At 38.2% G+C, this 144,097-nt stretch overlaps 1 pseudogene; it reads right to left on the bottom strand.

Annotated features, from left to right (window-relative positions):
- Window positions 1–84,385: 84,385 nt before the first annotated feature.
- On the bottom strand, window positions 84,386–121,197 carry LOC111155402 (annotated as a pseudogene).
- Between the last annotated feature and the right edge of the window lie 22,900 nt (window positions 121,198–144,097).

Consider the following 144,097-nt stretch of genomic DNA (forward strand, 5'->3'; position numbering starts at 1 on the left):
TAAAAGCCTTTATGATTGATGTCAACTGTTGATGCAAAATGAACAAATCTTTTTGAAATTTTAAAGAAAAAGGAAAAGAGCTTTATTTGAGCCCAAGTTAGGACAGCTGCCCAGGATACACAATCTTCATTCATAAAGAAGAGAATGTTCTGGGGAAGGAATATTTAGTGCAGGGTTACATATATTTTATTTTTTACATAAAGTTACAAGTCATTACAATGAAAGACATTCCAGAAAGTAGCAGACATTATCTTATTCTTTTAGTATGTGCAATGCTGCGTGGGTCCAATCTTATGGGAATATAGGGAGGTTTTACTCTTATCTTTATATTTGAAATGTTTCGTTTAAGTTATTTGCTAACAAAGCAGATGTACAAGGTATGCTTGGGGCGGAAATAGAACCCATGCTCTGAAGTTTGGTTAAATCATTCTGACCTTGATAAAATGTGTAAAGTATAGCTTCCCCAGGACCCCAGGAATAGGACTTATAATCCTTAAAGTTGAACATTTATTTTATTGCAGGCTAGAAAAGAGTAATGCCTTTTACAAGGCTATATTTTAGTGTCTGCCTGCATATTTGTCAATATAAACCTGGACATTTTGTGAAACATTTATAAACATTGAAATATATTAATTGATAAAGTGAAACATCATTCCTGTAGAGTCCCCTGAGTAGCCACTGACAGGTGTGTACAGTGATTTCTAAGTTATGTTTGCAGTGATAAATCTGAGGCTCTGTCAGAAAAATTCCTTTATCCAGTCGTTAAGTATTTTCTGAAGCCTTACTATGTGCCTGCCAGGGATTGCGAGGGGCTGCGGGGGGCTGGGGATACAGAAACTAAAGTTACCATCCCTACCCTTGGTAAGCTCAGCATATAACGCAAAACTTGTTAAGTGCTATGCTATCATCAAAAAGTCATCTGGAGGGTGCCTTGATGGCTCAGTGGGTTAAGCCTCTGCCCTCTGCTCGGGTTGTGATCTCGGGGTCCTGGGATCAGGGCCCGCGTCCTGCTCTCTGCTTGGCGGGAAGCCTGCTTCCCTCTCTCTCCCTGCATGGCTTTCTGCTTGCTTGTGACCTCTCTCTCTCTAAAAAATAAATAAATAAAATCTTTTTAAAAAAAGTCATCTGGAGTTCAATTTGTTTACACACTTTACAAAGTGATATGTAAATAAATAGCCTATGAAAATGTCGAAACCATACTGTGAGGTCAAGATAACACTCCACGCCTGTTTGATGAGAGCCAGTTCTCCTACGGAGAGAGGGGGCACCCCAGAGCAGAAGAGACTTGGCCTTTCATGCTGGTCCTGGGCTTACTCAGGAAGAAAATGGACTGATGCAACATACCGAGAGTTCTAATCATGCTAGTAAAAAAAGAAAATATTTGGAGAGTTAATAAAATAAATTAATAAAAAATTAAAAATGCTAAGTGTCTTTTCTTTTTTTTTAAATCAGGAAAGAAGTGTCATCCAGAGAATACACAATTCTTATCTCTCTCTCTCTCCCTCTCTTTCCCTGTGTTTTTGCATAGTTCAAGCATTTGAGTTTGGATGACATTTAATGTATAATTTTAATTTCACTCTAAAATGAATTTTCTACATTTTACCAAGAGTCAAAACAGTGTGAGCCCTGGGAATTTGCAGTCTCCTGTTTCCTGCTGCCTGCTTTCAGTGAACACTTGCTAGCGTTGAAAACCTTAAGTAAACAAAATCAATCTTTTGAGATGAGACCCGTATCTGTGATTTGCCAATGGACTCTGACAGACACTATTATTTTCATAATGACATTTTCTAGCCCAAATGAAGCGCATATTGAGTTGAACTCCTTTCTTTTATTTTACATCAGATTAGAATGTAATGCATGCCCATACAGCTTTAAACAAACTAGAATAAAAATCGAGGCTTGCCAAACAGATGTGTCAGGATCGACTATTTCTTTTACGAAGATTCATCTGGAAGTTTGCATTTGTTTACTCCTTATAGTCTGTGGCCTGTATTGCTCCTTGAAGTGATCTTTCAAAACCCAGATTTAACTCTGAGGCTTATTGTCCTTCCAAGTATCCCCTCTACTTACTAACCGAGTATCTCAGCTTGGTAGGAAACCTCCTTCCAACAGAGTGGTGCTTGGCTCTTCAGTGGGATTCCAGTGGGGTACCATCAGATATCTGCACTGGGCTGATCCCTGGTGTGCACATGTACATGCCCACCATGTGGCTGTCACCCCTCATCATGGGCCACCCCTCTTCACAGTCTGTAGGCTTTTGGGGTCCCACCCCTGCACCAAGGAGTGCTGTTTTTTCTCTTTGCTCAGTCAGTGCTGGGCCTGAGAGATGGTAAGGATGTCAACTCTCCAGCCTGGTGAGATTTGGGCTCTCTCACCTCCTCTGGGATGGCCTGGGCTGGAGCCTTGACAATCTGTGGTCCTAGGGCCAGCAATATTGACTTGGCTTAGAGGCCTGTTAGTGGTGCCAGATGCTGGGGCCCCACCAGCAGCTTACGGATCCGAAACTCTGGGGTGGCCCAAAGATCTGTATTTTAACCTCCTGGGTTAGCCTCCTGGGAGGGGAATAGAGAGGTGCGGAAACTGACAAAATAAAATAAAATAAAATAAAATGAAATGAAACAAACACAAAACCCAGATGAAATAGGTTTAGAGTAATGCCAGTGCTCAGCCTAAAATAATCCAGCATGAGGGAGACAGAACGGGAAAGGGCAATGTGAAGGCAGGATGACCAGGCCAGGCAGGCCTCTCTGAGGAGGCAGCTTTGATGAAACTTGAGGGCAGAGCCAGCCTGTGTTCACCAGGAGGGGCCAACTCACCTAGGAGATATTGCCCAAGGTCACTGGGCCAGCAGCAGGGTTTCTGACTCAGGAAGTCTGGGGTAGGGCCCTGACCCAGCATGCTGCATTGCCAACCTCCCAGCAGGTACTGTTGCTGCTGGTGGGGGACCCATTTTGAAAACCTTTGGTCTAGAGAGAACATTCCAGAAAGAGGACACTGCATTTGTTAGGACTGGGCCTTGGGGTGTGAGACCGGCCTCAGGGATTTAATTCTTTGGGCAAAGGAAAGTTATTGGTGAGCTGTGGCAGGGGAGGGACATGGTCTGATTTGCATTTGTAAAAGATCCCTTGGGTGTTCTTGGCAGAATGGATTTGGGGGCAGCAGAGGTCCCTTAAGACATGGCAGTGGTCTGGGCCATGGTGACCACTGGGGAAGCTTAAGAGAGGGGTGGATATGGACTATAGCATGTGGGAGCAGCTGATGCGCAGGGTGGGGCAGGGAGGAAGGGAGGTGCCCAGCATGATACCCAGCTCAGGAGTTGCCATGGTGACAGTGACGTGCTACTTATGCACCCAAAAGACTGGGGTAGGAGCAATTTGCAGATGGGGGGGAGGACTGAGTTCTTTTTCAGCTATGTCATCATGGTTCACAATGAGGACGAGAAAGTCTCAGTGGGTATGTCAACTTGGCAGTGGGTATGTGAGTCTGAAACTCGGGGAAGTAGTCAGGGTGGAGGACATAATTTTGGGGAGCCATCGACAGAAAGGTGCTCTTTGATTGAAATCACCAAACTGGTTTGGTATCTGAGGGACTATTAGTACTTCTGCGGGTGTGTGTCTCAATTCCCAAATTCCCAGTCTCCTCCCAATACTCTCCTGAGCTCCGCCCAACTCTGGCTGCTTCCTCTTAAGGGGTGACTAGCCTGACCCCTTCCCCTTAGCATTGTTGCACCCAGTTAGGAAAGAAGAAATCCCCGAAACCAGCTTCCTTCTCTATCTGCCACTGTGCTGACCTCCAACATCAGCCATCTCTCCCTGTATCTGAATCCTTTGCTTAACCCCCTATACCTGCCTGAACAGGGCTTTGGCTTTGAACGCTTGGCTCTTTGGCCTCTGAGCCCTTGCCTCGCTGTGTCTGGGAGCCCCACTGAGCTTTGTGTCTTACACAGCCCTTCGCCTCAGCACCACCACAGTGACTCCGTGTCCCGCCATGCGGAGCTGTCTTATCACCCAGTTACTGCTTCCATGCTTTTCTAGAGTAGTTTAAATCATCAAGGTTTGTAAGAGAATGGGTCCTTTTCATTTAAAAAAACACATTCTCCAAACCTAAGTTTTAGTTCAGTTCTTCCAACTTGGTTTTCTTTTTCCTTTTCCTTTTTTCCAATTGGAGGGTTAGGCAGGTCTTTTGAGAACCGTTCTGTGATTGTGCCTGTTTCTTTGGCCTCAATGTAATAACCCTTAGGATCCATTTAGCTATTAGTCACGCTAAGATTGATGAGCCACGAGTTCCCCTCGCTGACTTTTTCTGGCAGACCAGACTCTTAGAATTAAATGACTATACACGCTGTGCTGAAATAATTCATTTGTAAGTTTTGTGTTCCTGTCTTCCCGAGAAGCACCTTTGATTTGATTTTGCATTCTAGTTCTTCTTCCTATTAAGAAGCTCTGTTCAATTAATCATAATCTCTTACAGACAGTTCCAAATTTGAATGATGTCACCTGGGTGAGTCATGCTTAATGGAATGCCCAGTTGGTCAATACATTGGTTCTGTACAATCTAAATTAAAGTAAACTTGAGGGCAAGTCTCGCAGAGCACATTCAGCTAGTGATGAAAATTTTAAAGACCAAGCTGTTTTTGGTTGATTGTACATCACCAGGCTATCCCAGTTCACAGGCTCATCGTGGAGAATATCAGTGTTTTGGAAGCAGTATGAATTTCTCAGGTGCTAAGAAATACCAAGGAATATTAAACTGCTAAATAGTATCTAAGCAGACTGAAAAAGCAGATACTGTTTTTAAAGAGCCTCAGTAATCCTCTGGAACTACCTGGAACATTAGGAGAAGTTTATTTGTTTTATGTGAGTCAGAAGAAAGAGGATATTAAATTTGGCAGGGACAGTGGCATTTTGAACATTTTTAGGCTACATATGGTAAAATGAGTACCTGCCTTGCATAGGAATGATAGAGTGTTATTGTGCTGGCATTTTAATGGAAACTTAACAAGTTTGCTGAGACGCTGATAGTACATATATCACTCCAGACTCCTTTCCAAGATAGCACTTTCCTCCTCCTTCAGAGCCCAGTAACAAATAATTGATTACCCCCCCATTCATGTTAACTCATATTTGTTGAGTGATTGCTCTTCAGTAGACACTAATATAGGCCTTGAGGTACCAGTGTGGATAACGTAGTGCCTCCCGTCAATAAGAAGTGAAGAATTTGGTGGTGGAGACATATGTGTAATTAATACTATATGGTTAGTATAGGGGCACCTTGCATGGACGTGAGGCCTAGGGGGTTCTGAGATAATGGTAATTCCTTGAAGCTGAAACTTTGGAAAGGGCAGACCAAGAGTGAGCCCAGAGACATTAAGTAGATGGGTTGAGATGAGATGAGAAATTCCTTCCACAAAATGCTTGGATTTGGCTTTTATCTTCTAAAACAATGGTTAGCTATTGAAAGATTTCAAGCAGATGTGTAAGTCATCAAATTTTGCATTTGAAAAGTCCTTCTGGAAGTAGTGTGGAAGATGGACTAGGAGGAACTGGGGGTAGGAAGACCAGCAGGGAAGGGCATGACAGACCAGGGGAGAGGTGGCGAGAGTCTGGAGTCAGGCAGTGTTGGGGGGTGGGTGGGTGCAGAATAGAGGTTGAGTCAAGAGTTATGAGTGAGGAGAGAGCAGTAGATGCCTGGAGGGAAGAGCTATGGTGGGAAGTGTGGATCTGTGTGAGGAGTGCCCCAGAAATATCTTGTCACTGGAAGCATGAATTTGAACTTGAGAAGAGGTTGGGGATAGAGTTAAGTCTGAGGAAGTCACTATGTGGAGCAGGCACATAATCTATCGATGGGGGTAGGCTCTCCCTGGAAGAGAGTTGAGACTAAGGAATAGGAGCGGTCATTAGCCTGAGAAAAGAAGGAACTGACAAACAATGCTGACGGCAGCAGAAACAGAAGGAGAAAAGACATATTGTCTTAGGTGACACTCTGTAGTGAGTTTCCTCTACATTATCTTATTTCTTTTTTTTTTTTATATTTAATTTCATTTTTTCAGTATTCCAAGATTGATTGTTTATGCATCACACCCAGTGCTCCATGGAATATGTACCTTCCTTAATACCCACTACTGGGCTCACCCATCCTCCCACACCCCCCTTATTTCTTTCTTGCATTTTCCCTGTCAAGCAGGAATGTCCCCAGCTGATGGAGAGGCTTTTTTTAGCAGAGATGTGAGCCACCACACAAACTTTAGGTACACTACAACATATTGATTAAAAGCATAGTTTTGGTACAAGTATTCTATCACTTATTTGCTCTAAGGTCTCGGGCAAAAGCACTGCTCATAATGTCAATTTCCTCATCTAAAAAACAGGAATGATATCTACGTGAAAAAAGATTTAAATCAGATAATCCATTCACAAGCACTCACTGAACACTTAATAAATGCTAGTGGCTATTATAAAGGATTAATACTAAAGCCAGCGAACAAGAGCTTGCCAGTCAGACATGCATGAAGTAACTATATACTATGCTTCTTGGTTCTTTTATCATCCTTCATATCTTTGTCTTCTTTTCCATTTCAATTGCCACCACTCTATTCTAAGTCCTCATCAACTCATACCCAGACAACTTTCTAAACAGTCTTCCACTCATCTTCAGACATACTTCGATCATACTAGCATTTAACTTCTACCACAGATGTCCTGGCTGGTGTACCTGAAGAGATTTTCCCAATCCCTGGCCCAGCTTCCACCCATGTTTCTGGAGTAAGCGATGTCCAATATTATCCGACTCTATAGGCTTGTCAAGTGATGCCTGTTCAATTTCCAAATGTCCTTCTTCATACTGATCAAAGTGATTACCCTGAAAGTCTCGATCCTCGTTGAAGCGGGAGAAGCGGTCCGCCATTTTGCCGCCTTCACTCCTCTCAGGACGACGCTCTCCGGTTCGCTCCTTCCCTCCCGCGACACCCGCCCCCTCGCTCCCCTCCCCAATTCCCCGCCTCCTCCCACGCCCACCCAGCGCGCGCAGGCGAGGGAGGGAGGAAGCGAGAAAGCGCGTCTAGAGAGGAGCCCTGTCGGCGTACCTTCTTCAAATGCAAAAGGTGAGGTGGATGGTCTCTGGGATGACTGCCATGAACACCTTGGAAGCTGATGCTGCTTTGCACAGGAAGGGCAGGATCTGGTTCTTCTCCCTTGAGTGGGACTCATATGAGGCACTTGATTATCAGAATGTGGTGTGTGTGGCGGGGATATTGGGAGGCTCTGGAAACCAGGTCATAAGAGGCCATGCAGCACCTGCCCAAGTCTCCAGGAATGTTCCCTCTCTGAATGGAGCCTACATCATGTGGAGAAATCACATGGAGATTCACACAGGGATGGTCCTGTGATGGCCCAGTGAGCTCTTGGGCCAGAGCCAATGTCACTGCCAGCTATGAGCATGGGATCTGAGTCCATGGATCTGCTTCTGTTCTGAACTGCTTCGTCCATGCTGCAAGGGTGCAAAGATGCTATTACAAGCAGGTGCACATTCCTACAAAATGCACAGAGCATACTTGTTATGCACAAATATTTTCCTAAATATTCAGAATAAAAATTATCCCATGGATAGACTCTAAAAGAGTAAAAATAAAATATCCATTAGGATTTTCTACCCCCTGCCCCCTGCCCCCCACAGTGGTGATTTGAGAAACAAAAGAGCCCTTCAGATCCCTATGACATTTCAGATTGTTTATGAGTAATATATTAGTCAGCCAAGGCAGCTGTAGAAAAGTGCACAGATTAGGGGCTTAGACAGCAGACATCTATTGTCTCACAGTTCTGGAGGCCTGAAGTCTGAGATCAAAGTGTCAGCAGAGTTGGTTCCTACTAGGATTGTGAGGGAAAATTTGTTCCCTGACTCTTGCCTAGTTTCTAGTGGTTTCTGGCCATTCTTCATGTTCCTTGTTTTGTAGATGCCCCGCCCCCATCTCTGCCTTCATGTTCCTGTGGTATTCTCCCTATGTGTGTGTCTGTGTTCAAATTTTTCCTTTTTATAAGGACATCAGTGATTGGATCGGGCCAATCTTGATGATCTCATCTTAGTTAATTATACCTGCAATAGCCTTATTTCCAAATAAAGTCACATTCTGCTGCACTGGGGGTTAGGACCACAGTATATGCATTCTGGGGAGAGACAATTCAGTCCATAACAAATAGCCCTGATTGAGTGTACCTTGTGGAAAGTCTTTCCCTAGATATCACCCAGAGCCACAGATGCTACCATCTTTAGTGTGCTGGAACTGGGGTCATAGAAGAGGTCACGGTAGCTGAAAATGATCCTAGGTTATTTGGGGAGACAGAAATATACAGAATCATAGCAAATGTAGCAAATAATATAAGAGAGACAAGAGGTAGGTACCCTTCATAAAGAAGGGAGTGTACCCTCTGCTTGGGGCAGTTAGGGAGAGCCTCCAGGAGTGAGAATTCATCTGGTGAACGGAGTACATTTCTAAATGAGGAAATCACGTGCAAGAGCCAGGAGCAGCAGGGCCTGTGAGTGGAGAGTAAGACCTTCTGTGGAGCCCAAGGGAAGCACTAGAGCCTGGAGGGCTGTGTGGGCACATCTTACCCAGAGACTGGGGTTTAGACTTGAGTATCAGAGAAGATACCTAGTATTTGTGTGCATTGTTTTCTATTAATTTTTAACAACAGCATATTTTGTTGTTACTGTTAAAAAACTGTCACTTATACATATCTGCATTTTTATCCTTAAGAACACCTAGATTTGATTCACCTTGCAGTACATGGGGCTGATTTTTTTTCCCACTATGAAGTTGGAAACGGGTTCGAGGACGAGACCTCTGAGTGGGGCTGGCTTACAGGTGACAGGGTGGCCCTCCCACTAGATGTCCATTGCTCTGCATCTTACACTCCTTCCTTCTTGTGAGTGCCTGCAGAATGGATGCACCTCGTGGCTTTAGCCGCCTGCAATTCAGTCTCACTAGCACTGATCACTGGTTGTACTGCTGGGGAACCCTGTGCGCATGCGCCCTGCTCAGTACTCCGACAGCATCTCCTGACTTGATACTCACAGCACTCTCCGGAGTGAGGCACTGGGACTTGCTCCATTTGATTGATGAGAAACAGAGGCTCAGAAAGAGAAGTCAGAGAATGAAGTTGAAGGGCTTCAGGGCCTGAAGGAACCCCCCGAGAATATTTTCCAGGGAGGAAACTGAGGCCCAACCCGGTGCAGGGAATTGCCAAAGTTACAGCCAGGGGCCCGAGCAAGCAGGCAAATGAAGCCCAGACCCAAGCCACTCTTCAAACTATCCTGGGCTGTTTTTAAGTTCCAGCACTCAAGTTTCATGTCATCTTCTGTGACTTTACCATAATGATATCCAGAAACAAACAGCTTTTTTCACTCTTGACATTTGTCTTGTTTTCCTTAAAAAATGTCAGGGCATCTAATAGTTTAAAGTGTCCTGCCTAATAAGTATGCAAAGTGAAGAATCTGCTTTGGGTAATGATGCGTCAGATTTTAGAGTTGGAAGGGCCCTTCAAAACCTCTGACCCAACCTCCTGCTCTAGGAAGGCAGTTCCCAAGTGTTAACATATCAAGACCAGCCATGTGTAAAGCTGTTGACGCATCTGGCAAAGCACATACAGCTCTTCTTCCCATTCACCCACAAGAAAGTAAGCTTCAGAGATGCTGGCAGTTTGCTCAAGGTCACATAGTGTGTGGTCATGTAAGAGCCCCAACCTGATATTCCCTCTCGTTGGACATTTTTCCTTACTTTCTCAGGGTCACGGCACCCACCTGCTTCAAGTCCATCCACATCAGTTACTCCTCTGCTTCTGTCTCATAGCACCTGCAAAAGACTTTTGTTACACTCCCCATAGCTTGCAACTCCAAGTACATTTCTGCAACTTCTTGTAAATGCCGCCTCCCACTTACTTGGAAGAAGCTGAGCATGTTTTGTTCACCCCTGTGATCTCCTGGCACAGTAGAGCCCCTGACATGCACTGGGGCTGTTTGCAGAATGAATGAATCCAGAGCTCCCCTCCGAACACTCCGCTTTACTGCTTCCCAGTGCTGTGGTTGGTGAAAAAGGACAACAACCCGAGCTTCTGTGTGGCTTTGAGGACCTGATTCCATTCCTGTTCCACTGTGGGCTGTCCTTGCTGCCTTTCCCCCTCTTCCCATGCATGTTGCTGCTTATGTCAACAATGAAGTATATTAGAATGATGCATGCAGATCATTTAACCTGAAGATTTTGAAAATTTTTTTCAGATTCCAGTATAAAAAAGTCATGAGTTGTTCTTCTCTGACAACAACTCTGGCCCACTGGTCCAGACCCTGTGATGTTTGCCTTCAGTTGACACCAAAGGAGAAGTAGATCCAGACTCAGGATTTTCTGCTACTAACTTTAGTCTTTCAGGTTTCCATGGAAACAGATGTTGGCTTGACCAGAAACATGGCACACTAATTTTTCTTTTTAATGGGAAAATTGCTGAGTTCTGACCTTGATAATTTGATTGGCAAAGATGTAAGAGGCTGCTGACCATCAAGTGAAGGACTACCCTCATTTCTTTTGGTGGGGGCTTCCTTGGTGGTTCTAACTTGCTACCAGAATTACGTGTTGCCACCCTTGTTTCCAAAAGGTAATGACAAGCAAATATGTACACACTATTCAGTGGGCTCTTTTGGGAAATTTTGTTTTCTCCTTGGTGGCTATTGGCTCATTTTTTTTTTTTATGGTTAATTCTTTCTTGCTTCTTTCCTTCCTACTTCCTTCCATTTCCTTTCCTTCCCTCCCTTCCCCTCTCCTTTCTTTCCCTCTCCTATCCATAGACCCCAATACTCAAAATTTGGAAGATCTCTCTAAGTGTCTTCTGTCTTTCCTCTCCTACCCCTTCTCCACCGTCCAACGCTTCTTCCTCCTTTCCAGCACCTCTGCCAGGTTCTCTTCTTCCCCCAAGGACTCAGACTCCTAATTGCTATAGAAAGGAGGTACTTTGTGGTTATTACCACAGAATGGTAATGTGTCAGGAAAAAATAAAAAGGTAATGGTATGTGTCAGGAAATGTGTCAGGAAAAAATCGTAATGTGTCAGGAAAAAAAAAAAAGGCCAAGGGTAGGCAGAAGATGTAGACGTTCTTAAATAGTGAAGGAAACCCAAATAAATGGCTGGATAAAGGAACAAAGCACAGAATGCTCCAGATGCAGGCATGGCTCTCAGTTCCCTGGAGCCCCCCAGTGGGCAACCAAGGAGTTGTTCAGGTGCATGCGGTGCTCCATCAGATTCTCATGGATGTCTCCCGGAGGTCCATACCTCCTGGCTCATATTTCCTCTTGTTGTAGTGGAGACTCTAACAAATATTTGTTCACTCAGGGGACAAACAATAAGCACAAAATCAAGAGTCTATTCCTGAAGCATCACTGCTGCATAAAACAGTAGGTATTATTTCCATCCAATTATAACATCCCAACTTAACCTATGAGGAAACAGGCTCAGAGAGGTGGCTGGCTTGCCCAAGTTCACAGTCAACAGCATAGGAGTTCAGGTCTTCAGACTCTCTTCTAGGCCTTCCTGTGCTGTGATCTCAGGCTTCTCCCCTCTGTCCAGGCTGTTCCACTCCTGCCCATTGGTCAAAACCAATCTGCAAGTGTGGCCCTTTGATCACAACACAGAAGAGCTGGGCAGATTTTTGCATCCTGGGGTAGCTCTGTGCCATGTGCTGGTGCTTTACTGAAAGCTGTCTTATGATCTTGCATCACACTGAGTTCATAGATCACTATCATTTCAGTTAAAGAACTAACACTGGCTCTTAATATTAAACTAAACTCTTACCAAGATACAGTCTGGAATTGGAAATCAAGTACAGCTTCCTATTTCTTCCTAAATTTTCTCAATTTGTTGTTTCTGTTGAAGTGGACTTGCACTCAAATGCCAGCATGATATAACTGATGGAGTAAAATTACACTAAAAACATGAGTTAATGGAAGGATTATTAGGTGCTGTGCAAATTGGGTTATATTGAAAATTTCTTTGCTTCTTACAGATATATAGTCTAAAATAGAGCACCTTTTATCATAAATAAATGATTTACATATGGATGTTGAATTAAAAGCTGTAGATCAGAGCAAAAGTAGAAAGTAAAATTTTCTATGTATGTCAGGGATAAGTTCGAGACTATAGGGGAAGGATGCGACTGCCATTTGTAAATGTTTCCTGGTCTTGAACTTTAATTAGACATGTAACATTGTCTCAGTCAATTCCTATTTTCTAGATTTTGGCATTCACATTTAAGACAAAGAGCTAAGTCTATGCTGAATGGTACCAAAGACCTCTCTAGCACCAACATTCTGTTTCGTTATGGGAGAATGCATACAAATGGGGTGATAATTAGTTGGGGTTGGGGGATTAACACTTTGTAACTTGTTAAGTACATTATTGAACTGTCTAGAGCCATGCTGTTGCTGTTTCACTTCAGAAAGCACATTTTTTTCCTTAAATTGGAATGAGAAACAACTTTCTATATCTGTTAAAGAGGAGGATGTCCTCATGTGATATTCACCCTTTCCAAACACCCACAAGCTGAGTTGTGAATGCAGAGCTCTACAAGGTCAGCTTCACAAGGGTTAACAGATGTTAATTTTCACATCATGCTATTTATGAGACATTTCATATCAGCAAGACTTTAAATGACGTTAAGAAAACCACCCTCATTGACATTATCTGGGGCTACAGAGCACTTTCTTATTTTATCTCCTCAGACCAAGGAGAGGCTCCTATTTTGAATTATGTCACCATCTTAAAGAGCAGCACTTTTACTCAAAGGGCAAATTAAAAGAAGAGTTGCCAACATTGTCACTGTGTCAACTTGATTAAAACACAGCCAATAAATAACCAAAAAACTCTGGGATAAATGGAGAGGTTCAGGTATTGTTTACAATAGATCCCAAATAATAATTAAAAACAGAAGCCAAGTAATCAATCAATTAAGATGTCATTACTTTGAGGATTCACATTTTTTGATAATTAAATGTTAGACCATCTTTCTTTTTTCAAAAGAAAGAAACTCATTGAATAGTAGAAGATAATGTGATAGACGGGACCCAAGCTGATATCCTTCAGATTTCAAAGCTGTGCATTTTGGAAAGCAATGTGGGTGCATGACCAACTTCCTCAGGTGAGGTAGTTGAATGTCCTTCTTAAAACCAAACAATTGTGTATAACAATTAAAATTTTTGAAGCCCTTTCAGGAATATATATCATGGTTTCCTGAATTGGCAGACAGGTATATTGGTCATGGTTCTAGCTTCTGTAAACTTGATGCTTTAACATCTACCCTGAACACAAACACTGAACACACATCATTCTGGATAACCCGATAATATGCCAGAGTCACTTTACCTTGGCCTCTTGCTTCCCTCATCGACCCTCCCACACCTTGGGAGGAGTTCCACACCAGGGGATACATTTTTCAAATACAAACCAAATGAATCCAGAGTCTACAACCCCAACAACCTCTCTTGTTGGGCTCTCATACTCCCTGCCACTGCACTTCTGCTTTCACCCCAGGGCTGGGTATCAGACAACTAGGACAGCCCATATGTTCCAAAGCCCAATGAAAGTATTCAAACTAGCCAACTCTAAACCTATCTTGCCTCTTCCTTCCTCTGGAAACTTCAATAAAGTGTCTTGCACATAGTTTCTCCCTCTGCTTGTGGACAGATACTGGGGGTTCCCTGCGCAACTCCCACGGCATGATATGTATTCCCTATCTTGAAATCTGTGAATATAATTGACTATTTTTTTGATGACAATTGCCTTCTGATCTGTTGGCCTTATCACACCTAGATAATAATAAAACCTATTAAAATATAGGGTAAGTAGTCGAAAAGAAGCTGAGGAGCCAATCCTTATAAGGTACAGAATTATCTCTAACATCCTGGTACAGTTTTTCTATCTTTTAGCTCTGGGGTTTGTCCCTGAATGATACCCTAGTAAGATGTGTAGTGGAATGAGGAAAGGAAATCTAGTTGGGGGTATATGGGTGTGCTTTGGACATTGCTCAGGCTTTTTTTGCTTACCTGTCTTGTTTGGGCATTGCTAGTCCTTTATCTGGACATTTCCAATAACTGCAGTTTAAAACCCTGGTATTTCAGAGAATATGTCATTTTACCCTATTTCTCAATTATGAATAAAATCCTCACCATTGCTCTGCTACTTGTGATTGCCGCGACTTTAAAAGAGTTTGGTTTCAACTTCACTTCCTTCAGGCTGGGTCCATGTTTGTCTGTTCCACAGCCATGTTCCCTAGGTCAGTGTAATGTTTCACACAGAGTTGGTACTAGCTACATATTAACTGAACAAATACATGAGCAAATTGTTCAACTATTAAATCAAGTTGTCTCAAATCCATCCAAAAGTTTATATGGAATGGGTACACAGAGCTCTGTGGGTTTCTGTGGTAGATTGAATAATGGTCCCCCCAAAAGATATCCTTGTTCAAATCCCTGACCTGTGAATGTTACCTTATATGACAAAAGACATGTGCTTTTGCATTGCAGCTATGATTAAGAATCTTGAGGGGGAGATTATCCTGCCACTTGGGTCCTAAATCCAATTGCAAGTGTCTATAAAAGAGAGACAGAGAGAGACGACATCACAGAAGAGAGGGAGGCAATGTGACCAAGGGGGGGGGGGTGGGAGTGATGTGGCTAAACCACGGAACACCAAGGAAGCTGGATGAGGCAAAGATAGATTTTCCCCTAGAGACTTCAGAGGGAGCATCATTCTGCTGACACCTTTATTTCAGATTCTGGCCGCAAATACTGTGATAGGATAGATTTCTGTTGTTTTAAGTCCCTAAATTTATCATAATTTGTTACAGCAGACTCAGGAAATGAACAGACTGAGGGAAACTGTTAGGTGTTTATCTCTAGAGACTTCTTTTTTTTTTTTTTTAAAGATTTTATTTTTAGTTATTTGACAGAGATCACAAGTAGGCAGAGAGACAGGCAGAGAGAGAGAGGAAGGGAAGCAGGCTCCCTGCTGAGCAGAGAGCCCGATGTGGGCCTCAATCCCAGGACTCTGAAACCATGACCTGAGCCGAAGGCAGAGGCTTAACCCACTGAGCCACCCAGGCGCCCCATATCTCTAGAGACTTCTTAAAGCAGAAACTGTACGGTTTTACTGTGGAGTGGTCAGATGACAGCAATTAGATTTGGTGGCCTATAGACTTTCCAAGAAATTTTGTTTTAATTCTGAGACAATCATGTTTACTTGGCTTCATTTCCTTTCCTCATGTACATAAGTTTGGTAAGTCATGGAAAAGGACAAATATATGTAAGCAGACTTGGACCTCCCATAGATTTAGCATACTTGAATTCCTATCATTATTACTCCATTCTAATACCTGCCAATCTGTCATTTAAATAATAGGGAAGAAATTCTTTGAAATTCATTTTTGATCATTACAAGGCAATTATATTTATTTACGTACTGTGTTATACTGGAAAAGATGATTCAAGAAAACTTGTTGTATCTAGTGGATGATCTTTGAAGGAAATGTGGATAAAGTGGATTTTTAATAAAACCTTGTGCAATCTCAGAGAAGATATTAACATTTTATTTTGTATGGTATTATCCTGCTTTATTTGGTCAATTAATTTCTTAAGAAACCACTGATGCTTGTTGTCACTGTTGTTGTTTTTAAGATTTTATTTAAATTCCACTGAATTAACATACAGTGTAGTGTTAGTTCAGGTGTATAATATAATGACTCCACACTTCCACACAACACCCACTGCTCATCACAAGTGCACTCCTTAGTCATTGTTGTTTTTTAAATGGTCCAAGTAAGATGAACTTATAAAATCTTAATAAAAACCTGGTCCTTAAATGTGAAATACACTTAGGGAAAGAGTAGCAGTATATCTTATCTAATCATTTTGGTATGAAATGTTAGAATTTTTAGAGTTAGATTTATAAATATGTCCAAATCACATCCTGTATTTTCTTGTCTCCCGGGCTACTGCTAGAGCACCTTTGAATTTTCTTTAAAAAAAAAAAAAAATCAATGTCTTATATAACAGGCTGACAGTCAACAAGACAGAACATATGATTGTTTTACCATTTTAAATAACACAATTTGGTTACATAGATTACGTAGAATGTAAAAATTGAGAGAGAAATAAAGCTTCAAGAGATGTAATATCAATATGCTATGTTTTAGTGAAAGTTATACACAAAAGTTTACTAGGTGAAATTTCTTTCATAGGATTTTTTTTTTTTTTGGAAAACTTCTTATCTGGGATAGTCTTTTCACTGGGAAGCTGAGTTGCTAGGTTATTGTTAGTTATCACTTGTCTTCAGCCTCTATTCTTTGTCCAGGTTCTATTCAATATCTTTCAGAGACAACATATCTAGCAGGATTCACTATCCTCTAGCTAAAGAAACTCTTGCAGAGAGCAACTAACTGTTTTTCTTTGGTAAGGAAGGTCAAAATGCCTCTTCTTTATTAAAGAAAGAATGTGTCCTTATCCTAGAGGACACATTTATGCCCAGTTGGTTGGTGACTGAAAGGTTTCCAGTCTGAACCTACCTTAACTTTTCTGTTTTTGGTCAGCTCCACTAGAACTTGCTATTTCAGAATATGTTTCTCATAAGCTTTGTTTTGCCTTTATGGAGTTTCCTAAGGAGATAGCCTGTGCCTTACAAAGTTAAGTAGATAGCCAATGCATGCATATATTTTCTCAACCAATATAAATGATTTCTTTAATAACATTTCTACCAAAGTTATTGGTAGAAACAATAGTGGGAACAGTGAGTGATGTGAGTAAAAGTTGTCTTCTAGGTTTCTGGCTAAGACACTTGATGAGTGTTTGTGATATCCACTGGTGAAGAGAACATGAAGTGAAGCAAATTTACTGGAGAAAATGGTGAATTATGTTTTGATATGTTGAGTTTGCATATGGAGAATATATGAAGCCTTGCATATCAATGACATTACCTAGGAAAGCAGTGTAGGATGAGAAAAAAGATTGCCTGTCATTGAATCTTGAGGAGCATCTATAGGCAAGAAAAGACTAGTTCAAGAAGGAGGTGTCTACATCACAGTGAATGGCAAAAAGAGATGAAATATTTAATTCATTCACTTATTCAACACATATTATTGAGTGCACATATTATATGTGCCAGATGTAAACTTGACAGTGTATAAAAAAATAGAAAATGGTCAAATAAATGCATTTTGGACCTAGCAGTCATTGGTGACTTTCAGAAGAGAAGTTTCACTGGAGTGGTGGGAGTAGGACCCAGATGGTGGCTTGAAGATGGAATGGGAGATAAGCAAATTGGACAATGAATGATAATAGTCTTTCAAATAATTTGATTATGATTGAGTCTACGGCCATACCACCCTGAACGCGCCCGATCTCGTCTGATTATGATTGAAAAAGGACAGAATGGTGAAGGAACTCTGGAATTGCCAGCAAAAAACTGGCAAAACTATCAAAATTAATATTTTTGGGACTAGGGAATTTAAAGAAATCTGGGGAATGCTTATCCAAGAAAAATATTGAATCTTGCTAATAAGAGAGAACTTTGCGGCATTTTTCACTTACTTATGCTCCATTGCCTGCTCTGTAGTTTAGAAATAGCCTTGAAAACAAAGCCTGTATTTCTAGCACTGGAGAAAGTAGAGAGGACCTGATTCAGAAAGAATTTCAGTTATTTATTGTAGATTATTTCATGGCTCCCTGGAAAGACCTTGGTTGAAAGGCTCTTCATTTTATCCCCACACTCAGAACACACTCAGTGCTAAAGATGCCACCACAGATGTTCCTCAAAAATGTGTCTAAGAAAATATTTTAGTTGCTGCTGCCTGAAGTGAGAGATAGCAGGTGAGGCAAAAAAACAGACTAAGCAAAAAGCTGAGGACAAAAGCCTGGTGAATGAGGTTTTTAAAAGTACTTTGGGAAGTTCTAACATTCCTGAAAATCCAGAAGGGCTTTCATATACCCAAGGGCTGTGCATATGCTCAGAAAAAAAAAAAAAAAAAGAACTGAAAATACTGTATGCTCTCAATTCTGGCTGAGTTTCAGGCTCTCTGGTAGGGGAAGTGAATGTTAACAGAGTTGTAAACTGTTTGATTAAGTGTTGAAGTTATGCCCCAATGTTCATGGACAGTCCCTCAGTAAAGACTGAAAGATTTTTTTGGTTCCAGAAATTTAAGAAAAAAGATCTCTTGTCTAATCATTATCTAACTACCATGCTGAGAAGACTTCACATGAAACAGAGAATACCGACTTTACACCATTAGACCAGAAAAGTCACTAAGTAAACAAAAAATATAATCACAAAAGCAGTGACAAAAACTCTGGGAAGGAATGAAAATATAACCTCCAAAGTAGTCATATTCTAATATTATAAACATTCAGTTTCCAAACAAAAAATCAAGACATGGAAAGAAACAATTAATAGCCCATACATATTTTTTTAAATAAACATATAATATATTATTTGTTTTACACAATTCACAGCACTCACCATAGCATAAACCTCCCCAATGTCCATCACCCAGATGCCCTTTCCCTCCCATCCCCCTCCACTCCAGCAACCCTCAGTTTGTTTCCTGAGATTAAGAGTCTCTTATGGTTTGTCTCCCTCCCCAGTCTCATCTTGTTTCATTTTCCCCTCCCTTCCCCCCATGACCCCTGGCTGTGCTTCTCAAATTACTTATATCAGAGAGATCATACGATAATTGTCTTTCTCTGTTTGACTGATTTTGCTTAGCTTAATACCCTCTAGTTCTATCCATATTGTTGCAAATGGCAAGATTTGGGGGTTTTGATGGCTGCATAGTATTCCATTGTGTGTGTGTGTGTGTGTGAGAGAGAGAGAGAGAGAGAGAGAGAGACATCTTCTTTATCCATTCATCTGTTGATGGACATCTAGGTTCTTTCCATAGTTTGGCTATTGTGGACACTGCTGCCAAAAACATTCTGGTGCATGTGCCCCTTCGGATCACTACATTTGTATATTTAGGGAAAATACCTGGTACTTCAATTGCTGGCTTATAGGGTAGCTCTATTTTCAACTTTTTGAGGAATCTCCTTACTGTTTTCCAGAGTGGTTGCACCAACTTGCATTCCCACCAACAGGAGGGAGGGTTCCCCTTTCTCCACATTTTCACCAACATGTTTCCTGACTTGTTAATTTTAGCCCTTCTGACTCATGTGAGGTGGTGTGATTTGTATTTTCTGTGGTTTGATTTGTATTTTCCTGAAGCTGAATGATGTGGAGCACTTTTTCATGTTTCATTTGGCCATCTTGATGTCTTCTTTGCAGAAATGTCTGTTCATGTCCTCTGCCCATTTCTTGATTGGATTATTTGTTCTTTGGGTGTTGAGTTTGATAAGTTCTTTATAGATTTTGGATACTAGCCCTTTATCTGTATGTCATTTTCAAATATCTTCTCCCATTCTGTCAGTTTTTTTTCTTTTTTTTTTTTTGACAGTTTCCTTTGCTGTGCAAAATTTTTTGATGTTGATGAGGTCCCAATAGTTCATTTTTGCCCTTGTTCCCCTTGATTTGGCAGTGATTCTAGGATGAAATTGCTGTGACTGAGGTCAAAGAGGTTGCTGCCTGTGTTCTCCTCAAGGATTTTGTTGGATTTCTGTCGCACATTGAAGGCTTTCATCCATTTTGAGTTATTTTTGTGTGTGGTGTAAGGCAATTGGCCAGTTTCATTCTTCTGCATGTGGCTGTGCAATTTTCCCAACACATTTGTTGAAGAGACTCTTTTTTTTTTTTCCCATGGGACATTCTTTCTTGCTTTGTTGAAGATTAGTTGACCATAGAGTTGAGGGTCCATTTCTGGGCTCTCTATTCTGTTCCATTGATCTGTCTGTTTTTGTGCCGGTACCATACTGCCTTGATGATGACAGCTTTGTAATAGAGCTTGAAGTCTGGAATTGTGATGTCACCAACTTTGGTTTTCTTTTCAGCATTCCTCTGGCTATTCAGGTTCTTTCCTGGTTCCATATAAATTTTAGGATTATTTGCTCTATTTCTTTGAAAAAAGTTGATGGTATTTTGATAGAGATTGCTTTAAATGTGTATATTGTTCTAGGTAGCATAGACATTTTCACAATATTTTTCTTGCAATCCATGAGCATGGAACATTTTTCCATTTCTTTGTGTCTTACTCAATCTCTTTCATGAGTACTTTATAGTTTTCCAAGTACAGATTTTTTGCCTTTTTGGTTAGGTTTATTCCCAGGTATCTTATGGTTTTGGGTGCATTGTAAATGGGATGGATTCCTTAATTTCTTTTTCTTCTGTCTTGCTGTTGGTGTATAGAATGCAACTGATTTCTGTGCATTGATTTTATATCCTGACACTTCACTGAATTCCTGTATGGGTTCTAGCAGTTTTGTAGTGGAGTCTTTTGGGTTTTCCACATTAAGTATCATATCATCTGCAAAGAGTAAAAGTTTGACTTCTTTGCCAATCCAGATGCCTTTTATTTCTTTTTGTTGTCTTATTGCTCAGATTAGGACTTCTAGTATTATGTTGAATAGCAGTGGTGAAAATGGACAGTTCTGCTATGTTCCTGATCTTAGGGGAAAAGCTCTCAGTTTTTCACCAATAGAGAATGATATTTGCTGTGGGTTTTTCATAGATGGCTTTGATGATATTGAGGTATGTACCCTCTATCCCTACGTTGTGAAGAGATTTGATCAAGAAAGGATGCAGTAATTTGTCAAATGCTTTTTCAGCATCTATTGAGAGTATCTTATGGTTCTTGTTCTTTATTTTCTTTTGTATTGCATTACATTGATTAATTTGCAGATGTTGAACCAAACTTTCAGCCCAGGAATAAATCTCACTTGGTCGTGGTGAATAATCCTTTTAATGTACTGTTGGATCCTATTGCCTAGTATGTTGGTGAGAATTTTTGCATCCGTGTTCATCAAGGATATTGGTCTGTAATTCTCCTTTTTGATGGGGTGTTTGTCTGGTTTGGGGATCAAGGTAATATGGCTGGCCTCATAAATTGAGTTGGAAGTTTCCCTTCCATTTCTATTTTTGGAACAGTTTCAGGAGAAGAGTATTAATTCTTCTTTAAATGTTGGGTAGAATTCCTCTGGGAACCCATCTGGCCCTGGGCTCTTGTTTGTTGGGAGATTTTGAGGACTGCTTCAATCTCTTTACTGGTTATGGGTCTGTTTAGGTTTTCTATTTCTTCCTTGTTCAGTTGTGGTAGTTTATATGTCTCTAGGAATGCATCTATTTCTTCCAGATTGTCAAATTTGCTTGTGTATAGTTCCTTATAATATGTTCTTATAATTGTTTGTATTTCTTTGATGTTGGTTGTGATCTCTCCTCTTTCATTAATGATTTTACTATTTTGGGTCCTTTATCTTTTCTTTTTGGTAACTCTGGCTGGGGGTTTATCAATCTTATTAATTCTTTCAAAGAACCAGCTCCTAGTTTCGTTGATTTGTTCTATTGTTTTTTTGGTCTCTATTTCATTGATTTCTGCTCTGATCTTTATTATTTCTCTTCTCCTGCTGGGCTTAGGCTTCCTTTGCTGTTCTTTCTCCAGCTCCTTTAGGTGTAGGGTTAGGTTGTGTACTTGAGATCTTTCTTATTTCTTGAGAAAGGCTTGTATTGCTATATACTTCCCTCTCAGGGATGCCTTTGCTGTGTCCCAAAGATTTTGATTTTATTTATTTATTTGACAGAGAGAAAGAGAGAGATATCAGAAGGAGGCAGAGAGGCAGGCAGAAAGAGAGGGGGAAACAGACTCCCCACTGAGCAGAGAGCCTGATGTGGGGCTTAATCCCAGGACTCTTGAATGAATTCCATGAATTTTTTCAATTCTTTAATTTCCTTATTGATCCATCCATCCATTCCTTAGTAGGATGTTCTCTAACCTCCATGTATTTGAGTTCTTTCCAACCTTCCTCTAGTGGTTGAGTTCTAGTTTCAAAACATTGTGGTCTAAAAATATGCAGGGAATGATCCCCATTTTTGGTACCGGTTGAGACCTGATTTGTGACCCAGGATGTGATCTATTCTGGGGAATGTTCCATGTGCACTGGAGAAGAATGTGTATTCTGTTGCTTTGGGATGGAATGTTCTGAATATATCTGTGATGTCCATCTGTCCAGTGTGTCATTTAACGTCTTTATTTCCTTGTTGAAATTTTGCTTAGATGATCTGTCCATTTCAATAAGGGGGGTATTAAAGTCCCCTAATATTGTTGTATTATTGTATTATTTCTTTGATTTTGTTATTAATTGATTTATATAATTGGCTGATCTCACGTTAGGTGCATAGATATTTAAAATTGTTATATCTTCTTGTCGCACAGACCCTTTAAGTATGATATAATGTCATTCTTCATCTCTTATTCTAGCTTTTGGTTTTAAATTTAAATTGTCTGATATAAGGATTGCCATGCAGCTTTCTTTTGATGACCATTTGCATAGTAAATTGTTTTCCATCCCCTCACTTTAAATCTGGAGGTGTCTTTGGATCTAAAATGAGTTTCTTGCAGACAGCATATTGATGGATCTTATTTATTTATTTATTTTTATCCATTCTGATACACTGTGTCTTTTGATTTGGGCATTTGGCTCATTTACATTCAGGGTAACTATTGAAAGATATGAATTTAGTTCCATTGAATACAGTGGAACTGTATTGTATAATGCCTGTAAGGTGACTGTTACTCTATATTGTCTCTGTTCCTTTCTGGTCTGTTACCTTTAGGCTCTCTTTGTTTAGAGGACCCCTTTCAATATTTCCTGTAGGGCTGGTTGGGTGTTTGCAAATTCTTTTAGTTTTTGTTTGTCCTGGAAGCTTTTTATCTCTCCTATTTTCAATGACAGCATAGCTGGATAGAGTATTCTTGATGGCGTATTTTTTTTTTTTTTTAGTGCTCTGAATATATCATGCCAGTTCTTTCTGGCCTGCCAGTTCTCTGTGGATAGGTCTGCTGTCAATCTAATGTTTCTACTGTTGTATGTTACAGATCTCTTGTCCTAGGCTCTTTCAGGATTTTCTCTTTGTCACTAAGACTAGTAAGTTTTATTATTAGATGACAGGATGTGGACCTATTCTTGTTGATTTTGAGGGGATTCTCTGTGCATCCTGGATTTTGGTACTTGTTCCCTTCCCCAAATTAGGGACATTCTCTACTATAATTTACTCCAATATACCTTTTCACCCTCTCTTTCTTTCTTCTTCTTCTGGGATCCCAATTATTCTAATATTATTTCATCTTATGGTGTCACTTGTCTCTTGAATTCTCTCCTCATGGTTCAGTAGTTGCTTATCTTTCTTTTTCTCAGCTTCTTTATTTTCCATTATTTAGTCTTCTACATCACGAATTCTCTCTTCTGCCTCATTTATCCTAGCAGTAAGAGCCTCCATTTTTTATTGTACCTCATTAATAGCCTTTCTGATTTTAACTTGGTTAGATTTTAGTTCTTTTATTTCCCCAGAAAGGGATTCTTTAGTATCTTCTGTGCTTTTTTTCAAGCCCAGCTAGCATCTTTATAATCATCAATCTGAACTCTAGTTCTGACATTGTACTAATGTCTGTATTGGTTAGGTCCCTAGCCATAGGTACTGCCTCTAGTTCTTTTTTTTTTTTTTTTTGAGGTGACTTTTTCAGCCTTGTCATTTTATCCAGATAAGAATATATGAATGAGTAAACAAAATACTAAAATGGTATCAATGACCCCAGAAGGATATACACTAACCAAATCAGAAGAGACTTGAAACTGGGGGGAGAAGAAAGAAAATAAAAACATATATGATTAGACTGGCGAATAGAACAGAGCCACACACTTGATTTTGGGTGTATTTTGGTTTGTTAGAAGAAAATGGCTCCCAAAATTTTAAAGAAAGAAAAGCTTATATGTATATAGAAAAATAAGGGTAAACACAATGAAGGGATGGACTGTGACTGTAAAGATGAAAATTAAAAAAGATTTAGAAAAGAAATTGATAAGAAGTTGGTTGAGAAGAAAAAAATAAGAAGAAAAAAAAGGAGAGAATGTGATTAGGCTGGATACTAGAACAAAGCCATATGCTAAATTTAGGGTATATTTTGATTTGTTAGGAGAAACTGTATCCCAAAATTTTAAAGAAATAAAAACTTATATGTATACAAAAAACAATGTAAAATACAATGAAGGGATAGAATATTTTGAAGAAACTGTATCCCAAAATTTTAAAGAAAGAAAACTTACATGTATACAAAAAATAAGATTAAATACAATGAAGGGATAGAAAATGAGTATAACAATGAAATTTTTTAAAAAAGTTTTAGAAAGGTATTGATAAAAAAGTTAAAACATTAATATAGGAAAGGAAAAAATTTTAAAAATAGAATAAGAAAAATGTAAAATTAAAAAAAATTAACTTTGAACATCTAAAGAATCATGGGGAAAAACCCATGAATTCTATGTGCTGTATTCCCCTAGCTCTGGAGTTCTGCAGTTGTCATTGATTGTTAGATTTGGTCTTGGGTAGATGTTCTTGGTGATCTTTTGGGGGATGAGCCTGTTTCAGTGATTCTCAAATGTCTTTGCCTGAGGTAGAACTGCACTGCCCTTGCCAGGGGGCAGGCTAAGTAATCTGCTTGGTTTTGCTCTCTGTAGCTTTTATTCCCTGAATACTTTCCCTACAGTTTTGGAGGAAAAGAATGAAGATGGCAGCCTCCCAGTCTCCAATCTGGAGGAGCAAGGAGCTCAGGGCCTCACCCCTCAGTGTGCCCTCAGAGAAAAGTAGTCAAGCACTCTTGTCTACCTGGTTTCTGTGCATTCTTGAGCTCACCCAGCCTGAGACCGAGCATTTCTATCTCTGGCACTTGGCCCTGTTTAGAGTTTCCAAACCCAGGAGATTTCTGCAGCATGCTCACATGCTGCTCCTCCCAGTGAAGGAAGGGGGGATGTTTCCCTGGATCTGCCAGTTGTGGGGTCCCTGCTTGAAGAGCAGTGGTCCGACTTTGCCTCGGATTATGTTTTAATGTAATCCCAAGTTGATAGCCCCCTCCTTGTATCTGTCTCTGCAGCTGGCTTCCCTGCTCTGACACCTGAGAGCTCTGCCACACTCAGGCACCCCTAGTTTTTCTGTGACCCCATGGGTCCTGAGACCACACTGTCCCAGCAAGGGCTCCACCCTCTGCTTAGCCTCTGGAGCAATGTCACTCAGTGGAGCAGACTTCTAAAAGTTCTGATTTTGTGCTCCACTTCTCTACCACTTGCCAGGAGCTGGCCCCTCCCCCCATGGTCTCTCTTCTTATATATTGCCTAGATTCACTTCTCCACATATCCTACCTTCCAGAAAGTGTCACTTTTCTGTTCCTAGAATTGCTGCTATTCTTTTCTTCGATCTCCTGTTTGTAGGTGTTCAGAATGGTTTGGTAACTATCTTGTTGAATTCCTGGGACCAATAAATTCACTAGAAAATCTTGACAACAGTTTCAAACTGAGGAAGGAATCAGTGAACTTGAAGATAGTTCAGTTGAGATTATTGAGTATAAGAAACAGAGAAAAAGAATAAAGAAAAATGAAGTCTCAGGGACACATCAAACACCATCAAGCATAACAACTTATGCAAAATGGGAGTCCCAGAAGAGAAACAAAAGAGATAAAGGAGAAAAAATTTTATGGAAATAATTGAGAACTTCCCAAATTTGAGGAAAAACATTAATGTAAATCATCAAGAAGTATTACAAATCCAAGTAGGATAAACTCAAAGAGATATATTCCTAGACGCACCACTAACAGTTTGTCAAAAGCAGCGAGAAAGAACTCATTGCATTCAGGGATTCTCAACAAGATTCATAGTTAATTTATATCAGAAACCATGGAGATCAGAGATCAGTGAATTGACCTATTCAAAGTGATGAAAGGAAAAAGACTGTCAACCAAAATTTCTATATTGCTAGCCCAAGTTGTTTACTTCACAGCAGAATGGGATCCATTAGCTCCAAAACTCAAATTTTGTGCATCTAATTTTTTTAACTATAGCTCTCAACAAACAGCAGATTTTTAGACATTTAAAGACTGTCTGCATTGCCTCCCCACAAAACTTTGCCCAACATCTGATAGCCATAGATAAGATAAACCTGGTAGCTCTCAAGACCTCAGAGCTACCCTCAGGTGCTGCCCTCAGAAGCTCTTGAACCCATAGACTCCCTGCCATGCTGCTGAGTGACCTCACCTGAATAATCCCTCTCTCAGATTGCACTCTCCCCCAGGATTTCCCCTACCCTCCTCCATTCTGGTCTGTAGCCCTTATGCTGCAGCCTCTGGAAGGTCTTATGCTGCAACACACTTCCCTTGATGCAAATTTGTTAAACATCACCCAAATAAAGCTTGTCATATGTCTCTGCTACACTGTGTTATTTTCCTTTATTATCCTGGATATCCCTTGAACTCACTATATACATCTGGTGAAACCATCCTTTGAAAATGAAGGAGTTAATATTCTTCAGATGATAATACTGCCCAAATTGACCTAAAGGTTCAATGCAATCCCTATCAAATTTTTGATTTCCCTTTTTTTTTTCAGAAATGGAAAAACTGTCCTAAAATTTATATGAAAATCTAAGGGCCCTTGAAGTAAAAACATTTTCAAAAAGAGTGAATTGGAGAATTCACATTCCAGATTTCAAAACTTATTACAAAGCTACAGTCATTAAGCCAGTGTGGTAAAAGACATATAGAAAAATAAGAAAAAAAATTAAGGTCTAGAAAAAGAACCATACATCTATGGTCAATAGGTTTTTAACAATGATGCAAAGACATTTCAATGGGAGGAAGAAGTGTCATTTCAATAAATGGTGATGGAACAACTGGATATCCAATGCAAAAGAATGAGGTTGGACCCTCATTCATGACCCACATATGTCATATGCAAAAATTAACTCAAGATGGATCAAAGATCTAAATGTAAGAGCGAAAATTATAAAACCCTTGGAAGGAAACACAAATAAATCTATGTGAACTTGAATTAGAATATGACACCAGGGGCGCCTGGGTGGCTCAGTGGGTTAAGCCGCTGCCTTCGGCTCAGGTCATGATCTCAGGGTCCTGGGATCGAGTCCCGCATCGGGCTCTCTGCTCAGCAGGGAGCCTGCTTCCCTCTCTCTCTCTGCCTGCCTCTCTGTCTACTTGTGATCTCTCTCTGTCAAATAAATAAATAAAAATCTTTAAAAAAAAAAAGAATATGACATCAAACACACAAACAACCAAAAAAAATTAGTTAAATTTGGGTCTAATCAAAATAGTGTAATAAAGGACACTATAAAAAATTGAAAATCTACAAGCAGAATGAGAAAACATGCCTGCAAATCATAGAAACAATTAAGGGTCTGTACCTAGAATATATAAAAAACTCCTGTAATTCAACTACAAAAAGACAGCCCAGTTGAAAAATGTGCTATGGTGAGTGCTGTAAATTGTGTAAGACTGATGATTCACAGACCTGTGCCCCTGAAGCAAATAATACATTATATGGTAATAAAAATAATAAAAAATAAAAATGGACAAAAGATTTAAATAGATTCTGCACATAAGTGATAAATCACTGAATTCTACCCTAGAATTCAATATGCATTATATGTTAACTAACAAAATTTAAGTAAATAAATGGAAAAATAGATTCTACACAAAAATCAATATGCACATGAAAAGATGCTCAAAGTTATTAGACATTAGGAAATGCAAATCAAAACCACAGTGACATCCATTTCTCACCCACTAGAATTGCTAGAATTAAAAGTTAATTGCAGAGGGCACCTGGGTGGCTCAGTGGGTTAAAGCCTCTGCCTTCGGCTCAGGTCATGATCCCAGGGTCCTGGGATCAAGCCCCATATCGGGCTCTCTGCTCAGTGGGGAGCCTGCTTCCTCCTCTCTCTCTCTCTGCCTGCCTTTCTGCCTACTTGTGATCTGTCTGTCAAATAAATAAATAAAAATCTTTAAAAAAAAGTTAATTGCAGATAATTGCAAATGTCAATCAGGATGTTGAGAATTGAAACCCTTATATATTGCTGATAGGAATATAAACTGGAGCCACCACCACTTTGGAAAAGAGTTTGGCAGTTCCTCAAATGTTAAATTATAATTATGAAACAGTAATTGCATTTCTAGATATGTAAAAGAGAATTGAAAACATGTTTACACAATAACTAGTACACAATGTTTATGGTAGCATTATCTATAATAGCTTAAATGTGGAAACAACCCAAATGTTCATCAACTGATGAATTGGTTAATGAAGGTGGCATATCCATACAATGGAATAGTACTCAGTCATAAAAAATAATTAAGCACTGATTCATGCTGTAATATGAGTGGACCTTGAAAACATTGTGCTAAATGAAAGCCAGATGTAAAAAGTCATGTATTATGTAAATCCATTTATATGAGATGTGTTGGAGGCTACGGCATGGTTGGAGTCATGGATCAAACCAGGCCCTGACTTGTGTCTCCTTCAAAGTCCGGACACCTTGATAAGGAGTCAAGGACAGGAAAGTTGAGTAACACTGAGAAAGGGTCTGCGCTATGTGTCATCCGCTCGCCTATGTGACTTCCCACACACTCTCCCTACAGAAGGGAACAATGTGGTCAGGGTCTTAAATTCTTAGTTGGTCCTTGTTTTTCCTGTACTTCCCATAACCCACTCCCTGGCTGATTGTCTTGCTAATGGCATTAGCCGTAACTACCTGGCATCACGAGATTTGCTTGTAGTTAATGTAAACTTGTTATAGGAACTTGCTGTCATCTGACTAGATACTGATGTATTACTCCTCCTATTGTGGTCTGCCTTATAAATGCTTGTAAGATGTGGAATAAAATCGGTACTGTTGGACATCATCCTCAGTGCTCCTCCTGCCCCCATCTCTTTGTTTCTTAATTTCTTTTCACCATCCTCTTACCCTCACATTTCCTGGTCGATTTGTCGCGCCAGCCACGACAGAGATGTCCAGAATAGACAAATCTGTAGAAAGAGAAAGTAGTTTAGTGGTTGCCAGGGCATTGGAAATGTGGGAAATTGAGATTGATTGTTGATCAGTATGTGTGTCTGTTTTAGTGATAGAAAACTTCTGGAATATCTGGTGATGCTTGTGAAATGTAGTAAATATATTCTAAACTAATGAATCATTTTAAAATAGTGACTTTTATGTTATATGAATTATATCTAATAAAAAAATTAAAAGGAGAATTTTCTTTTTCTCATTTTAACATGGAAAACACTTAGTCATATTCCAACACTAATTTGAAAAAAACCCAGGAGAACTTGATAGACCATTTGAAGTTATTGTAACTGTGGAGAAAAATAGTATCATGGGGACGGGTGGTATCTAGATCCTAGTGGAGGGATTTTGAAGGAGGAGGGTCACTTCTGCTACAGTGAGGGAGAGGGGATAGACGAGGTGCAGTCCACTGGAGTAGAGTAGTATTAGTTCTTCTTCTATGGTGCCTATTTTAAGAGGCACAGTCCATGCTGATGATAGCTATGAGACAACTAGAGAATCATAGTGGATTTTTAAAAATTTTTTCTCAGTGCTCCAGAATTTATTGTTTGTGCACCACACCCAGTGCTCCATGCAATACGTTCCCTCCTTAATACCCACCACCAGGCTCACCCCTTCCCCTCCAAAACCCTCAGTTTGTTTCTCAGAGTCCACAGTCTCTCATGGTTCATCTCCCCCTCCAATATCCCCTAACTCACTTCTCCTCTCCATCTCCCCATGTCCTTTGTGTTATTCCTTATGCTCCATAAATAAGCAAAACCATATGATATTTGACTCTCTCTGCTTGACTTATTTCACTCAGAATAGTGGATTTTATAGTCACTGATAAGGTCCTCATGAACACAAGCACCTGTGAATTTTTGATAAGTATCAATTTGTAGAGTAGTTTGATTTTCTTTTCCTTTTTTTCCTACAGTAAAGCTCAGATATCTACTGCAGTCATGAGGAAACTGTATATATCAATCCAAGACTGAAGTTTCGCTTGTCGTTTGCAATAAAAGTGAGGAGTGATAAACTGAATTGTCTGTTGGATCAAATGGGTCACCTGGCAACAATTTAAATGAGACCAGTCTCTCTCAACTCCATCAGGAAGGGCTTTGTAGAATTTCAACTTGCCGTGATGTCTTTCAGATGTCAACAGGAGTAGCGTGCCATTCCCTGAAGCAACTGAAAACTAGCTGCAGTATCTACGACCAAGGCTGCTTTCACAGCCACAGAAACTCTCTGTGTTACTCAATGATCTGGTAATCTCAAAATATGGGGCTGGAAGTGCTGGCACGAGTTCTGGTGTGGACATGTGGAGCAAGCACACTACTCTGGGCAAGGCTGGCAGCCCTAGGGTCAGCATGTCACTTACCAGGCCCTCAGTCCCCATGTTCTAGCATGCACTGTGTGACATTTGTGGGGGTTAGCTGAGCTTGAAATATAAAGAGGCAAGCATATTGGCAAAAAGTAAGCTGAAATGATGAGATTCTAGATGTGAAGATGGTTGAGGAGGAAAGCGAATATAAGAAGGCAGTTTGGAGGGCTGAAATGAAGCAGTAGTGTTGGAAGGCTGATGAGAACAAAGAATAAACATATGGATTCACTAAACAAAGAAACTTTGAAGATAGAGTTATCGTGAGAAATATCTGAATATTATATTAAAGGTGGAAAACTTTCACTACATAACAAAGCTAAAAGGGCACTGTCTAATGTGGGCTGCAGAGGTAAGAAGAGGAAGACTTTGGAGGTGATGAAGCCAAGTTCCAAGGCACCAAGACATGGACGGGTCTCTAATGTGAACATTGAAATAATTGAGAAGGATGGCAGGTGTCAGGATGGGGGAGGAGAGAAGACAGAATCTGATGCTAAAATGTACTCTCTCATTTGGATTTGAGTTTTTGCCTCAGGTTGGAAGACATGGAACCACACAAGCTCATAGGATTCTGAGCACCAGGCTGATCTGAATTTGTTATTTAAGGAGACTTAGCTAAAAAGCAGGGCTCCATCCAAGTACAGGCAACAATTTTATTTTAGATTAAATTCATTGAAGTTCATTACCAATCAAAAGGATATATATTTTTTTTTTTTTTACAAATTTCCTTTGTGGTCACCATTGTGTCAAGTATAATGTAGGGATACAAATGAAATACAAAATACAGTCCCTATGATCAAAGTTTAAATTTGAGTTAGAAACATGAGCAAGAAACAAAACAAAATCCAAATATCATAAGCAATTGTGCACAGTAAACTTTGTGACCTAGATGCTGAGTACCAAAAGAACTTGCAGAAGGAAGAGATGAACACAGCGAATGTTAAAGAAGATTTGGAGAAACTGTGAAAAACTGAGGCTGGATAAATGTACGATTTGGGTAGCAGACAGGGGGAAAGAGTATCACTGGTGAAACAAGGAACGAAGAGAAATCCCAGAAGTATAAGTGAACATGATGAGTTTGTGTATGGATAGTCTCTTAGCTGGACAAGAAAGAGAGGCATATACTGGGGAATTTATGAGTTAAGGTGAGCAGCAGTGAAAGAAGAAAAGAACTCATGAAACAAAATGTGGTTTAGTATGAAGTTGGCTTTTATTTGGAAGAAACAGCTCTGTAAGTTTGTAAGCAAAGGGATTACTTGGCTACAGTGTAACTTATGAAAGAATAGACTAACAGTAGCAAGGAAGTTGAATTTGAATGGGCATAGCCTAGAGTTTGGAAGGTCAACTACTAGATAATCCAGAGGATCCAGAGTGAGGGGTATGAGGGTTTAGGATAAAGTGGATGCAGTGGAAATGGGCAGGAACTACATAGGGTATAACCAAATTCTGGGACAAAGCAGATTGAGTTTTTGACTGTTTCTGGGAAGGAAAGGTGGTAGTGTTGTGGGCAGAGGGCAGCTGGCTTGTGGAAAAATTAATTTTTGAATATTTATTTTAAGGGACTAGTTCCCTGTCTTGTTTAATGATCTGAGTCATATAAGGAAAAATTAATTTAGTACTTATTTTTGTCAGAAGTTATTCTGAGTAATAAAATAAAAAGTTTTTGGCTCCCTCTAAAGCACAATTACAGTTTATATTGTAATAATATAATAATGTAAAGACAGGAATAATAAAGAAGTAAAATACATAAATAAAATTTTGTATGAAGTGCAAGTGAAGTTTTCAGAATTTATGTTGGGAGGGAAAGTGAAGAGACAATGACTGTGTTCATATAATACTATAGCTAAAATTATGCCCAATTTTAAGGATATTTTTCTTGCTAATAGAGAATAAATACGTATTTTATTTAACAAGGTATGACTTATTATACTGTTTAGAAGTCTACTTCTTGATAAAATTGAATTGATTATATTTTTATTACTAACTAGTATTCTTTGAAGTTTTTTAATGACTTCATAATATCTTGTTGTATTGATAAATTATAAATTTTGCTAAGTATTGTATGGTTGGGTATTTTGTTATGTCCTAACATTTTGTTACTTAAAATAATGCGAAGAACATCTAACAGCTTAATCCTTGAATATATCCATGAACATTCTCTTAGGATAAATTTCTGGAAATGAAACACTATAAAGATTTTAAAAATTATATTGCCAAATTTCACTCTTGAGAATAGGAATTATTTTTGCTAATATAATAGGCAAAAATAGCACCTCACATTTGAATTTTACTTTACTTCTTATTTAAATATACTTCATTGTTTTTCTTTCTGAATTATCTATTCCTGTCCATTGTCCATTTTCCTACAGGATATTTTGTCTTTTTTACTGTTCTGCAAAATTTCTTTAAGTATAGTGACATCATATATGTTGGAAACATTTTTCTTAGTTTGTTGCTTACTTTCTAATTTTGTTTAAAATATTTTTGTACTAACGTTCTCCCCACAATCATGCCAGAGTCTCTGTGACTGAACGAATAGAGAAATGTGGGGATAGAAGATATTAAACTAAACAAAATCATTCTGTTCGTCCTGAAGAATAAACATTGTTAAAATGTCTATACTGCCAGGGTGCCTGGGTGGCTCAGTGGGTTAAGCTGCTGCCTTCGGCTCAGGTCATGATCTCAGGGTCCTGGGATCGAGTCCCGCATTGGGCTCTCTGCTCGACAGGGAGCCTGCTTCCCTCCCTCTCTCTGCCTGCCTCTCTGTCTACTTGTGATCTCTCTCTGTCAAATAAATAAATAAAATATTTAAAAAAAATAAAAAAATAAAATAAAATGTCTATACTGCCTAGAGCAATCTATACTTTTAATGCCACTCCGATCAAAATTCCACCAGCATTTTTCAAAGAGCTGGAGCAAATAATCCTGAAATTTGTATGGAATCAGAAGAGACCCCGAATCGCTAAGGAAATGTTGAAAAACAAAACTAAAACTGGAGGCATCATGTTACCTGATTTCAAGCTTTACTACAAAGCTGTGATCACCAAGACAGCATGGTACTGGCATAAAAACAGACACATAGACCAGTGGAACAGAGTAGAGAGCCCAGATATGGACCCTCAACTCTATGGGCAAATAATCTTTGACAAAACAGGAAAAAATATACAGTGGAAAAAAGACGGTCTCTTCAATAAATGGTGCTGGGAAAATTGGACAGCTATATGTAGAAGAATGAAACTCAACCATTCTCTTAACACCATACACAAAGATAAACTAGAAATGGATAAAAGACCTCAACGTGAGACAGGAATCCATCAGAATCCTAGAGGAGAACATAGGCAGTAACCTCTTCAATATCAGCCACAGCAACTTCTTTCAAGATATGTCTCCAAAGGCAAAGGAAACAAAAGTGAAAATGAACTTTTGGGACTTCATCAAGATCAAAAGCTTCTGCACAGCAAAGGAAACAGTCAGTGAAACAAAGAGGCAACCCACGGAATGGGAGAAGATATTTGCAAATGACAGTACAGACAAAAGGCTGATATCCAGGATCTATAAAGAACTCCTCAGACTCAACACACACAAAACAGAGAATCATATCAAAAAATGGGCAGAAGATATGAACAGACACTTCTCCAATGAAGACATATAAATGGCTAACAGACACATGAAAAAATGTTCATTATCACTAGCCATCAGGGAGATTCAAATCAAAACCACATTGAGATACCACCTTACACCATTTAGAATGGCCAAAATTAGCAAGACAGGAAACAACATGTGTTGGAGAGGATGTGGAGAAAGGGGAAACCTTTTACACTGTTGGTGGGAATGCAATTTGGTGCAGCCACTTTGGAGAACGGTGTGGAGATTCCTCAAGAAATTCAAAATAGAGCTTCCCTATGACCCTGCCATTGCACTACTGGGTATTTACCCCAAAGATACAGATGTAGTGAAAAGAAGGGCCATCTGTTCCTCAATGTTTATAGCAGCAATGGCCACAGTCACCAAACTGTGGAAAGAACCAGGATGCCCTTCAACGGACGAATGGATAAGGAAGATGTGGTCCATATACACTATGGAGTATTATGCCTCCATCAGAAAGGATGAATACCCAACTTTTGTAGCAACATGGACGGGACTGGAAGAGATTATGCTGAGTGAAATAATTCAAGCAGAGAGAGTCAGTTATCATATGGTTTCACTTATTTGTGGAGCATAACAAATAGCATGGAGGACAAGGGGAGATGGAGAGAGAAGGGAGTTGAGGGAAAATGGAAGGGGAGGTGAACCATGAGAGACTATGGACTCTGAAAAACAATCTGAGGGTTTTGAAGGGGCGGGGGGTTGGAGGTTTGGGGAACCAGATTGTGGGTATTATGGAGGGCACAGATTGCATGGAGCACTGGGAGGGTACAAAAACAATGAATACTGTTATGCGAAAAGAAATAAAAAAAACCACTTGTATGCAGTATTAGAAAATATTTTGCCTTAGAGCAATATATTCTCTTGGTTCACTCTGAAAATCTAGCTGACAAATTAAGAACTAAAGGGATCAGCCAAGTCTTATCTGGAGCTTATTACAAAGATATTTTTTTCTTAATTGGAAAATACACAATTGATACTCATCATGTGACTGTCTATGGCTACATAAATGTTTTTCACTAATAGTTTTGCTTTAAGCCATTCTTCCAATATGGTGTTCCAATAAATGTGACAAGACATGTGACAAATCCAGGTGTGGACACTGATCGTCAGAATGTTCCTCTATTGGAAAGTGGCTTTGTCACAGTTCTACCTGTTAAAAAAGAACATTTCCTGAGAAGATCAAAATTCTAATCTGAATACTGGCTATTGTAATTTGACAAAAGATTAGAAAACTGGTTGTTAAGAGCTATTCAGGATGATTCTCATTGGTGCCTGTTTTTTTTTTTTTTTAATCTTTTTTTTTTAAAGATTTTATTATTTATTTGTCAGAGAGAGAGGGAGAGAGAGCGAGCACAGGCAGACAGAAAGGCAGGCAGAGGCAGAGGGAGAAGCAGGCTCCCCGCCAAGCAAGGAGCCCGATGTGGGACTCGATCCCAGGATGCTAGGATCATGACCTGAGCCGAAGGCAGCTGCTTAACCAACTGAGCCACCCAGGCGTCCCTGGTGCCTGGTTTTTAATCCTATCTCTATGGGTTTCATTCTGTGATCTCCTGATGTACTGAATAATGTAATAGAGATAAAAACTTAAAACTAAAAGACTGGACTCCAGCTCTATCACTAACACACCATGAAACCTTAAGCAAATCCTTAATCTCTCAGAGTCTTATCAATGAAACAAGGATAATTGTATTTAATTGTTAGGATTATTAGAAAAATAAAAGGAGATATTATACCTCATTCAATCATCCAACAAATACCTTATCTAGTTTCTTGGGATAAGTCAGTAAATAAAATAACTGTTCTGTCAGGCTTTGTGTGTGTGTGTGTGTGTGCCTGTATGTATGTATATATGTGTGTTTTGTTGCCCTACATAATCAGCAAATATACAAATAAATAAGTTATTACAAGATGGTTTGTGCTATTTTGAAAAGAAAGGACCAAAATGAAGGAATCCTAGAGGGGTAGAGAGTGATAAAAGTAGAATATACTTCTTGAAATACAGAGGACTCCTCCAAAATAAGTTGAGATTTTGTTAGCAATCTGAATCCAATGAACCACTAGTGTATCTGGAGCATGCTTGGCTGGGAGAAAGAAAGGAGCCCAATGGACTGGGAATAAAAACAAACAAAGAAACAAACAAAAACCCAAAAAACCCAATAAAAACAAAAAGAAATGAAGTCAGAGAGGATGAGTGGGGGTTGATACAGATTATATAGAGTCTCCCAGGTTGTTTTAAAGACTTTGGTTTTGGGGCACCTGGGTGTCTCAGTGGGTTAAGCTTCTGCCTTCAGCTCAGGTCATGGTCTCATAGTCTCAGGGTCCTGGGATTGAGCCGCACATTAAGCTCCCTGTTGAGTGGGGAGCCTGCTTCCCCCTCCCTCTCTGCCTGCCTGCCTCTCTGCCTGTCAAATAAATAAATAAAATCTTTAAAAAAAAAGACTTTGGTTTTTATTTGAGTAATAACTTTAAGCAGTGGAGTGATGCATTATGATTTACGTTTTTAAAAAACAGTCTTGCTGCTACAGACTAGAGTGTACAAAAGGGCAGGTATTAAAATACAAGAAGTCACTTAGGAGGCTGTAAGGGTGAAGGAAAGATGTGACTATGACTTGGACCAGAGTGGTAGCTGAGTAAGTGATGGCTAATAATCAGGTTTGGGTACATTTTCTAGAACAGGAGTCAAAGATGACTCTTAATATTTTTCACTTTGGGTAATTGTAGGAATGGGGATGCATATACTGATATTATATGTGGGCTGAACAAAATTTTCAAAACAAAATGAAAAAAATTTGGAAGGAGGATAAAGAATTTGGTATTATACATATGTTTGAGATGTCTTAACTTTGTTAAAAGGAGTGCTCAGGACTGAAGATATAAATTGGGAATTGTCAGCACATGAATGGATTGGACAGACCAGAAAGGAGTTTAGGATCCTGGGGCACAATAACTCTCAGGCTATGGGACATGAGAGCGATCTAGGGAAGGAAGGTGAGATAGGATGAGAACCAAGAAATAGTCATGCCTTTGATGTCAGGTGAAAAAATATTTCAAAGAGAGGTGAGTGTGTGTATGAAACAGTGCTACTAAGTCAAGTCAAGTCAGGACACATAATTGACCAGTGAGTTGACCCAGCTGTTTAGAAGATTTTTGTTTAGCAAATCAAACCTCCAGGCCAATTCAGAGTAATTTTCTGTTGGCTACTACTTTTCCTGAGTATGATTATTCTTCCAATTTCTTTGCATGCTTCAGAATTTTGGGCTAAAAACTGGGCATTTTACACAATATATTAAGGCAACTTCAGATTCTGTTTTACAGTAAATCAAACCCAACAAAATACAAAAGGGTTATATACCATGTCAAATAACATCTCTCTCAAAAAGGTAAAACTGGCTTTAGATATGAAAATCAATTAAAAACAATAATTTAAAACAAAATAAATATCAATTAAATATTAAATTAAAAGTCAGTTAATTATTAAAAATTAATGTCTAACCACCTCTTAACTGATGCAGGAAAAGCTTTAGATGGTCCGACATCTATTCATGATAAAAACTCTCAAGGAACTAGAAACCGAGACCTTCCTTAACCTGATAAAGTACCTACAAAAAAACCTACAGCTAAGGTGATACTTAATGATGAAGGATAAATGCTTTTCCCCTAAGACAGGGCATAAGACAAGGAAGTCTGTTTTCACCATACTTATTAACATTGTGCTAGAGGTTTTAGCTCTTGTAATAAGGCAACAGAAATGATCTTCTAGGTTGAAAAAGAGTAAGTGAAATTGTTTATTTGCAGACCACATGATCTTATCTGTAGAAAATTGTAAACAATTTATGAAACAAAAATCTTTAATAGATCTAATAAATGAGTTTATCCAGGTTGTGGGATACATGATTGGCATGCAAAATCAATTGCATTGATATATACAAACAGCAAGTAACCTGAAAAGAAATTAATGAAAGAATTCCATTTGCAATAGAATCAAAAAGAGTAAAATAGTAGTAAATTAAACAAGGATGTGTAAGAATTATACACACCCAAAATATGAGATGTTGTTGAGAAAATGTAAGAACAATCTAAATAAATGAAGAGATATTCCATGTTGTGAGTTGAAAGATTTAATATTTATAAGATGATAACTTATTTCTGAAATGATCTAAAGAGTCAGTGCAAATCTCAGAATGCATTTATAGAATTTGAAGCCTACTTACATTAATTAAATATAAAAGACTCAGGGTACCCAAAAAATTTTGAAAAGAGCAGAGGTGGAGGTCTTATATTACTTGATTTCAAAACTTTCTATAGAGTTAAGGAATTAAGACAGTGCAGGTGTAGGTATAAGGGTAAACAGAAAGAACAGTGACACAGAATAGAGAGTTCAAAAATAAACGCATGCATTTATAGTCAATTGATTTCAAATGAAGTTGCCCAGGTAAATCTTTTTAACAAATGGTCCCATAACCATTGGACAACAAATGTTAAAAAAAAGTCTCCTCATTGATTCTATATGCAGAATTTACTAAAATAGATCATATTCCTAAATGTAAGAGCTAACTCTACAAAACTTCTAGGTTAAAACACTGGAAAAACCTTAGTGATTTGGGTTTGACTCGTATTGCTTAGAGATTACACCAAAAAAACAGAGAAATAAAACAATAAATTAGAATTAAGGGAACAAAAACATAAGCCAAAACCTGGGAGGAGAATATTTGCAAATCAAATATCTGATATAAAACTGCTATCCAGGATATATGAAGAACACTTAAAACTCAGTCATAAGAAGACAAACAACCTAATTTAAAAATTATTTGACCAATAATTTACCAAAGATAAGAATCACAAATGAGTACACAAAATGATGCTCAACATAATTTCCAGACTAGGAAATAAAAATGAAGACCATAATACAATACTACTACAAAACAAAAGCTAAAATTTTAAAAGATGGACACTACCAAGTTTTGGTAAGGATGTGGAGAAAAGGGCATTTTGTGTAAATTCGAGTATATACTTGTTTCATCCAGAAATTCTGCTACTAGTTATTTACCAGAGAAATAAGATGAATGTCTATGTATTTGCATATGGATATTCATAACAGGTTTCTTTATTTGTAATATCTCCAAGCTAGTAATAACTCAGATATGCATGGACATATGGCATATTTATACAACAGAAAATGACTCTGGAATATACAGGAATAAATTCTTGGCATATGCAATAGTGTGTATGAATCTCAAAAACATTATGCTGCATGGAAGAAACAAGATACAAGGAAATATATTCTGAGTGGTTTTATTTACCTGAGCTCTTAGAAAATATGAACACATTTATAATGGCAGAAAAATCAGTGGTTGCTCTGGGCCAGAAGTGGAAGTGGGCCGGTTATAAAGAATCAGGAGAGAACTTTTTGGGTAATAGAAACATTTTATATTTTCTTTGGTGTGGTGGTTACATGGATATGAACATTTGTCAAAATTCATTTGTACAATTAAAATGGATGCATTTATTATTGTAAATTATACTTTAATAAAACTGATTTAAAATATTTTTTAAGGGGTACCTGGGTGGCTCAGTTGGACGTGTCTGACTCTTGATTTTGGCTTAGGTCATGAGATTGCCTCACATTGGCCTCTGTGCTGGGCATGGGGTCTGTTTAGTATTCTCCCTTTCCCTTTCACTCTGTCCCTCTCCCCTTCCTCCTTACTCCCACGCTGCTTGCACACTCACCCTCTCTCTCTTCAAAAATAAAATAAAGTAAAACAAAATATGTTTTTTAGAAAAGTAGTACAGCAACAAATATCTTGTACTTGCATCTTATTGCATTTTTGCCAGTGGTTTATTGGTGTAGACCTCTATAAATGTGATTGATGAGCCAAAATGTGAATTTGTAGGAGATATTGTCAAATTCCCCTTTATGAATGTTGCACCATTTTGCATTCCCAGTCATAAGGTTAGAAAGAACTATTTCCCCAGTCTTGATAATAGCATGTGCCGCAAACTTAGATGTTTGTCAATCTAACAGAAATATATGAAATCTTAGTGTGTTTTTAATTTGCATTTTTAAAAAATTCACGAGCAAATTTTAACATTTTACATATTTAGGACGAATTCCTATAGGATCTTTTCCATTAGACTTTTTTTTAAAAAAAAAATAGGGCTTTTGACTTATAAAAAAGATCTGTTTTGAAAAGCTCCTTCTGGGGACGTCTGGGGTGGCTCAGTTGCTTAAGCATCTGTCTCTGGCTCAGGTCATGATCCCGGGGTCCTGGGATCAATTCCCACGTTGGGCAACTTGCTTAGTAGGGAACATGCTTCTCCCTCTGCTCTGCCTGCCACTCCCCCTGCCTGTCTTCTCTCTCTCTGACAAATAGATAAATAAAATCTTAAGAAAAGTAAATAAAATCTCCTTAAATATCAAGGACATTAATTCTCCATCTCTGATGGATGCTGTAAATATTTTTTTTCCAGTTTTTGTTTTCACTTTGCTTATGGTGGTTTTTTTTTTTTGCCATGGATTTTCATCTTTTAATCAAATCAAATGTAATACATTATTTCATATATTTGGATTTTGACTCATGGTTAGGAAAGTTTCCTCTAATGTCAGGTTATAGAAGAACTCAACATGAAATCCATTCCTACTTTGTTTATTTTATTTTCAGATGAGAGATATCATAGTTAGTGGCAATGCTGAAGGCAGTCATCAGGTAGAAAAAAATGATAATGCAGAAAGGAGGGAGAACTTGAGAAGTTCTAGATTACATAAGATGGGAATGGGATCTAGTCAAAAGACTAGGATTATAAATGTTATCCAAGGTATTTTATTTTATTGTTTTTTAAAAGGTTTTATTTATTTATTTGAGAGAGAGAGAGAGCACATGAGCAGGGGGAGAGGGAGAGGGAGAACCAGACTCCCCGCTGAGCAGGGATCCTGATGTGGGGCTCGATCCTGGGACTCTGAGATCATGATCTGAGCCAAAGGCAGATGCTTAACCGACTGAGCCACCCAGTTAACCCTATCCAAGATATTTTTTTAAAAGATTTTATTTATTTATTTCACAGAGAGAGATCACAAGTAGGCAGAGAGGCAGGCAGAGAGATAGAGGAGGAAGCAGGTTCTCTGCTGAGCAGAGAGCCCAATGTGGGACTCGATCCCAGGACCCTGAGATCATGACCAGAGCCGAAGGCAGAGGCTTAACCCACTGAGCCACCCAGGTGCCCCCCTATCCAAGATATTTTAAAGACTATCTTGGGAAAGAGGAAAAAGGAAAAGAAAATCTTTGCCATAGCAAATCAAAGTATTACCTTCAGAGTTTTTCCATACAGATTTTCTATATTGAGAACTGTAATTGTTCAGGACATCTAATTTAATTGAGCTGAAATTCACATAACATATTTACATAAAGCATAACCATTTTAAAGTGAACAATTAAATGGCATTTACTATATTCATGGTGTTGAGCAATCACAATCACTATCTGGTTCTAAATAATTTACTGCACTCCCTCTCCCAGAAAAAACCTCCATGCTCATGAAGCAGTTACTCCCCATTCTTTGTCCCCTAGCCCCTAATAATCATCAATTTGCTTTCTGCTTCTTTGGGTTTATCTATTTTGGGTATTTCATATAATTGAAATCCTATGATATGTAACTTTCTGTGTCTCTGTTCTTTCAATTAGCCTAATGTTTTCAGGTTTCATTCACATTGCAGCATATGTCAACAATTCATTCATTTTATGGCTGATAACATTCCATTGTATAGCTATACCAAGATTTATTTATCCATTCATCTGTTGGTAGACATTTGGTGGTTTTCTTCGCAGTTTCACCAACTCCTGTTATTTTCTATTTAAAAAAAGTGTAGCCATCCTATTAGGTGTGAAGTGGTATCTCATTGTGGTTTTGATCTCACTAATGCATCTCACTAATGACTAATGATGTTAAGCATCTTTTCATGAACTTAATCGTCACTGTATATCTCTTTTGGAGAAATACCATTAAGTCATCTGACTCTTTAAAAAATTGGTTGCCTTTTGTGTTATTGAGTTATAGGAATTCTTATATATTCTGGATACTAGACTCTTACCTCATATATGATTTGCAAATATTTTCTCCTAAGGTTGTCTTTTTACTTTCTTAATAATGTCCTTCAATGCATGAGATTTTAATTTTGATGAAGTCCAGTTTATTGTTTTTTTTGTTGCTCATGCTTTTCATGCTTTATCTAAGACTCCATTGCCAAATCCAAGGTCATGAAGATTTACCACTATGCCTTGTTATAAGAGTTTTATGGTTTTAGCACTTATATTTAGGTTGTTGACCCATTTTGAGTTAGTTTTTATATATGGTGTGATTTGGGGTACGACTTCATTCTTCTGTATGTAGATATCCAGTTGCCACAACAGCATTTACTGAAGTGACTATTCTTTACCCATTGGATGGTCTGGGCACTCTTTTTCTTTTTTTTTTTAAATTAACATATAATATATTATTAGCCACAGGGGTACAGGTCTGTGAATTGCCAGGTTTACACACTTCACAACATTCACCATAGCACATACCTTCCCCAATGTCTGTAACCCCACCACCCTCTACACACTCGCACCCCCCGCCCTGTTAACTCTCAGTTTGTTTTGTGAGATTAAGAGTCTCTTATGGTTTGTCTCCCTCCCAATCCCACCTTGTTTCATTTATTTTTTCCCTACCCACTAAACCCCCCACGTTGCATCTCCACTTCCTCATATCAGGGAGATCATATGATAGTTGTCTTTCTCTGATTTTGCTCAGCATAATACCCTCTAGTTCCATCCATGTCATTGCAAATAGCAAGATTTCATTTCTTTTGATGGCTGCATAGTATTTCATTGTATATATATATCACCTCTTCTTTATCCATTCATCTGTTGATTGACATCTAGGTTCTTTCCATAGTTTGGCTATTGTGGACATTGCTCCTATAAACATTTGGGTACACGTGCCCCTTTGGATCACTACATTTGTATCTTTAGGGTAACTACACAGTAGTGCAATTGCTGGGTCATAGGGTAGCTCTATTTTCAACTTTTTGAGGAACCTCCATGCTGTTTTTAGGAGGGGTTGCACCAGCTTGCCTTCCCACCAACATTGAAAGAGGGTTCCTCTTTCTCCACAACCTCACCAATATCTGTTGTTTCCCGACTTGTTAATTTTAGCCATTCTGACTGGTGTGAGGTGGTATCTCATTGTGGTTTTGATTTGTATCAAATCAAATCTGTCATCAAGACAGAACCTTGATTTGTCAAGGTTCTGAGTGATGTGGAGCACTTTTTCATGTGTCTGTTGCCATTTGGATGTCTTCTTTGCAGAAATGTCTTTTCATGTACCCTGCCCATTTCTTGATTGGATTATTTGTTCTTTGGGTGTTGAGTTTGATGAGTTCTTTATAGATTTGGGGCACTAGCCCTTTATCTGATATGTCATTTGCAAATATCTTCTCCCATTATGTTAGTTGTCTTTTGGTTTTGTTGACTGTTTCCTTTGCTGTACAAAAGCTTTTGATCTTGATGAAGTCCCAATAGTTCATTTTTGCCCTTGTTTCCCTTGCCTTTGCCGATGTTCCTAGGAAGTAGTTGCTGCGGCTGACATCAAAGAGGTTACTGCCTGTGTTCTCCTCAAGGATTTTGATGGACTCCTTTCACATTGAGGTTTTCATCCATTTTGAGTCTATTTTCATGTGTGGTGTAAGGAAATGGTCCAGTTTCATTCTTCTGCATGTGGCTGTCCAATTTTCCCAACACCATTTGTTGAAGAGACTGTCTTTTTTCCATTGGATATTCTTTACTGCTTTGTTGAAGATTAGTTGACCATAGAGTTGAGGGTCAATTTCTGGGCTCTGTATTCTGTTCCATTGATCTGTCTGTCTGTTTTTGTGCCAGTATTGTTCTGTCTTGATGATGACAGCTTTGTAATAGAGCTTGAAGTCTAGAATTGGGATGCCACCAACTTTGGCTTTCTTTTTCAACATTCCTCTGGCTATTTGAGATCTTTTCTGGTTCCATATAAATTTTAGGATTATTTGTTCCATTTCTTTGAAAAAAAGGATGGGATTTTGATAAGGATTGCATTAAATGTTTTGATTGCTCTAGGTAGCATAGACATTTTCACATTATTTGTTCTTGCAATCCATGAGCATGGAACATTTTTCCATTTCTTTGTGTCTTCTTCCATTTCTTTCATGAGTACTTGAGAGTTTTCTGAGTATAGATTCTTTGCCTCTTTGATTAGGTTTATTCCTAGGTTTCTTATGGTTTTGGGTGTAATTGTAAATGGGATTGACTCCTTAATTTCTACTTCCTCTGTCTTGTTGTTGGTGTATATAAATGCAAATGATTTCTGTGCATTGATTTTATATCCTAACACTTCACTGAGTTCCTGTACAAGTTCTAGCAGATTTGGAGTGGAGTCTTGTGGGTTTTCCACATATAGTATCATATCATCTGCAAAGAATGATAGTTTGACTTCTTCTTTGCCAGTTTGGATGCCTTTAATTTCTTTTTGTTGTCTGATTGCTGAGGCTAGGACTTCTAGTACTATGTTGAATAGCAGTGGTGATAATGGACATCCCTGCTGTGTTCCTGACCTTAGCAGAAAAGCTCTCAGTTTTTCTCCATTGACAATGATATTTGCTGTGGGTTTTTCATAGATGGCTTTGATGATATTGAGTTATGTACCCTCTATCCTTACACTTTGAAGAGTTTTGATCAGGAAAGGATGTTGTACTTTGTCAAATGCTTTTTCAGCATCTATTGAGAGTATCATATAATTCTTGTTGTATCTTTTATTAATGTATTTTATCACATTAATTGATTCACAGATGTTGAACCAACCTTGCAGCCCTGGGATAAATCACACTTGGTTGTGATGAATAATCCTTTTAATGTACTTTTGGATACTATTGGCTAGTATTTTGGTGAGAATTTTTGCATCTGTGTTCATCAAGGATATTGGTCTGTAATTCTCTTTTTTGACAGGATCCTTGTCTGGATCCCGTCAAGGTAATGCTGGCCTCATAAAATGAGTTTGGAAATTTTGCTTTCATTTCTGTTTTTTTGGAACAGTTTCAGGATAATAGGTGTTAATTCTTCTTTAAATGTTTGGTAGAATCCCCTGGGAAGCCGTCTGACCCTGGGCTCTTGTTTTTTGGGAGATTTTTTGATGACTGCTTCAATCTCCTTACTGGTTATGGGTCTGTTCAGGTTTTCTATTTCTTCCTGGTTCAGTTGTGGTAGTTTATATGTCTCTAGGAATGCATCCATTTCTTCCAGATTGTCAAATTTGCTGGTGTAGAGTTCCTCATAATATGTTCTTATAATTGTTTGTATTACTTTGGTGTTGGTTGTGATCTATCCTCTTTCATTCATGATTTTATTAATTTGGGTCCTTTCTCTTTTCTTTTTGATAAGTCTGGCCAGGGGTTTATCAATCTTATTAATTCTTTCAAAGAACCAGCTCCTAGTTTCGTTGATTTGTTCTATTGTTTTTTGGTTTCTATTTCATTGATTTCTGCTCTGATCTTTATGATTTCTCTTCTCCTGCTGGGTTTAGGGTTTCTTTCTTGTTCTTTCTCTAGCTCTTTTAGGTGTAGGGTTAGGTTGTGTATTTGAGACCTTTCTTGTTTCTTGAGAAAGGCTTGTATCACTATATATTTTCCTCTCAGGACTGCCTTTGCTGTGTCCCACAGATTTTGAACTGTTGTGTTTTCATTATCATTTGTTTCCATGAATTTTTTCAATTCATCTTTAATTTCCTGATTGACTCATTCATTCTTTAGAAGGATGCTCTTTAGTCTCCATGTATTTGGATTCTTTCCAAATTTCCTCTTGTGATTGAGTTTGAGTTTCAGAGCATTGTATTCTGAAAATATGCAGGGAATGATCCCAATCTTGTGATACTGGTTGAGACCTCATTTATGTCCGAGGATGTGATCTATTCTGTAGAATGTTCCATGTGCACTAGAGAAGAATGTGTATTCTGTTGCTTTGGGATGGAATGTTCTGAATATATCTGTGATGTCCATCTGGACCAATGTGTCATCTAAGGCCTTCATTTCCTTGTTGATCTTTTGTTTGGATAATCTGTCCATTTCAGTGAGGGGAGTGTTAAAGTCCCCTACTATTATTGTATTATTGTTGATGTGTTTCTTTGATTTTATAAATTGTAATTTATATAGTTGGCTCTTCCCATGTTAGGGGTATAGATATTTGAAATTTTTACATCTTCTTGTTTGAAAAACCCTTTGAGTATGTTATAGTGTCCTTCCTCATCTCTCATTATAGTCTTTGGCTTAAAATCAAATTGATCAGATATAAGGATTGCCACCCCAGGTTTCTTTTGATGTCCATTAGCATGGTAAATTGTTTTCCACCCCCTCACTTTAAATGTGGAGATGTCTTTGGGTCTAAAATGAGTTTCTTGCAGACAGTATAATGATGGGTTTTGTTTTCTATTCATTCTGACACCCTGTGTCTTTTGATTGGGGGCATTTAGCCCATTTACATTCAGGCTAACTATTGAGAGGTATGAATTTAGTGCTATTGTATTACCTGTATGGTGATGTTACTGTATATTGTCTCTGTTCCTTTCTGATCTACTACTCATAGGCTCTCTTTGCTTAGAGGACCCCTTTCAATATTTCCTGTAGAGCTGGTTTGGTGTTTACAAATTCTTTTAATTTTTGTTTGTCCTGGAAGCTTTTTATCTCTCCTATTTTAAATGAGAGCCTAGCTGGGTATAGTATTCTTGGCTGCATGTTTTTCTCATTTAGTACTCTGAATATATCATGCCAGTTCTTTCTGGCCTGCCCGGTCTCTGTGGATAAGTCCATTGCCGATCTAATATTTTTACCATTGTATGTTACAGACTTCTTGTCCAGGGCTTCTTTCAGGATTTTCTTTTTGTCGCTAAGATTTGTATATCTTACTACTAGATGAAGGGGTGTGGACCTATTCTTATTGATTTTGAAGGGTGTTTTCTTTGCCTCCTGGATTTTGATGCTTGTTCCTTTTGCCTTATTAGGGAAATTCTCTACAATAATTCTCTCCAATATACCTTCTGCTCCCCTCTCTTCTTCTTCTTCTGGAATCCCAATTATTCTAATGTTGTTTCATCTTATAGTATCACTTATCTCTTGAATTCTCCCCTCGTGGTCCAATAATTGTTTGTCTTTCTTTTGCTCAGCTTCTTTACTTTCTGTCATTTGGTCTTCTATATGACTAATTCTCTCTTCTGCCTCATTTATCCTAGCAGTAAAAGCCTTCATTTTTTATTGCACCTCATTAATAGCTTTTTTGATTTCAACTTGGTTAGATTTTATTTCTTTTATTTTTCCATAAAGGGCGTTTATTTCTCCAGACAGCGTTCCTCTAATATCTTCCATGCCTTTTTTGAGCCCAGTAGCACATTGAAAATCGTTATTCTGAACTCTAGATCTGACATATTACCAATGTCCGTATTGATTAGGTCCCTAGCCTTTGGTACTCCCTCTTGTTCTTTTTTTTGTGGTGAGTTTTTCTGCCTTGTCATTTTATTCAGATGTGAATATATGAAGGAGCGAATAAAATTCTAAAAGGGTGGCAAAGACACCAGGAACATGTGCTTTAACCAAATCAGAAGAGACCCCAAATTGTGAGGGGAAGAAAGGGGGTAAAAAGAAGTTCAGAAAAAAAAATAAAAAAAAGAAATAAAGAAAAAATATAAAAAGAATATATATACATATATTAGACTGGTGAATAGAACAGGGTCACCCACTTAATTTGGGGAGTATTTTGGTCTCTTGGAAAAAACTACCTCCCAAAATTTTAAAGAATGAAACACATATATAAGGGTAAACACAATGAAGGGATGGAATATGACTCTAAAGTTGAAAAAATTTTTTAAAGAAAATTTCTAAAAAAGGAGTTGATAAGATAAGTTGGTTGGGAAAATAAAGGAAAAGAAAGTGGAGAGAATTTGCTCAGGCTGGCTACTAGAACAAAGCCCTTTGCTAGATTTCAGGTATATTTTGATCTATTAGAAGAAGTTGTATCCCAGATTTTTTTAGAAGAAAAAACCCTATGTGTATACAAAAAATAAAGTTAGATACAATGAAGGATGAAATATGTCTATAACAATGAAGGTTCAAAAAAGATTTTTTTAAATGAAAGGTATTTTAAGATAAACTAGTTTAAAAATGTTAAAAGAGGAAAGAGTAAAAGTTAAAAAAATTAGAAGAAGAAAAAAATAAAAAAATTAATTAACTCTGCAAGACTAAATAATCATGGGGAGAAAGCCATGAATTCCATGCTTTGCTTTCTCCTCTGGAATTCCACTGTTCTTCTTGGTAAGTGAAGTTGATCTTGGCTGGATTTCTTGCTAATCTTCTGGGGGAGAGGCCTGTTGTAGTGATTCTCAAGTGTCTTTGCCCGAGGCGGAATTGCATTGCCCTTACCAGGGGCCGGGCTAAGTAATCCGCTTGGGTTCACTTTCGGGAGCTTTTTTTCCCTGAACTCTTTCCATAGAGTTTTGGAGGAGGGGAATGAAAATGGTGGCTTCCCAATCTCTGGCCTGGAGGAGCCGAGAACTTGGGGCCCCCCTCCTAAGTGCACCCTCAGAGAAAAGTGCTCAATCACTCCCATCTCCCTGGCTTCCAGCCACACTCCAAGCTCACCCAACCTGTGACCAGTGTCTCTGTCTCTGGCATACAGCCCCACCTGGAGTCTCCAAACCCCACAGATCCCTGCATTCTTCCAGGGGTGTCTCCCTGGATCTTGTGGGGTCCCTGCTCACAGAGTAGTGGCCTGTTCCATGGATCACAATTTAAGGTAACCCCAAGTTGAGAGTTCATTCCTTGGCTTCATCTCTATAGCAGGCTTCCCTGCTCTAATACCTGTGAGCTCTGTGACACTCAGACACCCCTGATCCTTCTGTGACCCCGTGGGACCTGAGACCACACTGTCTCCACGTGGGCTTCACCCAGCTTAGCCTCTGGAGTGATGTCCCTCAGTGGAGCAGACTTTTAAAAGTTCTGATTTTGTGCTCCATTGCTCCGCCACTTGCCAGGAGCTGGCCCCTCTCCCCGCAGTCTATCTTTCCCTCGCTTTGGATTCACTTCTTTGTAGGTCCTACCTTTCAGAAAGTTGTCAATTTTCTGTTTCTAGAATTGCTGCTCTTCTCTTGATCTCCTGTTGGATTTGTAGGTGTTCGGGATGGTTTGATAAGCTATCTAGCTGATCTCCTGCTACCTGATGTCATCTCAGCCTGTTACTTTTCTGCCATCTTGACTCCTCCCTTTGGTCTGGGTACTCTTATCTAAAATCAATTGATTATAGATGTGTGGGCTTATTTCTGGGCTCTTAATCTATTCCATTTGCCTATATGTCTATACTTATGCACAAACTATATTGTTCTGTAATTACTTTAGTTTAGAAGTATATTCTGAAATTGGAAAGCATGAGCCCTTTCATTTAGTTCTTCTTTTTCAATATTATTTTGGCTATTTGGGGCTATTTGTAGTTTATATGCATTTTTCCATTTCTGCAAAAAAAAAGGCTATTGGAATTTTGATAGGGATTGAATTGAATCTGCAGATCACTTGGGGGAATATTGGCTTCTTATCAATATTGTCTTCCAATCCTTGAACATGGGATGTCTTTCCATTTTTTGAGTTCATCTTTACTTATTTCATGACTTTTTGTTTGTTTGTTTGCATAAACCTTTTAGTTCCTTGGCTAATTTTTTTCAGATATTTTCAGATATCTTTTCAGATATACTTCAGATATTTTATTGTTTTGGATGCTGTTATAAATGAAATAATTTCCTATTTCCTTTTAGATTATTCATTATATATATAATGTGTGTATATATACACACACACATATATATATATAAGTTGAGTTTATATATGCTCATATATATATATATGAGCATATATAAACTCAACTGATTTTTTAATGTTGATTTTTTATCCCACATCTTTAAAAAAATTATTTTATTTTTTCAATGTTCCAAGATTCATTGTTTGTGCACCACACCCAGTGCTCCATGCAATACGTGCCCTCCTTAATACCCACTACCAGGCTCACCTAACCCCCCATTCCCCTCCCCTCTAAAACCCTGTTTGTTTCTCAGAGTCCATAGTCTCTCATGCTTCATCTCCCCCTCTGATTTTCCCCAATTACCTTTTCCTTTCCTTCTCCTAATGTCCTCCATGTTATTCCTTATGCTCCACAAGTAAGTGAAACCATATAATTGACTCTCTGCTTCACTTATTTCACTCAGCATAATCTCCTCCACTCCCATTCATATTGATACAAAAGTTGGGTATTTATTCTTTCTGATGACTGTGTAATATTCCATTGTATATATGGATCATATCTTCTTTATCCATTCATCCATTGAAGGCCATCTTGGCCCTTTCCACAGTTTAGTGATTGTAGCCATTGCTGATATGACCATTGGGGTACAGATGGCCCTTCTTTTCAATACATCTATGTTGAATTTATTTATTAGCTCTATGGTTGTGTGTGTGTGTATGTGTACTCTTTGGGATTTTCTGTATAGAAGGTCTTGCCAAAGAGACATTTTTTTTTTCTTCCTTTCTAATCAATGCCTCTTTTTTTTTTTTTAAATTGCCTAATTACTCTGGTTAGTACTTTTGGTAAAATAACATATTCAGGATGAAAGCAGGCATTCTTGTCTTGTTGGGGGAAGCTGTCAATTTGTCACCATTGAATACAATGTTAGTTGGTGGGTTTTCATAAATGCCCTTAATCATGTTGAGGAATTTTCCTCCAATTCCTAGTTTTCTGAGTGATTTTTTTTAAAGATTTTATTCATTTATTTGACAGATAAAGATCACAAGTAGGCTGAGAAGCAGGCAGAGAGAGAGAGAGAGGAGGAAGCAGGCTCCCTGCTGAGCAGAGAACCCGATGTGGGGCTTGATCCCAAGGCCCTGGGATTATGACCTGAGCTTAAAGCAGAGGCTTTAACCCACTGAGCCACCCAGGCGCCCCTCTGAATGATTTTTATCATGAAATTGTAAACAATTTTGTCAAATGTTTTTCTACATCAGTTGAGATGATCATGTCATTAATTTTCTTTTGTCCTATTAATTTGGTGTATTATATTGATTGATTCTCTCATGTTGAAACACCTTTGCATTTCCAGAATAAAGCCCATTTGGTCACTGTGTATAACCCTTTTAATATACTGTTTATTTCAGTTTGCTAGTATTCTGTGAGAAGTATTTTCTTCAGATTCGTAAGAGGCATTGGTTGGTAATTTGATTTTCTTATGATGCCTTTGTCTGGCTTTGGTATTAGGGTTATCCTGGCCTCATAGAATCAGTTAGGAAGTGTTATTTCCTCTTCCATTTTTAAGTGGTTTTTGAGAAGCACTGGAATTTGTTCTTTATATGTGGAGTTCCCAAGTCAGCCATCTAGTCCTAGATTTTTCTTTGCTATAAGGTTTTTGATGACTGAATTAATCTCGTTACAATTTTTTCAGAATTTCTGTTTCTTTTTATGTCAGTTTAAGTAATTTGTGTACTTTTAAAAAACAGTTTGTCCAGGGACACCTGAATGGTTCATTTGGTTAAGCTGCTGCCTTTGGCTTAGGTCATGATCCCAGAGTCTTGGGATCGAGTCCTGCATTGAGCTCCTTGCTTGGTGGGGAGCCTACTTCTCTCTCTGCCTCTGCCTGCCACTCTGCCTGCTTGTGTGCTCAATCTCTCTCTCTGACAAATAAATAAATTAAATAAATAAAATACTTGTTCACATCATCTAGATTATCTAATTTGTTGGCTATGATTTTTCATTGTAATCTCATAATCCTTTATGTTTCTATAGGGTTGGTAGTAATGTCTCCACTTTAATTTCTGATTTGAATTATTTTTATTTTGTGCCTTATATTTTGTCTAACTTAAGGTTTGTCAGTTTTATTGGCATTTTCAAAGAAATGACCATTTGGTTTGTTTATTGTTTTTGTTTATTTTTCTTTTATTTTGTTTTTCATTTAGCTCCCTGAATATACCATTAATGATGGGTGAATCCATATTAGTAAGGAATTACTATTTTTTAATTGAATTTATCTTTTTTTAGGCTTTTTTATTATGTTCTGTTAGCCACTGTATGTAGTACATCATTAGTTTTATTTAAAGGCACAGAAAATTTTCTTGGTAAATTATTTCAAGGATATAGGGGAGAAATAATTACCATTCTTTAACAACTTTCATAATATAGACAAAGATAAGAAGTGGTTCTTTTAGTCTACAAAAATACACAATGTTAATGCACAAATAAACACAAGAAATGCCAACATAAGTCATTAGCAATTGTGACTCCAGTGCATATTAAAATTCAAAAGCAAAGCCTCATAAAAGTGGTAAACACAAGACTATAATGTTGATTCAATATAAACAAAACATAGAATCATGTTAATAATGTTTGAGATATTAACTGCAAAAACTTAACATCCATCCTGAAAAGAAAACAGAAAGTATAACTTCTTTTTTTTTTATTTTTTTATTTTTAAAGATTTTATTCATTCATTTGACACAGAGAGAGAGACAGAGAGAGAGATCACAAGTATGCAGAGAGGCAGGCAGAGAGAGGGGGAAGCAGGCTCACTGCTGAGCAGAGAGCCCGATGCGGGGCTCGATCCCAGGACCCAGAGATCATGACCCGAGCTGAAAGCAGAGGCTTAACCCACTGAGCCACCCAGGCGCCCCAGAAAGTATAACTTCTTAACCAAAGTCCAGATAAATGCAAAGCTCAGTCTGTAAAGACCATTAAAATTAGGGTCAACGACAATTGCACTATTGAGTATTTACCCCCAAAATACAGATGTATTGAAAAGAAGAACAATAGGTACCCCAATGTTCAGAGCAGCAATTAGATTTCTTGTCTGTTGCTCTGGGCAGGGTTTTTATTCCAGGGGGCCTTTAGAGAAGGAGCAGTACAGGATAAAGTCATTGTAAAGTAATACAACTCTTTTAAGAAACAGTGTTGCAGTTTATATTGAGAGTCATTAAAATATTCATGCTCATTTATTATACTAATTTTATATCTGGAAATTTGCCCAGAGGTAATAATACAAAATGTAGAAGATGTTATATGTTGAAAGGTTTCTAATCTTCCAAAAGCAAAATAGGAAATTATCAAAATAGTCAATAAAAGTAAAATAATTAAGTAAATATATTATATTATTATGATGGAATATAAGCTGATTATTAAACATAATGCTTATAAACCTGCCTATGTAAAGTGAAAAAAGTGGCATAAATTTTTGTTACTGTTTTATGTACAGTATATTAAATATTACTGGGAAAGTACTGGAGGAGAGACAGCTTCAGATTGCTAATAGTGATTACTCTATCATGATAACACAATAAGTAGTTTTCTTCTAATTTCCCAAATCTCTGCAATTACCTTTATATTAAAAGTAAAAAGAAATAAAAACAAGGGCACCTGGGTAGCTCAGTTGGTTAAGCATCTACCTTTGGCTCAGGTCATGATCCCAGGGTCCTGGGATGGAACCCAACAGCAGGCTCTCTGCTTTGCAGAGAATTTCTCCCTCTCCCTCTGCCTGCCGCTCCCCTGCTTGTGCTCTCTCTCTCTCTTTCTGTCAAATAAATAAAAAAAAAATCTTTAAAAAAAACATACACATATTTATTTATCTGATTCATATTTTAAAATAGTGGGAGAAAAAATAGCATTGAAAATATAAGCTTTTCATTTTACTCTACCCTATACCCTGCTACCATCTTAAAATTTAGGATTTGAGTTTAATTCTTTTTCTGTCTATTGTGTGTATGTGTAACATTTAAGAACATCTGTTCCTTATGTTCTACACAGGTAATAGAATAAAACAGTCTACTTGTAAATGTATCAACCAGCACAGAAATACAGAGCACATGAGAAGCAAGATTTCTTTTCATCCTTCCCTTCTTTTGCCCGTGGCAGTGCCCCCTCTTGCTCTAAAAATTAACAGATTAATGCATATCGTTCCAAAACTTTCTGTGATTTTATTTAAATTATACAAGTGCATTTACAGAATAAATTGGATTTCCTTACACTGTATGGATTTCTTCGCTAACACTGCAGGGTTTTGTATAGGTTTTACTAACAGCACCAGCAGCTGAACCTCATTCTTGTAACTGCTAGACATTGAGAGAACAATGTCAATCAACTTCAAATGAATCCTTAATGAATTGTTGGTAAAATAACTAAATTCTCTTTATCACTAGTGATTATGGTGAAATTGTCGATTTCTTTCTGAGTTTATGTCGGTTTTTCCTGCCTTTATATTAAGCTTCCTAATTCTCTTGTCTTCTTGATGGAATATATTCTTTATTATGTGAAAAATGTACTCCTTGGAGTACAGTTTACTGCTGTGTTTGCTTGTCATTCTTGTATTCCATGCCTTCCTCTTGGTGAATACTAATACTGCTTCTTTCTCATCTAATCTTGGTTTTATGTCTTCTAAAATTTGGTTCTATTTTCAAAATATTTTTCAAAATAATTTTCAAAATAATTCTATTTTCAAAATAATTTTTTTTCTAACTTGTATTCATTCAATAAATACTAAGGACTCATTAAGTGCCAGGATCTTTTCTAGGTGCTGGAATTACAGCTGTGAACAAAACAGACCTTAATCACTGCCTATCTAGAGCTGATGGTGAAAACTTACATTCCATTAGCTCTTTGGTCTGAGGGAATTCAGTAGAGTAAGAACTAGAAATTTGCTGCCAATCTGATTGTTGCCAAGTATTGAGAATTTACTTTTCAACTGAAATTCTCAATTATTTTCCAGGATGCACCTAAATGAGTGTTCTTGGTATATGTGTGTGTCTAAATTTTTTTTTTTCATTTCCTTGCCACCCAATAGCTCTTTACATTGATAAAATGGACTTTTATTATTTTCCCCATTATTATTCTCTTCTATTCCCTTTCTCTCATTCTCCTTCACTTTCTTCCACCCTCAGTCTCTTTTCTCTCCATCAGATTTATGTAGAACCACACATATTGGTCCTCTGTGCTTTTAACGTCATTCTCCCTTTTTTCTTTGATCTCTTTGTCTTTTTGTTCTATATTTCAGATTTCTTGTTCTTTACTAGTAATTTGTCCTTCATCTATGTTCATTCTATTATTCAACTTTTCTACTGAAATTTTTATTTTGGTGATCACAATTAAAGGATTAAGAACATTCTCTTGCTCTTGCATTTTCCTTTGTTTTAACAGAAGAATATATATATTTTTTATGATACAGTATCCTCTTAAATCTCTCAAAATATGCTAATTAGAATATGTTTAACTTCATATATATTCAAGTTATTTTCTCTTCTTCCATGGTTGTTTTTTTCACTTGTTAATTTGAGCTGTGATGCTCTTGGTTTTCCTTAACTGTCAGTTTTACTTAGTTGTTATATCTTTATAGTAGTTTTGACCTGTGCATATTTTTGACTGTATCCATTTGCTTATATTTATTCTCGTTTGTTACCTTTCAGGCATTCCTCATAATTTCGCGCTCATTGATGATAATTTTTCTTGTTTTCCATTAGTGCTGTGCACGTCTGAACAAAATTTAAAATATTCTAATAATTTTATAAGATTTTTGTTGGATGAAAGATAAACATTCCTGATCTAACTTCCATCTTTATCTACATTTTAGTGGTTTTGTTTTTAATATGAGGAACATATTTCTGACAAGTAAAATGCCTGGTTATTGACATTTTTAAAGTAATTTTAGTAATTTGAATAATGAATCCCTGAATATTTCCAGGGCACATATAGTGTCAAAATATTTAAATTTTGTACTTTTTTTGATGAATACTTTTTAAGGTTGGTGCAAATTAGCATCTTTACCATGAAATACTGAGAATAGAACCAAATTCATCAGCTTATTCTTTTGTTACCCATAAGATTAATTCCTTGAAAGACATTCTCATGAAAAAGATACTCTGGGCTCACAAAAATATTTCAAAGTTGATCCTTCAACATCCTCAATTACTATCTCACTTAGATTATGTTTAACATGTGGAACAGAAGATATCACATAGGCTTACACATTTAAAGTGAGCACATAGTTTAGGTAAGAGGAAAAAGGACAATTGTAGCTCAGTTATCTTCTGAAAGTTATGTGTTTTCTTATTTACATAAAACAGAAATGGAAGCACAGGTAATCAGAACACAATAAACTCTGGTCTTGAAGGAAGCTACAGGCCAGTGTGCACTGGTAATTCATAGTCCTAATTTTTAGGTTAAGCCTAATGAATCTACTTTGGAAATTCTATCATGAAATATTGTTCAGTTGAGTTTATGCCTTTGAAATAAAAGTTTCAGCATTGTAGAAGGGGATAGAAACAGTATATAAGACATATTTTCCCCCTAGATATTATATTTGAATATGTTAGTAATATATAGAAAGGAATACATTCAAAAATCATCTAGCAGCAGAGTATTGAGTTCATGTACCTACACATCTTCCTACTATTAATGAATTATTGAGACCTGTTCAGCATATAGTCAGAGTAGGAAGTTGACTATATTATAGCATAGTTTGCAGGGCATTTAGAAATGCTGTCTAATGATGTTCTTCTTCCAACTGGCTTGAAACATTTCCTGTCAGAATTATAACTGAAGTCCAAAAAGGTCATAATCAAATAGGGCCATTTGTCATCTAGAAAAAGGCAGGACCATCATGGATTATATGGTTGCCTCTTTTGTCACTTTGCAAAGCATTGAAGAGTTTAAGTGAAAGAAGAATATACATTTCATTACTCAACTGATGGGAGTTTTTATTTAGAAGAAGCCAGTAGCAGGAGACAACTGAGATACTATTGTGTCAGATACACTCACCATGTATAAGAGGCACTCAGTGTGAATAGTTTTGTTATGGAAAGGCCACCACCATATTTTTCCTTGCTCATTTTCATGTTTCCTCTTATTGTTCCTTGTACCTAGTCCATGCACAATATTTCCCATCGAAATTTCAAAGTGCTTTCCAAATTGCTGCTCTGCTTTGATCTTAATTGCTAAGTGATGATAGTTAAATAAAGGCCTGGGAAGAAAGAGAACAGTTATTTTCTCTGAAAAGAAAATGCATAAAATGAGTTTTTTACTACAGATGATGGAGAAAATGGATAGATGAACTAACTGCTTGAAAGTGCTATGATTATTTTGTCGAAGTGGCCAGTGGGGTTCCTTCCTCCACCTTCTTTTTACCCTCTTCTCTGTCCTATTCTTCACTTCCTTTTTATCATCACGGAAATCGTTCCTTGTATAAAGATATCTATTTTATTTTTTTAATTTTAAATATTTTATTTACTTATTTGGCATAGAGAGATCGCAAGTAGGCAGAAAGGCAGGCGGGATGGGGGGTGGGGAAGCAGGCTCCCGGCTGAGCAGAGAGCCCAATGTGGGGCTTGATCCCAGGACCCTGGGATCATGACCTGAGCTGAAGGCAGAGGCTTAACCCACTGAACCATCCAGGCGTCCCAAAGATATCTATTTTAGATAGATATATGGATTTAGGAATCATCACAGACATGTTACCGTATATGAGAAACTTGCCATTCAAGAATACATCAAGCAAGAATCAGAAAAAGTAACAAGGAAACAAAAACAGTGACCTTTTGGTAGGATTCTGGTTTTGTCTTACAAACCTGGAGGCACGACTGTGTTTTTGTGGTGGTTGGAAATAGCCAAGTAATGCGATAACTCACTAGAACCTCCATGGTGATGGCGAGAATCCTAGACTCAACAGCAGCATGTAGTGGATCCCTACTCTGTGCCAGGCATTCGGATGCTTTGCCTATAAGAACTTATTTTTAATTCTCAGTAACTATATGAATTAAGTATTATTGAAAACCTTATTATTTCTATTATTCAGGTGAGAAAACTAAGCTTCGAGGAGGGAAAATAAATACATAGTTAATAACTAGTGGAGTTTTGAGCCAAACCCAGATCTGTTTGCCTCCAAAGCCTGAACTGATATCTTCAGTGAACATGGTTATCTTCCTGGGGCTTTGAAGATCAGTGTTTCTTTGTTTTTATTTTGGTTCTGGCTATTTCCATGTGACCTTTCTACTACACAATCTTCAAGCTCCTATGTACTTTTAACTCCTCTATGGTGTTTTAATGCATATGGCAAAAAAGTATGAGCTTGGTTTAAGCAGTTGAATACCTGTTGAATAACAGGTAGCCACTGCCTCGCATTAACTCTGCTCTCATTTCCATCTGCTGACCTCAGTGGGCTTTCTATGTTTTTGGCAGTTTGAAATTTCCTTGTAGCTGTTGTAGTAGACAGCTGGTTTGCTTGTTTTTTTTTTTTCCCCCCAGCTTCAAATCTTGTTTCCCTTTATCCTGATAATTTTCAGTGTTCAATGTTCAATATTCAATATTCAGCCCAGCGACAATTCCAAGACTTGGCTGTGAATGGTGGAAGTCTATGGCCATCCAGTCTCGCTGGCCACAGATGAACGCATAATCCAACCAGAATCAAAGAGATATAATGTAACATTGTTCTCCAGGAAAGGGGAAATTTCTCATCTTTCAGGGTAGCCACTGGTGGAGTCTTGTTCTCCATGAGTGTGGCATGAGGGAGTAAGGCTCAAAGCTGCTGTAGCCATTCACAACGAGTGGGAGAATTGAAGAGCTGCTTGAGGACAAACCCGACATGGGAAGGTATGGCAGAGAGATGGAGAAGTTCTGGGCCATTGGTGAAAACATTTCAGCTGCTGGGTGATGTGTAACCTTAAGCAACACATTTGTTTCCAGACTTTTAAAGTATATGAACCAATAAATTATCTGTATTGTTAAACTAGTATGAATTGGGAGTTTCCGTCCCTTGCACCTAACTGATAAAACTGTCTTCTAGATTCTTCTAGAAAGGCCGTCATCATCAAAGACACTTTTTTGATTGTAGTTACTCATTTGAAAGGACTTCATCATTGCTATTAATGGAAATGGTAATTAACTGGAATAGTATTTCTGGTTAATTGAAATTTATGACTTTCTTAAGATCAGTTAAAAAACAATTTTTATTTTAACAGTTGCTGTTGAAAAACATTTTCCCTCTAAGAATGGCAAGCATGTCATAGGTCTGCAGTTATTTAAAGGTTTCATATTGGGGCGCCTGGGTGGCTCAATGGATTAAAGCCTCTGCCTTCGGCTCAGGTCATGATTCCAGGGTCCTGGGATGGAGCCCCGCATCGGGCTCTCTGCTCAGCAGGGAGACTACTCTCCCCCCACTTCTCTCTGCCTGCCTCTCTACCTACTTGTGATCTCTGTCTGTCAAATAAATAAATAAAATCTTTAAAAAAAATAAAGTTTTCAGATTATGGTTAATTGAGGTTTATTGTAAATTGTGATTTCAAATCTTTTATTGTTAAGTGCTTCCTGAGGCCACATAATTCAACACTTCTTTTGTCTGGATATTCATTTCTCATCTAGCAGCTGTATTTACTGATACTGAAGGTGAATTGTTTAACCTTTTGAAACCATTTTCTGTAATTCTAGGGTGATATTTGCACATGTACTTGGCTTTCTTCATAAATAAACTATACAAATCTTATTTCAGAGTGTTAGTAAATGTGGGAAAGCAAGGAGCTGAAGACAGACATTTTTACTAATTTGGGAGCCATTTAAAAAATGGTTTGTTCTGCAAACGGATTTCAAACCATTTGCTTATAAACACTGTAAACTAAAAAAAAAAGTGAGCTTAACATTGTTGTAATGTCTTATTTACTGCCATATAAGGAATGGTTTTTATGAGATCAATTTTTGTTGACTTTTTTTTGAGTTGGACTAGATGCATTGAAACCCACTGGGGAAAACAGCTTCCATTAAGAGCAACAAGAAAAATAAGATGAGGCACACTGTAGTGTAGAAATAATTCAGAGATTCACAGCCAATTAAGATCATTATGGGTTACTTCAAAGATTCAATGGGGTGCCTGAAGAAGAAAAAGTTTTTAAATTTTTGTTAGGAACTCTGGGCAGGTCTACTGGGAAGTTTATGATGTTTCCTAGTCTTTTTGGTGGGGGGAGGGGAAATGGGAAAAAGAATATATCATTTATACTTTTATGGAAGTATTAACAGTGAAATCTGGAGCACCCTAATTCAAAATATCACCTTGAACAATTTGCTTCATTTTTCACTGTGGAGTTTCTTCTCCAGGCAGTAATTGGAAATCATGCGGGTTTTGCTGTTAGAAAGGAAGAAGATAGGTAAGCCGAGAGTCTATGCTATAAGCAACCTCTGCAAAGCCAGTGCTGTGTTTGAGCAGACGGAGCACCGAGGAAATGAGCTCTGTCAGCAGCAGGGAGAGCTGCCCAGGCAGCTGGTGGTAGAGGAATTAATTCACGGAAGCCTCTTCTGCTGCCATGTTACAGATGGGATCATCTGGCTGACTTTCTCCAAGAGGAGGAGAGTGATACCTTTGGAGCCTATGTTTATTTGATTACTGTTTGAAAGACAGACTCTCCTGAAGCAGTTCTTAACAACCAGTAACTACATATCTAGCATCATAAAGGCTGTGTTGAAATGAGAAGAAATGTTATTCAGAACATCTGCAAACTTGACAGTGAGAGCCATAATGGTGGTACAGGCCTTGGAAGGAAAGATAGGACCCAAAGGCCCTGCTCTGTCACTGAGCTGTGTAGCAAGGGCTAGTTATTTATGAGTCCACCATGATAGTCATTTGTTGAAAGCCTGACATCTGATCTGGTTTAGCCCCTTCATCAGAAATGAGGGTGAGAGTATGGCAGGCAGTGATGAGTGTGTGAAGGCTGTAGGAGAAGACGACTTTTTTGTGGACCTCCAGAAGGCCAGGCATGAAGACACAGAAGGGTCCCTACTAGAAAGGGGAACCTAGAAGTGGGTGGGACCCTGTGGGTTAGGGCCTGATGGGCATTTGGAGAAGTAGAAATATTAACCAGAGGTCACCAGTGAGTTTCAAGTGAGGGAATGGCATGCACAAATATCTTTTTTTTTTTAAAGTAAACTCAATTTTTTAAGAGTAGATTTATAGAAAAATTACAAAAATAGTACAGGGAATAGCCATATAGGCTGTATTTAGTTTCTCCTATTACTAGTATCTTACATTACAATGGTACATTTGTCTTATCCTAATGAAATAGTACATTGTTATTAACTGATGAAAGTCCATGGATTTTTCAGATTTTGGTGTCATTGCTGCTGGGCTCTCTCAACTGACAGCAAAGAAATGTATGTATGTATATTACTTTGTATACATACACATATTTACTAATATTTTTGTATATACCCACCTATATCTATATTAAGCTAAGCATGAGTTTATATTTGCTATAGATGAATGATTGTGTCTCCACAAAATTCATATTTTGAAATTTAATCCTTAATGTGATGGTATGTGGAGGTGGGGCCTTTCAGAGATGATCTGATCATGAAGGTGGGGTCCTCATGGATAAGATTTTAGAACTTGTAAAAGAGACCTAGAGAGCTCTCTTGCCCTTTCTGTCATGTGAAAGCAAGAAGACTACCATCTAGGAATCAGTTAGTAGGCTCTCATCAGACTGAATCTGCCAGGGCCTTGATCTTGGACTCCTTAGCCTCCAAGACAGTGAAAAATAAATCTTTGTGTTTATAAGCCACTCAGTTTATGGTATTTTGTTATAGTAGCCAGAGTGGGTTAAGACAGTACTGATGATTCCTCCTCTCATTCATTACTACACGGATCATTCTAGCATCTTCCTATGCTTATCTGTAAGTTCCCACTCCAACAGTGAAAAACCTCGTTCATACCATCTGCCATCTATGACTCAACTGGTCTATTCCATTGGACATGTAAAGCAGGATCAGATTTGTCAACCTATGTTCCCATGGAATACAACTTCATCAACTAGAATATGGAGAAAATGGATGATTTCTTCTGCCTTAAGGTTTACAAACTAGTTTTTAATTCATGGACAATTTCTGTGTTGAAAATAGCTCTCTGATATGTGGAGAAGAAATTTAAGGAGAGTAGAAAAATCAGTGGAGAAGCTATGTCCAAGAAAAAATGGTGGTTTGGCTTAGAATAAACAAATATTTATTAAGTTCTTACTAGCAAGCTCTATATAAAAGTTATTATCTTTGTGTACCATAAGCTGTTCTAAGTACTTTATGAGCCTTAAATCATTGCATCTTTACCACTAGTGAGCTGTACTATACTGACCCCATTTCATAGATGAAGAAGGTGAGGCACAAGTTTATAACTTGCTCACTATCACATTCCCAGCAAGTGTTGGAGCTAAGATTCACATTCTCACAGTCAGGTTGCAGGTCCTGAGGTCTTAGTCAGTTTCAATTATTCCTGTCAGTCAAAATATCCAGACTCTTGACTATATGAATGCAGTCAGTCTCACATTTACTTTTTGTAAAGTAGTAGTACACGGTTAGTACTAGAGTTAGTACACTTTAGGATCGTCCTAAATAGGTTAAGTCAACATCCTTGACTGGAAAAAAATTACATCAACAACCACCACAGCAAGAAAGAAAAAAGGAAAGACAGGAAAGGAAGGATGGAAGGACTAAAAAGGAAGGAAAGAAGGAAGGAGAACCACTTAAGTCCACAGTGATGGAGGACCACACACTTGAATGGAAATGCCATGTTCCTGAGTCTTCTTCTGCCATCTGTGGACTGCAGAGGTAGATGGACATAATCCAACAGCTGTGAGCTCTAATGGCTCCTGCTGGGCTGACAGAGGTTGGGGGAGGGGTGAAGCTGTAAACTACATTTTGAATTCATGAGAGCCTTTCAGGCACCAGTTAAGTGGTTCCTAACCAAGAAAAAACATTTTCATGCACATTGTAAATCCTAGTTTTTTAAAATAAAGAAGTCATTGATAAAAGATGAAATACAGTTCTAATAAAAATCTACTCAAATGCTATGAAAAACAGTCTTTTGTAGGAAGCCTGTGCCTATTTATATTTGTGAATCAGTTATCACATGTCCCTCAGGAAATCAGAACAATTGTTCTGTTACTGAATTTTACCATCAGGGGCTGAGTTTGCTTTTAGATAGTGGTGTGTGCAGTTGAGGGCATATTTTGCTATCCTCACAATCAAATAAAGTGCATCGATTTCCAGGGTCTCCTGGTGCTAATGTCCTCTCACATTCACCCATGATTTCAGTAGGATCTGAAACCCTAAGTTTCTCCTGATTTAGAGCAGCGATGGGCCATACTTGACACAAAGCAAGTGAACGAGGTCACTCCCAACAACTCTGCTTTAGGTGAAGTTGTAATCTGATTTTGATCCTGTGACATAAAGCCAGTGGTCAATGTTTTTAGTAAAGTCATCTTTTTGTGGTAGATGTTGGGTTCACTAGCTAGACCCTGGGTTCAAAGGCATCTGAATGTAAAGCCCCAGGGCAGAAATGTCTTGTTTCAGTGTTTTGTATCCTTAAGGCTCAGTATGGCTCTGTTTCATGGTGGTCATTCAATGAAATGCATGTATCTGTTCATGTCAACAACTGACTCACTGACAGAATGAATGGATAATATAGAAAACTAGTTCCATTTCTAACCATGTACCTCTCTTTTGTGGTCCATAGGAGAGGAGCACAGAAAACTAATAATTCTCATGTAGAGCCCCAGAGGAAGTTAATCATCATAGAATCTTGGCTTATAGAGATAGGAAACCCTTATTTTCAACACTGATTGATGCAACAGAATTCATTTCCCCCAAATCCCTCACTTTATGCCGAAGACATGGAGATTAGGTGCTTTTCCCTAAGTCATTGCTTGTTTGGGGAGAAATGGTCAAACTGTGCCCCTGGGAAAGAGAGTTGAGGTACCACATTGAGCTGGAGCTAGAATTAGTCTCCTTGTTGCTCAGGTTAGAGGCAACAGACTGGGTTCCTCAGGGAAGGGGTTACAGCTTATCCATTTCATGTCCTGAGTCATTTAGAATCAAGTCCTAGTCTAGTGCTCTTTCCACATTGTCAAAGTGAATTTATTTTTATTTTTTTAATTGTTTTTGTGAGTCTTGTCTTTTTTTTTTTTTTTTTTTTTAAAGATTTGTTTATTTGGGCAGAGGGAGCAGAGATAAGGGGAGAGAACCCTCAAGAAGACTCCTTGCATGGAGTCCAACACTGGGCTTCATCCCAGGAGCCTGAGATCATGACCTGAGCTGAAATCAAGTCAGATACTTAACCAATTGAGCCACTCGGGTGCCTCTCGTGACTGTTGTTTGAAACAAAGTGAATTTAATATAGGTGTTTTCTGTTTTTACTACACTCAGTTGGTTAGGTAGGGGAAAGTGCACTCCCCTTCTCTCCTGTGAAATTAATTATAAACTGTTGTCTCTTGTGTGACCTCAAGGCAGTGCCGAGAAACACAATGCACATCTTATATACCCTCTTTGCTTCTCAATATAAGGAAATTAATTTGCACTTGGTGATCTAAGAATTGTGTCATTGGTTTTGGATAAACCCTTCCTAGCTCTTCACTGTGCTATTTTAAAGTGTTGTAATTACTTGGAGTCAGTGGGAAGGCTGTACTTTTTTTTTAAATGTTTTCTTAAGACTTGGCAGCTGCAGTTGACAAACGGTAAAAACAAAACAAAGCAAAAACAAAAACAAAAACAAACCCCTCCCAAACACTGCCTTTCTACCTCTATCTTCAATTTCCAACATGTTATCTCTCTGATAGCTAAATTCTACAGAGAGTTTAAGCTATGTGGGAAAAGGTAGCAGAACAATTATTTTATAGATTGTCTTGCCCCCTGACAAGTGCAGCTCATGGCTGGTCTGCCCCAGGCAGAAGGGTGTTGTAACTAGTTCTTATTAGCGTCATTTAGCAACTATGAGATGGTCACTCAATGTGGTCAAGGAGAATAATAAAAAGGTAAGATATTTAATAAGAGGTAAGATATTGAATATTCATCAATGGAACTTCTTTCCATGTTTTCAACCATTCCTCTTCAGATCCTTTTTCTTTTGGGTGATTTGTTGAGCTGCTTTTTCTGGACCAGAAGTGCTAGAACTTCCTGAAGTTCACACACTCTCCCTTTCCACGCACTGCTCCATCATAAACATGTCCTGAGTCCAGGCCTCAAAGGGGTTTGGGATCCTGTCCACAATCTTGTAACACCCATTGTTCCTTTCCTTACCTGTTATCTATTTATTATGTTTTCAGTAACAAAGAAACAAAAATTCCATTCTAAAGAGGCTCAAACAATATGCAGATTAATGATCTACATATTGAAAAGTCCCAAGGTAGAGTGAATGCAGGCAAGGTTGAGTCAGTGACTATGTAAAGTCATTGAGGACTGAGGTGCCTTTCATCTTTCTATTCTTCCATCTTCAGGGTTCTCATCTTGTCCTATAAAACATGTTGCTTTCAGGGTGCCTGGGTGGCTCAGTGGGTTAAAGCCTCTGCCTTCGGCTCAGGTCATGATCCCAGGGTCCTGGGATAGGGCCTGGCATCAGGCTTTCTGCTCAGCAGGGAGCCTGCTCTCCCCCACCCCCACTCTCTACCTGCCTCTCTGCCTACTTGTGATCTCTATTTATTTCAAATAAACAAATAAAATCTTAAAAAAAAACAACAACAACAACGTGTTGCTTTCATGGTCTTGTCTACAGGGGTTTGGTGTGGAGGCTAAGCTTGGCCTTGGGTTCAAATCCCAACTCTGCCACCTAGAGGGTTATACTTCAGTCTCTTCATATGCAAAGTAGAGGAAAATCAAGGAACTTAGCCTACTTGTTTGCTATGAGGAATAAATGCTCTATGAGTTATCATTTTTATAACTAGAGTTTAACTACATAATCGCAGACTTCACAGTCCAGCCCAGCAATGTACAATGGAGGAAAGAGGGATGGTTCCCCCCAGTGTCTTTGTCCAAGGCCACTTTCAATCTACAGGATACCTTAGGACTAATTAGCAAAAATGTTTTCCCCCTAGAGTAGCCTTGAGAGCTGAGAGTGATTTGTATTCATTAGACAACAGTGCTTTCCACCTGCACAGGCGCATCCCAGTGCCCCACATCTGGGTGATTTGATGTTGCCTTTGTGTAAAGACAAAATGTTCTTTTTCTGGGTAGGTGGCTCCTCCATTGTTCATGGCCTGGTACCCTCAGTTCTCTGATAATACTAGGGCAGAACAATGTGAAAGAGATTTGAAGGGCCATGCAGTGAGCTTCAAAACCCTCTGAATATGCATTTCCAAATGCTGCTTTCATAAAACAGTAGCTATAATTTATGAATGCCTACTATGTTTTAGGCATTGCTCTAGATCCTTTATATAAATCACATCTAATTTTCACAGTAACCTGGCAAGATATATATTATTATACCCACTTTGCATATAAGAAAGAGAGATATTGGCTGCGGGTGGGTGTGTGGGGGGAAAGCTCAGTGGAGATTGGAGGTTTAGATGACTAGAAGTTGAGACTAGGATACAGTTATTAAGAAAGGCCAGCTGGCATGATAGAAGTCACCTAATATAGCCATTAAGTCATAGGCCAAGAAGTTTTGTAAGCGTCAGAAACCTCTGTAAAATATTCATAGAATGTTAACTTGTTATTTTATTTAGGAAACTTTCTGCCTATTGAAGTAAGATTTGCTTTATGGTCTGAATAACTACATTTGTTCTGAATATGTTTTAAAAGAATGTGTGTTTTGCAGTTTTTGAGTGCAGTGTTTTATATAAGCCCATGATACAGTGTGTTTACTGTGCAAATAAAAACTTCCATGTCTTTACTGATTTTTGTCTGCTTGTTCTATTACCGAGAGAGGTGCATTAAATCCACTATGATTTTCTGACTTATATTTTAACACAGATTCCCAGGTTCCCATATCATCACACATTCTTCAAAAACATGTTAACTTGTGTGTACTGTATTTCTCTGTGTGTATATGCCATGATTTATTAATCACTATTTGGATATGTAGACGGTTTCAGTTTTCCCCAAAGTTTTCACATATACTACTGATAATTCAATTTTGTGTGTTATCCACACTATTTCTATTTCAATTATAAGGCTTTAATATATTCTTGATAAATTTTGTTTTGTTCAAACACCCACACTTTGTCCTACATTTAAAATGTTGGTAGAGAAGAAAGGAACATTATATCCACACGTTTGCAACTATTTCAAGGGAGAGTGGGGCTTAGGGACATATTCCAGAATTTAGGGTTTCTTTTGGGACAATGCTGCCTTCCTCCTAAACTTTGTAACCCTGCCTAATGACAAACCCTCCTGAAAGTAACACAAACACACACACACACAACCAAGCCATCTTGATAGCAACAGAAACAAATTTATAAAATATATAAGTCAATACATTGTAAGTACATTTATAAAGTATAAAAAGCATTATAAGTATATATACAAAATATATAAGTATGTTTAGGGTAAAATGACATTCAGGTAAGTGGTTCCAAGGACAGGAAGCTTCCAAGTTTCCAAGTTTCTAAGTTTCCAAGTTTCCAAGTCCAAGCTCTTTCCCAGCCTGCTTTTCTAAGAATGCCACATTAGTTTTTTAGTTCAAATAGGAACTACTCTCAATCAAAACTGACCGAGAAATTTACATCTTCTGATCTTCAGGATCTCCACCTATACTAAAACCGCTGACCTTTTTTCTAATGTCATTCACCACTCTACCTAGAGCCTCTGGTGTTATTTTTCTCTTCAACTCATGACCATGTTGGTTTTTACCCAGAGAAGTCAGAGTCATGTTTTGCTTTCTCCTAAAGAGCAAACTGCTTACACACCTCAACAGAGGCTCAACAAGACTCACACACCTCAACAAGGCTGCCGGAACAATGCCATACAGTCTATATGCCACAACAAAAAAAAGAATAATCTATATCAGCAAGAAGAAGATGCGCATGATAAATGTTGGGGCAGGAAAATATGTGGGTGCAAGATAATATGAAATTCCTTAGAACAAAGATAAATTGTTTTGTAATGCTTCATTTTAGGCTCCCTGGGAATGAGGGACTCAGCAGCAGCAGCAGCAGCGCCCCCTCTTGGGCAGAGATGGAAGAGCCACAGAGGAGCCCAGACTCCCCAAGGCAGGAGCAAGGATGGTTAGTTAGCTCTTCCACAGGTGCACTCTCTACCAGATCTACCACATATTATTTTTGTGAAGATTGAAGAAAATAAAATATAAAATATGACTATCATTTGTCTAGCACATATAAAGCACTGAGAAATAAAGTAAGATGGTTTGTGGCATAAGGACATTTCCTGAGAAACTACATTATTTTATTTTTGTAGAAAACGTGGATCTGATTTGGTTTTCCCTGGCTGTTCTGCAAGAGCCATGACAAGTTAAAACAAAAGTTACAAGATTGACAGGGTTGGAGAAAGCAACTGTGTCTAACATCTCCTGACATTCGAGAGAAAAAGAAAGAGTTAGGTGCACAGCTTGCAGACTGAAGGAAAAAGCATTGCTTTTTGTCACCAGTTGGTCTTAGGCTTCCATGGCCCTGGGCACCTGTCCCAGAGCCCTCGGCTTGTTCTGTGCCAGCTGCTCTCCCCAGGCCATATCTTTCCCTCCTTCACACAGAAGGGTGACCTTGGGGGACTTCTGTGCAGATGTTTCTTCCTCCTGTGGCTTCCTCAGGGCTGGATTTTGGGGGAAATCCTCGGTGCTGAATTTCTTTGGAAATTCCTTTCATTTATGCAAGACACCAAAGGACAGGGATTGTCTCCAAGCAAGCACTTTAAAATGCAAAACACACCCTCATTCATCTCTAGGGGCCCAAAGTCCTTGACAGGAGGTGGCCATGATCAAGTGTGGTTGCTGTCTGCAGGGCCTAGTCAGGGAGACAGATGGGCTGGGCTCTGTCGGAACATTCTAAAAAAAAAAAAAAGTGCTTATTTTATTTTTCAGTGCTTCATATGCACTTGACACAATAATAGCAATAATTTATATTTTGGGATGCCTAGGTGGCTCAGTTGGTTAAGGGCCAGACTCCTGCTTTGGCTGAAGTCATGATCTCAGGGTCATGAGATGGAGCCTGCTCTCTCCCTTCCCCTTTGCCCCTCCCCTTGCTTGAGATTTCTCTGTCTCTCTCTGTCTCAAATAACAAACCAACCAACCAACCAACCAACCAATAAAATCTTTAAAAAATAATATTTTATTTGCTTTAATTCTCACCAAAATATCCTATGTGGTAGTCCGGATATTCTGAAATCAGAAATGGCATCTGGCAGGGCTAACCATACTCACCCCTGCTCTGGAAGCCTGTACTCCTCCGCGTCTATTCCATCTCTGCCCCAAAGGGGGCGATGCTGAGAAAGGCTCACCTTGTGCAGCTCCGTGTTTGGGTCTTCAGGTGCAACAAGGAGATGGAGAGAGATGAGCAGTAGAGGTGGGGAAGCCAGTGAGAAGCTGACAGCAGCGTACACGGAGGGAGTGGCTGACATCCTAGGATATGAGGAGGCTGGTCTGGCCTGCCTGTTCCTTTTCTCCCCCTCTCCTTCCTCCCCTCCTCCCTCCCTCTTTCCAGTGTCTACTCGAAATTGTATTTGATCGTGCTTCCGGGTCGCTCAGTGCTTAAGTGTTTGCCTTCAGCTGGGGTCATGATCCCAGACTCCTGGGATCGAGCCCTGCATCGGGCTTTCTGCTGGGCGGGAAGCCTGCTTCTCCCTCTTCCACTGTCTCTGCTTGTGTTCTCTCTCTAGCTGTGTCTCTCTCTGTCAAATAAATTAATAAAATCATTAAAAAAAGTATTTTATAAGCTCAGCAGCATTCTCAGTTTTACTAACTAAAAGCAGGCTTCATAAGAACTAGCTAAGTCTTCACCCTTAGATTTCAAGATTGTTTGGTGTAACTCTCTGGTCTTCTTCCGCTGCTCTCTCTATTCCTACATTGCCTGCTCTTCAACTGTCAAGAGTAAGAGATAGGAGAAACCAAGGGCATTTGGGAAGCTGAAAAATTCTTTTTTAATTTCTGTCTTCCAATTTGGTCAGGGAGGAAGAATCAATGGGAAAATCTTTTGAGCATTTGTTTGCTTTACAGACAAAGGAGCCTCCTCTTAATTGTATCGACTGGGGGAGGGGCGGGGGTGGCTTCCCTTGGTTTCATTCTGGAGTTCCAGTGGCACTGTTTCAAAGGTTGGGGATGTGTCTGGTTTTTAAAAATTAGTTTTTGAATTTCTTTGCAGTGGTTATGTTTGAAATAGGTCCATTCTCTCTCATTTTCTTTTTAGTTTTTCCAGGGTGGCTGTAGATTTTTTCAATGCTAAATATGAAATGGATGAAAGAGAAGAAGAGAAGACTCAGGAAAGATAAAGACAAACATAAGCAAGTGCTAGCTGCCCACCCTGGCCAGGTGGGGTTTCTCAGACCACATGCTCTGCTCACCACAGAGCCTCCCTGTCCCTGCCTTGATGTTCAGGGCCAGGGAACAGTCAAGTCCTGGAAGACAGAGCTGAAGGACTTGAGACTCACTGTGCAGCTCACGGGTAGCCCACCCCCAGAGCAGTTCGTAGCATCTGCTGGTGTGAGATGGCCACTCTCTTGGAGAGCCTGGAGGGGTACAAGGAGGTGACATGTGGGGACACTGTACCTCTCATTCCCCCACGAGTACTTGTCATTGTCTCTCTTTATCCCTTCCTTCCATTGTTTTCTCTAATTCTTTAAGAAGGAAATGAACAGCCAGGCAGTGGATAGTGTCACACAGATTTGGGCAGTTGTCATTCTTACCCCAGTCTGTTCCTCTTCAGGCTTAAGCTCATGATCACTAAGGTCACAGGGATTGGACTTGGAACCCTTGAAGCCCTTAAGACTCTGATACTAGAATTCCAAGGGGATGTACTGTCTGAACAAAGTGGGTTCTAATACCCAAGAGAGGGTTTCAGAAGGAGGTGAGTATTGTTCTCTAGGACTTTGTGGAAGGGTATCATGTGGTTGTGGAAGGGAGAGAGGGGTATGTTTTCAAGTGAGGATGAATTCAGAGTCTGGATATTCCTGGCTCAGCTCTCCTTTCTCTGTAGAATGTGCAGCCTGTCGGGAATTTTAGGGAACCCCATTCCCTAATCCCTTCTAGGGAGGCTGTACAATGAGAAATGATTGATCCATTGATATTCTTTGAAGTATTGAATAATAATCGGCCATAAGACTAGCTTTGGTTATACCTCTCCAAATGTGTTATTGCATTTATATATATATATATATATGTATATATATAGTATAGATATGTATTTATAAATATTTATCTATACTCATTATATGTCTATTTAAATATGTATTTCTATTTATTATATATTTATATTTAAAACAAATTTATATTAATTTTATATATTTTAATATTTTATATATTGTATAAAGTACATATATGTACATTAAATATATATATTTACTTATATGCATCTATGCTACTTATATGCATCTATGCTATATATGTATTTATAATTTATATGCTAAATATATATATTTAATGTACATATATGTGCTATATATAGTTACACTATATATTATATATTAATGTTATGAATTATTTTAAAAAGTCTTTTTTGATGGGGAGGATTATAAAACATATCTCAGCAGTCTTTTTATGAACCATCTGATGAAAATAAAAAGTTCATCAGAACCATCTGATGAAAATAAAAAGTTCACTAATGTTTCTTATTTGATAAAAAAATATCAATATTACAAATGAAGATTAGTTGCATGGCCATTATAAACAAATTAGGAGCCATAAATTACCTGATACTTTCCTCACACATTAAATCTTCCACTCATTCTTTCTACAGTCTCTTCATATTTAGCAAATGTCATTGCTAATACAAAACTTTGCTAATACAAAACCTGATACAAAACTTTGCTGAGATTGTTATTGTTGTTAGCTTTAGAGTAATAATATGGATGAGCTATGATGTGTTTCAGCAAGAAAAAACAAGTTAGGTAGGTTGTTAGTGATGACCTCAAAGCAGAAAATTGTTTCAGTGCAGAATCCTAATGGAATTTTTTTCCTATTGGATATACTGGAAGAAATCACATGAAAATGATCACCAGAGTGATGCTCAGTTCGCACTTAATACAGTTTGATTCAAATCTAATTGATAATTAGACATCAACTTCACTACCATATAGTCTTAAAAATTTAAATTTTACATGTCTTATGCCCATTTCTTGATTGGATTTTTTGGCCTTTTTTTTTTGGGGGGGGTGTCAAGTTTGATAAGTTCTTTATAGATTTTGAATACTAGCCCTTTATCTGATAAGACATTTGCAAATATCTTCTTCCATTCTGTAGGTTGTCTTCCAGTTTTGTTTGCTGTCTTCTTTGTTGTGCAAAGGTTTTTGTCTAGAAGAAGTCCCAACAGTTCCTTTTTGCTTTTGTTTCCCTTGCCTTTGGCAATGTTACTAGGAAGAGGTTGCTCCAGCCGAGGTCACAGAAGTTGTTGCCTGTGTTCTTCTCTAGGATTTTGATCTCACATTTAGGATTCCTATCTCACATTTAGGGCTTCCATCCATTTTGAGTTTATTTTTCTGTATGGTTTAAAGAGGTGGGCCAGTTCCATTCTTCTGCATGTGGCTGTCCAATTTTCCCAATACCATTTGTGGAAGAGACTGTCTTTTTTCCATTGGATATTCATTCTCTTCTGCTTTTTCAAAGATTAGTTGACCACAGAGTTGAGGGTCCATTTCTGGAGTCTATTCTGTTCCATTGATCAATGTTTGTTTTCATGCCAGTACCATATTGAAATTTCTCCAGAGAAGACATACACATGGTTAACAGACACATGAAAAAATACTCAACATAACTGGGCATCGGGAAATACAAATCAAAAACCACAATGAGATACCACCTCACAAAAATTAGAATGGCTAAGATTAACAACTCAGAAAACAGCAAATGTTGGCGAGGATGCAGAGAAAGGGGAACCCTCTTGCATTGTTGGTGGGAATGCAAACTGGAGCAGCCACTCTGGAAAATAGTTTGTAGCTCCCTTAAAAAGTTAAAAATAGAATTACCCTATGACCCAGCAATTGCACCACTAGGTATTTACCCAAAGAATACAAACATTGTGATTTGAAGGGACACATGCACCCCAATGTTTATGGCAACAATGTCCACAATAACCAAACTATGGAAAGAGCTGAGATGTCCATCAACAGATGAATGAATAAAGAAGAATGAATATGCAATGGAATACTATGCAGCCATCAAAAGAAATGAAATCTTGCCATTTGCAAAGACATGGATGGAACTAGAGGGTTTTATGATAGGCAAAACAAATCAGTCAGAGAAAGACAAATACCATATTATTTCACGCATATGTGGATTTTAGGAAACAAAACAGATGAACATAAGGGAAGGGAAGGAAAAACAAAATAAGATGAAAATTGAGAGAGGGGCAAACCATAAGAGATACGAACTCTAGGAAACAAATTGAGGGTTGCTAGAGGGGATGTGGGGTGGGGCAAGGGATAATTGGGTGATGGACGTTAAGGAGGACACTTGATGGAATAAGCACTGGATGTTATATGTACCTGATGAATCACTGAATTCAATCTGCATCTGGAACTAATAAAAACATTTAAATTGTAAAATATATCATAATAAAAAAAGAGCATGTAAGCTAAAATAAAGCAAATGCCCAAGGGCCCATGACCCAAGGTAGAAAGAGTACAGTCTTTAGACATCTCCCCTGGGCTCATCTTCATTGTTTGCCCATCTCACCCCCAGCAAGTTGACTGCTGTCCTATGTCTGGTTTTCACCACTCACTTTTTTAAATAAATGGTTTTAATACCTATTCATGTATCTCCAAGCAATATCTTACCATTTTGAAAAAAACTGAGTAATAATTACTTATCTAGCTTTGTAATCGAGAGGCAATTTGTCCAGGATCAGATGAAAGGAAAATCACTGTGGCAATCATGTGGGACCTAGAAGACCTTGTCTCTCAGAGTTGCTAAGAGTGTCTGTCCAAGAAGCTTGCAGGTGAGGTGGTCAGTCCTGGAAGTACTTGCATTCTGCAGGTGGAGCATCATGCTGGTTTTGGTGTGGGCTGGGAACTGAACATGGGGCAGAACTGGGGTATGGAGAGTGCTGCTTTGCATGGTTCTGCTTCCAAGCTCCCTGTGGCCTCTCTCTAACCCTCTGGTGCTATCAGAGCAGAGCCTTTGGTGAAATAAAAGGAGCATATGTGGTGTGTACTCTGGTGTGCTACCCCTCAACAGGTGTGTCTCTCCAGTAAGCCCCATGGACTCTCGATCCAACATAAGCTCTCATTCTGGGACATTCTCCCCCAGGAGAGAGTATCTATTCAATCTTTATACTTTATTGATAGTTTGGATATGGACTTATAGGTTAGAAATCATTTTCCTTCATTGATAGTTTGGATATGGACTTATAGGTTAGAAATAATTTTCCTTCAGTGTCTTGATGGTTTGGTCCTTGTTTTCAGGTGTGTTGCTGAGAAATCCAAAGTCTTTCAACTCCTCATTTTTTCTATATAAATTGTTCTTCCAACCACTGATGGAAGATTCTGGAATTTTCTCCTTGGTTCCAGTATTCTGAGATTTCATAATGGCATTTCCTGTTATTTATTTAATTTATCTATTTTGCTAGACATTTGGTGGACCCTTTCAGTAATAGGAAGCTTTCTTGAATTATTTTAGTCATGATTTCTTTTCATGTATAGTCTCTGTTCTGTCTTTCTGAAATGCCTATTGTTTGGATATTGGACCTCCTGATATTGTCCTCTGGTTTTTCACTTGGTTTTTCTTTCAAGTTCCCATTTCTTAGTCCCCCTTTTTGGGAGAGTACTTTGACTTTGTCCTCTAGCTCTTCTGTTGTGTTGTAATTTTGTGCTTTTCCTTGTCAAGTACTTTTCAAAATGTTTCTTTTTGTTCTCTGAATATTTCTTTTAATAATATTCTGTTTTTGTTTCATGGGTGCAGTGTCTTACTTTGTACCTCTGATATTAATAAATTTTAATTGATATTTTCTTTGCAGAATCTCTATTACATCCATTTGCTTTTCTCTGCTTCTTTTTAGTTTTACTTTCCTATGTAATGAGTTCTTGTAAATCTGGTAACTTTTGCTTGTCTGTTCATGATTAAGAGGGAATTAAAAAGCCTATCAAAGCTGTGACTGTATGGCAATCACTTATTGATTTTGAATTTATTATAGGGTAATCTGGGTGGGCCATTTGTTACATCTATTCTGGTAAGGATCTGTAGAAAGGATTCTTTCCAACTTTCATGTCTTGAGGCTAAAGAACTGGCTTCTAGCATTGTAGGAACTAAAAAGAGAACAGGAACTAGGCATCTTAAATTTGGCTTTCAGTACACATGTGATTATTTAATCTCCTTGCTTTTTTTATAGGACCAACAGCTTTTACTTGTGAGGCATCATTCATTTCAGATATTATTGGTTTAACTCTTTCTAGGAAATACACTAAACTTTCATTGGTAGGGTTAGGTTTGTTATTCAAAGGGGCACTAAATAGGAAAGGTGATCCAGGGGCTAGTGGCTTATCCAAGAACTCTTACGCACTCTCCTTATTTTATGCATATAAAGGACTCCTCCCATCCCACTTTGTCTCTAGTTTTGCTTCCTGTATTTCTGTATCTTTTAAGGATTCTGATGTATAAATTGGATTAGATCTTAGCTTTCTCTTCTGGAGGCTTTGTGTTTTGTGCTGTTGGGCTGCCAAGCCAATTATCATGCATCCATCTGTTGTTGTTGACTCTTCCTATGTTCTTTTAACCTTCAGTGAGCATGTCTTAATTTGTGTGTGTATGCGGTTTTACAGAGTTTTCAGGAGGGAGCAAAATTTTATGCATATGTTCAATTAACTGTCATTTAAAAAATATTTTATTTATTTATTTGTCAGAGATAGAACCCAAGAAGGGGGAGCTGCAGGCAGAGGGAGAGGGAAAAGCAGCTCTCTGCTGAGCAGGGAACTGAATGTGGGGCTTGATCCTAGGACCCCAGGATCATGACCTGAGCCAAAGGCAGACACCTAAATGACTGAGCCACCCAGACATCCCTCAATTAACTATCTTAACACAGAAATTGGCCTGCAGTTTTTTATTTTTTTAAGATTATTTATTTATTTATTTATTTGACAGAGAGAGAGATCACAAGTAGGCAGAGAGGCAGGCAGAGAGAGAGGGAGAAGCAGGCTCCCTGCTGAGCAGAGAGCCCGATGTGGGGCTTGATCCCAGTACCCTGAGATCATGATCTGGGCCGAAGGCAGAGGCTTAACCCACTGAGCCACCCAGGCACCCCTGGTCTGCAGTTTTTATAGTACAATTCATTTTATGTACTATAAAAACTGTTGGGTTGGCGGCTTTGGGAATGCAGGAGGAACAATAGAATTGACCGCTGGGGCCGCCATCTTCCAGCCCCCTACCCGCTCTTCCTTAACCCTTGACTCTCCTGCCAAAAGGATGTATACCCAGGTCACGTCTCCATAGGTAACCCAATACCTATGTAGGAAACAGGAGTATCCGGAGCCCCCACCCCATACCCTCTGATCACCAAATACCTTACCATATATGGACATGAGCCCATGCCCTGCCTTGGCCCCATAAAAGACCCCCGCTGACTCTCTCCCCAGTGCGACTTCCCCGACTCTCCTTTCCGGAGTCGTGGAACCTCGCCCGAGGGTGCCCACCTCCTCTCGACACGACTTTCCCGGTCCCCTTCTCCTGAGCCCTGAAACTTCGCGGGAGAGTGCCTTTAATAAATCTTGCCTTGCGCCTACCTCGCCTGGTGTTGTGCTTACCTCGCCTACAAAACTTTACATTTGGTGCTGAAACCTGGGAGGAGATTGAGCCCCCACCCCAGTGAGGAGGCTCTCTCCTCTCCCTAGCCGGACCTGGACCTGCCTTTCCGAACGCCACTTCCGAAGCCATGGTGAGTTTCCCCCAATTCCGCACCTCCCTCCGGAAAGCCCTGCCCTAATCGCGGCTGCATCAAGGCGGACCCTGCTGGTCACCAGGTGACCTCCTTGACTCTGAGAAGCTGGGAGATGTCCTAACCTCTATGGCAGTTGACACAATTTTTCTGCAACCCAGTGGTGGACCAGGGGACGCCTTCCTCCAGCCCTCGGGTTGCCCGGCAATGAATCATGGGGACCTCCCAATCCAAATTAGACCCCAAAACATCCCTGGGGTGTTTTAGGCCTGTTGGCCAATCTTAAAACCCTGGAACTGGTCCAAGACCTGTGAACATGACGTTATTATGCTGTTGCTTGGCCACAATACCTATTAGACAATCAGTCCCAATGACCTCTGGAAGGCACGTTTAATTACAGATTCTGATGGACCTAAATAACCTTGGCAGACACCAAGGCAGATGGGCCAAGCTCCCTTATGTTCAGGATTTCTGAACCGGTGCCCTCGTCTACCCCTCCCCCTCCCCACTCCTATCCCAACTCCTGACAAAGTTATTAGCATAAACATGAAATTTCAATCAAAGTTTACTGAAGGTCAAATTGATGAGGGAGCAGAAGCCTGGCTGAGGACAAAACAAAAGCTGGCACCTTTCACCCCCTCTCCCTCCCACCTCGGTAAACTCCTATGTATATAATCAACCATTCCTCAGGATATCAGGGCAGCATCTCCTCCTACCCATGGGTCCTGTCCCCGTGCTTTAAAGTTGTAAAAGTTTTGTGAAGGGAAATCATTCAGGAGACCAATGAAAACCTGGCCATGTTTCTTAACCAACTTACCGAGGCGCTGACTCAATACACTCGCCTAGACCCGGCCTCTCCAATGGGGCAACTGTTTTAACTACCCACTTTATTTCTCAGTCAGCCGCAAACATTTGGAAAAAATTAAAGAAAGTGGAGGAGGGCCCTCAAACTCCCATTTCTGATCTGGTGAAAATGGCATTTAAAGTTTTTAACTCCTGAGAGGAGGCAGCAGAACTTACGCACTAAGCCAGACTCTCAACAGAAGGCCCAACTGCAGACCCAAGCCCTGGTGGCAGCCCTGAGGCCGGCAGGTTCTGGGGGTCCACAGAAGGGAGCACCTAACTGCATCCCTCCAGGGGCCTGTTTCAAGCGCGGAACCAAGGGACACTGGGCCCGTCAATGCCCCAATCCAAAAGCGCCTACTAGGCCGTGCCCTCAATGCCGCATGATGGGCCACTGGAAATCAGACTACCCCAGCCTTGGGGGATTCCCGGCACCTCCATGCGGGGGAGACCCTGAGACAGTAAGTCCCGCCTTCCAACTTCTCGGATTGGAGGATGACTGATGGAGCCCAGACTCAGACATCCCTCTCACCCATGCCGAGCCCAGGGTCACACTCCAGGTAACGGGTAAGTCCATTTCCTTTCTGTTGACACGGGGGCTACCTATTCTGTCCTGCCTTCCTACTCAGGTCCTACTCATCCCTCCCCAGTTGCAGTTATGGGAATTGATGGTACTTCCTCCACTCCAAAGGCCACCCCACCCCTTACGTGCAGCCTGGATGGGTTCCCCTTCTCACACTCCTTCCTCATTATCCCTTCCTGCCCTGTTCACATCCTCCACAAACTTCAGGCCATCATTCGCCTCTCTCCCTCTCCCTCGACTTCTGCTCACCTCATCCTCCCTCTACTCCCCTCTGACTTGTCCTCTATCCCGGACCCGCAGGTATGGGACATTTCCAGACTTACAGTAGCAACCCACTGGTGAGGACTTAAACCCATCATCGACCACCTCCAGAAGCAGGGTCTCCTTATCCCCATTAACTAGATGTCACTACCCGGGGATGGCAGCCCTGCCTCAGGGCCCTAGTGGCAGCTGCTTCTCCAACAAAGGAGGCTCTCAAACTTACCTTAGGACAGCCCCTCAGGGTCTTCTCCCCCCACTGACTGACTGACTTTGTCAGCCACAGATCCTTGGCACAACTCATTCCTTCCCATCTCCAACTCTAACACCTGCTATTCATAGAAAACCCCCAGGTCACACTCTCTGTCTCCCCTCGCCTAAATCCCTCCACTCTCTTGCCAACACCTTCATCTACCCCCACTCCTTCCCACTCCTGCTCTCAACTCCTGGAAGAACTCTCTCCCCCCAATCCAGGACTTTTGGACTGGCCACTGCCTGACCCTGATTGCACTGTGTTCATGGATGGGAGCTCCCTCATAGCGCCAGATGGACAGCGACACGCGGCCTATGCAGTGGTCACCCTGGACGCTGTCATAGAAGTGGCCCCCCTTCCCATTGGGACTACTTCTCAAAAGGCAGAACTCATGGCTCTCACCAGGGCCCTTCACTTATCTGAGGGCCAACGGGTCACTATTTATATTGACTCCAAATATGTTTTCCTTATTACTCACACTCACTCTGTCCTCTGGTGAGAAAGGGGATTTCTCACGACCAAGGGAACCCCCATAGTCAATGGGCCTCTTATTGCCAAACTCCTTGAGGCTCTCAATTACCCTACCAATGTGGGTATTGTCCACTGCTATGGCCATCAGGCCTCCAAGGACCCCATCTCTTTAGGGAACAACAAGGTCGACTCTATTGCCCAACAGATGGCCTTAAACTCCTCTCCAGCCCCTCTCCTGTTTCTCAACACTCCCCACAGTCCCTCATACACTGATGGGAAGACTCGGGTCCCCAAAACATTAGGTGGCAGGTTGGGCGACAAGGGATGGTATTATGTCCAGGACAAAATTGCCCTCCCAAACAGCCTAATCCACACCCTCATTACTGACATCCACCAGTCTCTCCACATCAGTCCAAAGGCCCTATACCAATTTCTCCAACCTCTCTTTCACCACCCCCTCCTCCAAAAAACCATTAAGGAGATACACCAGGCCTGCAGAATCTGTTCTGTGGTCTACGCCCAGGGTGGCCTCCGCAGACCAGGATCCACCCACCATCTCCGCAGGCATCAGCCAGGTGAGGACTGGCAACTCGACTTCACTCACATGCCTTGACACAAAACCTTCAGATACCTGCTAACTCTCGTGGACACCTTCACAGGCTGGATCGAGGCATTTCCCACTGCTAGGGAAACAGCAGACGTGGTTGCTGTGGTTCTCATTGAACACATCATCCCGAGGTTTGGACTCCCTTGAACCCTATAATCTGACAGCAGACCAGCTTTCATCTCCAGCATCACACAACAAGTCTCTGAGAGCCTCAACATGACCTGGAAACTCCATATCCCCTATCCGTGGGTAAGGTCAAGAGGGCCAATGGCCTCCTCAAGGAACAACTCACCAAACTCACTCTTGAAACCTGCCTCTCTTGGCCAACCTTTCTCCCACTAGCACTCACCCGTCTTCGGGCCTCTCCTCATGGCTGGTCAGGACTCAGCCCCTTTGAGCTCCTGTATGGCAGGCCTTTCCCACTCAATCACAACCTGCCTGCCTCTACTACCCCCCTCCTATCTTATCTGCCCTATCTGGCCCTCTTAGGAGCCCTCCTAAGGGCTCATGCAGATGCAACCATCCCCGCCCCGGACAGCCCTGGTGGAGACTTCCCCCAGGCCCTAAATCCTGGGGACCAAGTTCTCCTACGAGAACTTCACCCAAAGTGAAGTTCACCTTACAGCCCAGCTGAACCGGCCCCCATATTGTTATTCTCACAACTTCCACAGCGACAAAACTCCTAGGGAACCATCCGTGGGTACACATCTCCAATCTAAAACCAGCCCCACCACAGGATGGCTGGACTTCCCAAACCCTGGGGCCCACACAGTTGTGGATTTCCTGCACCACTTCTCCTCACCCTCCTCCTTCTACCCCTCCATAGCTGCCCCTCTGGTGACCCTGGGTTCAGGTGGCACTTATTCCTAGTGGAAACTTGGACCCATGGGGACACCATACAGTCTAGTCAGCTGGTCACCACCGATTGCCAGCCCAGAGGGTGCCAGCCCTAGCGGAAATGGCCATCCTCTCCACCCCCCTCCTGTGACAGAAAAGGGCTGTGTTTCTTCCCCTGGTTATTGGGGTCTCCTTGGCATCTTCCCTAGTGGACACCGGGCTGGGCACTGGGGTCCTAGCTCACTCCATAGATGCTGCCCGAGATTTATCCGAACAGCTCCGAACAGCCGTGGAGGCCTCAGCTGAGTCTTTGGCATCCCTACAACGACAGATTACCTCAGCGATCCTGTAGGTAGCCCTACAGAACTGACGAGCCCTGGACCTGCTCACTGTAGACAAGGGAGGAACCTTTGTATTTCTCAATGAAGAATGTTGCTATTATATCAACAAATCCAGTATAGTCAAAACCAATATTGGTGCCCTGGCAAAAATCCGTGACTCCCTTCATGGCCAGCATCACCCTGAAATAAACCCCTCTCAATGGTGGCTCTACCCCTTAATGACCTGGCTCCTTCAATCCTAAGTCCCCTTATTCTCCTCTGTCTACTAGCACTAATCACCCCCTGTGTTCTTCACTTCATTCAGGATCACATCCGTGAGGTTTCCAGGGTCACTGTCAACCAACTTCTCCTGCATCCCTATACCCGCCTACCCACATCTGAAGGACCCTATGACGATGCCCCTTTGCCAGCAGGAAGTAGCCAGATCTGAATCGCTGCCCCTATTACACCAAAAAGTTCGAGATGTTGGGTCAGCGGCTTCGGGAATGCAGGAGGAACAATAGAAATGACCACTGGGGCCGCCATCTTCCAGCCCCCTACCCCCTCTTCCTTAACCCTTGACTCTCCTGCCAAAAGGATGTATGCCCAGGTCATGTCTCCATAGGTAACCTGATACCTATGCAGGAAACAGGAGTATCAGGAGCCCCCACCCCATACCCTCTAATCACCAAATACCTTACCATATATGGATGTGAGCCCATGCCCTACCTTGGCCAAATAAAAGACCCCCGCTGACTCCCTCCCAGTGTGACTTCCCTGACTCCCCTTTCCAGAGTCATGGAATCTCGCCCAAGGATTCCCACCTCCTCCTGGTGCAACTTTCCTGGCTCCTCTTCTCCTGAGCCCTGAAACTTCGCGGGAGAGTGCCTTTAATAAATCTTGCCTTGCGCCTACCTCTCCTGGTGTTGTGTTTACCTCACCTGCGAAACTTTACAAAAACCATAAAGTTTAAAGTAGAAAAAAAGTTTGAACTTTATATAGTCTAATGACCTCATTTTATGTATGGAAACATTGTCTCCAACAAGGAAATAGCTTGTCTAAAAACCACACAGTTTGTGTTAATGCCCAGACTTACAGAAAGAAAAAAGTCAAGCTCGAATTTCTAGATTGTCCTAATGTCCGAAGCTGCTAATGTATCAAAATTTAGCTGCTTCTGTAGATTTCCTGAGCATAGTATGTAAATGTGATATGAGGATCATGAGTTGTAGAGACTGAAACTTTGTCCTATAGGAAATTATGGGGTTTACCAGACCATAGTATTGTAAATAGATAATGGGACCTCTCCAAAATTAAACAAATATTTGATATAATCCAGGAACAGATAATTAATTTGGATTATGACAACACAGAAGTAAGTCTATATCTAAGCCAATGACTGCAGAATCAACATGCAGGAAAAATAAATCTGATGTTTTAAAAATGTTCAGAAACCATGGTATGTGCAGAGAGTACCGCCATCTATTCTTTTCATTGTTCCTCTGAATTTTGGGACCTCCCTTCCTTTTCCTCCAGGGCCTCAATATCCCTTTCTTTTCCGAGGCTCTTCTAGCGCTAATGTGCTGGGTTTCCTTTTCTACTTTCATTTCATTAACAAAACAAAACAAAAGACTCTAATTGTGCCAACATATGTCTCAAAACAGTCTTTCTGCATAATTGACTAACTCTTCTTTGAAAATCTTTTGTTGTAATTCTCAGTGCCTGAAGGATGGGACATCATAATAAGCATGAAGGCAACAGGATGTCTGTCATGAGTTATGTGACTTGGCCCAGCTATGACAGGTCTCTCCCTTTCCTGATTTGCACAGTGATCCTTGCAGCAGGATTCCTCAATTATTTTAAACAAATAATTATTGGTTATGTAGAGTTCACAATCAATGGAATGGATTTCTAAGTTGACATTTTACTCTGTTGTGGAGGCCGGGATGTTTGGATTTAGGGTCGTGGGAGAGGAACTACAAAATCCTAACATTTAGGTGATTATCTTTCCTCCCAAATGGAGACCATCCAAAAATCTGAGGTGCAAGGGAACAGGTGTGATTTTGTGGTCATAAAAACCCATGAGATACAATTTTAATCTCCATATATTGATGACAATGTTTATTTCGCAGCTGTACTACTGATGATTTAAAATTTAGGCTTTCACTTATTTTCTCTTGAATTAAGAAACTAAAAATATGTATGGAAAATAACTTGTAATTAAATTCTGTCTTCCATAGGGAAATGACACTTATACTGTTACAACCTTGATAAATATATATATTACTTCCCAACCAATGAGTGATAAATCAGTGATTTAACTGTCTTTTATGTTGACTGCTTTGGACTTTATAGGCATTTGGTTTTGAATTAGCCTAGTGGTACATCATCCTGAGAAGGAATTACATAATTTAAAAAAAGGAACTAAAAAATTTACCTTGTTGGGCAGGTTTGATGTCTGAGTTTTATGCTTTTATGCTTGTTTGTATTTTTTTTTTTTTTTGATGTCAGAGAGGCAGCTGGAAGTTTCATTGGTGCTCTGCTTTTTAGAATTTTTAGAATGTTAGTTTTGAATTATTACTGAATTGTTATTAGAAATAATTTATCATGAACATCAAAGTGAGTGAAAAGAGATTTTAGGAGTCATTAAAAAAATAAGCATACGTTCTGAGCTGCTCCAAGTAATTATTCTTCCTTGCTCATTCAGTTGTCTTCTGTTTCTGCTTCCTACAGTCTAAGCCCACAACCTCCAGGCAAGCTCTTAAATGTGGCCCATGATTTTGCAAGACTGAGGGTCAGACAACAGTCCTCAGGGGCTTCAAAACATAGAGCCCTTAACCCCATATGGAAATATTCAGATGGTGGCTTTCAGCAGGATGACAGGAAGGAAATGAGATGTGTTTCCCTATATATCTGCTAAATTGGAAGCCCAGTATTTTTTTTTAATGGAAACATAGTTGATATCAAATATTATAGTAGTTTCAGGTGTACAACACAATGTGACCACTATTACATGCATTAGGAAATGTTCGCCGTGATGTGTAGTTACCATCTGTCACTGTACAGTTATTATAAGTTATTGACTATATTCCCTATGCTGTAATTTTCATCCCCCTTATTTATTTTATAACTTTCCAGTTATAGTCTGGAGCTCTTCCTTGCCTTCGTGTATTTCACCTGTACCCCAAGCCCTTCCTGTATTTGTTTTGAAGAATTTTATGAATTGTTTGTTTTTGAGTCAATGGTGTACAGATGACACTGGGCTAGGTTCCTGCCCCTGGAAGTGTCCTTAATCACTCCACATGTGGTTCACACCAGGAACATCTTCTTCATCACTCTCACAGGTAGTAGTGATGTTGTTCACTGTTATTTTCTTGCCACGCTCATCGTCTTTGCTACTGAAAACAGAAGAAGGAAGACAGTATATTCAAAAACCAAGAAGAACAGTGACCTTCCTCCCACCCACAAACAAAATTGAAGGAAATGATGGATGACTTTAACAGAGACCCTTTAGCTTGCTGTGTCTCCTGATACAGATAAATGATTCAATTTCAAGAAGACAAAATGTGAAATGGAGAAATAAATTTGAATAAATTGGCATTTTATTTATTTATTTATTTTGTAAATGACAATGAGTTTGATACTAAACCATGGTTTTTATTTTTTTTTCAAAGATTTTATTTATTTATTTGACAGAGATCACAAGTAGGTAGAGAGGCAGGCAGAGAGAGGGTGAAGCAGGCTCTGCACTGAGCAGAGAGCCCAATGCAGGACTCAATCCCAGGACCCTGAGATCATGACCTGAGCCAAAGGCAGAGGCTTAACCCACTGAACCACCCAGGCTCCCCCTAAATCATGGTTTTATTGCATGGTTCATATACAGAAGTTCTTTATGTTTTGTCAAGCTTGGATAATTTCCAGTATAAATGGGTCTTCCCCATTTATTATTTAACTTCACTTTGTTTCTTAAGTTGGTTTCAAAAATGCTAATTCCCAAGGACAACAGCATTGGTCAGTTTCTCTTTGGTGCTTTGGTTTTACAGTTATCAGCCATAGATGCCAGATATTTTTCTCCTGTGAATATCAGTTATATTTGTTTAACCAGATTTACATTGTTTTTCTTTTATTATTGGCATTCTTATATAATTGCATGATTGCAGGCTTAGCAATAAGGAAAAAAGGAAAAGCTTCTTTAGTGTTAACATCAATCCCTATGGAGTAGGAACATTATTCTACTGAAAATATGTATGCATGCACTTAGTGAGGGATTTGCACTTTAGAAGATATGATGAATAAAGCAATACCCTTACTCATATGCTTTCAGATTGATGAGACAAACATGTATACCCTACAATGAGAAAAGTACAAAGTATACAGGAGATGTGGCAGAAATTGATCTGCAGGTCCACAGTGTGATGACATTTTCCATAGGAAATGACATCCACAGAATGTGGGCCACTTTAATGGCTGTTGTATAAAACTCCAGTGAGTGCCCCTTATGGATTCTTTTTCCAATAGCTGGTTGCAGATGACAATGAAACCCCAGGAGACAGTAATTCCTCAAGTGGAAGGCGCCCAGGTCCCTAAATGGAAGAGAGTCACCTTCACATCCAGGACAATAGTCCTGTCAGAAATGTTTGGTGAGCAAGAATTACACTCACTGTTCTGTGAGACTTTGAATTTGTGAGATTTATATTGTTCACACTGTTTAAGCTAACTGTAATAAGCTAAGTCCATGAAGCTGACAGGAGAGAACTAGAAGAACAACAGCGAACATCTACACAGGTGTTGTTTAAGTCCTTTTGTTTAGCTATTATTATCGCTACTAGTAGCTATCATTTTAATAACGAGTGAAGTGAAGCTCACAGATTAAAAACAACAACAACAACAACAACCAACATTCCATGCAACAGAGTTATTTGGGAGGACAGCTCAGCTGAAAATTTTGCCTACCAAATAATCTATAAGGAAGAGCCATGCATTTTCTTAAATTTAGAGTGACACATTGAGGGTAAGATGGATTCAAAGCTCAGAGAAGTACATATTTTAAAAAATTCAATACAAATATAGTCAGATGAAACTAATAAGCTTTACTATACTCTGTGAAAAACTTGTCCAGAGAACTTAAGTAGACAGAATTTAAGATGCTTTAAGTGCCACATCTTTGTCCTTTTTTTTTTTTTAATTTCTGTATCCTAACCTCCAGAAAGCCCTGAACATTAGATACTAAAATTTAAAAAAATACAGGTTACCACAGATCTATTTAAGGGCAAGTTACAAATAGGTCCATATTTTCAACAGCTATAGCAATGGAGGCATTGCTATAAGTATAATGTATATTTTATATATTTTCCAGGAAACTCTTAAAGATGCAATGTTGCAGATCAGCTAATCTAGGGCTTGGCAAACTGTTTCTACAAAGGTCCACTTAACAGATACTTTGAAGTCAAGTGGCAAAATGAAAGATGCTATGTAATTCTGTCATCCTTTAATAATGTAAACACCATCCTTTCTTTGTGGACAGTACAAAAGTAGGTAATGGATTTGTCCCACAAACCTCTGAGCTAACAATTCTGGAGAAATATATTCACATTGTGTGTGTGTATGTGTGTGCATACACATGCCTATGAGACTTATAAGACATTTACAAAGGGTATTGGTAACTTGGTTTAAAACTGCAGCCAGATGAAAAGCACTTCATTGGTTAATATGGGACCATAGAAGATGATGCAGGCTGAGCTCGTACAGCACCAACAGAACTGGATGAAGGAAATATGACTGGTTACTGATGGCTACACTTTTCCTGGAGGGGGCAAGGCAGGAATGTTTATGTGATGCTAGTAAAATAATTTTTATAATTTTACTTCATTTTCTTAACTGACTTCTCATTTTAGTGACCCATAGGTGTCGTCATACCCTTAAACATGACTAAAACATAGTTGAACTGAACTAGCAGACATCCACAAGCACCTCCCTACATAGCTTGCCCAGCCTCAGATTCCCCATGTGGGCCTGGATTCCTAAGACCTCGCAACATGGTAGGAGAGAGGCAGATGAATTCGAGTTCTTGTCCTGGAAAAACAGCTGCTATGGACAAGAAAATGTTTTCTGAAAAACAGTATGGAGGGTCCTCAAAAAGTTGAAAATAGAGTTACCCTACGACCCAGCAATCACACTACTGGGTATTTACCCTAAGGATACAAATGTAGTGATCTGAAGGGGCACAAGCACCCAAATGTTTACAGCAGCAATGTCCACAATAGTCAAACTATGGGAAAAACCTAGATGTTCATCAACAGATGAAGGGATAAAGAAGATGTGGTGTATATACGCAATAGAATACTACACAGCTATCAAAAACTCCTGAAATCTTGCCATTTGCAATGATGTGGATGAAAGTAGATGGTATTACGCTAAGTGTAATAAGTCAATCAGAGAAAGACAATTATCATATGATCCCTCTGATATGAGGAATTTGATAGGCAGGGCAGAGAGTCATGGGGGGAAGGGAGGGAAAAAATGAAATAAGATGGGACCAGGGAGAGAGACAAACCATAAGAGACTCTTAATCTCAGGAAATAAAGTGAAGGTTGCTGGAGGGGAGGGTTGTGGGAGTGATAGGGTGGCTGGGTTATGGACATTAGGGAGAGTATGTGCTATGGTGAGTGCTATGAGTTGTGTATGACTGATGAATCACAGACCTGTGCCCCTGAAACAAATAATGTATTATATATTAGTAAAAAAAATAAATTAAAAGAAAAAAAAGGAAAGAGAATGAAGTTGCAAATTGGGAAAGCCAAGTGCTCAGGGGTCCTCATGGATTGTTTTTCAAAATATTTCATAGTGCAAGTAATATTCCCATTATAGAAAATTTATAAGAGAAAAAAATCTTTTCCAACAATTCTACTCTCATACTCATGATTAGTATTTTGATGTGCTTCCTTCCTTAATACTTTCTTATATGTATTCTTAAGTGGCTGAAATCTCATAGAATGTACAAATCCAAATTTGCTCTTTGTTCACTTGATTATATAAACAGTATATATATTTTTTAAAAGATTTTATTTATTTATTTGACAGACAGAGATCACAAGTAGGCAGAGAGGCAGGCAGAGAGAGACGTGGAGGCAGGCTCCCTGCTGAGCAGAGAGCCCAATGCAGGGCTCAATCCCAGGACCCTGGGATCATGACCTGAGCTGAAGGCAGAGGCTTAACCCACTGAGCCACCCAGACGACCCTATAAATAATATTTTGCTTGTTAGTACAAAATCTTCAAATGTCTTCAGTATAAAAAATAATATATGCTGATTAAATAAAATTGGATAAGAAAAAAATAGAATGATCTCTCTTGTGACCATCACTCAAACATAATTAGAATATTTGACCTCATGCACTCAGTATGACATTATAACCATTCTTCTATGCTTTTATCTAAGCTTTAAAAACTATGATTGGTAATTATGAAACAAATACATATTCTTTGCACATTACTGAAGGACACAGAAAAGCAAAAAGATAAAATAAAATGCCTTACAATCCTACCAGTGCAAGGTAAATAATAGTAAACAGATACATTTGCAATGTCTTTGTCTACTAATATATCTAAATATATGTGCGTAGATAGTTGTTTTTATAAATGGTAGCATATCATACACATCATTTTATAGACTGATTTTTTTTTAACTTCGTACTATATCTGTGTTGGTTAATTTTATATGTAAATTGGGTAGGGTATAGTGGCCAATTGTTTGGTCAAACACTCCATATTGCTGTGAAGATATTTTGTAGAAGTGATTAACATTTACTATTGGTTGACTAAGTAGTTTACACTTGATAATGTTGGGGAGCCTCATCCAGTTAGTTGAAGACATAAAGAACAAAAGCAGAAGTTTCCAGCCTGCCTTTCAGTCTTACAAATTTCAGTCTTAAGACTGCAACTTTAAATTTTGCCTGAGTTTCCAGACAGCAGACCTGTTATGTAAATTTTGGACTTGCCTGGTCTCAGTTGCAAAAGTCAATCCTTAAAAGAAATTTCTCTATATATCTGTACCTGTATCTATCTGTATCCATATCTATATATATATCCTATTAGCTCTTTTGCTCTGGAAATCCTGACTGATACAATATCACTGGTATTTTCCCATGTTAATATTCTCCTACAAAATTTTAATGGTTTTCTAATATTTAATTAAGTGGTAATCATCATATTAATAAGTAGAAACATAATGTTCAGCTGAATGAATGTTACATTATTTATATATCCATTTATCTACTGTTAGACGCTTGGATTGTTAACCATTTTTTTCTTGTGGTAAAAATACATCGAACATAAAATTTACCATTTTGGCCATTTAAAGTAAATGATTTGGTCGTTTAAATTCATAATGTTGGGTAACCATTGGGACTATCTATATCCAAAATGTTGTTTTGTTTTTTTTTTGGTCATCCCAAAGAGAAACTCTGTAATCATTAAGCAATACTTCTCCAGTGCTCTATCCTTCCCACTGGTAACTTTTAATTTACTTTCTGTCTCTATTAATTTGTTTATTCTAGATTTTATTTTTTACTCTAGATATTTTATACTAGTGGAATCATACAACATTTATCTTAATTATCAGTTTATTTCATTCAGCATAATGTCCTTAAAGTTCTTCCAGGTCACAGCATGCATCAGAACTCCATTCTTTCTTATGGATGAATAATATTTCATTGGATGTATAAATCACATTTTATTTATCTATTCATCTATTGATGGACACTCGGATTGTTTCCTCTTTTTGGCTTTTGTGAGTAATACTGTAATGAACATTGGTGTACACATGTTTGCTTTGAGTGCTTGTTTTCGTTTCTTTTGGATATATTCCTAGTAGTGGAATTTCTGGGTAGGATGGTAATTCTATGTTAAGCTTTTTGAGGAACTGCCAAACTGTTTTCAACAGTGATGCATAATTTTACATTTCTACCATCAATGTACAAGGGTTGCAATTTCTCCAAATTCACGTCCTGCCAACATTTGCTATTTTCATTTCATTTCTCTACTTTTCCATTATAGTCAACCTAGTGGGTCTTCCATATAATTCTTTTTTTTTTTAAATTAACACATAATGTATTGGAGGAGAGGCAAGATGGCAGAGAAGTAGGAGACCCTGTTTCAACCAGTCCCTTAAAGTGAGGTAATTATCTATCAGAACACTAACACCCATGAAATCAGCAAAGGGCTTATATCCGAGATCTATAAAGAACTCCTCAAACTCAGCACACACAAAACAGATAATCACATCAAAAAATGGGCAGAAAACATGAACAGACACTTCTCCAAAGACGACATACAAATGGCTAAGAGACACATGAAAAAATGTACATCATTAGCCATTGGGGAGATTCAAATCAAAATCACACTGAGATACCACCTTACACCAGTTAGAATGGCCAAAATCAACAAGACAGTAAATAACAAGTGTTGGAGAGGATGTGGAGAAAGGGGAACCCTCTTACACTGTTGATGGGAATGCAAACTGGTGCAGCCACTTTGGAAAACAGTGTGGAGATTCCTTAAGAAATTAAAAAATAGAGCTACACTATGACCCTGCAATTGCACTACTGGGTATTTACCCCAAAGATACAGATGTAGTGAAAATAGGGGCCATCTGTACTGCAATCTTCATAGCAGCAATGGCCACAGTCACAAAACTGTGGAAAGAACCAAGATGCCCTTCAATGGATGAATGGATAAAGAAGATGTGGTCCAAATATACAGTGGAGTATTATGCCTCCATCAGAAAGGATGATACCCACCTTTTGTATCAACATGGATGGGACTGGAAGAGATTATGCTGAGTGAAATAGGTCAAGCAGAGATAGTCAATTACCATATGGTTTCACTTACTTGTGGAACATAAGGAATAACACAGATATTGGGAGAAGGAGAGGAGAAGTGAGTTGGGGGAAATTTGAGGGAGAGACGAACTATGAGAGACTGTGGACTCTGAGAAACAAACTGAGGGTTTTGGAGGGGAGATGGGTGGGGGGTTGGGTGACCCTGGGCATGTATTTAGGAGGGCAAGTATTGCATGGAGTACTGGGTGTGGTGCATAAACAATGAACTGTGGATCACTGAAAAAAATTAAATTAAATTAAGAAAACATAATGTATTATTTGTTTCAGGGGTACAGGTCTGTGAATTTTATAATACATTTTATTTCTGTAAAGTCAGTAGTTGTATCTCTAATTTCACTTCTGATTATAGTTATTTGCATTTTCTTCTCTTTATCAGTCTAATTAAGATTTGTTAATTGTTTTGATTTTTTCAAAGAACCAACTTTTGGTTTTATTGATTCTATTGTGCTCTATTCTTTGTTTTTAGCCCCATTATTTCTTTCCTTTTGTTAGCTTTGTGTTCAGTTTGATCTTCTTTTTCTAGTCCCTTCTGGTGTAAAGTTAGGCTTTGAGTTGGGATATTTCTTCCTTTTTAATGCAGGCATTACAGCTAGAGATCTCCCCCCAATCGCTGCCTTACTTCATCCTATGAGTTTTGCTAAGTTGTGTTTTCATTTTCATTCATCTCTAAGTATTTTCTCATTTCTTTTGTGATTTCTTTTTTGACTATTGTCTATTTAGCAGTGTGTATTTAGTTTTGACATACTTATAAATATTTCTCTTTTCCTTTTGTTATTGATTTATTCTGATTATTGTGGTTAGAAAAGGTACTTTATACAATTTTAATCTTTTAAATATATTGAGATCTAACATATTGTCTATCATAGAGAATGTTTTGTGATCTAACATATTGTCTATCATAGAGAATGTTCTGTGTGCACTTGAGAAGAATGTGTTCTGTTACGGTTGAGTGGAGTGTTATATGTATCTCTTAGGACTAGTTGGCTTATAGTACTGTCCATTATTGAAAGTGATGTATTGACTTCTTCAAATACTATTGCAGAGTTGTTTATTTCTCTCTTCAATTCTAACAACACTTGCTTCATATTGGGACTCTCTTGTTTGCATGTTTATAGTCGCTATATCTTCTTGAATTGAAACTTTTATCAATATATAATATCCCTTTTTGTCCTTGTAACAGTTTTTGACTTATAGTTTCTTTCATCTGATATTAGTATACTAATAGCTGCCTTGTTTTTAACATGTTGAATATTTATTTGTCCTCAAGGGGAAATTCCCTGAAAAAAACACCTGTTCACTCATACTTTTTAATCTAGAGACAAAACATATCTCAGGAAATCTCAATTCAAAATTTGCATTGGTTGTGCCCTAGAAAAGGACACTTAGTTTGTTCATGCTTTGTTTAATGTTGGATATAAAAATAATGTCTCTGCATCTTGCCAAATTCATTGAAATGGTGCAGTAAACTCAATCTAATTATAAGAGATAGATTTCATGGCTTTATTTTGGAAAATCCTAATTTCCTCACCCCTCAAAACCTCAGATTCAATTTCTGCCTCTTTCCTCTTTCTCATTTTAAAAAATCTAAGTGTTGTATGTTCCCTGTAGTGTCTTATGCATCCATCTCATTCTTTCTGGGGTCATTGCCATAGGCACAGCTTAATTTTTATGAGGAGAGGGATGACTGGGTGGCACAGTTGGTTAAGCACCTGACTTGGTTTTGGCTCAGGTAGTGATATCAGGATCCTGAGACTGAGTCCTGCGTTGGGCTCTGTGCTTAAGTGTGGAGTTTGCTTGAGATTCTCCCTCTTCCTGCCTCTCCCCCTTGTGCTCTCTTTCTAAAATAAATAAATAAGTCTTTAATATTTTTTTTCATAACAAGAGCTTATATAATTAAAAGGATATGACTAAATAGTATTGCTAGTTCCATTAATAAAGTTTGTTGTACTGAATTATCTCATTTTTGTTTATCTGAAAATTCCTTTATTGACCTTTATTATTAAAATATAGTTTCCTTGGTACACATTTCTAGAATGACAGGATTTGCCCCCCTTTATTATACAGATTATTCACTGGTTTCAGACTACTATTTTTGCTCTACAGATTCCAAGATGAATTGTGTTTGAATTGCTGTTAATCCACTCACTGATTTTTAAATTTTCATCATCTTTAATTTCTACAGGTTCTATTTAATTTCTACAGGTTCTATTTAGAAATTTTCCAAACCTTCCTGTTTATTCTTGATAGTCTCTTGCACCTTTCCAGTTTTATGATATTTTTTAAACCTTTCAGTCATAGTTGTTTTATAAACTTGTGTCTGATGATTCCATGACTGAAGCTTCTGGAATCTACAACTATTGTTATTTCTTCTGACTGATAGTCAGGGTGGATGATCTTGTCTGTGCATGGTGATCTTTTTTTCTGATCTTACAACTGACTGTTTTTCATTGTGCAAACACTGGGCCTTGAAGTTGAGGATGTTTTCTTCTGGAAAGGAGTCACAACTACTTCTTCAGGTGAGCCATGGCCAGCTCCCTCCAAGTTTCCTCCACTAATTACGGGTTTCCATGATTTCCAGTTATAGTCCATGAGTTCCATGACTAATCAGATTTAGTTATTTCAACTTGTTTGGTTTCTGTCCTCCTACCCTAATACCTATATGAATTTCTGCTTTTAAGAGGATCCTCCCTGTCATATAGATTCCTGCCTTCACTTTCAGTTCAATATTTTCTTATGATAGAAAAAATGTTATGTATACCTCAGATTCTCGTGACAGCCTTCTCTTCCCCAAGGTGCTGTCCAGCCATCTGGCTGAGCTGTGGTCATCTTCTGCCTAATCTGGTTGTAGAACCAGTCTGCAGCCCAGGACTACAAGACCACTGTCCTATGGGGTGTGGGATTTGGTATTGAGAGGAGCCACCTGAGGGGACAGATGACCAACTGAAAGGGACAATTAATTCTTCACTGGGTAAATGTTGAGCCTGGAAGAACTGGAGATGAAAGGGAGCAAGGGAGAGAAACTTGCTCTCTTTCCTCTTGCCTGAGAATCAGTCTGAAGCACATTTATTCTTTCTAGCCTTCCCAAGGAGTCTTATGTGCTCAACGGATGCACCAAGCATCTCAGTGTATCCACTCACAGATTGTGAGGGGTGGTAATTGGTGGACAATGCATCACACTGCATCGCTTCACATCTCTCTTTATTCTGGTAGATTATTTGAAAAGATGGTTTTAATGTCTCCTCTCCTCCTTTTGCCCATGTATGTTTGCAATGTAACCTTGACAATCTTCCCATGAAGTGGGAGAGTCCCTGCCTTTTGAGTCTGCGGTAGTCATGTGACCTGTGTTGACCAACAGAGAGTGATATTGTGCTTGACCTGGAGACCTTGTAGCTTTTGTTCTTTTGGAATAAGGCCCTCTAAAGATGACTACGTAAAGAAATCTCTATGAACAAGAATCTGTGACAAGAGAAGCCTGGCCATCCCCGAAGTTCTAGACAAGCACAATGAAAGCCCAAATATGTAAACGATACTCTCATAGGTCATCTAGGCTGAGTTGGGCCATTTGCTGGCTACAACCTCACAAGCAAGTGAGACCAACTGAGGAACTGCCAGACAGCCAAAAATTAATGGGAAATTACACACCAGAATTCTTTTAAGTTGTTAGGTTTGGGAGTGTTTGTTACATAGACATATATCTGTAAAACACATAAATTGGTACCATGAATTGGGTGCTATGAAGAAAAATGGAAAAGAACTGTCATTGGTCTTGGAAATGGGCAGTGGGCAATGCTAGAAAAGTGGTGAAGAGGCTGCTATAGCCATTGGTGTAGGCAGAAACATGTGTGAGAAAATTCACTTGTTGAGGCTGGGAAAAGGGTGATCTGTGTTAGGTAGGAATGGACTAACTGGCAAATATGTCACCTGTACTAACTAGGGAGACAGGAAATGTCCCTAATAAACTTGGGTCTCTGGTTAAGGAAATCTCTTGATAGAATGTTGAAAATGTCAGTTGGGCACTTCTATCTGCGTATGATAACCTGCAAAATGCTCGAGAAATGCTGTAAACAGAATTTTTCAACTTCCAAGCACAATTTTGAGAAAATATAGAAGATGCAGTACTTAAAATATAGAAGATGCAGGGTTGGAAAATAAAGCTGTTTCTCATTTGCCATGTTTCCAGTCTCTCAAACAGTCACAAGGTTTTTTAGAAATAAGAAGTAGCCTCAGGGTAAAGACCAAATCAAGGTTGTGGTTACAAGAGCCTTTGTACCTTGGAAAGATTTAAGGTTATGCCAGAACCTCTTAAAAGAGAAAGGGCTTCTAAAAATCTTAAGGGTATTTCCTACAGCAATCTCACAGACCCCAAACTGAAATAGGTCTGTTTTAAAAAGAATTATGGCTATGGAATTTAGGGTATAGCATGAACCCCACAGTTTTAAGAGTCATATGAGTCATAGCCTGATTGGACTAAAGAGATAGAAAGTTCAAAATGAAAAGAGATTTCTGGAACCTCAAATTTTATGGGAAGGAGTACACTAGAAAGCAACTTGGCTGCCAACCTGGTCCATTTCCTATTGAAAAGGAAAGATACTTCAGGAAGTAGAGCTAAGAGCAGAGAAGAACAGAGGATTAAAGATGAGAAAACCACCCCCATGGAGCAGAACCAACTGTGCCTCCTCCTTTGCCAGAATGGGGGACTCAACAACATGTCTGACTGGATTTGGAATTGCTGCAGAAAAGTGATCACTTTGCATCCTAATCTTCCTTTTGTATATGGTGTCTGAGTTTTCCTGCCACAACTCACCATTTTAAGTTTTGCTTGTGGGCAACAGGAAACTTTTCTTTTTTTTTTTTTAAGATTTTTAAAAAATTTATTTGTCAGAGAGAGAGAGAGAGAGAGAACACAAGCTGGAGGAGCAGCAAGCAGAGGGAGAACCAGGCTCCCTGCTGAGCCAGGAGCCCAATGCTGGACTCAATCACAGGATCCTGGGATCAGAACCTGAACTGAAGGCAGACGCTTAATCAACTGAACCATCCAGGCAATCAGGCAGGAAACTTTTCTTAAATCCTCAGGCTCTTGGATTACAATGGATAACACCTAAGATGTTACTCCAAGGATCCTCTCATCTGCCTTTGTCCATGATGCCAGACAGGAATTGTGGATGGTCTGCGGCCATGATCAGATGAGAATTTAGGGCTCTTGGGAAGGAATGTTTCTCATCAGAAGGATGAATTACTGTGGCCAGAGGGCAGGCTAGGGCAGATAGTTTGTGACAGTGGTTGCCATAACTCTCTTGTCCCTATTGGTGCCTCTCTGCAATGTGAATTCACCATGCCTTCCATCAATAGGTAGAGTCTAGTTCTTGGTGAAGACACTGTGACATGTCATGACCCTAGAATATGGCAGCAGTGACATAGCATAAGTTCCAGGGCCCAAGCCTCAGGAGGCCTTATAGCTTCTCTCTCACTCAGATGACTTCATAAAGATTCCCAGCAGGAAAGAGCATGAAGAATGTGTGGCCAGCCCTCAAGATATATATGTGACCGAGACTCAGACAAACCATCCAGACCCCATTACACTTGTGGAAAGACAGCAGAAACAATGCCAAACAAACAAGAGTGCAGAAAAATACTCACTGGTTTTAAGCCACATGGTTTTGATGTTATGAAGCCATAGATAACCAATATAGTCATTAACATTGGTTTTTTAGGTTCTCCATAACCTTATATATAAATTGATATAAATTATATCAAAATTAGATAAAATATAAAGGTAACTAGAAAGCTGATGAATTTTGTTTCTTCATATCATAGTTAATAATCTCAAAGCCTTGAGATTTGCTATCTTTTACATCTTATTAGGAGAATTAGAAATCTTAAAAGAAAATCCTCTTCTTGAGAAACAGGCAAGGTTCATGCAGAGGTGTCTGGTATTGGTAACAATGCAAAATCAGATTTGTCCATGATGGAATCATATCAGACCCAGGACACATTCTCAGACAAAGTCATATGCCTGCTCACCCCCACCCCACAACCTTGGGCAAACAGAGATGACGAGAGGACTTTCACGTTCTTGATATAAAAGGATGAGCATTTTACTAGAAGTTTTACTGGAAAAAGGAATACAGTTTTTGCACATTCACAAAGTTTTCACAAGACAGTAATTTTTTGTGTATAATGCTGAATTCTGCAAGGATTAGTACATGGTACTTAGTGAAAATTCATTAGTGAAGCTTTTAACTAGTCATGGCCTTGGTCAGATGGAACCAAATCCATGATACTCTGGGTCAGAAACTCAGGTACTACGGACAAACCCACAATGACTGCTTTCAAAGATTCAATTTGATTTTTTCCATGTGGTATTGCTGAAGAGTTACCACAAAACATAAAGCGGTTATATTCAACTAATGAATCCTTGAACATTTTATCAAAAACTAATGATGTACTATATCTTGTGTGATTGAATTTAAATTAAAAAAAAGATAAAGCAGGTTGGGGGGGGTGCTGGTGAATAACCAGAAAACATAATATAAAGTTTTCCTCATACTTTTACTTTGTCCAACCAAACATCGACTATAAACACAAACAGGGAATCCTTCTTCTTATCTTCTGGTTCTTTCAGGTTTTCAAAAGTTATCACAGATGTATTAGGAGGCTCTCTGAAAAGCAAGTTCCACAGTAGGCCAGTAGCACTAGAGCTTGCCACAGGAGAAAATCCAAAGACATTGACATGAAACACTGGATCTTCAAACCACCCTTCTGCTAAGACAACAAACTTCTCTATAAAACCACTATGAACTGAGCTTTATGGAGACTGAGCTATACTGTCCCATAGGGCAGGCAGAAAAAAAAGTTCCCTTTTTTCCCTGGGTTATCATTCCAAAAACTATTGCCCTTCTAACTTTGGTTGTACTAACCAATAAAGTTCCTATTTTAGCTGGGATCTGCTTCTGCTTTCATTGGAATGAGAACATAACCACTGGAGGAATTAGGAATTCATGGCTGTGGATTCTCTGGTGCAAAATGCTATGTGGTATAGAGTTGGTGCTTCCTAATAAGATACTTGTGTTTTAATTTTTTCAGCCTCTGTTTTGGGGGCCAAATCTATGAAATTTGTTGACCCCCTTGGCATTTTTTTTTTTTTTTTACTTTCTGTATGCCCAGCAATGCAATACAACATTTGTTTTATGCAGCATGTAGTTGCTTGTAGGGGAAGGGACTACCTCCCTAGAATGTGAAAACCAGCACACTTTGCTCTCCTTAGTCTGGACTTACTGTCAGCCATTGTATCTTGCCAATATGTAATGTGTAATATGCCAATGTCAGATTAATATTTCCAGAATTTGCTTAATGTTCATCTATCTACTTCGTATTCTTAGAAGGCACTATGGAAGCATGTTGCCATTCACTTATTGTCATTATTGGATACCTTGGTTGTGCACTCCCAGGATGGGGATGGACACAGGGACTTATAGTCCCACAGGGGATACATGATTACCTGCAGTGATAACTGACAGGTGCCTCCATTTAAATTCCTTTCTTCTTTTTCTGTGTGCAGGAAAGCCCGTCTTGGCTTAAACCTCAGTAATGTTCCCTGATCCTCTCAGACCAAGTTGATTTCCTAGAACTTAGATGCCCTCACTCCTGCACCACTCATCACATGCCACCTTAAGTTTCTACTTATTTTTCTTCTGTCTTGTGAATAAATACATTATTAACTCCTTGAGGGTTGGGAGCATGTCTAACAGTTTCCTTACACTCATCAGAAACTGAAAAATATCTAATAGTAAATCTGGAAATTTCCTTTTAACTATATTGATTTATATGAGAGTAAGCTTATAGAGTAGAGGTAGTCTTGTCTTAAGCACAGATTGATTTGAGTGTTCAGATTATGTCACCAGTGTTTAGTTTCTGTGTCTTCATTTTTGGGCTCTGCCTCCTCTGATTTGGCTCCATTTCTGTTTCCCACATGTCATAACAAGATGGCCTTGGCAGCTCCAGACCCTACATCTGTTCAGGTGAAAGCCAGCATGATAAAATATTTTACTACTTGACAGAGAGCTGAAAAATATCCTAGAAGTTCCTGAACCAGGAGCAGAGCCAAATCTGTTGGCTCATATAAATAAGGGCAGAGAAATGATATTTTGATCAGAACAAGGAGATCAAGACTCCTGGTTTGTCAGGGACTGTCCTGGTTTTAGCTGCACAGATTTATGTTCTAGGAAATCCTCAGTCTTTTTTTTTTTTTAATTTTATCACTATTTTTAATATTCCACCAAACAACAACTGGCAATAGTTTGGTGTGCATAATCCCAGAACAAATTCTGAGAACTTACTAATATTTACTTGTACTCAAAAATATCTATCATCTTTTGATCTATTATTTCAATACCTTTGTTTTAAAGATTTTATTTATTTGACAGAGAAAGAGATGGCGAGAGAGGGAACACAAGCAAGGACAGTGGGAGAGGGAGAAGCAGGCTTCAATCCCAGGACCCTGGGATCATGACCTGAGCAGAAGGCAGACACTTAACAATTGAACCACCCAGGTGCCCTGGAAATCCCCAGTCTTGAACAAACTCAAGACTCGGTTTGTCACCCGACCTGAAGCAAAATAAAGATGCTGTTCCCTGAGGCAGGGTGAATGGAAGATGGGTGGCTGATGAACAACAGATGTCCCAGGTATCGGAGAGTATAGAACAGCTTTTTAATAAGTTCCAACATCTGTCTTAATCTGATTTATACTGATTTCACTAGGGTTGGAATTGTAGGAGTTCGACTCTGGATGTGCTAGCCTCGTTTCCTTTTTTCATAAGCGTTCATGGGCACCTGCTTATGGTTGAGATCACTTCAGTTCTTGCAGTATGACAGAATTAAGCTCCAATGACTGTAATATACTATGATTAGAACTTGGACCTTCACACTGAGGGGAAAAGTCAGGGGAAGATCTCCCAGGGTCCTGTGGGAGTGATTTGTATTGTGTGACTGGCAGCTCATCTTGGAATATCATCTGGGAGAGAGAGACTAGAGGTTATTCCTGGTGCTGGGAACTGACCTCTTTTATATGTTCACCAATGCGATAATTATTTGGCACACAATAGGTTCAAGATAGTGTTAATAATGAATAGCATCTCTGTTTTGTCATGTGCCAGGCCCACTCGAGTGTTATGCACTTGGTATGCTCTGTGCATTCCCAACAGCTGAAAAACATGTCATGAAATAATTATGTCAAATGAATCTGTGAAATTGGGATTTTTCAACGTTTCTCCAGGTGTCCTAGGAATGTATCTATAATTTGATCATGGTCCAACCTTTCAACAGCTAAGCTTTCTTCTCCAAGCTTCCCAATATTAAAAATTAAGTATCCTAAGAGAAAATTAGAAGATATATGTTAGATCATTTGAACATCCTGAACAAAGTTGAATCTTCACTGTACAATGTCCAATTTTTTAGTAGAAGGGGCTAATGTATTATAGACACTGACTTTCTCTCCCTCACCGGCTAGTACCAGTGGTTACTGCAAGAGTCATCAATACCCATCAATACACATGGGCCAGGCTCAGCAGGTAGTTGTTGAGTGAATGAGTGAACTGATTGATTGATGGATGGGCTCATAAACAAGATTCAGGATGCATCTGTGGAATAATAATACCCCTTTTTTTCTTATTCATTACTTCAGAGATAGGTCTCAGATAGCCCAAGGGTTAGGGCTGAGGAAGAATTAGCCTGAAAATTGAACTTCAATTCACCCGGTTTCCCAGTAAATACTAAGACACGTTCAAGTTATTTGCACATCACAGATTGTCAGAGTCCCTAGAGCAGTCAGGCTGGGCAAGGGAATAAGGGGAGGTGGATGGATACATAATCCTGCCCACACAAGAAGGGCAAAGGTAAGTGGGGAGATTTTCCCCTTCCATGGGAATCCCAGACTACAAGTGTATAACCATCCATAGCTTTATTTCTCAAGGGAATTCTGAGGTACCTGGGAATGAGACTTTCCATGGCTTGCATGACTCACTGCCTCCTGCTCTGTTTAACTTTCTGAGTCTTCACATTTATATCCTCTCACTCTGTTGATGCCTTTCCATCATTCATATCACAAACCCATTGTGACTACATGTAGGGAAAGTGTGATTTCAGAAACATTTCCCCACTTGATTTGAATATAAATGTAAATCTGTGGAGTAGGAAAAGAATCTCCAGGAAAATAAGGGAAGAGGTTAAAGAGTTTGTAAGTCAAAGTAGGAATCAGGACCCAACCCAAATGTATTTTTTTTTTTTTTTTTTTTTTGGTCTCAAGACTGCTATCTTTCTGTCATGTTGCTCAGCTTCCAAATTGTTTGGCAAATTGCTGCAATCACTGGGACTACCGCTTCTTGTTGATTCTTCGGGTTATCACGAGGGAGTTGGATTGGACCTCCCCCAACCTCTGGATGCTCTCTGGGGGTGAGGAGGGGAAGGGGGAGCTATCTTTCCTTGTCTATTTTGCAAGACTATATTATTCTTTAGTTTCCTTCTAAAAAGCTCTTTGGCACCTTCCTTACTTTATAAATTACATCTAAGGAAATTATTGAACTGCTGTCAGTGTTAGCCACCATAGGAGAAGCCACAGTATGGGATGTGTGAAAGGATCTCTGGAGTGGGAGCTAGGACCTCTGCTGTCACACTCACAGCCCCTGGTGCAGGCCCTGGTATGCACAGGGAGGGGCCCACTGGATGCTTGCTTACAGACTTCACACGTCAGTCTTGTGCACAGTGTGCTTAGGGATGAACTTCTTCCCCTCTGTCTTCACATTTACACCTAGAAGGAAGTTTTCATTCCTGTCCTGAATGTGGGTGTCAGAGTGTAGTGTGTGGTTTTGGAGTAAACACATTTAGTTGCTTTCCCACACTACCCATTTACTTGTCCCTTCAGAAAGAGGAGTAGATAATTTGACATTGCAAAGAACCTGCTGTGGGTTAAGCCAGTGTGTGTGTGTGTGTGTGTGTGTGTGTGTATACAGGGTATATGGAAAAGGCCTGGTTTCTTTTGCTGGCTTCTTCTTCAGTGTGTGTGTGCCTCTGGGTGCTGTGAGGCTGACCTCTCCTGTGAGCTCCTGGTCCTGTGCTGAGCTGTCCCCGTCAATCCATGGCCTCCCCAGAGGACTGAGCCTTCTCCTTATAGGTTCTGGGCTGCTCCCCAGTGGCTGCACCTCTGCCCTGCAGCCTAGGGTGCTCAGGACTTAGAGCAGAAGAGACTGGAAGGTTGTGTTCTGCCATTCAAACAAGCTTTATTGGGAAACTGCCATTCCAGCCATTATCGACTAAGTTAAGATGATGAATTCCTATATTGCTTCTGTCTACTCCACTCTAGGAAGAACATGGAAGTCTGGGAATCATAGGAGGGTTAGGGTTAGCATTGGGGTGAGGGATGGACAATCTACCCCTACACCAGTTTGGATTTCTGTGAACTTGCCTTCTCCATTTTTCACCCCCAGCCTGGAAACCTTGGTTGCAGGCAGTCTTTCTAGTACAGAGCATTAGTTTCTTCACTAGTAAGAGATATTATTTCTTATTCTTCAAACTCCTGTCTCATCAGGTTCCCACCAGGCTTCCTGTTGGAGTGCAACCTAACCCGCATTTCAGCACTCACATATGTCATCACATAGGACATCAGGGACCTTGGGGAGGTCATGGATGAACAGGGCTGTTGCCTGCCTCCCTGGGTGGTAACAGCCATGGGTAATCACTGTCCCTTGGGGAGAGTAGCTGCAGAGCATCTCTGCTGAGCCATGACCTACAATGGTAAGCAAAGCCAGCTGAGCAGTTTTATTGGGAGTGAAGAGGGAAATTGTAGGCACCTGGTATTTAAACTTGTCGATTGATTAATTATACACCAACTATTGGGTGTCTGTCTATGTCAGATAATAACACTAATACCAATTTGAGTTTATTCTGTAATAAACATTTTGCAAATATTATTTCATTTCACTTACACAACAAACGTGTGAGGGATGCATTTTGTTTAGTGTCTTGCAGAAGAGGGGGAGGAGCGTTAGATGATTGAATAACTTTTCAATGTCACAGAGTAAATGTCAGAACAGAAGTTAGAATTCAGGCAGTCTATCCAGGCTCAGACCTCTTCCTGCCTTTGCTCTGCTGTTTCCAGATGATGAGGGCAGGCAAGGGAAGAATGGAGAACATTTCGAAGATGACTGACACAGGATCCCTGAGCTCCAGGAGCTCGGAGACTAGACAGGAGATAAATTGCTGGACAACAAATACAACTTGAATATAAGTTGATACAAAGGGTCATGAAACAACAGAAAGACAAAAATGTTATCTGGAAAACTGTTTGCTCTTGAATGGGCATGTGTCTCTCAATGGACATAACCGGATCCTTGCCTTTTTACAAATTTGTGCTTACAGGTAACCAAAATTTTTTATTGAGCATCTATCTTATGCTCTCATTTAGCCAGGCATTGGATCTACTCATGAAAGACAGAGATTTAACTCTAATTTCCAGCTCAGCAGGGGGAGATTATTGAAGGTCATTTCAGCTTAGAAAGTTCTTGACACATATATGCATTCAATAAAAACCTGTTGAATTAAATTTATATATAATATTCAATTCTATCTTCTTCATAGTTTTATTGTGAGTGCAAAATGAGATAATGTAGATAGAGTTGCCAAAAAAGAAAGTGTCAACATCTGTCCTTTGAAAGTATGTCCCCACTTGTAGTGATGCAGAATATGGGGAGAGTCAACACCTGGGATCAGATGGCCTTCCAGCCTGGCATGCTGTAGAGGATGCATGCTTCATACAACACACTTGCAAAGGATGGAAAAAACAAAAACAAGTGTAGGAAAGGAGTATCCATCCACAGATTCAGTATGTGAGAATAGAGAGGCATGAAAAGAAAAACATACACATATGTGCCTATTAGCATGGTCATATGTACACATGCATAAGCAAGCCCATGATTGCTTTTTTGCTCACACACAGGCATGCACACACACACCTACAGATATTTATTATACATATTTATAATCTCAGACTTATGTCCATCAAGGAACAGGGTAATAAAGTAGATTTCTTTAAAAAAGTAAAAAGCAATCAAAGAGATACAGATAAATGACAACAAATAGAAAGTGAACATTAATATCAGAGAAGATGGAATTTTATTTTATTTTTTAAGATTTTATTTATTAATTTAAGAGAGAGAGGGGGAGTACAAGCAGGGAGGAGGGGCAGAGGGAGGGAAAGAAGCCGACTCTCCACCAAGCAGGGAGTCCAAAGTGGGGCTGGATCCTAGGACCCTGAGATCATGATCTTAGTCGAAGGCAGTCACTTAAATCACTGAGCCATGCAACTACCCTGAGAAGATGGAATTTTAGACTAAAAGTACTAAGTAGAATAGTAGCAAAAGTCATTTATGTATTTGACTCCAGAAAAGACCTTATGGAAACATCCAAAAAAGTAAAAATTTTATATATCACTTTCTTTAATCAGAAACCTATGACATGGGCACCTGGGTGGCTCAGTGGGTTAAAGCCTCTGCCTTCGGCTCAGGTCATGATCTCAGGGTCCTGGGACCAAGCCCCGCATCGGGCTCTCTGCTCAGCAGGGAGCCTGTTTCCTTCTCTCTCTCTCTGCCTGCCTCTCTACCTACTTGTGATCTCTCTTTCTGTCAAATAAATAAATAAAATCTTAGGAAAAAAAAAAAGAAACCTATGACATTAGGAGTAAATAATAAAAACAAAAGAAAAGAATTAGAATACTTAGAATTTAATGAGGACACTTCTAGATAACCCTAGAATCAAAGTAATTACACCAGAAACTATGAAAATAAAATTTAATCCAAAAATCTATGGAGGGGTTTCTGCTACTAGTCAGAATGTAGAAAGTTGTGTGAAAATGCCATTCATAGGTCAATAATGAAAAGAGATCAGAAAAGCTCCAAAACAAAAGTTTTAAAATAATTTTTAAATTAGAGAAACAGCCAATTTTTAATAAGTTTTAGTAGTTTCCTATAGGCTGGCATGAAAGTTTAGAAGTTTTGTTTTATTTATTTATTTATTAAAGATTTTATTTATTTTTTTTTTGAGAAAAAGAGAGAGTGAGAGAGATCATGAAAGGGGAGAGGGTCAGAGGGAGAAGCAGTCTCCCTGCATGGGGAGCCCCATGTGGGACTCGATTCCAGGACTCTAGGTTCATGACCTGAGCCAAAGGCAGTTGCTTAACCAACTGAGCCACCCAGGCACCCCTAGAATTTTAGAAAATGCTGCCACAATATTGGGAAGTTTCTCCCTGGGTCTTCCCAGGGTTCCTGGGGTCATACAACAGGGACTGAGAATAAGGCAGGCCAGTTAGAGTCATCTTTCCTGGGCACAGTGAGCTTCCTCCATCCCACCCAAAGCAGCACCCTCAGAAAGTGGAAAGCAGTACTTATTTGAGGCACTACAGGCTTTCAGGAATTGCAGTCTGAGAGTAGGGCAGGAGAGCTGAAAGAATTCTTCCCAAAACATGCTGGGATCGGGAAGACTATTAACAGTTTAAAGCAGGAATAGTGATAATATATACTGTGTGTTTTATAGCATATATAAAAGAAAGGTATGGGCTAATAAAAGTATTATAGGCAATAGGGGGATAATGAAATTATATACTTATAAATTTTTTACATTCCTCATGAAATAATATAATGTTATTTAAAGAATGAACTATGGCAACTTAAAGATATATATTCTAATCTTCTAATCTTTAAAGCTATGCTGCCTGCTACAGTGGACACAGCCACAGGTAGCTATTTACATTTTAATTAATTAAGATGAAATTAAGTAGAAATTTCAGTTTCTTAGACTAGCCATAAAAAACTCAGTGAAATAACACTGGTCTAGCTATTTTCATATCACTCAAAGTAGATTTCAAGACAGAAATCAGTTTTAGTAGAAATAAAAATAGGAGATGGCATAATGTCACAAAGATAGATTTATTAAGATGGAAACATCCTGAAGGTGCATGCATCTAATAACAGATCTCCTATGTATATGAAGCAAAATTTGGAAGAACTAGAAAAAGAAAGTGACAGATGTATAATCATAACTATAAATTTTAATGCCCTCTCTCAGTAATTTAGAGAAATACACAAAAAAAGTAGTAGAAAGCACACAGAATATTTAAATAATTTGAATAACATTATGAACCAATCTGACCTAATTGGCATTGATAAAACCATAAAACCAATGCTGTGAGGTGTTCTCTCTCTTCAAGTGCACATAAAATCCTGGCAAAACTGGATGATGGATTATAGGCTATGCTACACCCAGGTCTTGATAAATAGAAATATCAAAAGATTGACATTTTACAGCACCATAATGATATTTAAAAATCAGTAACAAAGACCTATCTGGAGAATTCTTAAATATATGGGAATTTAACAATGTACTGCAAAATGATCCTTATAGCAAAGAGGAAATCACATGGGAAATTAGGAAATATTTTCAAGGAAATGATAGTGGAAACCTAAGTCCCCAGGTGCTGGGGATTAAGGAAAGTGCACCTGTCAGTGATGAGCACAGGGTGATGTATGGGAGTGTTGAATCACTATCTTGTACACCTGTAACTAATATCACACTGGATGTTAAGTACACTAGAATTAAACAAAATAAAAACTTGGAAAATGCAAAACAAAAGCCCTAATATATCAAAATTTGTCAGATGCCACTGAAAAACTGCTTGGAGGAAATATAAAGTTTACAGTATTCATTTTAGAAAAGAAGATATGTATAAAATTAATTTCCCAATTTTCCATATTCCAAAGATAAAGCTAGGGCAAGAAATTATGCTTTAAATATGTAGAAAATAGGAAAAACAAACATAAAAACTGAAACTGGTGAAATGAAAAGTATACAATAGAAAAAACAAAAATGCATGTTTGTTAAAAGATTAATGAAAGTGGTAAACTTCTAGCAAGACTAATTAAGAAAAAAAGCTAAGAACACAAGTTACTGACATCAGTAATGAAAATGTCTATCATTAAAAAATGTAATTAATAGGGCAAGATGGCAGTGGAGTAGCAGACTGAAATGACATTAGATTCCAGGAGTTCAGCTAGATAGGTATCAAACCATTCTGAACACCTACAAACTCAACAGGAGATAGAAAGAAGAAGAGCAACAATTCTAGAACAGAAAATTGACCACTTTCTGAAAGGTAGGACATAAAGAGAAGTGAATCTAAAGCAACAGGAGGATAGACCACAGGGGGAGGGGCCAGCTCCTGGCAAGCAGCAGAGCAGTGGGACACAAAATTGGAACATTTAGAAGTCTGGTCCACTGAGGGACATTGCTCCAGAAGCTAAGCAGGGTGGAGCCCTTGTGGGGACAGTGTAGTCTTAGGCCTGTGGGGTCACAGAAAGATCAGGGGTGTCTGACTGTGGCAGAGCTGCCAGGTGTTGGAGTGGGGAAGACAAATACAGAGACAGAGCCAAAGAGTGAGCTATCAGCTCGTGGTTACCTTAAACCATGATCCGAGGCAAACTGGGCCACTGCTCTTCAAGCAGGGACCCCACAAGAAGCATTTAGGGAGACTCACCTTCCTCTTCCAGGAGGAGCAGCATGGTAGGAATCTGCTGGGTTTGCAGACTCCAAACAGGGCCATGTGTCAGAGATAGAAATGCTTGGTTACAGGCTGGGTGAGCTCAGACTGCGGCTGGAGACCAGGAGACAGGAGTGATTGACTGCCTATCTCTGAAGGCCCACTGAGGAGTAGGGCCCTGAGCTCTCAGCTCCTCTCGCCGGAGATTGAGAGGCTCCATTTTCATTCCCATCCTCCAAAGAGGTATGGAAAGTGTTCAGGGAGCAAAAGCTCTGAGAGCGAACCTGAGCAGATTACTTAGCCTGGTCCCTGGCAAGGGTGGCACAGTTCTGCCTTGGGCAAAGACATTTGAGAATCATTGCAACAGGCCCCACCCACAGAAGATCAGCAAGAACATCCAGCCAAGACCAAGCTTACCAATCAATGAGAACAGCAGAACTCCAGAGCTAGGGGAAAGCAACGCATACAATTCATATCTTCCCCCCATGATCCTTTAGTCTTGTAAAGTTAAATTTTTAAAGTTTTTTTCTTATTCTATTTTTTTAAACTTTCCCTCTTTCCTCTTTTAACATTTTAACTAGTTTATCTTAACAATACCTTTCTAAAAATAAAAATCTTTTATAGCCTTCATTGTTACAGTCATATTTTATCCTTTATTTTATTTAACCTTATTTTTTATATACATATAGGGTTTATTTTTCCTCTAAAATAATTTGGGGTACAATTTCTTCTAAGAGATCAAAATATACCCAAAATCTAGCATATGGCTTTGTTCTAGTCTCCAGCCGAACATTCCTTCATCTTTTTTTTTTCTTTTTACAACCAACTTATCTTATCAATTCCTTTCTTAGAATTTTTTTTTTTAATTTTCATCTTTACATCTTTACATATTCCATCCCTTCAATGAGTTTACCCTTAATTTGTACATGTACAAAATTTTCTTTCTTTAAAATTTTGGGAGGTAGTTTCTTTGAAAAGACCAAAATACACCCAAAATGAAGTGGGTGGCTCTGTTCTATTCACAAGTCTAATATATTTTTTATATTATAATATATATATATAATAATAATAATATATTATTATTTTAAATTATTTTTATTTTTATTTCTTTTTTCCTCCTTTCTTCTCATTTGGTTTTGGATCTCTTCTGTTTGGTTAGCATACCTTTTTTCTGGGGTCTTTGCTACCCTTTTAGTATTTTATTCTCTTGTTCATATATTCTAATCTGGATAAAATGACAAGGCAGAAAAACTCACCACAAAAAAAAGAACAAGTGGCAGTATCAATGGCTAGGGATGTAGTCAATAGGGATATTGGTAATATGCTAGAACTAAAGTTCAGAACGATGATCCTTAAGGTGCTAGCTGGGCTCAAAAAAGGCATGGAAGATACTAGAGAAACCCCTTCTGATGAGATAAAATCCTTTTCTGGAGAAATAGAAGAACTGAAGTCAAAACAAGTTGAAATCATAAAAGCTATTAGTGAGGTGCAATAAAAAATGGAGGCTCTTACTGCTAGGATAAATGAGGCAGAAGAGAGAATTAGTGATATAGAAGGCCAAATGACAGAGAATAAAGAAGCTAAGCAAAAGAGAGACAAACAAGTACTGGACCATGAGAGGAGAATTTGAGAGATAAGTGAGACCATAAGACAAAAAAATATTAAAATAATTGGGATTCCAGAAGAAGAAGAAAGAGAGAGGGGCAGAAGGTATATTGGAGCAAATTATAGTAAAGAATTTCCCTAATATGGCAAAGGGAACAAGCATCAAAATCCAGGAGGCATAGAGAACCCCCCTTAAATCAATAAAAATAGGTCCACACCCCATCATCTAGCAGGAAAACTTACAAGTTTTAGTGACAGAGAGAATATCCTGAAAGCAGCTCAAGACAAGAAGTCTGTAACATACAATGGTGGAAATATTAGATTGGCAACAGACTTATCCACAGACACCTGGCAGGCCAGAAAGGACTGGCATGATATATTCAGAGCACTAAATGAGAAAAATATGCAGCCAAGAATACTACTATATCCAACTATGCTGTCATTGAAAATAGAAGGAGAGATAAAAAGCTTCCTGGACAAACAAAAGTTAAAAGAATTTGCAAACACCAAACCGCCCTACAGGAAATATTGAAAAGGGTCCTCTAAGCAAAAAGAGAGTCTAAAAGTAGTAGACCAGAAAGGAACAGAGACAATATACAGTAACAGTCACCTTACAGGCAATACAATGGCACTAAAGTCGTATCTTTCAATAGTTACCTTGAATGTAAATGGGATAAATGCCCCAATCAAAATACACAGGGTATCAGAATGGATTAAAAAAACCAAAACCCATCAATATGCTGTCTACAAGAAACTCATTTTAGAACCAAAGACACAATAAAAGATGAGGAAGGACACCAAATCATACGTAAAGGGTATGTCCAACAAGAAGATCTAACAATTTTAAATATCTATACCCCTAACATGGGAGCTGCCAACTGTATAAACCAATTAATAAAAAAATCAAAGAAACACATCGACAATAATATAATAATAGCATGGAACTTCAACATCCACCTCACTGAAATGGACAGATCATCCAAGCAAAAGATCAACAAGGAAATAAAGGCCTTAAAAGACACACTGGACTAGTGCACATGGAACATTCTCCAGAATAGGCCACATCCTGGGTTACAAATCAGGTCTCAACCAATACCAAAAATGGGGATCATTCCCTGATTATTTTCAGATCACAATGTTCTGAAGCTAGAATTCAATCACAAGAGGAAAGTTGGAGAGAACTCAAATACATGGAGGCTAAAAAGCATCCTACTAAAGAATGAATGTGTCATCCAGGAAATTAAAGAAGAATTGAAAAAATTAATGGAAACAAATGAAAATGAAAACACAATGGTTCAAAATCTGTGGGACACAGCAAAGGCAGTCCTGAGAGGAAAGTATATAGTGATACAAGCCTTTCTCAAGAAACAAGAAAGGTCTCAAATACATAACCTAACCCTACACCTAAAAGAGCTGGAGAAAGAACAGCAAAGAAAGCCTAAACCCAGCAGAAGTGCAATAATAAAGAAGAGAGAGGAAATTAATGAAATAGAAACCAAAAGAACAGTAGGACAGATCAATGAAACTAGGTCCTGGTTCTTGAAAGAATTAATAAGATTGATAAAACCCTGGCCAGACTTATCAAAAAGAAAAGAGAAAGGACCCAAATTAATAAAATCATGAATGAAAGAGGAGAGATCACAACCAACACCAAAGAAATACAAACAATTATAAGAACATATGAGCAACTATACACCAGCAAATTTGACAATCTGGAAGAAATGGATGCATTCCTAGAGACAAATAAACTACCACAACTGAACCAGGAAGAAACAGAAAACCTGAACAGACCCATAACCAGTAAGGACATTGAAGCAGTCATCAAAAATATCCCAACAAACAAGAGCCCAGGGCCAGATGGCTTCCCAGGGGAATTTTACCAAACATTTAAAGAAGAATTAATTTCTATTCCCCTGAAACTGTTCCCAAAAATAGAAATGGAAGGAAAACTTCCAAACTCATTTTATGAGGCCAGTATTACCTTGATCCCAAAACCAGACAAGGACCCCACCAAAAAGGAAAATTACAGTCTTGTTGAACCTTTGAGGAACACAGATGAGAAAATTCTCACCAAAATACTAGCCAATGGGATCCAACAGTACATTAAAAGGATTATTCACCATGATCAAGTAGGTTTATTCCTGGGCTGCAAGGTTGGTTCAACATCTGCAAATCAATCAATGTGATACAACACATTAATAAAATAAAGAACAAGAACCATATGATACTCTCAATAGATGCTGAAAAAGCATTTGACAAAGTACACCATCCTTTCTTGATCAAACCTCTTCAAAGTATAGGGATAGAAGGTACATACCTCAATATCATCAAAGCATTTTATGAAAAACCTACAGCAAATATCATTCTCAATTGGGGAAAAATTTAGAGCTTTCCCCCTAAGGTCAGGAACGCGGCAGGGATGTCCACTATCACCACTGTTATTCAACATAGTACTAGAAGTCTTAGCCTCAGCAAACAGACAACAAAAAGAAATAAAAGGCATCTGAATCAGCGAAGAAGACATCAAATTCTCACTCTTTGTAGATGATAAGATACTCGATGTGGAAAACCCCAAAGACCACTCCAAAACCGCTAGAACTCATACAAGAATTCAGTACAGAAATGCACAGAAATCAGTTGCATTTCTATACACCAACAGCAAGACAGAAGAAATAGAAATTAAGGGGTCAATCCCATTTACAATTGCACCCAAAGCCATAAGATACCTGGGAATAAACCTAACCAAAGAGGCCAAGGATCTGTACTCAGAAAACTATAAAGAATTCATGAAAGAAATTGAGTAAGACACAAAGAAATGGAAAAATGTTCCATGCTCATGGATTGGAAGAACAAACATTGTGAAAATATCTATGCCAGCTAGAGCAATCTACACATTTAACACAATCCCTATCAAAGTACCATCAGCTTTTTTCAAGGAAATGTAACAATGAATCCTAAAATTTATATGGAACCAGAAAAGACCCCCAAATGCCAGAGGAATGTTGAAAAAGAAAGGCAAAGTTAGTGCCATCACAAGTCCTGACTTCAAGTTCTATTACAAAGCTGTAATCATCAATATAGTATGGTACTAACACACACACAAAAAACACATAGATCAGTGGAACAGAATAGAGAGCCCAGAAATGGATCCTCAACTCTATGGTCAACTAATCTTCGACAAAGCAGGAAGAATGTCCAATGGAAAAAAGATAGTCTCTTCAACAAATGGTGTTGGGAAAATTGGACAGCCACATGCAGGAGAGTGAAACTGGACCGCTTTTATTACACCACACACAAACATAGACTCAAAATGAATAAGAGACCTCAATGTGAGACAGGAATCCATCAAAATCCTTGAGGAGAACACAGGCAGGAAACTCTTTGACCTCAGCCGCAGAAACTTCTTCCTAGAAACATTGCCAAAGGCAAGGGAAGTAAGGGCAAAAATGAACTATTGGGACTTCATCAAGATCAAAATCTTCTGCACAGCAAAGGAAACAGTCCACAAAACCAAAAGACAACCGAGAGAATGGGAAAAGATTCACAAATGACATATCAGATAAAGGGCAAGTACCCAAAATCTATAAAGAACTTATCAAACTCAACACCCAGAGAACAAATAATCCAATCAAGAAATGGGCAGGGGACATGAACAGACATTTCTCCAAATAAGACATCCAGCTGGCCAACAGGCACATGAAAATGTGCTCCACATCACTCGGCATCAGGGAAATACAAATCAAAACCACGATGAGATACCACCTCACATGAGTCAGAATGGCTAAAATTAACAAGTCAGAAAATGACGGGTGTTGGAGAGGTTGCAGAGAAAGAGGAACCCTCCAGCACTGTTGGTGGGAATGCATGCTGGTGCACCCACTCAGGAAAACAGCATGGCGGTTCCTCGAAAACTTGAAAATAGAGCTACCCTACAACCCAGCAATCGCACTACCTGGTATTTACCATAAAGATATAAATGTAGTGTTCGGAAGGGGCACATGCACTCTAATGTTTATAGCAGCAATGTCCACTGTCACGGCCGGCGTGACAAATCGACCAGGAATGTGAGGGTAAGAGGATGAAGAAAAGAACTCGAGAAGCAAAGAGATGGGGGCAGGAGGAGCACTGAGGAGAATGTCCAACAGTGCTAAGTCTATTCAAAGCATTAAGGCCATATATATAGTGATATTACATCTGTGTCTAGTTTAACAACCATGAGTTCCTCATGATGCCAAATGGCTGATGCCAGTACAAATACAGCAAACCTGAAAGTAATTTATGGGCTGTACTAGGGCAGCAAGGACCAGCAATGAACTTTTGACCCCAACCGAATTGTTCTCATTTGTTTAGCAAGCGTGTGGGAAGTCACGTAGGAGAGTGCACAACACATAGCACAGACCCTTTCTCAGTGCTACTCAACTTTTCCTGTCCTAAACCTTTTGTTAGGTTATTCGGACTTTAAAGGAGGCACAAGTCAGGGCCTGGTTTGGTCCTCGTCTCAAGCCTTATTGCAGCCTCCCACAGTCCACAATAGCCAAACTATGGAAAGAACCTAGATGTCCATCAATGGATGAATGGATAAAGAAGATGTGGTGTATATATACAACAGAATACTATGCAGCCATCAAAACAAATGATATCTTGCCATTTGCAAAGACATGGATCGAACTAGAGTGTATTATGCTGAGTGATATAAGTAAATCAGAGAAAGACAATTATCATATGATCTCCCTGATATGAGGAATTTGAGAGGCAGAGTGGGGGGTTTGGGAGGTAGAGAAGGAAAAAATGAAACAAGATGGGATTGGGAGGGAGACAAATTATGAGACTCTTAATCTTACAAAACAAACTAAGGATTGCTGGGGGTGGGGAGGAGTGATAGGTTGTTGGGTTGTGGACATTGGGGAGGGTATGTGATATGGTGAGTGCTATGAAGTGTGTAAGCCTGACGATTCACAAACCTGTACCCCTGGGGCAAATAATAAATTATATGTTAATAAAAATAATTAATAAAAATGTAATTAATAATTTTATGGTGATAACTTAATTGACTAATAAAATGGATACATTTCTTGAAAAACATAACTAACCCAAAGACTTCTGAAGAAATAGAAAATATAAATAGCTCAAACTTATGGAAGAAGTTAAATTTGTAATGAAACCCTATCCACAAAGAGAATTCAGTCTTAGGTAGATTCACTGGTGTGTTCTATCAAGAAAGAATGAACTTTGCACATTTAAACTTCTGACTCTTAAAAGTTAGTTAGGTATAAGTTCTTAAATGTTGCAATCAGAGAAGTTTAGAACTGAAATGGTCTTTGAAGAATAAATTGAAAAATTAAAAAAAAAGAGAAATAACTCAAATCCTACACACAATCTTTTAGAAAATAAAGGAGAAGGAAAAAACCTCCAGATTTGTTTTATGAGGCCTGCCCTGGATATGCCAACCTGACAAATGCTCAATGAAAATTACAAAACAATTTCCTTTATGAACGTAGATATAATATTAGTGAATCAAATCCAGCAATACACAGAAAAGAATATATTATGACAAGTGGGATTTTTTCAGGAAGGTAAGATTGATTTAACACATGAAAATCAGTAAGTGTAATTCACCACTTACTATCTATATGAGTATTTCAACAGAGTCAGAAAAAGTAGCTGGAAAAATTTAACATCTCTTCAGGAGAAAAACTTTCAGTGAACCGGAATTAGAAAGAAACATCTTCAATCTTATACGAGGCTACTGTGAAAATCTCACACCTACCTTCTTAATTAATAATGAAGCATTAAATTACTTCTCCCTGAGATTGGAACCACAGCAAGGATGTCTGCTCTTGTTGTTTTTATTCAACTGAGAGTCCTATTCAATGAAACAAGGAAAAGAAATGTCACAAAAGTCTGAAAAAGGTAACATGATTTTGTATGTAGAAAACACTATAAAATGAATTTAGAACTTTCACAGAGTAAAAGGTCACAAAGATAAAAACAGTTGTATTTTATAGACTAGCAATGAATTTTTATAGATTAGTATTTTGAACTTAACATTCACTTTACAAAAGAATAAAAAATCAAATATTAGAAATATATCTAACTAAAAAAGTGTGAGACCTTTATTCTTCAAATTATAAAACATTGCCAAAAGAAAGTAAAAGTTTAAACTAATAAAAAGATTTATAACTATATTTATGATTAGAAGGTTCAATATTACTAATATGTCCATGCTTCCCAATTGACTAATAGAGTCAAACCAATCCCAATAAAATCATAAAAGCAGGCATTTATGAGGAAATTTGCAAGCTCATGCTTGCATTTTTTATGTAAATACAAAAGCAGCCAAAATAATTCCAAAAAAGAAAAATTTGAAGGACATTTACTACATGATTTCAAAATTTGCCTTGAAGCTACAATAGTCAGAAGTGTGTATTATTGGCATAGGAACACACATACAGTTCAACAGAACATAGTAGAAAGCTTATAAGCAGACCCAATGTATAGTCCTTGATTTTCAGTCAATCTATTTTAATCCAATTCAAATGATGCTGGAAAAACTGGATATTCTTATAGAAAAAATACGAACCTTGATCTCTATCTATACGGAAATATTAATTTGAGATGTATCATAGGCCCAAATACAGAATCCAAACAAATCTAAAACCTGGATATAAAGCCAGATAAGATTGCTGGAGTAGAGCATAAAGGGTATTCCTAGGTAGGTTGATTTCTCAATCAGGACACCTAAAATGCTAACCATAAGCAAAAGTTGACAGACTGGGTCAACAAAATTTTTGTCCAATAAGAATACACTATTAAGAAAATAAATATGTAATTTTCAAAAGATATATGTGAGAAACTCACATTCAGCATGTGTGAAGTTTCTACGCTCTAAAAGAAAAAAGAAGATGAAAAACTCAATTTTAAAAAATAGGCAAAAGATTGGAAGAGATACTTCCCAAAAGAAAATATATGAATGTCCTACAAGGGCATGGAAAAGTGCTCAACATAATTAGTTATCAGAGAATTGTAAATTAAAACCACAATGAGATACAATTCCATACCAGCTAAATCGGCTGATTTCAAAAAGACTGATGCCACCCAGTTGTTGACCCAGGGGAGTAGTGGGTATTCTCAGACATTGCTGATGGAATATAAAAAGGCTCAAATACTTTAGAGAATGGTTTATAACATTTTTGTATGAAATTAATCATAATCTATGGTATGATCCAGCAATTTTACTAATAATTATTTGCTCAAGAGCCATACACATTCATGTGCACAACATACTTGTTGAGGTAATGCTCACAGCAGACTTTTTTATAGTATTCTCAAAATGGAAACAAACCAAATATCTATTAATAGAATAATAGACAAATTGAGGTATAGTTATATAATGGAACAGTACTCAGCAATAAAGCTTGAGAGGTACTGACACAGGCACAAAATTTGGTAAGATAATATGTCAATAAGATATCAATATATGTTATATATCAATAAGATAATACTTATTGATGGCAGGATATGAGGAGAAAAGTTCCCACTTATTATTCTTAGGCAAAGTATGAATCGTTATAATATTTATTTCTATTTTATTTTATTATTTTTTAAAAAAATTTATTAAAATTCCAGTTAGTTAACATACAGTGTTGTATTAATTTCAAGTGTACAATATGGTGATTCAGCACTTCAATACATCACCTAGTGCTCATCACAAGTGCATTATTTAATTCCCATCACCTATTTCACCCATCTTCCCGCCCATCTCCCCTCTGGAGACCATCAGTTCATTCTCTATAGTTAAGAGTCAGCTCTCCTTTCCCCCCTTTTGCTTGTTTTGTTTCTTAAATGTTGCAAAAGAGTGAAATCATATAGCGTTTTTTCTTTCTTTGACTGGCTAATTTTGCTTAACCTTACACTCTCTAGCCTCACCCATTTCAGTGCAAATGGCAAGATTTCATTCTTTTATGCAGCTGAATAATATTCCATCGTATATATACACCACATCTTTATCCAATGTTCAGTTGATGGATATGTAGGCTGTCTCCATAATTTGTCTATTGTAAATAGTGCTGCTATAAAGGTATCAATATATATTAACCAACATATACATACCCCAGAAATTCATTTCTAGTGAATATTTCCCATCAAAATAAAGACATAAGTATATAAGAATACATAGTCAAGATATTTATTGCGTTTTATTTATAGTAGCAAAGGAATATAAAGAAACCATGTCCATCAATAGAAGAAGGGTTTATGAATCATAAAATTCTTGTATTCACAGAATTTTATGCAGTCTTTGAAAATAATGACTTCAAACTTGGTAATCTGATTTGGATATATTGAAGACAGGATTGGTATGGCTAAATGGGAAATGCAAATATGCAGAGAAGAATGAATAATGCAATTTTTTTTAATGAAAAAGAACACAACCTTTATGTGTCTGAATATAACTATATAAATAAAGAGAAAATTTGGAAGGATGAATTCTGGGTTAATAATAGGAGCTTTACTAGGAATAGTGGTGGTGATCCAGTCATTGGTGAAAGGAAGAAGAGGGAGAAAAGAAAAGAATGATCAAACCAAACAAAATATGAGATTCTCTGTATGCCTCAGGTAAGTTCTTCCCCCACTCTCCTCACTTCATTCCAGCTGGGGAGCCTCTTTGCTGCTTTCCTGACATACCAAATATGCCCCTGACTCCCAGTCTTTGCACTTGCCATTCATGCTGTCTGGAACCCACTCCTTTCAGGATTCTGTGCATGTCATACCTTTGCTTCTCACCCCTCTCTGCTCAGTGCTGCCTGTCCTGGAGGCCTTCCTTGGCTACTCTCTATAAAGTAGCAACACAACTTTCTCAACTATTCTCCTTACCCTGCTTTGTCTTTCTCCACTGAGCTTATTTCTATCTGACATGTTCTGTTCTTATGCATTTGTTTTTGTCCTCACTGTCTCTATTCCAAGAACGGCAGCATCGTGGAGTAGAAATCATTTTATCCTTTTATGTAACTCTGGAAACAAAAATAGTGTCCGGTGAAGACCAGTCACTTACTACATACTTGCTGAATGAATGAGTGAATATATCTGTGGGTGAGCGACGTATACATATGTGGGAAAATTAAGCAGTCTGTCTACATATAAATAAGAATTCTCCTCTTAATGCTTAACTTGGAAAATCAGTTACTGATTCTCTCAAGGGAGAAAGCAATTTCCTCACGTGAATTAGAATGTATTTTTACAGTTGAATTTGATTTGATTTTTACATTTGACCAAGAAGGAGCATCAGAACAGTGAATTGGGATCCTCTTCCGCTGGGACTCAACAGGTAATCCATTTTGGTCTTTATTTTATCTGTGGCTAATCTATGAACATTGTTGTAAAGTGTTGGCCAAAATCTATTTGTGAAAGTACTTTGTGTTATTGAGGTGCATTTCCTCTAGATTTCAAGTTTTTCAGGCTAATAAATACTACTACCTTTATTTTAAAAATTCTAAGTGCATACTTGGTATCTGCCATGTACACTCCATTAGCCAAGCACTGAAAGCCAACTGTCATTTAGAAAATTAGCAGATACCTTTCTTTAACATCTGAGCCTGTTCTTATAAGATGATTGGTGGAAAATCTGTTCACACAGTTGGATGAAATGGGATTAGGTCATTGTCTTTCAGTTTTGGCTTTGAATCAACTTTATAATGCTCTCCACATTGTTCTGTGCACGTGTGGATGCTTTGCAAAGTGCTTTGAGGTGCTTTTGACCTAGATTTGTTGGTTTCTGTTTTGTGTGTAATAGCTTAGAAATGAACAGGCATAATGTGGTCTATGGCCTTTTAAAACCTAGACATTTTGGACTCTGCTGCTGAACAGGAAGTGAAAACCTGTAGTCAATCATCTCATTACTTAATCAGATTAAAATATATATTTAAAACTTGCTGTGAAGACTAGAACTGTTCATATGTATATCAGATTTTTATCATAGATATATCACATAATACATAGAATCACATTTTTTTATTCATTCATTCATTGCTGGACACTTAGGTTGTCTCTATGTCTTTGCTATTATAAATAATGCTGCAATAAACACGGAGATGAAATCTTTTCACGATAGTTATTTCATTTCCTTCAGATAAATATACCAAAGTGGAGTGACTGGATCATATGGTAGCTCTATTTTTAATTTTATAAGGGGCTTCCATATGTTTTCCATAGTGGCTGCACCAATTTACATTCCCATCACAGTGCATAAGGGTTCCATTTTCTCCATATCTTCACCAACATTTATTTTTGATGTTTTTGATACTAGCCATACTAACAGGTGTGAGGTAATATCCCATTGTTCACGTATCTTTAGAACATAAGACACAGCCTCTGTGATGGAGTTCATGGTTAAGGGGCAAAGGTGTCTGGGTCTTACTGGGCAACTTCTTCCCCCTTAGAGTAAGGAGAGTCACTAAGAAGCAGTTTTATAAATGAAGGACCACATTTGCTCATTTGTCAAAGACTTGAGCCTCAAAAACCTTAAATTGCAGTTTTAAAAGTATAAACTTCCATTTCAGTGTATCTAATATGCATTCTATTGTTAAAGCTTCTTACTGATGTCTCACTTGAAAGAATGGCAGTGGTCTGTACATACATATGGATGGCCATTCAATTTCAAAATCTTTCTCACATCAATAACGCTAATCCTGTGAGAGCAAAGAGGAAGCTTGATTAGTTTTAGGAAGGAAAGGGAATGGTGGGCAGGTCAACAACACTCATCATTACTTTATGTATTCCTGCCAACAGCATGTATTTCTACTAAGTCCATACACAAATTGATGCATCTGTCAGGCAGAGATAATCATTATTTAAAATACATTAATCTGCAAGATCCAGTTCCAAAATTTCCTGGAAACTCTAAAGGACGTCTCAAATGCCTTTTTTCAGCCAGTAAAATGATGGGTCATCTGTGGCTAAAATGCTTCTCCATGTACCATTATATCTTTTGCCATTATTTTCAAGTGTAAAATCGCGTCTTGTGTTGACTGTGAAATTGGAATTCCCTCCTTTTGAAGGCCAAACCTGATAATTGAAAGGAATGATTGCCGAAGTTAACAGGGCCTTTTCTAAAGGAACGGTTTAGAAACGTTTGTAACTGAATTGAATGGAAGATAAGAAGTAAAATAGACCAAGGTTGCATAGACTGGTCCATTGCTGCCTGGCTGAATAGCATTGCTCTTGGAGATTTGGTATTCTTAGCTGAAGTCAAGGACTTTGATCCTAGGGCCAGTTAGTTTTCAGTTTTTCAGTGGTGACAAGTTACAACCTGTCCCAGGTCGGCTGTCTGGAAAATTCATGCCCCTTAATTATAAAAGGACTTAGTAGAGTGAATATATTAGCACAAATTCTTCTTTGTCCCTGGAAGCACAACTCAGAACATTTAGGAGCCTGGTGGTAGTAGTGCTGCGTGTGCACAAGAGGCCTGTGTTCAGACACACACAGCCACACACACACACACACACACACACACGCACAGACGTGTGATGCCTACATCAAAGAATAATTAATAGATCATTAAAGAGCCTATTTACTCTCTCATTGCTAATAATATTTATATTTAATAAATGTGAGTAATAGACATTATCCAAACCTATGGGCTGACATAGAATGTCTGATATAAAATACCCTGAATATTGAAGCACAACGGTGGACATTCAAGCCCATTCTTACATACAATCACTAATAACAGTAGACAAGCAAGCTGTCTCTGTAAAACCTGTTTTATTTACTTATTTATTTTTAATTTTTAATTTTTATTGGAGTATAGTTGACACACAATGTTACCTGAGTTTTAGGTGTATAACAGAGTGATTCAACAACTTTGTATGTCATACTGTGCTCACCGCAAGTGTAGCTACCACGTCACTATACAACACTATCACCATACCATTGACTATATTCCCCGTGCTGTATCTATTATTCCCAAGACTATTCATTCCATAAGTGGAAGTCTGTATCTCCCACTCATCTTCATTCGTATTGCCCATTCTCCCATTCTCTTCCCCCTGGCAACTAACAGTTTGTTCTCTATACTTACAGGTCTGATTCTCGTTGTAAAAAATTTTAAATGGGAGGTTTCATCCATAGTTAATTCTTATTTTTTTTTTTTTACTACACTGTGAGTATGAACTCACTCTGATTATTAAGGGGTTATGAGGGGGGATCAACCATTTTCATATAGAAAATAACAAGAGTTAGGCTATCTCTATGCCCATGAAAAAGTGTCCTACAGGATGTCCTTGCTGTCCATCTAGTTCACTGTGGGTATGTCTTTGATTTGTCTGAAGCACAGTTGTGCAAGCAATGCTGTGGTCTATGTTGATGGCAAAGATGATCTCAGGTAAAATCCAACCTTTTGGCAAAGTATTCATTAGTTGCAATAGGTACACTTCAGAGATACAAGGGTGTAAAAATCTCATGATATTTGTCACCAAAGAATATACTCTGTGTACGAACAGCAATTGTTTTAATGCATAAGATGAAAAATGATAAACATCCTGAGAGAGGTGAAGACAGTGCTATGGGCATTCAGAAAAGGTTGTGGTTATTAATGACACTTGTAAATGGTGCTATGCTATTAATACACAAGACTTGATCTAATATTTTATACTTTTCAAAGCGTGTTCAAATACATTATCAAGTGTTTTCCTGAACCAACATGTTGACAGGCTAAGGAAAGCACAGCATCATTGTGTAATCAGTGAGAAAGATGAGTACAGGAATAACATTTGAGTGATGGTGCTATCTTCCACAGCTATTTTGAGACAGAGCTAAAATGAGTAGCAGGAAGACAGTCCTATTCTAACTCACTGATGTTTCTAACATGCCAGAGTCAGGAGTGAAAAGGACAGGAAGCTTTTCATTCTCCTTTTGCTGAGTGTTTGAAACAACTTAGCTCTAGATAATGCATTTAGAAAACAGAGCATGGTGTCTGGAAAAGAGTTCTGGCTTGAGTGCCAGAATATCTGAGATTTGCCACATTGATTCATATTATGACACAAGGTCAGACATTTAATTATTTTTGTGCCTCATTTTTTAACCCGGAAAATGAGCATAATTGTGTTTTCTTCCTTTCAATGACAGAGATAACATGAGGCTGAATGAATAACACTATTAACTCTTTATACCATTGATATAGAAGAGGAAGAACATAATTTGCATGTAGTCCAGGAGCTGATTAAGCCCCATCTTATCTTTTCCATTTGCAGTTAATAGAGGAGACACCTGATTTGATCTGTGCTATATTACAATCTTATCCTTGTGAGATGCTTCAGAAGAAAGGGTGTCAGCCCTGTGTTACAAATGTGCCTCTTATTTTTTGGGGGGGGTGAAGAACAAGAGTAAGGGAAGATTATATCATGGCAATACTCTAAGTTTAACTCAGCTTTATTTCCTGTCATATATTTGGACAATCCTACAACGTATAAAATGCTTCTTTGAATTTTCACGTGTAAAACTAAGAGGGATAAAATATAATGACGGGGTAATAAACTGGTCCTTTCACTTTCTATCGAAGCCCAAAAGCATTTTAGCAAACGCTGCTATCAGCTCTTTTTGGAGTGTTTCCTACACTGAGTACACTTAGGTCCTTTTTATGTTTCAGATAGAGGTTCATTCACTAAGTCATGTGATCTGGTCCAATAGAATGTAAAAAAGGTATGTGTAGTTTTATCTATTCTGTCGATTGTTTCTGCAAGTACCAATCAATCAGGCAACTTTAATCTGCCTCGTTTAGCAACATTGCCATTGAATGGAACAGGAGCTTTCAGCAATCGATCAATTTATCAATATCCTGTGAATAACACATAGAGTATTATCCATTTGACACATACTTGCTCATTGTGACAAAATCCGCAACTGGGTGCTGGAAGGATTGGCCTAATCCCTTGAACCCAAAGATAGAAATTTTGGTCCAAGATTCTTTCCTCTTTCACCAAGAAGTACAAAATCTCCAAAGATATTTTAATGAAGAAAATATTTTAATTCCGATGAAGAGAAATGTAAAATTTTTTCCCTGGGCACTATTGTTGATCACAAAACCATATAAAAAACCATAGAATCAGATAAAAACATATAAAAACCAAATAATCATGCATATAAAATATTTATTCTTGCTACTATTCAAACATGTCTTATAATCGTTTTCCTTTTGCAACCTTTCTATGTAGTCAGTGTCATACTTTTATTGTATAATTACACTGCAACTTGATGTGTCTTCTGTGGACATTTAATGCTTTCCAGATTTAAAATATTTCATAACTCTTCTTGACAGGACTTTAAGCACGATTATCATTATTTCTGTAACGCTACCTCACATCCCCAAATACCATCCTAGTTGCACCATGATTCTTACTACTATCAATGAGTCCTTTCAGATTTGAGTCTCACTTCCCAAATACCTGCAGTGAGTGGTTTGGTCACTGTGATAAATGATTCAAACTCTGTGATATTGGTAATATTATCTCATTCTGATAGGTGGAGAAACAGGGTATGAAGTATTATGCCGTTCTCCCATAATCATATGTATAATAAGCAACAAGGTTTAGACAGATAAAATAGATTGAAAGTATAATTTTTTAAAAAAGTTCAATGGACAAATGGATAAAGAAGTTATGGTCCATATATACTATGGAGTACTATGCCTCCATCAGAAAGGATGAATACCCAACTTTTGTATCAACATGGAAGGGACTGGAAGAGATTATGCTGAGTGAATTAAATCAAGCAGAGACAGTCAATTATCATATGGTTTTGCTCATTTGTGGCACATAAAGAATAACACGGAGGACATGGGGAGCTGGAGAGGAGAAGGGAGTTGGGGAAAATTGGTGGGGGAGATGAACCATGAGAGACTGTAGACTCTGAGGAACTAACAGGGTTTTGGAGGGGAGAAGGGTGGGAGGTTGGGTGAGCCTGGTGGTGGGTATTGCGGAAGTCACATATTGCATGGAGCACTGGGTGTGGTGCATAAACAATGAATTCTGAAACACTGAAAAGAAATTAAAAAAATAAAAATTAAAAAAAAGTTTAATGAAACAACAAAAAGTCTAACAATCCAACTAAAAGAGGAGAAAAATTTAAATAGATGTTTCCCCCCTGACACCAAAAAGAGTTATACAAATGGTCAATAAGCACATGAAAAGATGCTCAGCGTCATTAATCATTAGGGAGATACAGATAGAAATCATGAGATACTACTCTCTACCTAGTAGAATGGCTGGAAGCAAACACCCACTTACAAGTCTACAATCAACAAGTGTTGGTGAGGATGTAGAGAAATAGGAACACTTACATATTGCTGGTGGAATGTAAAATGGTACAGCCCCTGTGGAAATTAGTTTGATAATTTTCCAAAAGTTAAATATAAAATTACCATATAACCAGTAATTCCACTCCTAGATACATACCCAGGAGAATCAAATGCATATGTCCACACAAAGACTTATACACAAATAGCTGCATTGTTTGTAAAAACCAAAAAGGGGAAACAATCCAAATGCTCACCAACTGATGAGGGGATAAGCAAAATGTGCTATATCCAAGCAATGGAATGTTGCTGTTATTAAAATATTTCCTATTATTATTCAGCAATAAAAAGAAATGAAATACTAACACATACTACAACACGGGTGGATCCTGAAACCATTATGCCAAGTGGAAAAAGCCACAAGGGACCACATATTGTATGATTACATTTTAAAAATGTTCAGAATAGGGAAATCATTCATAGAAATAGTAGATTAGTGATTGAAGGGGATGCAGATAAGGAAACAGGGCATGAATTTTGGGGGGTTATGAAATGCTTTAAAATTGATTGTGATGGTTGCACGATTCTGTGAATACACTAAAGCCATTGAATTGTAAACTTTAAAGGGATGACTTTGATGGTATGTGACTCATATCTTAATAAAAACATTTTAAAAATGAATAGGAGACCCTCAGTCATATCCTACGAGCAAAACTTGAAGTATTTGGAGTGCCTTTATCCTAGGATAGTGAAGCTTAAATATCCTCCGTTATTAGAAGATTATTTTTGGCTTAGTGTCACTGTGAATTTAGCAGTATTGCAGCTTCTCCTTTTGTAGTAGTAGGGTGACCATAAACTAGCTGTTCCAGAGAACTCCAGTTCAAGTGGGAAGAGTTAGGGTTCTTAGGAACTTTGGAGTACCAGGAAATCCTGGGCTGCAGGGTGTTGGGCCAGCTGCTGTACCCCTGCCTGGAATTACTCAGGTATGGTCCTTGACCAGCATTCTAGAACAGAAGGAGGGGCGATTGGGAGTCTCCAATGAAGTGGGTTTAAATCCAGGATCCACCTCTGAAAGATCTATGATTTTAGGCAAGTTATATGACTTCCTTGACCCATTATGTTTTTATTTGTTAAAAAAAGAGAGAGTAATAATATCCATTTAGTTTTAGGGGATTTTTATGAGATAGTAGTTGTAAAAATGACTAATGCAGTATCTTATTATTTAATTATATACTTGTTATACATTTATTCCATAATTCAATTATATAATATATACTATATTATATAATGCTATTATATGATTACACAATAGCATTGTGTAATATAATTGTATAATCATATATAATCATAGATAAAAGATTATTTAATATGAAATAGTATGTATATTTGATATTTATTAGATTTAATAGCTTCTTTTTTCCTCAATTTTGTACCTTCTTTTTTTATTTAGCAGATTTTTTCCTTCCTCAACTTAATATTTTGAATAATTTTAAAGCTTAAAATGTAAAATACCAGCAATGAACACCTGCATTCCTTTCATTTACAAATTCAATTTGTTACAATTTGCCATATTTATCTATTTCAGTATATATTTATATACTTTTATAAGTATATATATACTTTTATCTTCTGAACATATACTTTTATTTATATATATATATACATATATATATATATATATATACTTTTATCTTCTGAACTATCTGAAATAAACTACATATATCATGGTGCTTCATTTCATGCTTTAGTAAAAATATCCATAACCATACTAGCATTCTCTAAATTGTTCCAAGATATTTCATGGTTTTTTTTTTTTTTTTGTCAGTATTCTTATTTAATAATAGGATCCAAGTAAAGTAAATACACTGCATTTTGGCACCATGTCTCTTTGGTCTCTCCTCCTCTTCTTAATTAACATTCTTCTGGGAAAAAAACCCTCTCCTCTCCCTTTGTCATGATCATTTTGAACCTATGAATTTTCACCTTTCTCTCTCTCTTTTTATTTACTTTTTATTTTTATTTTTAAAAGATTTTATTTATTTATTTGACAGAGAGAGAGAAGGTAAGCACAAGCGGGGGGAGGATCAGAGGTAGAAGAAGAAGCAGACTCGCCACTGAGCAGAGCTTGATGTGATGCAGGCCTTGATCCCAGGACCCTGAGATCCTGATGAAGGCAGATGCTTAACTGACTGAACCACGAAGACTTACCCTCTCTCTCTTTTTAAATAATCATTTTATTTTGGAATAATTTTACATTTACAGAAAAGTTGTAAAAACAATATAGAAAATTTCCATATATCTCATGCGATTGCCCTATTGCTAACATCCTACATTATCAATGTCCATTTGTCAAAGAACCTGCCAGGGGTATGTTACCCTTAACTAAACCTATGGATCTTTAAAACATTCAATGTGTGATAATCCCCTACCCTCCCTTTTCCTTTAGATGCTAAAATTGTCCAAAATTTGGCCAATCAGAATCCATATAGGTCAGCTCTATGTCACTTTAACATGTTGCCACTGGTCCTTGAACACTTACCGATTTCTGTTGCAATGAAATATTCCAGACTCACTGTATACTTTTTCTGCCTAGATGTGGAATCAGTCATTTCTTTATAAATGTATGCAGTCAAACTTACGAGTCATCTCTTTTTAAATTTGTTTCTGGATTTTGGGTCAAAATTAGAGAAATTCCCTGCTACTTGGCTTGTGAAGGAATGTATCTATGTTTTGTTCTTTTATGTGGCTTCATGTTTATTGTGACCATTTGAGGTTTATTCTGCTGTGAGGTGTGGACTCAATGTTATTTTTCAAAAAGACAATCCAGGTGTACCAGTACTACTCATTAAAAGGACCACATTTTCATAAGTGAATTGTGATTCCAGTTTTTATCACATTTACATTTTCTTATGACTATTTCTGCATTTTCTATTCTATTCCTTGGCCAGTTTGTTTCTTCATGTGCCAGCACCACACTTTTAATTATAGGGGATATTATTTTATTACATGCTCTTCATTTCTGTTCACTTATGAGGCTTTCCTAGCTATTCTTGCATGTTTATTTTCAGTGAAGTTGAGATTTAACTTGATTGGCTCCAGAACAACTTTGTTGGTATTTGTATTGAGATTATGTTGAATTTAAATACTAACTCAGGGTAATTTGGCAGCTTCATAATGTTGACGCAGCTGATCCAAGAAAAGGGATATTGTTGCATTTGCTCAAGTCTATTCTCGGTCTTTCAAGAGTGTTTTAAAAACTCCCTTCTGTGGATTTTACAAATTTCTTGTTATGTTTATTCCTAAATATTTTATCTTTTTATTTTTATTGTGGGTGGGAGTTTTCTTAACCATTATATACTTCAGGAGGTTTTGACTTGTATCTATGGAAGTCACTGTTTTTAAATAATTTGTATGTTTATATTTTATGTTAATGGAAAGTCTTATACCTAACTAAATTCTTTTAATATTTGTTATTTCTTTTTTTTTAAAGATTTTATTTATTTATTTGACAGACAGAGATCACAATTAGGCAGAGAGGCAGGCAGAGAGAAAGAGGAAGGGAAGCAGGCTTCCTGCTGAGCAGAGAGCCCGATGCAGGGCTCGATCCCAGGACCCTGGGATCATGACCTGAGCCGAAGGCAGAGGCTTTAACTCACTGAGCCACCCAGGCGCCCCAATATTTATGTTATTTCTAACATTGATGCTCTTGAAATTTTCAGAAATAGTCTCCTATCATCTGAAAATAGAGATAGCTTTGCCTTTTCCCCCCCAAATTTTTATGCCTTTAATTTTTCTTTTCTGATTGTATTGGTTAATGCCTCTAAATAATGATAACTAACAGAAGATACAGTGGGTATCTTCCTTGCCATATTCCTGAGCACTGTGGGGAAAGTGTATCTCCACTGAATAAGAAACTTGGTTCCTGGTATATATTTTTGTCATTTGAAGCAGGTATCCATTCATATTTTATTGCTTGTAAAAGGAACAGATGTTCAATTCTGCTCAAGATCTTTTCTGGATCTATGAAGGTTACCACATGATGTGATATTTTTTTCTATATCTATTAGTATAGTAAATAGTAATAAGAGTTTTTCTAATACTGAGTTATCCTTACAGTCTTATAAATCCCACTTAGGTAATGATGTAGAATGAATTGTGACCTTCAAAGATGTTCACACTCTTATTCCTGAATCTGTGAGTAGGTTAAGTTCCATGGCGACAGAGCCTTTTCAGATATGATTGGTTAAAGGTCTTATGATGGGGAGATTATTCTGGATTATCCATGTGAGCCCAGTGTAATGCCAGGACCTTTGTAAGAGAGAGGCTGGAAGATCAGAAGCAGAGACAAAGGATGTAAGTATGAAAACTGAGATCACATGAAAGAAGATGCTCAGCTATGGCTGTGAAGATGGATGAAAGACCCTGAGCTAAGGAACATGGGCAGCCTCTGGAAGCTGGAAAGGCAAGGACATGAATTGTTTCCTTGTACCTCAAGAAGGAACGCAGCCTGCTGACATGATTCTAGCCTAGGGGTACCCATTTCACACCTATGACATCCAGAAGTGTAAAATAATAAATTTTTGTTGTTCTAAGCTACTGAATTGTAGCAGTTTGTTAGAGTAGGAATAGGAAATGCATACAATTTAGGATTTTTTTTTTGTAATATACTATGGAATGCTATTAGCTATTATTTCATTTAGAATTCTTACTTTATATTTTCAATGAAATTGGTTTATATTTTGCTTTTTTTGTGCTAGTTGACAAGTTAGGTGTTGAGGTTATATTTACTTTTAGAAAAATAACTTTATGGATTCCTGTCTCACATTGAGGCTTTTCATCCATTTTGAGTTTATCTTTGTGTATGGTTTAAGGGAATGGTCAAGTTTCATTCTTGTGTATGTAGCTGTCCAATTTTCCCAGCACCATTTATTGATGAGACTGTCTTTTTTCCACTGGATATCTTTTCCTGCTTTGTTGAAGATTATTTGACCATAGAGTTGAGGGTCCATATCTGGGCTCTCTACTCTGTTCCATTGGTCTATGTGTCAGTTTTTATGCCAGTACCATGCTGTCTTGGTGATCACAGCTTTGTAATAAAGCTTGAAATCAGGCAAAATCCTAGAGGAGAACATAAGCAGTAACCTCCCCAACATTGGCTCCAGCAACTTCTTTCAAGACATATCTCCAAAGGCAAGGGAAACAAAAGTGAAAATGAACTTTTGAGACTCCATAAAGATAAAAAGCTTCTGCACAGCAAAGGAAACAGTCAACAAAATGGAGAGGCAACCCATGGAATGGGAGAAGATATTTGCAAATGACAGTACAGACAAAGGCTGATATCCAAGATCAATAAAGCTCAAATTCAACACCTAAAAAACAGAAAATCAACTCCAAAACTGGGCAGAAGACATGAACAGACATTTCTGCAAAGAAGACATACAAATGGCTAGCAGACACATGAAAAAATGTTCATCATGATTAGCCATCAGGGAGATTCAAATCAAAACCACAATGAGATACCCCTTTAGAATGGCCAAAATCAACAAGACAGTAAACAACAAGTGTTGGAGAGGATATGGAGAAAGGGGAACCCTCTTCCACTATTGGTGGGAATGCAAGTTGGTGCAGCCACTTTGGAAAATAGTGTGGAGGTTTCTCAAAAAATTAAAGATAGAGCTGCTCTATGACCTAGCAATTGCCTACTGGGTATTTACCCCAAAGATACAGATGCAGTGAAAAGAAGGGGCATCTGTACCCTAATATTCATAGCAGCAATGTCCAAAATAGCCAAACTGTGGAAAGAGCCAAGATGCCTTTCAACAGACAAATGGATAAAGAAGATATGGTTCATATATACAATGAAGTACTATGCCTCCATCAGAAAGGATGATACCCAACTTTTGCATCGACATGGATGGGACTGGAGGAGATTATGCTGAGTGAAATAAGTCAACTGGAGAGAGCCAATTATCATATCATTTCACTTACTTGTTGGAGCATAAAGAATAACATGGAGTCCATTAGGAGAAGGACAGGAAAAGTGAAGGGGGGGAATCAGAGGGGGAGATGAACAGGAGAGACTATGGACTCTGAGAAACAAATTGAAGGTTTTAGAGGGGAGGGGGTGGGAGGATGGATGAGCTTGGTGGTGGGCATTAAGGAAGGCATGTATTGCATGGAGCACTGGGTGTTATATGTAAACAATGAATTTTGGAACACTACATCAAAAACTACTGATGCATTGTATGGTGACTAACATAACAATAAAAAATGAAAAAAAAAAAGAAAAATAACTTGAAAGCTTTTCCTTGTTTCCATATTCTGCAATTTAAGTAGCAATGGAATTACCTGGTTCTTGAAGATTTGGTTGATATCACCCAAAACAATCAGGGCTTTATGGTTTTTTTGTATTATTTGCATTTTGCAGGTTCTTAACCTCTCAGCCAGGCTCTTTCAATTACCACTTGAATGATTCAGTCCTGCCTCTTACAGTGAAAACAATGTTTCCTTTAGTCCAGGGGACTCCATAGAAAACAGAAAGATAGATTTTGTTGGCTCACCATTGAGAATGGTCTGATATAAGTAGCCATCTTCCAGTAAATGTTTTTTTTTTTTTTTCTATTGTTCTCTGTCTTTTTTGACTGAATTCCTTTCCTGGACCTTAACACCCCAGTAAAAGGAATTCCCAATCCCTGCTCCTATTTTTCAAGACTGCTTAGTTCTTTCTTAAGATATCCTTCAATTGACTTAATGCCCCTACAAGCATGTCATTTTATGCCTGATGTCTGAGTCCTTACATTGGATTCATCTTTAATCTCTGCTGCTCTACTGTTTACTGCTTGGATCTTCACCTTGCCCCTGAACTCTGTTTGGAAAAATGTCTTGGGTTTTAGAGTCAGGTGTTTTACCTCATTAATCAATCTGATCTCAGGCATGAGATTGGAATTTGTATGCACATTCCCATGTGTGTACCTCGAGGATAACTCATTTTCGCTTCATATCCATTTCTAACCTCTGAGCAACACCATGAACTTCTTTCATCCAGAGGTTCCAAATATTCAAAGGCATCCTGATGGCACTGAAGTGTTAATTCTGACAAAACCCTTTGAATTGCAATGGCTGTGTACTTTGCTTTGCACACTGTAATTAATTTTATAAATTTTATTTCTGATTGATTACTTTCTTTAAAAGGTTTAATCTGAATATAACACGCTATTATAATATGCTGAAAGAACTACTAACAATCTTATCTGAACTCTTGTATCTCTTTGTAGTCATAGATTTCTATCCATTGGTCAGTTTATTATGCTCTTGCATAACTGTTTAGAATATTATCAATCTATTTCATTATTATGTTGGATCAGTTCAATGATCACTTCTTCATAAGTAATTGGAAGTTATTAATAATTATATATGTGAATTGTGTGGTGGTTGACCATATTTTTAAAAATTTTAATTCCAGTGTAGTTAACATACAATGTTATATTAGTTTCAAGTGTACAATATAGTGATTCAACAATTTCATGTATTATTCAGTACTCAACAAGGTAAGTGTATTTTTAATGTCCTTCATCTATTTCATCCATCCTTCCCACTACTCTTCCCTCATAGTTGTCTGTTTGTTTTTTATAGTTAAGGGTCTGTTTTATGGTTTGTATCCCCTTTCTTCCCCTTGTTCATTTTTTCCCCTTAAATTCCACATATAATGAAATCATATGGTATTTGTTTCTCTCTGACTGGCTTATTTCACTTAGTATTATACTTTCTAGCTCTACCCATGTTTTTGCAAATGGCAAGATTTCATTCTTTTATATGGCTGAATAATATTCCATTGTGTATATATATGCCACTTGTCCTTTATTCATCCATCTATTAATGGACAATTTGGCTATTATAGATATGCTGCAATAAACATAGGATTCAGTTGATTCAAAATTACTTCAAACAATTCTCAATTTTATTAATAAGTACTAAATTTGGGGGGTTATATGAGTAAAATTTTTCAGAAAATGCATTTTATTGAAATTCTTTCAATTTACAGCTTGTGGAGTTGAAAACATAGCAAATATTTTTGCCAAAATATTTCATCAAACGTATAGAATAATTTACTCATTCTTTGTCAGATACTTATTGAATGCCTACCATGTACCCAAATACTATTCTATGTGGTTGGATAATACTAGTGCACAAACTAATTCCTCTCAGGGAGCTAACATTCCAGTGGCAGAGAGAAAGATAACAAAAGAGAAGTATAATATACTGAATAAATTATATGTGTCACTTTAGAAAGTGATAAGAATTATGGAACAAAACAAAAAATATAGGAATATGGAGACTGGGGGGATGCTACAGATGGAGGGAGGCCAGGATGCAGTTTTAGGAAGAGTGGTCCCTGGGGTCCTCACTGAGAAGGTAAACTATGAAGACCTCAAGTCAAGGAGACTGGGTATTCAGATATCTGGAAGAAGAACAGTCAGAGTTAAGAGCCAGCAAAAATGTCCTAAGGTAGGATTTGTCTGACTTGTTCTTGGAATAGCAAGGAGACAGTGTGGTTGAACTGAAATGATTCAGAGGGCAGTAGTAGTTGAGATCAGAGAGGTGATTATAGACTTGACACTGTAGGGCTTTGTAGACAATCATGAAAACTCTATCTTGTATTCTAAAGGAAATTGGGGGATTTCGAGCAGAGAAGCAATGTGAAATAATATACTGTAAAGAGATTTTTCTGGATGATGTGTAGGGGAGACAGTGTAAAATTATAGAGTAGTAATGGCAGCATTCTATATGAGTACACAGAAAACTACTGAACTGTGAACTTTCCATGAAGAAATTTTATGCAACATGCATTATAAAACTGTTAAAAAACAATCTTAGGATAGAATAGAGAAGGCCATGTATGTTTGACTGAAAATTTAGAGCAAGATATGAGACTATGTGATTTGCTTAGTTCAGCTGGCAGCACATTACAGGTCATTAATCTGTGATTTCCAACTCTATTCTTTTAATTCTTCTGGGCAAGTGGATTGTCATAAATAAACATCAGCAACAGCTGTTTTTCACTGAACACCCTTTATGTGCCAGGCATTCTACTGCACACTTCACTTACTAAATCATCACAAGGGTTCCAAAGACACAGGAATTATTAATTCATTCTTGTAACCAATATTTGTGAAGCATTGTATATGCAACTTTCCTGCCTGAAAATACAGTTATAAATAGGACAGACCAGTCCCAGACTCTAATATTTGCATATTTAAGAGTTTGTTTAGGGTCATACACCTAATGCAGATTAGAAACCAGACTCCACTGTTCATTCTTCTCTTCACACAAGCTCTGGAGCTGGCCATCTAGATAAGATGTAGTTGATTCATTCTGTTTTAAAGATGAAATGGAGGGCGCCTGGGTGGCTCAGTGGGTTAAGCCGCTGCCTTCGGCTCAGGTCATGATCCCAGGTCCTGGGTTCGAGGCCCACATCGGGCTTTCTGCTCAGCAGGGAGCCTGCTTCCTCCTCTCTCTCTGCCTGCTTCTCTGCCTACTTGTGATTTCTCTCTGTCAAATAAATAAATAAAATCTTTAAAAAAAAATAAAGATGAAATGGAGACCAAAGAAAAGGGAGAGTAAAAATAGAATGGAAAGAGGGAGAGATTTTATAAAGTTTATTATTGGATATTAAAACACTGATTAGGTTTATCATTTAATTTGATGTATCCAAATCTACAATATAGGTAGGACAGTTCTAGCTATAAGTTTCACTAGAGACTTGTGTTATTTAATGTGACTATTTTGGCTGATATATGGTGTCCAATGATGGCTATTTTAATACTACTAAGTACTAGTATTACAACTAAAATGTCCATTTTAATACTCTATGAACATGGCTTTTTTAGCTCTAAGACCTTCCAGCTGTCACAAACTAATAATTTAATAATAATTTAATCAGTCCACTCAGAAAATATAATAAGATAATTTTTACATTACATAAGTAAAACATGAGCTTGGCACTTTTAATCAATACATTTTCTTATTGTGTACTTGTTGGCCTAACATGGCTAATTTTTCAGATTGAACTATTTGTCTTTTCTTCTTGTACTTATTCTAATTATTGATGATGTTTGGGAAGTTAATTCTTTCCAGATATAAACCCAGATATAGCCTGGGTTTTAACTTTTAATGTGTGGTTAGACAACTTAATAGGGTAGGTAAACATGCAACAAAATTGAGTGTCTAAGGATGCTGGAAAGGTTTATATAGTAAAGTATCCATAGCACTTCAAAGCAATGGAAAAATGATAGAATTTATAAAAAAAGAAGAGGGCACAATTTCATTTGTTTTTAAACACCCAGTGATTTTTTAACTTTTACTTTTTGATCTAGACTCATAAGATCACAATAGACTATGAAATGATGCTAGTATCACTGCTACTATAGTTTTTTTAATTCCATTTATTTATTTAGAGAGAGAGAACATGATCCAGAGAGAGAGAGAGAGAGTGAGAGCAAGCGAGTGCACAAGCAGGGAGAGACAGAGGAGCAAAAGAAGAGGAAGAGGCAGATACCCTGCCGAGCAGGAAAGCCAATGCAGGGCTCAATCCCAGGAAACCCTGAATCATGACCTGAGCTGAAGGCAGATGCCTAACCAGCTCAGCCACCCAGGCGCCCCTGCTATTATAACTGTTTTTTCCTTAATAGGGAAATATAATACACTCTTCAGGGTATGGAATGAATGAATCCACAGCATATTTGAATTTTAATTTAGAGATTTTTGTCTTTATTATGTATTCCAACATATCATATGTGTGATATATGATATATCAATCAATATATCATATACCAATATATCTATATCTATATAGTCATCCAGTGAGATTTGGGGCCAATATTTATTGGTAGTAGTGTGGCCAGAGCAGTAAATATACATTTTTCTCATTGACTTTTCCAAACTTCCCCAAGTTTATTACACTCTTTCTGTAGATGAAGACAGGCTGGAAAGGTTGTCCAAAGTCACACAGCCAAGAAGCAGCTGATAGAGCTAAGATTTGGGCATGACCTGTCTGATTCCAATCCCACATTGTCCTAGGACTGTGTTTCTGCTTATTGTGTTGACAACTTGCCATTCCTTTTCATTTAACAGTCCCCTGTTCTTCACCAAACATGGAGCTTGGCACAGCGATTGTTCCATTTTCTTGCTATTTTGCACAATTATGTGTCATAATATGTGAAAAGTGTAGACTAACAAAATATAAAAGTAAATCATTAGAAGAAACTTGAGAATGACATTTAAACAATTGTTTTCTTCTTTTACTATGCAGAAATCTTTTCCAAAATAGTTTTTATAAAGGAATTACCTTCAACTTCCAGCTAAAAGGCCATATTGAAGGCATTATCTGTCTTCTCTTCCCCATCAGCTACATTGCAGAGGAAGTACTTGGAGGGAGGACATGAGATTTGTGAGGAGTTTTGAGGATCAGTGAGAGAGCCCACCAGGCTTCTGGAAGAGGAAGAAAAGTTGGTGTTAGAGGTAACTGCTGAAGCGGGGTGCATGGAACCAGTCTGGAGCACTGGTTAGGCATGGAGAGAGTGAATGGATATGGTGATGTGGTGGAGGCTGCAGGCAGGGGCATTCACTGGTAATCTGATCTGATTATATTGTCTTTTCTCCACTTTCATGTGCAGAGTATGGGTGGCCAAGCATTTATCTCTCAGGCAAAATAGCTGGAGGCTTTTATTTAGGAAATTGAAAGGCTTCAGGGAAAATGTCAAACCCTTGCATTAGAAACTCTCCAATAAAATGATATCCATTTTGTCAAATACACCAAAGCAGATCCTGCTCAACAACAAGCCCCACTTGTGTGCATGGACCTCACAAATTAGGGCCTTCCACTTGAGGAAGAATAAGTACCCTAGAATGACCAGATGTGTGAGGCAAATCTCCTGCATGAAATCTTTTCTAGCATTTACATAGCTCTGACTGATAGTTACTGTTAGAGTCCTTTTCATATATTCACCCATTCAGCTCTTACAACAACCCCATGAAGTGAGTGGTGTTATTCCATCTGAAATTCGGTGAAACTCCACTGTAGCTGGTCTATAGATACTTTGGAATGCAAATGCAAATAATTTTCTTAAAGGTAGGACAAAAATACAAAGAGAGTATCTCAGAGAAAACAGGGCTAGAGACATAACCCAGGAGATTTTATGTCTTATAAGAGAGGGAGGAGAAGAAATGAGAGTATAAATACTCAACACAATGAATTAGTAAATAACTGATACATACATAATAAGACATACATAATCTCACTATAATTTCATAGCACCTAGGGTTAAAAAAAAAGCTACCCCAAATTCCAGAGACCAAAATACAACGTACACACTCATGGACATACACACACCCCAACAAGCCAGCATGGTGAACAATAGCACTCTTGAAGAAATGGAGGTAAAAGAGATCAGTTTTCTGAGCAGCACTGTTGGATGCTAGCACACAGTGGAGCAAATTTCCAAAGGGAGATTATCTTTGATCCAGAATTCTTTTCTGGCTAGTTCTAGCTAAATTGTCTATAAAATTTGAATATAGAATAAGATATTTTCAGAAATGCAAGGATTCAGACCTTTTACTCTTTTTCTTATTTCTTAGGCATCTACTTCAGAATGTATGTGCCATAGACCAAAAAGCGAACTGAGATAGAATAAAGCCATGGATCTAGAAACCATGACACCAACACTGGATGTCAGAAACACTAACAAATATGGAGATACCATGTGGGAGGGAAAAAATTTAAAAGTACCAAAAATGGTTGTCTTTGAAAAATGAAGTGACTCATGTGTTTGTCACAAGTAACCATGTTCATGCATTTCTTTGAGAAAATTGTTTTTGTGTTATTATTAACAAAATTGCCATCTCTAAATTCAAAAGTCCACAATAGGCTTTCTTCAGCAGGTTACCAAAGTTAGGAACCATGAAGATCTTGTAAATTTGTTCTATAAAGATTCTACTAGCATTCCGAAAATGGAACAAATTTAAAAGATAGGTATCAAGCCAAGAATTCTGAAATATATATATATATATATATATATATATATATATATATATATATCTCATATATATGAGGTATATATGTAATATTAACTTTATTTCTGTATATATAGAAATATATATAGAAATACATATATATATAACTTTATATATAAATAAAGTTATATAAATAAAGTTAATATTTTTGTTATTTAAAGGCTGCTTCTAAATCAAGCTAACAAAATTAAATTTCCCATAGAAAAAAGAGTTAAGGACAAAAAGTGGACAATTACAGAAGTTGTACTGTTCAGTCTTCTAAAGAAGAAAATACTGCTTATCTAAATTAGCAAAGATTAGAAAAGAATGCATTAAAAATATGAGAAAATGGTCACTGTCATACCCCTGATGGAGGTACAAACTGTACAACCTTTCTAGGTTGTTATATGGATGGAAGCCCTCTAACATACTCTGATGCATCAGATCTACTCTTGAGATTTATTCTAAGAAAATAACTGGACAAGTTCAAAAGACTGTGTGTATGAGTGTGTTCACTACAGCTTTTTTCTAATATTGAAAAATTTAGTATATGTGCTGCCGAAGCGAGCACTAATATTGAAATTTAAAGTAATTATACAATAAAGTGCAATTGGTGAGGGAGACCCTGATATACTCATTCCATTAATTTTTAAAATTAATTTTTAAAATTTCAACTCAATTTCATTAACATGTAGTGTGTATTATTAGTTTCAGAGGTAGAATTTAGTGATTCATCAATTGCATATAACACCCAGTGCTCATTCCATCATGTGCCCTTCTAATGTCCATCACCCAGTACCCCATCCCCCCACCACATCCCCTCCAGCAACCCTTAGCTTATTTCCTATGATTAGGAGTCACTTATGCTTTTTCTCCATCTCTGATTTCATCTTATTTTATTTTTCCTTCCCTTCCTCTATGTTCATCTGTTCTGTTTCTTAAATTCCACATATGAGTGAAATCAAATGGTATTTGTCTTTCTCTGATTGAGTTATTTTGTTTAACATAATACACTCGAGCTCCATCCACATCATTGCAAATGACAATATTTCATTCTTTTGATGGCTGAATAATACTCCCTTGTATATATATACACCATATCTTCTTTATCCATTCATCTATGGATGGACACATGCCATTCAATCTGCGGCCATGGCCATGCTAAGGAGGATCCATATTAATGAACAAGGACTGGACAATCCCTGAGCCTTAAGTGAAAACATGGTTAGTGAAAGCCCACAAATGCCTATTTTACCTGTGGTCTCAGGGTCTCTTGGACGGCCCCCATACCAGGCTGAGCCACAGTCATCTCTTACTTGGGTTGCTACCATATAGTAGAATACTTTCTCTACATTTGTCCTTCTAAGATTTAGGTCCTAGAAACCACCACACTGTAGTCAGAATCAGTTTTTAAAATACACACATGACACTATCACTCCCTTGCCTAAACATTTCAATGCTTCTTTTTAGCGTTTGTAGGCTCAAGTCTAAAATCCTCCACATGACCAGCAAGGTCCTGCATGACCCGCACCTGTTCTCTAGCTTCGTCATTGACCCTTCTCCCCTTTGTCCTTCTTGCTCCAGCCAAACCAGCATCCTTTCAGATCACCAAATATTTCCTAAAGAAACTGAGCTCTTTAAATATTTCCTTGTAGCACTTACCATGTATTTCACAATGGTTTATTTATTGCATATCTTTCCATGAAAAGAGAGGTCACATTTACCTTCTTTCCCACTGTACATCATAGGCTAGCACAATGCCTGGTTGCAGAAGAATCCTCAATAAGTATTTGTTGAGGGGCACCTGGGTGGCTCAGTGGGTTAAAGCCTCTGCCTTCAGCTCAGGTCATGATCTCAGGGTCCTGGGATTGAGCCCCACATCAGGCTCTCTGCTCAGCAGGGAGCCTGCTTCCTCCTCTCTCTCTCTGCCTGCCTCTCTGCCTCCTTGTGATCTCTGTCAAATAAATAAATAAAATTGTTAAAAAAATAAGTATTTGTTGAATGAATACATGAATGGATTGATGAACCAATGAATAAATGAGCATACATGGGTCAAGGAATGCATAAATTGCTCTACATTTGTACATCTATGTACAAATTTGCACGGGAAAAGTTCTAGATGAATGTACTTCAGACATTGATTATCAGCCCTGAGTGGTATCATTTGGGTATTTTTAAATTTTTTATTTAGTTAAAATTCAAATTTTCTTAACAATTATTTTTTGGATATATTAATAACTTCCCTAACAATAACATTGTTTCACCATTGCCTTTAGTGCAGCTAGTTCCTCAAGAAAAAAAAAAAAATCAACAAAATTATACAGCCAGAATAAAATATGTGGAATTATAGCCAAATCGATAAATGTAAGCATAAACATTAACCTGCTAGGCATATAATTGAGACAAATTATTTAACCGTGCTGAACCATGGTTAATTTTACTGTGAAATGGGGATAATAATGCGGGCTTCAAAGAATTATTATAAGGTGCAGATATAATGTATGTTCAATGCCTGGCTAATAGCAGATGCTCAGTGAATTTAACCATTATTATCGAAACAATCTACATAAAGAATTTTAGAAAAACCCAAGAAAATGATCATATTACTTTCAAATGCCTTTATTGGAGGAAAAATAAAAATAACCATAAAATTTAATAATATTCACTTTGAATACTAGAGACCCTTAAGTTTAAAACAATAAGTTTAGAAAACAGCATGGTAAATTTAAACTACTCATGAATTATCAAAAAATCTTTAAAAGTAGCAACAACTCCTCACCCTGTTTTCTTTTCCAGAGGAAAAAAAATAATCTCAAACTCAATTTTTGAGCATTCAATTACCTAGCTCAAGGATAACTTTTTTACATCTTTCATCTTGCTCTGTTTTCACTTGCTTTAAGATACATTCTTGTAAAAGAGGAAAAGGGGGAGGCAATTTATAATCTATGTGTGTCAAATATTAACAACAGTTCTGTGAATCGCACATGCTTATTAAGATTGTTTAAAATCTTTATATTTTCACGAGCTGTTCTATGTTTTAAGCTGATGAACAAGCACAGTAATTTCCTCTTAATGATATTATCGTTTGATTGTTTCAGTTTGTGCATTCCTGGGGGATTTATTTCTCCCTGAATTAAATAACCTTCCATTTCTAGAAGACTTCATCATGAATTGGACTTGTTACTAAAGTGGAATGCTTAATAGACACACACACATGCACACACAAACATGCAGGGAACATGGGGTTGAGTTCAGTTGATCTACACAGAAAAGCTGCTGAAAGAAAAGAAAAGAATGAATAAATTTCTAAATGAAAAGACAAATAAATGTTTTTTGACTTTGCCTTTGACACAGTATCTGGGGAAACTATTTATGGTATAGATTTCAAAAAACCTCTAGGTTTGAGAAGAGATACATAGTGGGCACAGTTTCAATGATCAGATAACTATATCTCTCTGTGTGTCTATGATGATTCTGTTGGGTTTTACATTTGTTTGGAATTCTTCAGTTCAGTTGAATTTCTTCTCTCAGTTCTTCTCATATTGCTGATATAGAGGAAATATCTAGGACTACTCAGTTTTCAGGTGCATTCATATCACCTGGGATCTTGCAAAGATGCATATGCTGGTTCAGTAGGTCTAAGTGGGACCTGAGATTCTGCATTTCTAGCAAGCACCCAGGTGATGCTGCTGCTGCTGATTCCACAAACCATACTTTGAACCACTGGGAAATCAATGATGCTGCTTCTTTGCCAGCTACCTGAGGTACCTAATAGGTACCAAGACCACTTGGCCACCATTTGGTGGGGTCAGTGGAAACCGTGGGAAATGATAAGGTAATTGTATATGAGATATGCCTGGGACATAGAGACTGAAGAGCCTTAAATATTCTGAATAATGCTACATACACTTACCATGTGATGTAAATCTACAGTTTCTTTAATTGTTTAGTAGTGCTTTTTAAAATTATTTTTGAGTTGCTTGGGTGGCACAGCTAGTTAAGCATCCAAGTCTTGGTTTTGGCTTCAGGTGACGATCTCAGGAACACAAGATCAAGCCCCACTTCTGGCTCTGTGCTCAATGTAAAGTCTGCTTGAGATTTTCTCTCCCTTGACCTCTGCCCCTCCCCTCCCCCACACTCCCCCCCTCTTTTTCTCTGTCAAATAAATAAATAAAAATTTTTAAAAAAGATTTTATTTATTTATTTGACAGAGAGAAACACAGTGAGAGAGGAAACACAAGCAGGGAGAGTGGGAGAAGGAGAAGCAGGCTTCTTGCAGAGCAGGGAGCCCGATGTGGGACTTGATCCCAGGACCCTGAGATCATGACCTGAGCTGAAGGGAGACACTTAATGACAGCCACCCAAGCACACCATTAAATCTTCAAAAAATATTTTTAAGTAAGCCCTTTTGATAGTTATGAGCTAAAAAAATCAAAATCCATGTTCAAAGAAAAATAGAACAAATAAATATAGAAGGTAGTGAGAAAAGTGCTATATTCAGATTGTGTGACTTGTTTACCTTTCCCTACAGTGAGAGGTTGTCACTGACCACATGGTAATCAGAAGATACATATCACTGAAGAGGCTTCAGTCCCAGAACCTAGGGGTCACTTAAGAAGGAGGCTAATATGCACAGCTACAGAAGATGTGCTAACACAGCACTCTATAAAGTAAGATTCATTATTTAGATCCAATGAATGTTCTAAGTAAATTTCAGTTTAAAAAAAAAACATTTTCTTTATTTGTTTGAAAGAGAGAGAGAGAACAAGCAGAGGGGGAGCAGCAGAAGGAGAGAGAGAGAAGTAGGCTCTCCACTGAGCAAGGACCCTGATGTGGGACTTGATCCCAGGACCCCAGGATTATAACCTGAGCCAAAGGCAGACCTTTAACTAACTGAGTCACCCAGACAGATGCCTCCTAAGTAAATTTCATTTATCATCAACTTCAAGCATTTTTAAAGAATGTGCAATTGTGAAACAAAACCATTAGCAGGAGAAGAACTTTGCAAGAATTAAGTGAAGCTGGTTTTGTATCATTGTTTTAAGATGCTTCACAAAGGAAGTCAGTTGAGTCTGGTTTAGGTTTGACTCATCTTATCCAATCCATAAACTCAGAGTAGAGGACTAGGAAGTTCATCCTGTCGAAGGTAAAAACATGACTTCTGTGAGAACTATTATAAATTCAGTTTAATAGTTCAATGCTGTAGACAAAATCATTTGTTTTTGTCATGATAAGATAAACTAAGATTCTGGTGAAGCACATTATTGTATAAACAACATTCCTACCAGATGACAAAAACTGCAGAGCAGAAAATAGAATTGGTATCAATGAACAAATAATGTGTAATTACACTCTGAAAATGTGAGACACTCTACTTATTCCAAAAGATATTATACGTATCCAAGTTTATAGGCATTTTGTATGAGTAATGGTAAGTAATCTAACTACACAACTGTGATGACAACTGATGTCAGAAACAGCTAATGTTCAGTTGGTGGTGTGGGCTTTCCCGCTTTGCTTTTCCTAATCAAGCGTAGTTTCAGGAAATTTGAGCCACTGAAAAACTACTTTGTGAATTTATGTGTGTCCTGCCACCTGTGCTGCAAAGAAAGTGAACTTACTGTGAATGAGTCCTCTCAATTATGGTTACAATATTTTTCGAATTGGTAGAAAATTTTTAACCAACATATTCATCTCATGGAGCACCAAAAACTTAGCTTTTGAGGCTTTTAGCTATTTGTAATTATTGAAAGCAAAACTTGCAAAAAGGAAGACATTGAAAATTTTCTGTATACATGCAAAGGAAGAAGTAAATTAAATAGTGAGTGCTTAAATGTCTACAAAATTAATTTGGAGATCTATAATTTGTGCTGATGTCTTAACATGTGACAAGAAAGAAATTTTGATTGAACTTTTATTTCTAATTGGATGAGCTTATACACTCTAATGGAGAAATGAAATGGAGAAGCCCTATAATTTTGCAGAATCTAAAATTGTCAGAATATTCAAAAGAATAGATAAATATATAAATAGATATAATTTACATAAATTTATATAAATAAATATGATTTATATAGATATAGAAATACAAAAATAGAGAAAACTATTCAAAATGCTTTGTGTCATAAATTTTCTTTTTGTCAAATACGATATCTGAATGGAAGCAAAAAGACATTATCTGTGAAAATAATTGGGCTGAAGCAGCCACTTTGAAAAACAGTGTGGAGATTCCTTAAGAAATTAAAAATAGAGCTACCGTATAATCCCGCAATTGCATTACTGGGTATTTACCCCAAAGATACAGAGGTAGTGAAAAGAAGGGATATCTGTACCACAATGTTCATAGCAGTAATGTCCACAATAGCCAAACTGTGGAAAGAGCCCTTCAACAGATGAATGGATAAAGAAGTCAAGATGGCAAAGAAGTAGCAGGCTGAGACTAGTTCAGGTAGTGGGAGATCAGCTAGATAGCTTATCTAAAGATTGCAAACACCTAGAAATCCAACGGGAGATTGAAGAGAAGAAGAACAGCAATTCTAGAAACAGAAAATCAACCACTTTCTGAAAGGTAGGACTGGCAGAGAAGTGAATCC

The sequence above is a fragment of the Enhydra lutris genome, unplaced genomic scaffold (assembly GCF_002288905.1).
Source record: "Enhydra lutris kenyoni isolate GAN:26980312 unplaced genomic scaffold, ASM228890v2 scaffoldscaffold41, whole genome shotgun sequence".
In the NCBI taxonomy this organism is placed as follows: domain Eukaryota; kingdom Metazoa; phylum Chordata; class Mammalia; order Carnivora; family Mustelidae; genus Enhydra; species Enhydra lutris.